Raw genomic sequence first — 144,179 nt, forward strand, 5'->3', positions numbered from 1 at the left:
GCCAAAAGTGAAGGACCATGTAAAAGGAGTAACCCTGCCGGGACTTATAGGGAGCAGAGTCCCGATCCGGAGGAATTACCATTCACCCAGCTTGGGGCAAAAATAGTTGAGTCCGAGTTTATCAAGGACAAGCACAACGTGCACCAAGCCATAAAGAATATGGTGAGGGCTATTAGAGTTCTCTATAATAGATCACAGATGGAGGAAAAGAATAATAAGAACACACCGAACCCCGCTGTGCCAACAGTATCACAAGCGACCCAAGTGACGCCTAACCGTACTACCATCGAATCCCTGCGAAATAAGCGAGTACGTGAAAAAGAGGGGGATCCTTTAAGTAATCAGCAGGCGCCTAAGAGAAAAAAAGGCGGACAGGACATCCGAAAAACCAACACCAACAGGTCAGAAGGAGGAAACCGTACAGCGAATCTAGGAAACTCGACCAGCGTTGCGAAGCCTAAGACCAGCGAAAACGATGGATGGACTAAAGTTACCAACAGAAAAACGGAACAAAAGGCAAAAGTGCGAACTCGTCCAGATGTGATTGTTATCTCCAGTAAGGGCAATCTGTCCTACGCGGAGATACTCAAAAAGGTCAAAGCGGATCCCGACCTAAAAGATCTGAGCGGAAATGTAAACCGAATCCGAAGAACCCAGAAAGGGGATCTCATGTTCGAGCTGAAAAGATCCAGCGTGAGCAAAACTGATGACTTTCGCACTCAAGTGAAAAACTCACTTGGGGAGAATGCCGCAGTGCGTGCCCAAAAACATGAGATCTACCTTCAATGTAAGGATCTCGATGAAGTAACACCGAAAGAAGAAATTTGTATTGCTCTGAAGGAGCAATTCAAGTTGAAAGAACTCACCGAGGAGTCTATTGTGGGCTTACGAAAAGCCTATGGTGGTACTCAAACGGCCACAATACGAGTACCAGCGGAGGCAGCACAGATGTTATTGGCTGCCGGAAGGGTTCGGATTGGATGGGTTGTCTGCCGTTTAAGGGAACAAATTTCACTGAAGAGGTGCTTTAAATGCTTCATGTTTGGACACTTCGCGAAGGCATGCACCAGCAGCATTGATCGATCCGATCGATGCAGAAGGTGTGGGGAGAAAGGCCATATTGTCAGAGAGTGCAATAGGGACCCCAAGTGCCTATTGTGCGAAGTAAAAGAGGGACAGGATAACCGGCATATTGCCGGGAGTGGTAAATGTCCAGAATTTAGGAAGGCGCTCACTGCAATGAGAAAATGAGGTTTATTCAAATAAACCTGAATCATTGCAGGGTCGCTCAGGATTTACTTGAGCAGGCCACGTTCGAATCTGAGATGGAAATCGCCATCATAAGCGAACCGTATAGACACCGTCACGGTGGCATATGGGTCAAAGATTCGACTGGTGGAGCGGCGATATGGGCTTGCGGTCGACAGGCCATACAATGTACTGCAAGTCAGGCAGGCAGTGGCTTCGTGTGGGCGAAAATAAGTGGTGTATATGTATACAGCTGCTACGCCCCGCCAAGTTTGACACTGTCTGAATTCGAGCAAATGCTTGATAATCTTGTTCTCGACGCGAAGGGACGAAGTCCAAAGGTGATTGCTGGTGATTTCAATGCTTGGGCCCTAGAGTGGGGTAGTAGGAAATCAAATGCTAGGGGGCGCAGTTTATTAGAAGCTTTTGCGCAGATGGACATAGTTTTGGCTAACGAAGGTGCTGTAAACACCTTCCAGAAAGGGGGATCAGGCTCGGTTGTAGACCTGACCTTTGTCAGCCCTTCGCTGGCGCGTGGTATGTCGTGGTGCGTCAGCGAACGCTACACCCACAGCGATCACCAGGCAGTTTTCTTTGAGACATGTGTCGAACCTCAGGGCAAAGAGCTATCATGCCCGAAACCGAAAAAGATTTCAGGCTGGTCCGCAAAATCTTTGGATGAGCAGAGCTTCTTAGAGGTGTGGTTGGATCAACCTGATATAGCAGGCGCCTCTACGGAAAGAGCTGTCCATCTAGCTCAATGCATCGCCAAAGCATGTGACGCGTCCATGCCTAGGAGGTGCGCATTCCCCCGTAGAAGACCAAACTACTGGTGGAATGATGAACTGACCGGCCTTCGATCAGCCTGCCACCGAGCGAGAAGAGCGGCTCAGAGGGCGGTAGGTAGAGTCGATCAAGGGCAGAAAGAGTGCGCCTACAAGGCAGCCCGCAAAACCCTCAAGCTCGCCATCCAGCGAAGCAAGAGGAAATGCTTTAGGGAGCTCTGCTCAGAAGCGGACGTAAATCCGTGGGGGAGAGCTTACGGAATCGTGATGGGACGATTTAGAGGCCGTTCGTCTCCGCAGATCACGTGCCCCGCCCTCTTGTTGAAAATTATCCAGGGGTTATTCCCCCAGCAAGAGGAGAGCACCGACACATTCCAACCACCTCTGAATGTGATGGCAATCCCGCCAGTCACCAGAGACGAGCTCCTGGAGGTCTGCGGCAGAATAGGAGACAATAAAGCACCGGGTCTGGACGGAGTACCGAATAAGGCCCTTAAGCTTGCCGTGAAATCCAGGCCGGACATGTTTGCTGAGTTGTTCGAAGCGTGCATGTCCGAGGGAATATTTCCAGCGGTATGGAAGCGGCAGAAGTTGGTGCTTCTGCCTAAGCCTGGTAAACCACCAGGTGAACCGTCCTCATACCGACCCATATGTCTTTTGGACACGGTGGGGAAAATGCTAGAGCGGGTAATCTATAATAGATTACTCCCAGTAGTTGAGAGCCAAGGCGGCCTTTCAGATCGGCAGTATGGGTTCCGTAAAGCCAGATCAACCATTGATGCCATCAAATTGGTTACTGGCTTGGCCGAAGATGCAATCAACGGAAAGGGTAGTACCAGCAAATATTGCGTGGTAGTAACCCTGGATGTGAAAAATGCATTCAATTCGGCCAATTGGAATCTAATCCGGAAATCCTTAGCGAAGGTTGGTATTCCCGCCTACGTCGCCGCAATTGTCGATAGTTATTTAACTGAAAGGAGGCTCTGGTACGACACTGATGACGGACCGCAGGAGTACGTTGTTTCCGCGGGTGTCCCGTAGGGCTCCGTATTGGGCCCACTACTGTGGAACATCATGTACAACGATGTACTTAATCTTCCCCTTCCGGAGGAAGCCACGGTGGTGGGTTACGCTGACGACATTGCACTGGTTGTTGTCGCAAAGCATCTCGAAGATGCTGAGTTATACTCAAGCGAGGCAATCAGTGCTGTCAAATGCTGGTTGGAGAGCTCTGGTCTGAGGCTTGCGGAGGAAAAAACGGAAGCGGTCCTCATCACGAAGCGCCGGAAGAGAAATTACGCCTGTGTTAGAGTCGGGAATCATATCATCACTTCCAAGCCGGCCATCAAATACTTGGGGGTGGTGATAGACAGGAAGCTCAGCTATAAGCAACACGTACAGTATGTTTGTGATAAATCATCCACTGCCAGTATGGCCCTGGCCAGGATGATGCCGAACGTGGGAGGTCCACGGCATACCTCTAGGTTGCTTATAGCCAGGGTGGTGACCTCAATTATGCTCTATGCGACCCCAGTTTGGAGCGAGGCGCTGCGGATGTCAGTTAACACTAGCAAACTGAATGCAGTCTACAGGAGGACAGCTCTGAGGGTATGCTCTGCCTTCAGAACTGTCTCAGATGATGCGGCATTCGTCATCTCTGGAAAGATGCCGATTGACATCTTGGCAGATGAGATGGCGAATATATACCATGCGAAGCCAATCTCTCCCTTATTGCAGACGAAGAAGGCTGAGAGGGAGAGATCCATAAATAGATGGCAAGAGCGGTGGGAACGCTCGGGAAAGGGTCGGTGGACTCACAGGCTCATTCCTGCCATCAAGGAGTGGTTGGAGAGACGACACGGTGAGATTAATTATAATCTCACCCAGTTTCTCACGGGGCATGGAGGATATCTCCAATACCTTCACAGGTTTAAATTGGAGACCTCACCCGACTGTCCAAATTGCGATGGAGTCCCAGAGGACCCAGAGCATGTATTCTTCCACTGCCCGAGATTTGTGGAAGAAAGGAGGAACCTAGAGGAGACTCTAGGAGAGGTGCTGGTACCAGAAAATCTGGTGCCGAAAATGCTAGCACATCAAGAGAATTGGGATGCGATCAACTCCTAAGCTAGAGTGAGCTGACTTCGCCCCGTGATGTAATACCTTATGGTGGTTCCGCGGGGCAGGGAGGGAGTCGGGGGTGGTTTTAGTGGGTAAAAATCCCACACGCTGGTGTGTCCAGACCAGTGTCTTTTGAAGATTTCCACCTCCTCAAAAAAAAAAAGATCTACCAGACTTCTCTGTCTGTCTGTCTCTCCGTCACACGCATTTTTCTCGAAGACAGTTATAGTAATTGACACCAAAATCGGTGGAAAGGTGAGATCTATAAACACACACGCATAAAGTGAGTTACTTCCTTTTATATCGAGAGTAAGGGGGGTCCCTATACATATAAGAAATACACAAAACCTTTCATACATGAAGCGTCCAGGTTATGGTTTCCCGACTTGTTTAAGGTTTTATGTGAAACAAACCTTTTTAGAATCGAGTCGATGTCTGTCTGCCTGCCTATCTTTTTTTATGAATGTAGTTGGAAATCTTAGCAAGACACTGCCGCGCTACGTTGCAGCAGTGTGTGGGATTCTCACCCACTTTCTACTTTTTCCTTCCCTGCGGAACCGCCGCAAAGTACTACTTCCCGGGAAGGACTACGCTTTAAACGGTCAAACTTTCCGTTCTTCGCGTCCTCTGCGCACTCCGCTCCTCCATTTTCCTCCTGTATTCTTTTGATTGCGGAATTTACTGTACCACTTTCCAATTTCCTCCCGCTTCAGCATTTCCCCGACGATATTCTGCGAGCTTATGTTGACTTTCAGAGAGTCTTCCAGGCTCCTCATCTCTGAGTAAAATCGTGGACAGTGGAACATAACATGCTTCGGGTCCTCAGGTGGGCAACCACATTCAGGATAAAAGGGAGAATCATCCAACCTGAATTGATGCAGATACTTCCACCACCACAATGTCCTGATAGGAATTGCGTTGGATGGTAGTTAATCTCGCCGTGTCGTGGCTGGATCTACTCCTCAATACGGGTCAATCATCACCCCAGCTATTTGATAACCGGCTTCGATGATGTAACCACCGACGCGAATACTAACCGTATTCCTCTTCCTACGGTATGATGATGGAAGTCCTGGTTGCTTATTGGGCTTTGGGAGCAAAACTAGTTTTTGCTTCTTCGACCGATTGTTTCTTGTTGAAGTCTGGCCTTTCTTTAGATCGTTGGTAGATTCTTCTAGCTCAAAAACATGCTGCCCGCAACTCCGCGATCTCTTCATTCCACCGCCTTTTTGCGAGGACTCGCCTCCTCGGCATAACAACTTTGCATGCTCTCATTATGCGTCTATTCGTTTGCTCTACCTTTTCTGAAGCTACACCACCGGAATGGTGGCCACTCAATAGCATCTCTATGAATGAATCCTCCTTATATCTTTTCACGCACTAGCCTTGGTCTTCAGCTCCGCGAGAACGCACGTCGCCACATGGCCCACATTCCATCTAGAAGAAAATTGCATGGTGGTCGCTATGAGTATAATACTATTTTCGCATCCTGCGAGGATTCGAAAGAATTGTTCGCGCCCTCTTTACTACTCTTTTCAAGCTTACCACCCTTTGGAATTAGAGGGGGTGTCACTTGTGTTGCCTTGATTTCTTTGAGGCATTTTTTCGTCCTTGGCACTATTGTACAGGATACGAATGGCTCGGACCATGTTTTTGATGGCCTGGTGCACATTGTGTTTGTCCATTATTAATTCGAGCAACTCTATTATTTTTCCTCCGAGTAGGGCAAACGATGATTCCTCCGGATTCTGACACTGCTCCTCTGCTTGGTGTTTCCACTGGGCACTTTCATATTTATTAGACTTGTGGAAGCGTCTCTGATTTCTTTCCTTCACCAACGTTGACTTCGGAGGAGATCGAGGAATCGTCGACCTTCTCCTAAATGGATCAAACACTAAGTCCTGCAACATCTCCCGACCATTGCAGTCAGTCAGTAATGAATGGCCCGTTTGTGAAGCATCTTTCCATGTTTTTGGAACAGGCGTTTTCGGAAGTAATGTACTCATTTTAAAGGTCTCTTTCTCCAGGCTACTTGTAGTATTCGATACAATCGTGGTCAAATAATCCACCGCCAACCAACTGCACTCGAGAGATATCGAGGGCCAGGAGCCTACTTGCCCACCCCCAAGAGCCGCCGCTACTGGGGTTCCGAGTCCTTGCACCGGTTGTTAGCACTGATGAAAGGAACAAGTCTTTCCCGAGATATCGGTATTTGTAAGGTCAATAAATAATACTAGCGAATAAAAAAAGCAAGTTTTTATTATTCCAAATGTTTGTTTGTTTAAGGTGAGCATAATATCTATGTCTGAAATATGTAGGTATATCTTGTAGTTTGAAAAAATATGAAGGAATATTTTGGGTTTTTAGTCATATATGAATGGAAAATATGCGTAGAAAATTTCTCACATAAGATGAACATAAGAACTTTATACCCAAAGCACCGGCTTCTAGTATTCCGACTTGTTTCTTGCTCTTGTCACAAACAATTCCCCGCCATGTTGCGTGGAAAAGCGCAGCGACAACGATAAATCTCGCTTCCGTGACCGAAGCTTGACGACTCAAATTTGAATATTCAAACCCCGAAAGCGGGCAGGAAAATTATATCGATGCAATACATCTTCTAGGTGTTTGGGAGCCGCCTCCTCCTCTAAGTTCAACGATGTGGTACTGACATTTTATCTTTTATGGAATAGTAATTTGATGCGAAAGATGCAAACTTTGGCCTACTATAATTTTGATAATAATAATAGGATCTCTATCAAACTTTCGAGTAAAATGCTTCCTATTAAAGCTTATCTTTCTGCATTTTTACGGATTACTTATAAATTTCGTCGTTATACAGGCTACGGAATCTTCCATCCCCCAGGGGGTAGAGGGCCAACAATATTTTAGAGGAATCTTCTATCGAACGCGGCTAAAAGTTGTAAATTTTTCGCGCTAAGACTCCAAGTCCACGAGGAATATATGAGGATTGCCATTGTCTTGTACAGTTGGAGCGTTGAACTTATAGTTAGACGTTTCGGGCGGTAGAGTTTTTGTAAATTGAAACGGGCTCTGTTCGTCTCGTGGGTCAACAACGGCGCACGGAATGAATTCCCTGGGCGGTCAATACGTGACAATTCTTCCACAGAACTTTCCACCGAATGTTAAAAAAAAACTCTCCATAAGCCTCCAACCTGTAGTTCACCCATGTAGATACTTACCGAAGGTGAAATCTATAAGCTATTTCGCCTAAAGGCTTACGTTAAGAGCAGAGGAATAGATAGTACGTTAGATTAGGTTACCGTTACCAGTAATTGTATTGCACAGGTACTAAACATTGGCATGTTTTTCGTAAATCTACTTTCAACTCGTCCTCTGATTTGAAATTAAATCATTCATTTGACACTAATCCGATGGATATAGTCATGGAAAACTCGTGTCCGTAAAACAAACTCACGATAACCCTGAAATATCGCTTTTATTTCACATATTTCTATACATACATTCCTCCGACGTCCATGCATGCCTAGTGATACTTATTATATTATCATTATAGAAAAGTTGTATTATATTAAACGTTCGATTAACTATTGATTCAGAAACAAACATCTTCTCCTCGATGATATCAACGCATTTAGTCGACAGTACTTTTATATCTGAATTTCTCCTGGAGTTAATAGCCGACTTCAATTCTTCCATTGCACTCTGATAGGCTTGCCTGTAGCAAAACATTTAAGTGAAGTAAGAACTATTCTACAGAAAAGGACATTAACTTACTTCTCATCACAGAACGAAAATATTAAACACGCCAAGCACCGCGATAACATTATAAATCTATAAGTTAAAAAATCGAGAAAATTAAAATGATTTCTTCGACTTGTTTCACGGAAGGCAAACTAAATCTCACCTATTCGTAACAGCCGATCGTTTCAACCCGACTATGCCTAATAATCCACTACTCCAACTATCTGAATCACTGGCATATGCACTCAAGTTCTTAGCCAACACCAACAGAGGTTTATTTGCAGTTTCATCGAATGGTAATGTTTGGAATCCGATAGACATTATGGCGCCCCATAAGGTTGCAAATTTCGGTTCAATGTCCTCACTGGAACGGAAATGTCTCTATAAGAAATCTAATTAGCCTAACTTTTTCCATTACCTTTGCTTAACAGTTTCCAATAATTGCACAATATCTTGTATAAAAGTTATTTGTGTCTTGTAATCCATGAATTGCATTTTATATATGATAAAAATATGTAAAATCAGCAAAAACCTTCCGTGAATTAAAGATAGCAGATCCATATGATCGAAGCATTTGTCGAGCCGTTGCCTGATTGATTTCCATGCAGATAGTTCACTACTGGATTTTGGATCTGAAAGAGAGATAACTTCAATTCAATTCGGAATGTTGAATTTCTTTCAAAGTTATATCTAAATATGTTTATGTTCAACTATTTATGAAGTAGAGAGATTTAATTCGTGAAAAAAATTACGTAGAGAATCTTTGTTTATAATTAGATGTAAGGTTTTACATGACTTTGTGGCAGACCAAGCAATGTGGGTGACGAACGCACGAAACTGAATAACAATTGTCTGAGAGTCAATAAAACAATGTTTTTCAAAGAAAATTGAACTCAAGGGTGAAGAAAAGGAGAGACGCCAAAGACAAACCCCCGCGCTCTATTTTTAGTTTGTTAATTGTGAATTAAAGTATAAGATCAAGTTTACAACAATAACCGCTGTAAGTAGTAGCGATAGGAACCGTTAACCATCCCATCCCACCGGAAGGGACATAAGGTGCTGAATCTTGGAAAGTCTTCGGAGCGTTTCTCAGTGATGTGCTGACTGCTACCCGGAATGCAACACCGCGTCGCCTGGCATTCTACGAAGTCTTGCAATAGCGACTCAATACACATTATCACTGCAGAGACTTGCAGTTGCGCGGAAATGTCAGGAGAACTTTTTAATCAGGGTATTTTAAGACTTCCAGAAAGATATTGGTCTTCGCCACTTCACATGATCCTTAAACCCAATGGCAAATGGAGACCTCGTGGCGATTACAGACGTTTAAATAATCAGACGATTCCAGATCGACACTCCATTTCGCTCATCTACGACTTTGCGCACTTTACCGTAAACTGCCTTATTTCTTCGACCTTGGGCTTGGCATTCCGAAAAAGGCAATATGCACACCTTTCGGACTATTCGAGTTCACTAGGATAACTTTTTGACTGTGCAATATGGCACAAATTTACAGAGATTCATCCAGTTTGCGCTACGAAACCTCAACTTTTGTTTCGTTTATTTGGATGATGCTCTGGTCGCATCTTCTCCTGAGTCGGGGCACTTAAGAGCATCGCGATTGCATTTTTCAACGTCTCCTTTAGGCCGTTCTAGTACCCAACGTTGAGAAACGCAAATTGTTATAACCGCACGTGAGATTTTTCAACCACTTGATTGATGCCGCCTTCATCAAAGGAGAAACCAAATCTGACATGTTGAGCTTCTTTTCCAAGCCACGAACGGACTACGATTTCTTTTCTGAAATATATAGCTAGACACTCGGAGTATAAACCAAGTAAGATGATGGGATTCTGAAGAGTACATCTTTCCCTCTTGTGGCAGTGTGCTTTTGTACTCTGTAAAGCCAAGTGGTAGCAGACGCGAATCTGGTGTAGGGTTGCTTCTGACGACTACCCCAAGGCGCGCTACTCTTCTCCAACCAGAAGAGAAATCATTTCGGACATCAATGTACTCAAACGGGGTAAAGGTGCCAGCCTCGACGCACCTGCAGTTTTTGCAGATTTGCTACTTCCACTCGTACGGAAATGCTAGAAATCAGAGACCTTTCTAAAAAAAAGTGGAAGAAGGGGGACGATTGTTATGATTTCAAAGAAGGGCACCCGTTTTGAGAGCGAAAATTGAGGGGGGGGGGGTATTTGTGTGCTGGAGGACGCGGAGGAATTCAATGGATAATGACATCCCTCCTAAACCCCTCGAATTCCCTGGTGACATCTTTTTGCTCTCTCACCGGATCATGGCTGACAGAACCCTGTCAACGTGGTGAATGAGGACCCGTGGGGACTTGGCTAAAAGCTTGTCACCCGGAAAATCGGGGCTCTGCGGAGGCCCTGCATACTAAGCCCCGACCAGATGGACCGCATTGTTCTCCAGACATCCTGTACGGGTTGATGTCAATACCGCGTCAATAGCGCGAAAAGCATCGAGGATTGTCCCCTTTTCACAATGAGAGAGCTCGAAGAAGCGGTCCTCACTATGAAAAACTAGAAGGCGCCAGATTCTGATGGCATCCCGGCGGAATTTTACAAACAGATGTTCCGCCAACGGATAGAATTGCTGCTTGAGGCGTTCAACGTTTGCTTGAAGCAGGGCATTTTTCCTTGTCGCTGGAAAGTGGCCAGACTCGCGCTGATCAGCAAGGATAAAGGAGACCCGGAGCCCCCGTCTGCATACCGACCGCTGTGTATGTTTGACACGGCCGGGAAAGTGCTCGAGAAGCTTATCAGGAATAGGGTCGCTGAAGCGATCCGCACTGCCGGCGACTTATATCCCCAAGGCAGCTCGGGTTCAGAACAGGGAGATGCTATTATGGAGGTCGTAGATGCGGTTTATCAAGATGACGCACACAGCCGCCGATCTCGACGGATAGTGCTTCTCGCTTGATTTCAGAAATGCCTTCAATTCCGTAAGATGGACAGATATACTAGGCACATTAGAAAACTCATTCCACGCGCCAAGCTATCTCTTGCGGATATTGAGGGATTATCTGAAACACTGCTCCCTGCTCTATGAGATGCCAGAGGGCCAGAAGAGGATGGAAATCATGTCGGGAGTAGCACAGAGATCCATTCTAGGGCCGCACCTCTGGAACGCTTCTTATGATAGTCTGTTGAGATTCGATATACCCAAAGAGTCGCGTCTGGTCGGTTATGCAGACGACGTTGCGGCACTTGTTGCCGGACGCACTGGTGAACAGGCGCAAAGAAGACTTGGCATATTGATGTGACGGGTAAGCGGATGGATGACTACTCACGGTTTCAGCCTTGCGCTGGAAAAAACCGAAGTAGTCATCTTGACTAGAAGGAGAATCCCGACCCTGCGTCCCACATCTATCGGCGAGTTGACTATAGTCAAAACCAGCGGTTAAATACCTTGATTTCATGCTCGAATCGAAGATGAGCTTCTTCGAGCAAATCAAAGCAACAGCGGACAGGGCTGCAGCTGGAGTCGCGCAATTGAGTCGGCTAATGGCGAATGTTGGGGACCCTATATCTACTAGGAGACGGCTCCTTATGAGAGCAACGCAGTCGGTTCTGCTCTATGGCGCAGAGGTATGAGCTGCATCGTAAGCGCCTTGCTCAAGTACAGAGGCGGGGAGCTTTGAGAGTGGGGTCTGCTTATCGCACCGTCTCCAAACTGGCCGTGATGGTGATCGCAGGAGTGATCTCCCCTCCTTGCCAAGGAGCGCAAAGCTATCTATCGCCATAAGGGCGAGAACTTAAGAGAGGTAGTTGCCCGTGAAGAACGTCAACGCACCCTTACCAAGTGGCAACTCTCTTGGCAAAATGAGCCAAGGGGCAGATGGACTGCGCGGCTCATCGAAAATTTAGACCGTGGTTGAAGCGAACGCACGGGGAGGTTGATTACTTCCTTACCCAACTTCTAAGCGGGCATGGAGGTTTTCAGTCTTACCTGCACAGGATTGGGAAGGCACGATCTCGTGATTGTGTGTTCTAAAATGGAGTGGCGGACGACGCTGAACACACCTTTTTTTCTTGCGGGAGGTGGGACGGCTTTCGTCAGAAGCTTTATGCAGACACAGGAAAGCACCTTCCAGACAACATAATCAGACAAATGCTGAAACGTGTTGCGCATTATGTTCGGGCTCTTCTTATTACGAAGAACATTGAACTCGACCGGCGGAGCAATCGGATGGTAAGGGGTTCCCTGAACTAACAATTCCCTTCCTCCCCTCCCCTTCCGTTGGTGAAAGGGATTCACTGACTTTGAGGCTCCCAAAGCCGGGAGGAGCGGGGAACGGAAGGGCTAGCCCGGAGTAATGTGTCAAACGGTTTCAGGCTAGTTCTCTGATGACAGAGAAATGTTTAGTTGGTAGTCCGACAGCGTACCGTTGCGGGAGTTCAACACTCTGTGCGTAAACACATTCACCTACCCTACTTCATTGCCAATTTCGACATCTTTTTATTATTATTTATTATGTTTATTTTGTCATTACATTACATTGCTCGCGCTTCGGGCTAGACTATACATGGAGATGCAAAAAGCGATCATCTTTGCAACCCGTGCTACAGTCCGAAGAGTCCTGTCCGGCGACAGTCTGGCCTAGTGGACTCCAGTCTTGAGTCACACTGTCTTCGATTTAAAATCTATATATCTCTGCAGTTTAAAACCACCGCGTCACTGCTTGAAGTGTTTGCGTCAATCGGGGTGTAGCCATACATTTTCGCATGGTCGCACACATTTTGCGTTAAAACGTATCATCGCTATGATGCGGGCCTTTGGATGTTGCCTTCACCTCAGCTCATCTTTAGGTTAGTCGCCCCACGGTCTGGTTGGGCGGGAAGAGGGTCCGTGGGTTTTTTGAACTATATATATATATATGTATCATATCCGGTGTGGAGTTGGCAAATCTCCCATCAGGCGCGTCCCTTCGTGCGGATAAGGAAATTCTCGGCGAATGTGTCATAGACATGCACATGCACGCATCCGAAGATGTATGTGTATGGGCATGCTTATGCGCAGCTCGGGTAGGTGGGAAGTAAACGCCCACCCATGGATAAAAATTGGCTATGGGAAGGATACCCAGAAATGAAACCCAACATGGAGGAACAAAAGAGGAATAAAATTACGGTGCAGGGCTTCGGAAACCCAGCGGCGGTTTTTTGGGAGTGGGCAAACAGGCTCCCAGCCGTCGATATCCAACGACCGCAGTGTCTCAGTAGTGGAAACCTTGGCTACTGTGGCATTGAATCTTACAAGCGTACGAGAGGAACTGGAACTGGCTCCATTGACGGACCCTTTGAGTAGGAGCTCGATTCTTCGCAGATCCTCTCCCACACGAGCACAAGCCCCGCGATCGATACGACCAGTGGGAAGTGCGTAGCAGGAGTCTTCGATGAGGAAGGATAAGACCGGAGGTGATTATCATTTCCAAACGAAATGAAGGATCATTCGCTGACATTCTCAGGAGAGTGAAGACAGACACCAATTCTCCAACTTGGGAGACAATGTCAGCCATATTAGACGGTCTCAGAAGGGAGACCTTATGTTGGAGCTTAAGAAATCCAAGGATGTAATCGCGGACAAATTCTTGAGCCAAATCGGAAAGTCATTAGGACAGGAAACCGACATAAAGGCTAGCAGCAATATAATCTGCAAAGATATAGATGAAATCACGACGAAGGACGAGGTTCGCGAAACCGCCATCATCAGCCTACCAGTAGAGGAAGGCGCCAACTGTTAGCAGCAGGGAGAGTGATAATAGGCTGCGTAACGTGCCGGCTTAGGGAACAGGCGGCGTTGAAGCGGTACTTTAGATGCCTTGGCTTCAATCACATTGCGAAGGCATGTACTGGACATGCGGAGTGGAAGGTCATATCAGCAAGGACTGCGGAGCAGACCCAAATTGCCTACTGTGCAAAGGGAAGAGGGTGTGGATCATCGGTACATTGCAGGCAGATGCCCAGAATACAGGAGAGCCCTTAACACAAATCGCAGATGAAGTTGATACAAATCAACCTCAACCACTGCGAGGCGGCGCAGGATCTACTCTCGCAAACCATCCACGATAAAAACATCGATGTGGCCATAATAAGTGAGCCATATCGAAACCACGGTGGTAGCATTTTGGTCAAAAACCATATGAGCTAAGCAGCGCTATGGGCTTGTAGAGAACAAGTCTTCTAGGAAATAATGGAGCACCGGGAGGATCGCTTCATCAGAGCGAAGGTGAAAGGCGTCCACATCTACAATTGCTATGCTCTACCCAGCGCTACACTCGCCGAGTATGAGCAGATGTTTGCCGCTCTAGTTTTGGATGCAAAAGTACGTTGGCCAACCATAAAAGCAGGCAATTTTAATGCGTGGGCTCTTGAATGGGGCAACTAATGTGAAGGGGCCTGTTCTCCTCGAAGCATTCGCGGAGCTAGACCTGGTACTGGCGAATGTTGGGGCTTCGTACACTTCCCGGGGAAGGAGCCTGGGGTATATAGTGGCGGTCAAAGGGTAGTATAGGTCCCAGGGCGAAACGTGGATTGGTACCTACGATGGAACATAAAACCTGGGAAACGCTGAACCAACACCAACAGCTCTACTACCAAACCCTATCTCCACCTCAACGTGGTAATCGCTGGGAGTTCTTTCTTAATGAAAAACTTCAGACAGAGAAGGTTGAAGGCGAGTCTCCCGCGCCTAAAAACGGGATAAAATGTACCTACGGCAACGACAACGGAATAACGATTTGCGCATTTTCTCATGGAAAACCCGGTGGCGTCGGTCAAGAGGAGGTGCATAGGAAATTGCGTGCCCGCCTAAAAGAAGCCATTCGGAGGAACAAAAAGAACTGTTTCAAATAGCTGTGTGACCATGCTGACATAAACCCTGGGGCGTGGCCTACAGAGTGGTAATGAAAAGGCTGCGGAGATCAACACAGGTGCCCTGTCCGCGACTCCTAAAACAGATTGCTATTACTCTGTTCCCTCACCACGAAAATAGGGGAAGGCAAATGGTTGTCCAGCTAAATGAGAGCATAATACCTCCAGTAACTGTGGAGGAGCTGCGGGAAATATGTGTTAGGATCGATGACAACAAGGCCTCAGCTTTCGATGGCATCCCCAATCGAGCTTTGAAACTCCCAGTAAAGAGTAGGCTCAACCTTTTCGCCAACACCTTCGAGGCGTGCCTAAAAGAAGGAATGTTCCCTGCCCAGTGGAAAAAGCAAAAGTTGGTGTTGCTTCCGAAACCTGGCAAGTCACCTGGAAACCCAGCGTCGTATCGTCCTATCTGCATGCTGGATACAATGGGGAAGATGATGGAGAGAGTCATCTTCAATAGACTCCTGCCCATCGACGACGTGGTGGTAAACCTGGCAAAAAGTCCCAGAGGGGACTTCGATTGTCGGCTTTGCTGTGGGACCTCGCTGTGGTTGTTACAGCAAAACACCCAGAAGATGAAGAGGTCTACGCGACGGAAACAGTGAGAGTGGTAAAATCTCCTAGAAAGGGCCGGGCTGACCTTGGCGGACGCGAAAACGAAAGCGGTCTTAATAACCAACCGCAGGAAAAATAACACTGTGAAAGTGGAGGTTGGTGGATATACGGTCGTATCAAATGCCTGGGGGTAATAATTGATACCGAATTTAGCTTTAGGGAACACCTAGAATATGCATGCCAAAAGGCAGCCAGCGCCACCATGGCACTTGCAAAAATGTTGCCGAAAAATTGGTGGGCCGAAACACTACTGGAGGTTGGTGCTAGCCGGAGTGGTGCACTCCATCCTGCTCTACTCGTCACCTGTGTGGACAAAGGTGTTTGCAAACTATCAGAGACGAAGGCAGGTGAACTCGGTTTACCGGCTGATGGCTTTGAGGTCACTTGATCTATAATCCGGGAGTTGAACCCATTTTTTGCTGCGATATCGCTGATGAACATTCTTTCTTTTCTTTTTTTTTTATCAGTTAGGGATACTGTTATAACGGTTCTTCTATCGCAATTTTTCGAAAATTCTTCGAGCGATTTATGCTTCACGTTCACCTTTCCATTGGATCCAAAAAAATTGAATCGCGTGCCACCCAATTTGCATATTTTCGCACCCATTCCAAATGCACTTTCGATCCTTTTTTGTGAAAAGTCGCTCTTTGGAGGGGTTTGAGCATAAAAGCCAGCTCCTGCAGTTTTCGTCGAACCGGTTGTGTGCTCAATTCTATACCATCTTCTTTCACAATCACTTCTTCTTCTAATGTACTCCGCAATTTGAATCAATTGCAGAACTGATTTAATGCGAATTATAGGACTTTTAGACTTTTTTAATTAATTAATGTTGCAAGGGGTGGCAGGTGTCCGGCAGATAAAAGTAAACTGAACTGCATTCAACGGTATTTCCAGGAGTCGGTTGTATGAGAGCAAAACTCAATGGCGTCTACATTTACAGGGTATCTTTAATTACACAATATTGAAAGAATTTGGAAAGTTTGGTGCTAGATGTTAGAGATCACAGCCCCTGAGCGAAACTTTGACGAAGCTAGACATGATACTCAGTATCTCGCTGGAGGAAGGAATGTTCTGGCGCTACATCCACAATGATCACCAAACTTATTTTTGGACATTGGAAGCGGAGTTATTATTTTGGTCCATATAGTCTGACTCGAAAACTTTGTTAATTTTATTTGCATATGGACACCGGTTTCTATTATTCGGCTCATTTCTTCACTAGCCTAATATATCCGTTGTATTCTAGCGTAATCACTGCAAATAAAAACAACCATATATAAACATGTATGTGGTGTATATGCGTATTTCGTAAGTGGAAATGATTACACGTGCATATAGCACGTACTGTCTGAGTCAATTGCCCAAACACCTGTTTGCCTTAGCCACAGACATCTGCCTGCCTATTGTCTGATATAGACTGTTTAATGTCTGAGATAGACCCAGATATTTTTCTGAGGCAAATTCAGACATATGCCTGATACAGAAGCAGACATTGCCTAAGCAGACATTTATCGGAAAAAGCATTTGTCTGACACAGTCATTTGTCTGTCTGATGTCTGATGTAGATACAGACATTTACCTACAACATCGGCTCGTCGTGATCGGTTTCGCCATTTGGCTCTATCGAATGCCTGATCTGGGTGCAATCTCGAGGCTTTCAAATTCTCATCCAGCGTATCAAGCCACCGTTGCTTAGGTCTGCCTTTTGGTCGTTTACCATCGACTTCTATGTTCAGACCAATCTTTGCAAGTGAATTCTCGTTGGCACGAATTGCTTGACCATACCATCGAAGACGCCTCTCACGCAACTTTTCCCCGATCGGTGCAACCCCATAACGATCGCGGATATCCTCATTTCGGATGTGATCTAAACGTGTGACGCCACTAGTCCAACGTAGCATCTTCGTCTCCATTACCGCAAGACGCCGTTCATTGTCTTTTATGGTCGGCCAACACTCAGAACCATAGAGAGCGACTGGACGGACGACATTGCGGTAAATTTTAGATTTGAGACGTTCGTTGATACGTCGATCACAAAGGACACCAGTTGTGGAACGCCACTTCATCCAGGTTGCATTAATGCGTGATGCAATTTCATAACGCAGCTCTCCATTGGCTGATAGCGTTGTCCCGAGGTATTTAAATCGCTCAGTTCTGGGCAGATCACTGCCACTGACAGTGATTGTACCTGTTTCATGGGGATCGGTCGTCAAAAATTCAGTTTTGTTTAAATTCAATCTGAGACCGTGTTGCATGAGGCGATCATTCCATTTTTGAACAAGTTGCTCGAGATCATTTTTGCTATCAGATGCTAGGAAAACATCATCTGCATAAAGCAGTGTGTAGGGAGCTGGACGCTGGATATCCCGTGTGACGGTGTCCATAACAAGGACAAAGAGGAGTGGTGAGAGGGCACTTCCTTGATGAACTCCAACAGAGACACGAAGCGGTTTTGATACACCCGCCATACTTCGAACTTTACTTTTCGGATCGTGGTAGAGCAATTGAACCCAGCGCACGAGTTCTTCCGGCACGAAGTGTTGTCGTAAAGCATACCAGATGAGTTCGTGTGGTACACGGTCAAACGCTTTCTCTAGATCCAGAAAGGCAATGTAAAGAGGGCGATGCTTCTCACGGTGTTTCTCCATGAGTAACCGCGCAGCGTGTATTGCGTCAGTAGTTCCGCAGTTCTTGACAAATCCGGCTTGATTCACGGTTATTTCAACGATTTCGCGAATACGGTTGTCAAGAATGCGTTCAAAAATCTTCATGGTATGGGAAAGTAACCGGATCGGACGGTAATTTGAACATTCTGCTGGGTTACCTTTCTTTTTCCATATTGGAACAGTGGTACTTTCTTGCCAGTCAGATGGTGTTCTTCCTTTCTGAATAACCCGGTTAAAGAATTGATCAGATCACTAAGGCACTAATATTCGCTATCCAGACGAATACTAATATTTGAATACAAAAAATTCATATTTCCACTTAGAAGCAGCTCATCAATTTTCTATCATTATTTGTTTAAATGGATTGTGGTATTCCTTCTGGAAAAAAATATAGTACCTTCAATCTGCTCTTTTCTTCATGACCTCTAGATATAAAATCGTGTACTTGTGATTAATTCGGCCGTATCGTGTAGAATCTCATTAATGTCAACTAACAACTGATAGGCCTTCCCAAGTATCAAAAAGTTTAAGTTGTGTGACTTACAGGTCCTAGAGGACGCCATTGGACCATTATATTCTCAGACCGGTTCATTAAAGCAAATAATGGGAGAAAATTGACCTCCATCATTATCTAGGGGTTAAAAGTTGGTAAAGAGCTTGACAGTAAAATATTGAAAAAATTCTGAATTCGAAATGGAATTGTATGAGTTTGAAATGGAAAATTTTGAAATTGACTTGGAAAAATTTGTTTAGTTAGTTTCGAAATTTCTGCACTCAATTTGAAAAGTTCTGAAATGGTTTGGAAAATTCTGAATTTGACTTGCAAAACCTATATATCAAACCCGCTTCCTCCTTCCGTTGATGTTCATCAAGGAAGCGCCCTCTTGGCACTCCTCTTTCTTCTTATTTGGGGCACTGCCACATGGGATATCCAATGTTGCGCGCCCTACATATTGTTCTATGCGTCTATGATCTTGAGCAACTTGTTCAAAAGTGGAATGATCGCCTCATGCAACACCGTCTCAGACCGAATCTAAATAAAACAGCGGTTTTCAGGATCGATCACAATCAAACATAGTGCCTGTTGTCAGTGGCAATGATTTACCGAGAACTCAGCCATTTAAATATCTCGCATCAATGCTATTAGCCAATGGTGAACTGCGTTATGAAATTGCTTCCCCTATTAAAGAATTTCTCAAATTCAAAATTTACCACAGTATCGCTTGCTCTGTCGCTCTCTGTAGTTCTGCGCGTTGGCCGAATATAAAAGTCAATGAAGGGCGTGTCGCGGTAATGGAGACGAATATATTCCGTTGGACCCGGGCATAACACGAGAAAACCCCATCAGAAGTTGAGTTTTGGAATGTGGGTACGATCCTCGATAACGTATTGAATGTTCCCAGAATGCTCGCATTCTCCAATCGCAGTCATACTTCCCGCGTTACAAACCGGACATACTCGAACTAAGCGAGGTTAGATTATGGAGAGTAATCCTCTCCTTCTTGCGGTATTATTCTATTATATTCCGGAAAGCCTGACGGGAGTAACCGTGAATCCGGTGTTGGACGAATGTTGACACAACCGCAAGGCACACCATCATTACCTGGGAGCCGGTTTCAGAAAAAATACTAATCGCGAGATTTCTGCATGAGAAAAATTTCAGAAGTACAGTGTTACGCACCAACGTAGACTTCCGATATATAGGATAAGGAGGCTTTCTGCGAATATCAACAACTTAAGGACGACCAGGGGAGACTTACTAAAGGTGAAATTTCGTGGTGGATCATCTGAATGGCTCGAACTTCGGTACCCGTGACAAATTTTTAGAAGTGCAGCACAATGGATGTCGTTACAAAAGAAAATTTTTTCTGGCGCTAATCAGGGGAGCAGAAACTAGCAAGTAGAGGATACACTAAATTGTATAGTAACAGGGTGAATATTTAGCTAGAATACTTGATAACAGATGACGGGAGTGTCAGTAAGAAGTTTCATGCCAAACGAGGAGCTGAAGTTCTCTCTCGGAGTTAGAGAAGTTTCAGAGTCAGAATTATACGCATCGATTATAATCAAATGCTTTATAATTAATGGTACAATAAAGTTGTATAATTAAGCATCACGAGAAATGATCGCACATTTTTTGACGCGGTTGCTTCCTCATTCAGTATGATGAGCAGCTCAACGATTACATCTTGTGGATGATATGGCAGGTTACCGTAATATTCGCACTCATCATGCTCTTTCAAGCAGCAGTGAAATTATCTTTGATATTACCGAACTCACGGACGGTCTCCCGGCGAAACTGTCCATCTAGTCACTAGTTCAGAAATCTGGGGTAAAATAATTCTGAAATACTTCAAAGAACACCTCGAAACATCTCATAGGTGAAATGTCTAGTCACCGTAAAATACGGATACAGAGTTCTAAATAGCTCTAAATAGAAGTGAAATCATATCGTCCAAACGGAATAAAGCCACTGGGTTTGGCGATCTCCCCCGGTGTTGTTTCTCGCAGCTCCTTCAGTTTCTGCAAAATTACTGCTTTCAATTAGTCGTAAAATCTGGCAATCCCAGATCTTTGCTGAACAGTAGAAGTACGACAATTGGCGCGATATTTTTGCGTATCCTGTATCAAGGAACACCTCGAAATCTAGATTGACAGAGAGCAGACTGGTTTCTGTTCGTACTCGGATAATTTTTGAACAGAATGCAGAATTAAGATCTCCGAATTATGGACAAAAATGACGACAACACTAATTTATGCTCTTACCTGCTCGCTTTAAATAATGATATATAGTTGATTCCAGCAGACTATACCCGTTAACATCGAAAAACTTGTTTGAAGCAATTATATCAAATAAATTCATTAAAATAAGCCTGTTTTCAGGATACTTTTTTTGCCACATAATCACTCCTTCAATTGTTAACCTGAAAACAAATCATTTATATTAAAAACCAACAAGATATCAAGTCATTTTCGTTACTGTTTAACGTAGTCGCTAGGAAATTGTGATGGATTGAGCACCTCTGATAGTAAATTCAAAGCTTCATCATCTTGAACTCCTAAGACTTCAAAGTTTTTTCTAACTACATTCTCAATATCTAGCATAATTTCCATAATGACATTTCTGAAGGCTGTTTGCCCTTCCGGCTTTTCCAGCAATCCCATATTTTTCGATCCACACTTTTTAAGCAGCTCCATGATCTTCTGGACATAAAGAATTCTTTTAGCTCGTGTAGAATGGGAACTCCTTTCGGTCTCCCCGTGTTTCATACCCGACACGTGTTTTACTAAGCTGTAATATCACCAAAAAATTTCATTATCGTTTTTTTAACATAAAGGTTGTCTTACTTCAATATGGCTGAATCTGTGTCACTTTTCTCAGAAGGCAATTGAAGAATAAAGGTGGGTTCCAAAGAAGCGAGCAGCCAACTGAATACATTTTCTAAAACCTCGTACGTTGTTCTGTTCCACGAAAAAGACAAGGAATCTTCGATTATGTCCGTTATATGCTTATTTGCGTGCACATTGGGTTCGAATGAAATTTTCACAATGACAATGTATAGAAAATTAATCGACATGGTTTGTATATCACAGCTCCATTTACTGTAAATTTCGCTATACCATTCTGTCCACTGTACTTTGAGGAATATGTACCCCACGAACGTGTGAATTTCTGGTAAACACTGTGAAGAAAGTGATCCGTAAATAATAAGTATGTTCACTGCCAACACAAGTTAGTTTACCTCTGATAAAACTTTGCAAACCGCTTCCAAATGGATAGGTTGAGGATAAAAGTGCTCCCAGGGAAGTTGAATTATTCCATTATGCAATTGATGTCGGATGAATTTAGAAGTTTCTCGATTTACAAAATTACGAAAGTACCAATCGAAAACATGACACAATACTGAATTAGGAACTATCAAAAGAAAAATATTAGCAAACATTAGATTTGAAATTAATGTTAGTTCAACCTGCTAAAACTACAGTTGCATATTTCAAAGTGTGAATCAACGAGTCTATAATGGTTTTAGCGTTTTTGCTATGATTTTCACTCCACGGGTACAACGATTTGCCATCCTTAACCAATTGCCATATCCAGTTCATTGTACAGCCACGCAAATGACGTTCAGTATAAACGATAGTCCATGGTGAGTACATTTCCGCGACATGATTGAATACTCTTTCAGAGACTAAAGGAAAGATATGAATAAAAAAAGTTAAACTTTGAAATACCGAAGCATACTTTGTTCGGCTAACTCGCCAGGGTAGGTATGAATAGCGGAAACGATTGCAGCGTGGCCAAAGCAAGAAAAAAGTATGGCCAGAACCTCGGTGTACTTTTCATAGTGCGGATATAAACCATGCAATCCGTACTTTATTCTCTCAGCTCGAAAGTATTCTGCTAACATTTTCATAGTCTCCATTATCTGCAATATAAATATTAGTCACCCACGAAAACCAAATAAAACACACTTTGGAAAATCTTACACTCTTGAAATCGAAGAGTTTTTGATTGGCTGCAAATTTGCGAACTTGATTGAAAACATCGGGCTGACTCGCACTTTCGACTCTATCGCAAGAGCTTCTTGTGAAGAAAGAATTGATGATGTCCATTATAACATTTACTTGTATTTTCTGTGCTTTGCATGATTGCAGTAAAGCTTGCAGGACTTCGCCATAGTGCTCAGGAAAATCAAATTCGAATATACATATTAAGTGCTGTCGAAATAACCCTTGCAGTGTTTCATCGTCATGCCATCTTTCCAGGCCAGCGAAAATTAGTTTAAGGAAATGGCTAACTTCGTTAAGATTGGGTTGAAAATCTGACACGAATATCTCTGCATCAAACTGAAAAATGAATTATTATTAATATAACTAACTATTTTTTGGAAATTTAAAAAGTTTAGAATATTCGTGGAAAAAAGTATGTGGACTTGCGTCGTTCATTTTATTTCGACTGTACATTTTTCATGGCATAAATTGTCAATTATAACTACGCGCAATATATAATATATAATATAACGTAAATGGTTGCCATAAACCCCTATCCCCACCGCTGCCAGTTTCTGAGAATATGCTTCAACTCCGTCTACGATTTTCAGAGAAGTTTCATTTCGTTTCCTATTTTAAGAGCACCCACACGCTTGCCATACCGAGATAATGGGTTTCATTGCATGGCTTAACCTGCAATGTGTAACGTATCCTCTGCCGAATCAATTCTTTCATATCACCACTGCAGGTTTTTCCTGATGCTACGCTACCCCTTCTACTTTTCTACGGTAACGGAAATCCTGTTCCCGAACAGGGTGCCACCGATAGTGAGGCGGTATATGTTGGGGAAATCTACGTGCCTTTCAAAACATCTGTTACGACCACCAAGGCCATGCCTCCCGATCACAAGCGCGAGCAACGAGTTGTCAGAGCCCTGAGCATCTTGTTCACTCATCACCATCATTTGCCTTGCGGTAGTCGTCAGCATCAATCTAACAACGGATTCACGTCAAGTATTAATTGATTTTCCAAAGTTCGAGCCCCCGAAGCTCCATTGAAAAAAACGATATTGAGGATCCTCAGAATCCTTGACCAGCATTTATAACTCCATAAATATATCTCGGGCTGCATGTTAATGAAGACAAGACGACGACAAGATGGTGGCAACGTCAGCACCGAAAACCAACCGACCAACAACATCAAACCGCACTGGTCAAATAGGAAGAATAAGGATAGGAGAATACAACTTTGATACCGTTGATAATTTCTCCTATCTAGGGTCGAAGCGATAACAGCTACGATGATGAAATCCGCGCACAGTTATTGGCAGCCAACAGGGCCTATTTCAGCTTACAAAAACTGTTCCTCTCAAAACATCTCACCATAGGATCCAAGCTCTTACTGTACAAGACAATGATCTTGCCAGTCCTCATGTATTCCTCGGAGACTTGGGTTCTTAGCAAGAAAAATTGCGAACTCTTGGCCGCGTTCGAGAGAAGAATCCTCCGAAGAATTTTCGCCCCCTACATGAGGATGGACGATTCCGTAGCCTACATAACGACGAAATCTATGAGCGATACCATGACCGCCAGGTTGTGGATAAAATCCAACCCAATAGGTTACGGTGGGCGGGTCACTTAATCCGTATGGATGAGGATGATCCTTAAGTAATCCAATTAAGTAATTATGATTACTTATTATTTTTATTGAAATATTTAAGCGAACTCAATGCGAATTTTATACAGCAAACTCAACGCGAATTCTATACAGTAAACTCAACTCAAATTCTATTTTCAAAAAGGACTTCCATATTCTTTAGCAATTTTCAACTTAATAATTAAATTCAGTGACAGGTCTGAAAAACATAATTACTGCGATCTTCCACTCCCTTGGTGTGCCACGCAAAGTGGATAGATCCGCGCCATCTATTCGCTCGCAACATTCGAAATAAATTTCGAATGCTGCGAATCCTGCCGCGCCACATCACTCCGCCCCCAGATGAAACCTAGGGGGTTTCAGCGACTGATCCCCGAACTTCGTTCGCCGTTAATCCACAAAGCGGACACGACGTTGCTTCGGGGCGCACGCGGGTTTCAGCCTGGACAAAGAGACCGCCTTTTTGTGACCACCGATCTCGAGCTGGAAGAAATGTTCTCCCCGCTCGAGAACGCGGTACGGGCCCTCATATGGAGGCTGCAGCGGCTTCCGGACGGCATCCGTCCTGATCAGCACATGCGTGCATGTGTCCAGTTCCTTGGGCGAACAAGCAGGTATGGACGAGTGTCGAGTGGGTGGTGTCGCCTTGATGCGCCGGAGATTGTCCCTCAGCAGACGCACCAACCCCGACTCCGTGAGACCCGATCTCTTGTCGAAGACCGGATCGCTTGGGAGTCTTGGGTTCTCCCCGTAAACCAGCTCCGCGGGGCTGGCAGCAAATTCCTCTCGGCGGGTTGTACGAAGGCCGAGTAGGACGAGAGGCAAGACTTGCGTCCAGGACGGGTCGTCGCGTGCCATAATGGCGGCTTTCAGCGTCCGGTGCCAACGTTCCAACATCCCATTGGATTGTGGGTGGTATGCCGTAGTCCGCTGGCGTTTAAAACCAAGGAGTTTGCCTAACTCGGAGAAAAGGGTGGACTCAAATTGCATTCCCTGGTCAGTGATGACCACTGCAGGGACGCCAAAGCGAGGTATCCACTCTCGACAGAGGGCTTCAGCACATGATTGCGCCGTGATGTCTTTCAGAGGTATTGCCTCAGGCCACCGCGTGAACCTGTCGATGATTGTGAGGCAATACTTATAACTGTGCGAGTCTCGCAAAGGCCCTATTATGTCGAGGTGTATGGTGTGGAAACGCTTGGTAGTGCGGGGGAATGAGCCCACTTCTTTCCTTACATGCCTGGAGACTTTACACTTTTGGCATGCGATGCACTCTCTGGCCCAGGAATTGATATCCTTGTTCATGGAGGGCCAGAAGTATTTTCCGGTGACTAACCGGTTTGTTGTCCTGATGCCGGGGTGCGCCAAGTCGTGAACTGCGTGGAACACTTCCTTGCGAAATGTGGCCGGAATGTATGGCCGAGGTCCCTTTTCCGAGTCTTCGCAGCAGAGCGAGAGGTTTGAGCCGAAGATGGGCAACTCCCGAAATTTGTATTTGGGGTTGGACTTGAGGCTCTGAAGTGCTGCGTCATCCACTTGCGCCTTGGCAATAGCCGAGAAATCGAGTGAGGCGGGGATGTTAACTTCGGAGACACGAGACAAAGCGTCAGCAACAATGTTGTCCTTCCCGGACACGTGCTGGATGTCCGACGTAAACTGGCTTATGAAGCTCAGGTGTCGAAGCTGACGAGGGGACGCTTTGTCGGGCTTCTGTTTCAAAGCGAACGTGAGAGGCTTATGGTCCGTGAACACTGTGAACGGCCTGCCTTCTAGGGAGAAACGGAAGTATTTGATGGACAGGTATGCGGCGAGCAGTTCGCGATCGTAGGTGCTGTAGTTCCGTTGAGCGGGATTCAACTGCTTCGAGAAGAAGCTCAACGGCTGCCAAACTTGGTCCACCTTTTGGTGAAGGGCAGCACCTACTGCGATGTCAGAGGCATCAACAAAAACGGCTAGGGGTGCATCTTGCAGAGGGAATGCCAAGAGTGTAGCGTCAGCCAGTTGTTGACGAGATTTGTCAAACGCGCAGATAGCCTCTTCAGACCACACGATCTCTCGTGTGTCCTTAGTTTTGGGGCCAGACAAGTACGCGTTCAAAATGGACTGGAGATGGGCGGCCTTGGGCAGGAAACGACGGTAGAAGTTTAGCATGCCCAAGAACCTCCTCAACTCCCTCACTGTCTTTGGACGCGGGAAGCTTGTGATTGCTTGCACCTTGTCTGGGTCGGGCTGTATTCCTTCAGGGGAAATGAAATGGCCGAGGAATCTCACCTGTTGTTGAAGGAATTTGCATTTCTCAACGTTTAGGACTAAACCGGCCTCAAGGAGACGTTGAAAAATGCACTCGAGATGGGCTAAGTGCTCAGACTCAGTGGAAGAAGCGACCAAAACATCATCCAAATATACGAAACAGAATTCGAGGTTTCGCAGGACTGAGTGAATGAACCTTTGAAAGGTTTGCGCCGCGTTGCACAATCCGAAAGTCATCCGGGTGAACTCGAAGAGTCCAAAGGGTGTGCATATTGCCGTCTTTGGAATGTCTTCAGGAGCTACTGGAATTTGGTGATAAGCCTTGGTTAAGTCCAAGGTCGAAAAGATGCGGCAATTCGCGAGGTGATGCGCAAAGTCGTGGATGAGTGGAATTGGATATCGGTCAGGAACAGTCTGTGCATTTAGCCTTCTGTAATCCCCACATGGGCGCCATTCGCCGTTTGGCTTAGGGACCATATGCAGTGGGGAAGACCAACAGCTGTTTGAGGGCCTGCAGATACCCTGTTGAACGAGTTGTTCAAACTCTTTCCGTGCAATTGCCAGTTTCTGAGATGGTAGAGGACGCACCTTCGAGAAGATCGGGGAACCAGTAGTGATAATGTGGTGCTGCACATTGTGCTTCACTGGTTTGGAGAGACTACAGTTGGTAGTAATCTGGCTGAACTTTTGGAGAAGTGCCCGAACACGAGAGTCGGTAATGTCTTCTAAAAGAACGGAAAGATTATTGCCTGGGTGAGATACCATATGTCCCGACGTATTAAGGTTGGTCGTGGAATCTATAAGAGACTTGTTTTGCAAGTCCACCAGCAATCCATAGTGACACAGGAAGTCTGCGCCTAGTATGGGGAAGCTGACATCCGCCAGGATGAAACGCCACGAAAACGTCCTACGCAAGCCAAGACTCACGTCCACTTGCCTATACCCGTACGTGTTTATGCGGGAGGAATTTGCTGCCGCAAGTTTGAGCGATTGAGGGAAAAGTTGATGATGCTGGGGTACGGGAAGAACCGAAACCTCCGCACCCGTGTCGACGAGGTAGTTGCGCCTGCTGAGGGGGTCAAAAATAGTTAGGCGACGTGGTGCTGCGTTCTGGGTGGCCGCCGCCAAAACCCCCCGCGGACCTAGTTTTTTGCGGTAGAAGAGAATCTACACGGTAGCGTACATCTTGTCGCTTTATCCCCGAATCTGCGGTGGTACCAGCAAATCTCTGGGTCCGTGGACTGTCTTGACGACCTGCTACCTGATCGCCCTTTTCGGATGGCAGACCGCGAGCGTGCTCGCGATCTGGCGCCCGAACGCTGAGCGTCCAACGTCGCCCGCATCTCGGCCATACTGGCTGTTAATGCAGCAATCTCGCGCCTCAATTCACCCACCTCATCCGACGGTGGTTGAACGGCCGCCAAGGTTGGGCGTACGTACACCTCCTGAACCTGGTCGGCCGTCGCTGCCAGTTCCTCCAAGGAACCGGAGACGCAAGCGAGGATCGCCTGGGTGCCCTCCGGGAGCCGACGCAGCCAGAACGACTTGATCAGGTCTTCGCCGATCTTACTCCCACCCAATTGCCTCATTTCACGAAGCAATTGGCTGGGAGTTCGATCACCTAAGGTTAAACCTGCCAGCAAGTGGTCTAATTTTGCCGACTCGCTTGCCGACAGGCGCCTGATCAACTCGCTCTTGAGCTGCACATACGATGTCGACTTCACCACGTCGGACACCAGAAGTATGGACTCTTCGTCCAGGCCGATCACCGCGTAGTTGAAACGGGTCGCGTCCGATGTGATGCCGGACATTTGGAACTGTGCTTCCAGATGCACGAACCACAGTTCGGGGTTCCGCCGCCAAAACGGAGGAACGCGTACGGCGAGGGCGGTCACTTGCGGGTTCGATGGGCCTGCTGCGTCTTTATTGTCAAAAGACATCTTGTTTCACGAAAAGTACGAGATTGAAATGCAAACGCGGTGAGTTTATTCTGAAACGCGGTGAACTTTACACCGACACGGCAGGCCGCACCCACAAATGCACGCACGAAACGAGAAAAAACGAAGCGGACGCTATCCAGCGCAGACCAAAAACACCACCAATGAGAATGGAGGACTCGCGATGCTAAACACCTGCACGCCGTCTCTTGCAGCGATTTCAATTTTTTTTTATTACTATTTTTTTTTTTTTTAACTGAATAAATAATATATTATATATAAATGAATAATAACTTCTCTTAAGAATAACTCCTCGTTGTTTGTCGGCTGTAGCTGCGGCGTTGGCGGTGCTGGGGACGTCCGTTTGTTGCCGTTGTTGATCGTTGTGGCAATGATGACTAGTTCGGTGCGTGAAAGGTGTTGTGCAGGAGGGCGTGCGTACGGGAAGTCGCGTGAAAATCCACTTCTGGTGAGGGTCCGACGTGTGTCGCGCAGTACACTGTGTAGAGAAGGTTTTCTCGCGTTTTTCTTTCTTGCCTCTGCTCCGACTCGGGATGTGGAGATGTGACACGTTTTCGTGATGTTTACCACGGCACTCCACACTCAACTGTAGATGCGAACGCGTGAAAATCGCTTGCCGTACGGTCTACTGATGTTTTGGAAGGATTTCTCAGTCCTTGGAAGTTCTATTTCTGCCGTGTTGTTCGGACGAATTTTTGTCGTTAATAGAACTTCACCAATGTCGGCGATGGTGGAGTTGAGTGCGGCGGCGAAAGTGGCTGCGGCAGCGATGGCGGCTGCGGCTGCGGAACTCTTATTTATCTCCAATCGGTTGTTGCGGCTGCCTGCTGGGCGATTGTGCTTGCGCAGACTGCGATTTGTTGATGGGGATGATAATGTGCTTGAGTTTTTCAATTTTGCAGGTTCTGGGAATTCGGGATCCCAGTTGTTGATGCTGTTGGTGCGAGTTCCGGGGTCACCAATTAAGTAATCCAATTAAGTAATTATGATTACTTATTATTTTTATTGAAATATTTAAGCGAACTCAATGCGAATTTTATACAGCAAACTCAACGCGAATTCTATACAGTAAACTCAACTCAAATTCTATTTTCAAAAAGGACTTCCATATTCTTTAGCAATTTTCAACTTAATAATTAAATTCAGTGACAGGTCTGAAAAACATAATTACTGCGATCTTCCACTCCCTTGGTGTGCCACGCAAAGTGGATAGATCCGCGCCATCTATTCGCTCGCAACATTCGAAATAAATTTCGAATGCTGCGAATCCTGCCGCGCCACAATCCAGCCCGAAAAGTTTATAAGGGCAATATCTATGGTAGAAAAAGAAGACGAGGCAGATCCTGCCTGAGATGGAGCGTTCGTGTGGGTCAGGACGCCAGACAGATTTTAGGGATATCGAATTGGTGGACATCGGCGCAAAACCGGGATATCTGGTGTTCCTTTTTAAGGCCTATACCGTTTGTTGGCTCCTTGATGATGATGATGATGATGATGATTAACCTAATTGATTAAACTCACAAAATGTAAGTTTCACCTTCTATAACTTTGTTAATAATAGCTGGATTTCTGTCAAACTTCCCAAAGTTATGCCTTATGCTATCCCTTATGCAAATGCTAATTTTACACTTCTAGCATGAACTTAAAGGCGGTTTCAGGCTAAATTTCTAAAATATACTAACATACTATTATATTATTACTGTTACTCTTTTTGGGGTCATATTTTGAGCCCTAACTCCCCTACGTTTCATCCGAAATCAAATATGAGACCAGTTTCGAAAAGTACTAATTGAGCCCTTTCATATACCACATCCACATCCCGCCAAAAAAAAAATTTTACACCCTCCCCTCAATTAAACTTAACACAAAATGGCGCCACTTACTGTATCTATAGGGAACAACAGACCACAAGTCATATCAATTTTCGTGACGATCGGTTCAGCATTTCCGAATAAATCGGATGTGACAGTCAGACAGACGGACATACAGACTTCAACTCGATTCTAATAAGGTTTTGGTTCACACAAAACCTTAAAAAAGGAATAATCGTTAAGATTCCGAAGAAGGCTACCTGTCTTGAGTGCGAGTGGAGGGGTATTTGCATGCTATCTATTGTAGTAAATGCATTAGCTTAAATCATAGCTCCCAACACTGTGGCCCAGTTAGTTTCTCAATCGGTTTATTGAGCAGGGTAGAACACCATCCGACTGTCATGAAAGCACTATAATTGGAAAAAGAAAGGAAATTACCGTCCAATCCGGTTGCTGTCGGCTATCATGAAGATTCTTGACAATCGTATTCATCGTTCAACACAACTTGGATGAAATCGCGTTTCTCAGCAGGCGTCCTTTGTGATCAATTCATCAACGGACGTCTGAAGACGAAAACGTTGCGTTGGATCAATGGTATGATCGTAGAAAAATTGTGAGAGATGTGAGATCTTCTCCCAAGAACCTGGAGCAAGTAAAGAGAGTAGTCCAGAAGGGAGATTATTAAATTAGTTAACAACGCATATTTTTCTCGCGCCAAATAAAACGCACACCAATTAAGCTTGGATTTAACACTAGAAAGACGGTTGATGGTTATTTGACCGCTTTTCATATTGGTCAATATTTCTTCTATAAGTTATTTTTTCAAATTGATAATTCGTCACTTTGAAGAAATGCATCACATTAAATTGAAAAGCATTCCTAATTCACTAGAGTGTTTCGAACTCAAATAAATGATAAAACTTGCAGAACCTAAAAAGACGGACTATGGTCATTTGACCGCAAACATGTATGCGTCAATTGCAAAGATGCATATTAGGCTTTTTATTCTTTCTTATTGCCACTACTGTGCAATACCAAGGGTCATGTATATGATTGTATCATTATACTTACTTTTACTTTTTATATTAATTTTATAAAGCATAACGCGCCCAGAGCACACGACTTCAAGTTCCATCAATATTGGACACTGAACAAGATATGCAGTCAGGAGGCGGAGTAATTTAGAAGGTTTTTTTCCAAAACAATTCTATACCAGGTCGCCGTGCTGTTCATAGCATTTTGGTTGAATGTTCAGGACCAATTCAATATGCAAACCAACGAATTAGTGAGGAATTTGTAACAGCTTGAAAACTGCTGATTGATGATATAAATTTGAGACACATCCAAAAGTGTACGAAAGCTGAGGCACACAGACAAATTGGGTCATGTCTTTGCAAGAATTAGAAAAGTTCATCTCTTGTTTGTATGCTTGAGGTGCCGTGCTTTTGGATGCAAAGATATATCCTTAAATAATTTATCGAGCAAAACGTGGAGAGTATTTTTTTTTCAAAAACCATGCCCCCATTATTAAAAAAAAATAATGACACACATATATTCGTTTTGACCTACGTGCAGTAAGGTTTAGTGAACTTGAAACAGATAAGTTTCCATTGAATTCACATGCCTGGAACCGCTTTATTAACAAAGGCAAATCTTGCTATAAACAGTGGAAAACTTCACTATAGACGAACAACTGTATCCAAGATGCAAATTTTCGCAATACATGGCGAATAAACCTGCCATTTTTTTTGGCTTGCGTAGATGTCAAGTGAAAATACCTTCTCAACAGTTTCCCTTATTTGGGAAGAGATGATAAACGTCCACAAAACAAATGCTAGGGAAGAACATTGTAATGCAGTTAATGGACAACTTCTTTATCTCAGTGTCGTTGCCACAGAATTTGCTTTCCAAACGCACATTTCTGGTCGACTCCGTAAAGAGAGCATGCGCATGAAGTTTTTAAAATTGAAAATAATCAGTTCTTTTATTGTTGAGTACTTTACATGATACCGTTGATATAACTGAAGGAGATAAAAGAAAACCTAACACCGTAACTTTTTATAATACAACTAAATTTCTTAATTTGTATAATACAACGAAATTTATGGTTGATGTTGTTGAACAAACGGTGAGAAAATACAGCACAAACTCACGCTCGAGAGGCCCGTACAAGTTTTTTTGTATATATGGGATTTAGCTGCAATACCAATACCAAGAAGTATTGGGGGAAAAGTTCAAAGAAGAGACTTAATTTTACAAGTGGCATCTGAACTCAGTCGCAATGGAGAAGAGGAAGAAGCTGTGAATATTCAATCTAAAGTTTCACATATTCAGCCCAAGAAAAGATGAAAGTGTCATACAATTGATTGCAGAAACAAAACAGATAATATATATGTGAAACCTGCAAAAAATCCCTATGCGGAACTTGCTACAAATCAACATGGTTTCTATGTGCTATCTGTGTTTGAATCATGGATGTGAGAAGAATAAAAATTTAACTTGCACGTTATATTTGAAAACAATAACTTTTTTAAAGTTTTGTGTGAAGCAAAACCTTATTAAAATCGATTCAATGTTTGTCTGTCACACCCGAACATGTGGTCTGTGTGTCCATTTACATGTGACGAGTGACATCATTTTGCGTTGGGAGGGCGGTGGGAAAGTGGGGTGTATATTTTTTTCACAGAATATATTCATGTTGGGTATTAAATGAAAGAGCTCGATTAGTCATCATCATCAACGGCGCAACAACGGGTATCCGATCTAGGCCTGCCTTAATAAGGAAATCCAGACATCCCGGTTTTGCGCCGAGGTCCACCAATTCGATATCCCTAAAAGCTGTCTGGCGTCCTGACCTACGCCATCGCTCGATCTCAGGCAGGGTCTGCCTCGTCTTCTTTTTCATATATTCATAGATATTGCCCTTATAGACTTTCCGGGCTGGATCATCCTCATCCATACGGATTAAGTGACCAGCTCACCGTAACCTATTGAGTCGGATTTTATTCACAACCTGACGGTCATGGTATCCCTCATAGATTTCGTCGTTATGTAGGCTACGGAATCGTCCATCCTCATGTAGGGGGCGAAAATTTCTTCGGAGGATTCTTCTCTCAAACGCGGCCAAGAGTTCGCAATTCTTCTTGCTAAGAACCCAAGTCTCCGAGAAATACATGAGGATTGGCAAGATCCATTGTCTTGTACAGTAAGAGCTTTGATCCTATGGTGAAACGTTTCGAGCGGAATAGTTTTTGTAAGCTGAAATAGGCTCTGTTGGCTGACAACAACTGTGCGCGGATTTCATCATCGTAGCTGTTATCGGTTCGACCCTAGATAGGAGAAATTATCAAAGTATCAAAGTTGTATTTTCCTATCCTTATTCTTCCTATTTGACCAGTGCGGTTTGATGTTGTTGGTTGATTCGTCTTCGGTGCTCACGTTGCCACCATAAACTTTGTCTTGCCTTCATTGATGTGCAGCCCAAGATCGCTATTTACAAGATTAACTTGCGATATTCGTAGCTGACCCGCTAGGCCATGTCATTATCCGCAACTCATGACACGCGCCTCAGTCCATCCCCGGTTGGGCGGGAAGAGGGCTCGTGGGCTTTTTTAACTATATATATATATAATGTACACATCAGTATGCGGTAACGTTTCACACAAAACCTTAAAAAGTTAATCGATGCAATATGTGATAAACTTCGCAGCTATATTAAAGTTTGGTTTAATTTATTCAAAAAACAAGAAAAAAACGACAAGACAATCAAAATACGTACCTTCGCCAATAAAGTCGACATAATTTTTGGTTCAGAGCATTCCATGTACGACTCAATCAACGTTTGGTACATTTTGATGAAACATTGCGAATTTGTTGTTGATGGAGTGACCACTTCTGATAATATATCAATTATAGCTGGATTTAATATGGCTGATTTTAGAACTCGAGGCCCCTCTGTTTGCTGATATTTTCGGATGAAAATCTGGAAAACGCAGTAGATAACATGAATATGTTTCTGGAATGTAATGGATATTAAGTGAGCTATAAAAAAGTAGGAGATATGACCAATCATAAATAATAATCATTTTCATGGACCTTTAATTACTAAGAAATATGTAGTTTCCAGCAAGACTTACCCCTAGAGACGTAATCATTTTGCGCCATAGTTCATGAGAAGGAGCAAATGACATTATATTTTCAAAGCTATCTACAAATTCATAGAAAGAACTTATTGAAGCATTTGGAAGTTGAGAAACATTCGATTCTCCATTCAAGAATCTATAATATAAGGTTGTCAAGTGTCTGAAATTACAAGTTTCTTATGTAAATATTAAAAATTATTTTCACACAATGAATTTTACTCACTTTACAATATATTGCATACTTTCGACCGGAACTTCAGTCTCATCGAAATTCTGTGATACAATCGAATCTACCAATTTTCCATATTTCTTTCGGTTATTATCAATTTCTTTTTGGATTTCCGTATTTTTTCGCGGTTTCTCCACCTGAAAAATTAATGTTTGAAAAGAAGAAATAGGTATTAAAAAATCAACGAATCGGCATTGGTAAAGTTTTCTTACCGTTACAGTCACTTTAGCTGCGTTTGCACATGAATAAATTGGAGCCGAGAAAATCGAAGTGCATTTCGTCAATTGTACAATATTGTGAGAAACATTCGAATATAGTTTTGTTAAACTCTCTTCGTAGTGTTTGTTGAGGACCATGATTTCTTGTGAACGTATGTTGCATTTTCTAGAATTCAAACCAGTTGGAATGGGCTCAATTTTATATTAAATAATCCTGAGTTCTTTTTCTTTCTTCTTACCTTGAATATTCAGTTAAGGTTTTTACGTAGAATTTTATTAGCTTTAGAATATCACAGTTTGCGTTGTCTAGATTCACATTCCCTAATCTATGACCTCTTGGACTCAAACTTAATAGGTTCTGAGGATCATCGTATGATCTCAAATGATTTGTTATGCGCTTTATCGGATCTACAGAACGTGTTGATGGAAATCGAACTTCCACTGTTTTCCGACCTGAAGGGTGTCGAAGGCAACATTTTCTCCAAAAGTCTTTACTCCTTTCCAATTCCGACCCAATTTGTACAGTATTCAAAAATTCAATCCAATGATCCTAGCAAACAAATTGGATGGATTAATCAGATATTTATTTTCAACTTTTTCTTAACCAACCTTCCGCCCCGAAAACGCAGAAATTAATTTTTCCGTGAAGAATTGTGGTGGAAGAGCAATGTGTTGATTTTTCGAGATCGCGTTGATCGACATGTCATCCAACCATATCTGATAGGCTTTGAATAATCTATCGAAGAGGGTTAAATTGTCGAATAAAAAAATAAGTGCGCGTATTACATTACCTGCATAAATTAGTGTAAAATTGCGATGATTGGTCCGAGTCCCCATTCATTTGTTCACATTCCTTCGTATAGAAATCTTCGGCTGCTTTGAACTGAGCCTTTACTTTCTTCAATAATGTAGGATTATGACTCTGAATTTTGTCTGCGATGCCAAAGTAGGTTTTATATCTGCAATGCAGTTGGGTTTAATGTTGTGACATACACATCTACAGCAATGCTAAATACCTTTCTTCATCATTATTATATGGAATACGACACAAGTATAAAAGGAAAAACTGTTGGGAAAATATGGGCAATAGGTAATTATCGCAGCCAATGCTCGTTATAATCTCGGCGTATTTGAAGACGGTTAAATCATTTACATTGGCGTGTTGATTTCCAATTCTTGCAGCTGCTAGCTGTATTAAAATTTTAAATCATTGATAAATAAAAATATATATGAAAAGGAAGACAAATCGAAACCTGTAACTACAAGTAATTATGTTGCAATGGCAAGGTTATACCCGTAATATCTTAAAGTAATAAAAACTTGTTGTTTCTTTTTCGTTGGTGTGGGTATTTATTCCTGCAAATACCGATATTTCGGGAACCACTTGTTCCCTTCATCGTGCTACCTCATTACTTACACAGCAATCCTTGTAAATGTTAAAATGTAAAACGTAAACAAAGAACGGACCCTCATTCATCTTATCGTAACTTTTTGCTGTCATTGTTTTTTCCTTATGTTCTTTAGTGTAATAACCTTTTCTTACGTTTTCATTGTTATTATTATTTGAACATATTATTTTATGAACATGAGCTTGTTGGATTAATCATCGCTTAATATATTATGAGCCGAGACGCCCAAAAATAAGTGAATTGTACTTAGAAAATATATGCACAAAGTCTGTCGAACAGTTCAACATTAATCTACCACAATATTGATACAAATTGAGAAAGCACATACGCAGATTGATAGCTTCGCCCAACATAATAATATTCTTTTATATTTATAACTTTGTTATAAATAGGAGACTGAAAATCGCTGGCTCCCTGGAGGAAAGATAACTTTGATTTTTCCATTCCGCAACTAGATTTATATTATTTAGCAGCATATCATTTTCTAATTAAAATATTTATTAATTACCTATAGTTTGAAGTATGTTAAATAAGAGATAACGCTACTATAAAAGGCATGAAATTGTATATGTTATTGGCATTAAGAGTTGAGATTTATTTGAAGCTGCTTATGAAAAAAAAGCAATTTACAGGAATAGAACACTATGATGAAAACCTTTTCGATACTTGTCTTATTTAAATGTCGACCCTGCCAACCCAGAACGAAACCTGGAGCTACGACTATGAAAGCGTGGCGAAATCAGAACCAGACAAAGCGCCAATTGGTGATTTAAGCGTCATTCGGCTTCACCTAGATCAGCCCTCTAACTGAACTGAATGGCGTAATCGATCAAGACGAGCCGACCCGTATTATATCTGCTAATTATCGATGACGCTCTTCATGCTCCCTTGTGCCTGTGACCGGGGACGCAAGGCATCCTTCCATCGAAAGGTAATGGCGGGAGCGCCAGCTCCCCCCACCTTCTGCAGAAGAAAAAGGTGTGGCAGGCATCATGCACCACGTCCTTGCAATAAATGCAGTTGGCTTCGAGACGGTAGGATAGGTGGACACAACTCGCAGAACCCCTCGTCTTTGTACTTGTGTACTTATGGTACATTTCCTTACAGAGGGAGTTGGGCCATACTTCGGAACCGTAAAGAAGGACGGATTCAACTGCACTCATCGGCAAGCGACGCCTGCTGGATAAGAGACCTCTAACATTGGACATCACCCAGCAAATCGCAAACATTCTAGCCACAGCTTTGTCTGCGGTCTTGTGAATCTACTCGAAGAAGCTCATCTCCGTGTCTGTCACGATGCCGAGGCATTTCACCGCCGGCTTCGAAAAGACCATGATTTCACTCACCTGAACAGGGAGGACTGTGGAAACCCTCTCCTTAGTCAGCACAATGACTTCGGTTTTCTCCAGAGTTAGGGAGAATCCATGCTCAACCATCCATCAGCCTTCTCGCCGCATCACCACTCACAATATGCGCTGAACCTGCTTAACCGTGCGTGCGGTAACCAGTGCCGCAACATCATCCGCGTACCAAACCAGACGCGACTCATCAGGAATCTCGAGCCGCAGGAGGCTATCGTATAAGGCATTCCAAAGATCCGAACCAAGGATAAATCCCTGAACCGCCCTCAATGTCACTTTCATTCGGCGCTGTCTTTCCGGAGTCTCGTAGAGTAGAGCACGGGCCTTTAAATAGTCCTTCAATATCCACAATAGGTAGCCTGGAGCATGTCGCACCAGCTCGAAGAATTGAAGGCATTTCTTACTTCGCGAGCCACAAGGAACACCACCCGCCGACAGTGGCGACGCTTGTACCAACTCCTCAATAGCATCAATTGTGGAACAGCCCGCTCTAAAACCATATTGTGTTGGTGAGTAGTGTCCCGCACCACGTATTGCGTCAGTCAATCGTCAAAACACCCGCTGTTAGACATGCGTTGATTGCGTCGAGTAGCAAGTTCAGTTTGTATTTAAATACAAGTTTCAACACTTCGCTGGCAATTCCATCCGATCCTGGTGCTTTTTTTTGTCCTTCATGGACAGGACCGCCTCCTCTAGTTCCTTTGTAGTGAAGAGTGGGCATTCCTTAGTGCTCACTCCTTCATCGATAGCGTCAGTTCGGATGGAGTGGGCAGGAAAAAGTGCCTTCACGATTTCTTCCACTTTCGCTCCTTCCATAGAACAAGATGATCGATGGGCACCGAGTTTTTTGGCCCCATAACTCTCTGTTAAGATCGTTGATTAGCTTCTGCCTGCGCGCTGAGCAATCCGCCAAAATCTGAGGCAGTTCCTTCGTAGGTTTGCAAATTCAGCCGGTCGCCAGTACGAGGGTAATTTCCCGGGATGTTATTTTCTTTTGGGAGCCGATGCATTACAAGATTCGGTGAAAAGGCTTATTGTTGAATGAATTAGCGATTCAATTGCAGTTCTTCTGTCTACGCCTGAGTCTTGTCGCTGATTCATCCCTCGTGTGATAGCTGCGACAAATTTGGCATCATCGAATTTCCCGATGTTCCACCCGGTAGGTATTCGCTGGGCGGCAGAAGGGGGGAGGGGAAGAGCCGTTTGTCATTTTGTACTGATGATTACTGGTCGTAAAGTTTTAGAATGTATTGCATCGTTGGACCGCTCACTCTAAGGATACCGTAGTAAAAGTTACGTCAGGGATAGTGCCCTTGGAAACAGGACGTCGGAATGGCCGAGTGCTACCGGTATTTAGGACAATAAGTCCTGTTATCTGGTTGAGGCATATCCCATCCGAAGGCTCTAGCGTTAAAATCACCTTCGACTAGAGTTCTCCCTTCCGTGTTTCTAATCTCGTCCTCCAAGGCGGTGAGCCTATTCCGAAAAGCTTGCATAGATTCGTTCGGTGTGAAATAAACGCTGTAAAACGTCACTTCCACACAACAATCCCTAATGAAGCCGTCTCCTCATGGGCCCTGCAAGTTAATCGTATCTCCTACCCAGATGGCAGCAGTACCAAATATATCGGCATATCACAATGACGAGCTGTTATATCAATACTGTTTGCTGAGAAGCAACAAATCAGCTCTTCTTTCTTGCACCATCTGCCCCATCAGGTGGTGGGCAGTTGCACTCTATGCATGTTTGCTTGCAGGAAGTGGTGCTTGACTTTTCACTTTCTGTAACTCTTGGAAGACCTGGCAACACCCAGAACCGGCAACATGAGTGTCGCATCCTTTTACTGCAGACCGCGGTCCTTGCAAAGGACCCAGCACTTTGCCAATTCACAAGTATTGGCTTGGTGTCCGGGTTCGCCACATTTGTAAAACAAAGAGCTTCTATCCTGCCCGTTGCAAGCCTCTGTTTTATGTACGTACGCCCATCACATGAAACAACGAGTTTTAACTGCCCTTCGCCTTATTCTGCAAACAATCCACCCGATTTTTATTTTCCCGCAATGGAGAAATTAGCTCGCTGTCTTGTCAGGAACAGTGGCAGTGACCAATTTTTGTTGTCTAGAGTTGAGACACGTAACTCCCACCTTAAGGTTGTTCACATCCGGCTTATTCCTTTTTATCGTATCCTCCACTCTTCCATATTAGTGAAACAACCCAGATCCCTTATTTCAAGGGTGCATATGGGTTCTTGGCTGGAAACCACTGCTTTCGTGCTTCGAATGCTCTGGACTGTCTCGCAGAAGGTACTCTGTGGTACTTATCAGCCTACGACCCAAACTCAACAAGTATATCATCGGTTCGAGTCCGCCGGATAGATTTGACATCTACCCCAGCGTATTCTGATTCGGCGTTGTTGCGCACTTCTCAATGAATTTTCGCAAAAGATCTCTCTTCGTTCGGCTGTTTTCCAGGAGTTTCGCTGGTGTGCAATAAAGTCCAGCAGTTCTTCCATCTCCATCATGCCATTTTTGATATTCATGGAGATGTTTCGCTGGACGATGATAGCAATCTTCGTTCGTCACCCTTTTTCGCGACAAAGGGTGTCACGAAGTTCGGAGTTTACCATCTTATCTCGAGGTCACTTCTTGCAAAGGGATTTATCAAATCTCTCATTTTAGCTGCCAGAAGCGGTGAGCGTGGTGTATTGTTGCTCCTTCATAAAATTTCGGCTATAGCCGGTTGTATCGTCATGTTTGTTTTTGTTCTTGTCATTTTAATTTGGGTCGCAGTTGCAAGCCGCTAGCTCCGCTAGAAAGTGCAATCGCCTTAAATGATCCTCGCGATTGTCTGCGAGCAGGGAGGCCACGCGTGGGTAAACTCAAATCCTTATGGGAGTTTGTTTTCAGAGCCAGCATCAAGCGCTAGTCAGGAGTCCATCTCAACTGAGCCTGCATTGCCAATTTAATGGTTACATCAAATCATAAATCAATGCCATGAGAATTATAACAACATTAAAAATGGCAGTTTGAGACTGTCTCTTGCAAAAAAGGAGCGAATTATTGGCACTTTTTCAAAATAATACTAGTAAAAGGGAAATATATCGTATTGTGGGAATTAGCCACAACATTTATAAATAAAACTATAATAAAAAGTGAAGAAACCGGCACCAATGAGCGCTGAAAATGATCTGGAACGAAGAAAATTGTATTCCAATGGAAAGGGCATCTTGAAGGCGGTTATTTTTAGCGGATATTTTTAGAATAGTAAAAAAACTCCATAGGGAGTTGGCAACATCCCTACCGAAACCATGTAGCGTCCGTACGGAAGCCTTCCAGAAAGCCAATGTTTACGCAAAAATGGCGCTTAGCCGACTCTTATGGTGTCAGCAGCACGCCAACTGGACAGTCGATGATTCGAAAAGAGTCTGCCATCCAAGCGTGTGAGTGAGACTAAAAGACCGCGAGCGATATAGTGCTACAAGTAATTCCCTACTTAAAGCACTATTAAACATTTGCCATATGTGATAATATGGGAATGTATCAAACCGGCGGGAGTTAGGTTGATAATTTTTTGAGTCCATCCATGAGTGCCCTAATATACATTGACCTCATTAGTGTAGATCCGTGCCTACTACAGAGGAGGTTGATGTCATCTTTCAAGATAATTCTACCCCTTGCCATCGAACCAAGGTTGTAAAAGCTTTCCACAAAGCTTAAAATATTTTTTGTCCTATCCTCTACGTTCAAAATTACGAAGAAAATTTGGGTAGAAACTTCCTTCTTGGCCCGGGAATAACCGAGCTCATAATCCGATTGAGAGTTTATCGCACATTATTAGCAAAAAAAAACTCGAGAAAAAGAATTTGTAACTTTCAAAGAATCTGGAGGAAACAATTGAAGGTGTGGTATAAGGAAGGAAGAGAAGACATAACAAAATTACATGAATTAATGCCAAGGTCTTAATTAGTACTTTCCGAAACTGATATTAGTTTTGACGTGAATTGTACAGTGCGTGAGAAAGGAGTTAAAATGTGCACACTTAAAGTGAGACAGGATTAATTTTTGGAATCTACCCAACCCAGAATCTAAAAAAATTAGGGTGGTGCGCTTATAACTTCTACCGTCGTTTCCTGCCCAAGGCCGCCCATCACCAGTCCATTTTGAACGCGTACTTGTCTGGCCCCAAAACTAAGGACACACGAGAGATGGTGTGGTCTGAAGAGGCTATCTGCACGTTTGACAAATCCCGTCAACAATTGGCCGACGCTACACTCTTGGCATTTCCTCTGCAAGATGTACCCCTAGCCGTTTTTGTTGATGCCTCTGACATCGCAGTAGGTGCTGCCCTTCACCAAAAGGTGGATCAAGTTTGGCAGCCGTTGAGCTTCTTCTCGAAGCAGTTGAATTCCGCTCAACGGAACTACAGTACCTACGATCGCGAACTGCTCGCCGCGTATTTGAGCATCAAATGCTTCCGTTTCTCCCTAGAAGGCAGGCCGTTCACAGTGTTCACGGACCATAAGCCTCTCACGTATGCTTTGAAACAGAAGCCCGACAAAGCGTCCCCTCGTCAGCTTCGTCATCTGAGCTTTATAAGCCAGTTTACGTCAGACATCCAGCACATGTCTGGCAAGGACAACATAGTTGCTGACGCTTTGTCTCGTGTCTCCGAGGTTAACATCCCCGCCTCACTCGATTTATCGGCTATTGCCAAGGCGCAGGAGGATGACGCAGCATTTCAGAGCCTCAAATCCAACCCCAAATACAAATTTCGGGAGTTGCCCATCTTCGGCTCAAACCTCTCTCTCTGCTGCGAAGACTCGGAAAAGGGACCTCGGCCATACATTCCGGCCACATTTCGCAAGGAAGTGTTCCACGCAGTTCACGACTTGGCGCATCCCGGCATCAGCACAACAAACCGGTTAGTCACCGGAAAATACTTCTGGCCCTCCATGAACAAGGATATCAATTCCTGGGCCAGAGAGTGCATCGCATGCCAAAAGTGTAAAGTCTCCAGGCATGTAAGGAAAGAAGTGGGCTCATTCCCCCGCACTACCAAGCGTTTCCACACGATACACCTCGACATAGTAGGGCCTTTGCGAGACTCGCACGGTTATAGGTATTGTCTCACAATCATCGACAGGTTTACGCGGTGGCCTGAGGCAATACCTCTGAAAGACATTACGGCGCAATCATGTGCCGAAGCCCTCTGTCGAGAGTGGATACCTCGCTTTGGCGTCCCTGCAGTGGTCATCACTGACCAGGGAATGCAATTTGAGTCCACCCTTTTCTCCGAGTTAGGCAAACTCCTTGGTTTTAAACGCCAGCGGACTACTGCATACCACCCGCAATCCAATGGGATGCTAGAACGTTGGCACCGGACGCTGAAAGCCGCCATTATGGCACGTGACGATCCGTCCTGGTCCCAAGTCTTGCCTCTCGTCCTACTCGGCCTACGTACAACCCGACGAGAGGAATTTGCTGCCAGCCCCGCAGAGCTGGTACACGGGGAGAACCCAAGACTCCCAAGCGATCCGGTCTTCGACAAGAGACGCATCAAAGCGCCACCACCTACTCGACACTCGTCCATACCTGCTTGTTCGCCCAAGGAACTGGACACATGCACGCACGTGCTGATCAGGACGGATGCCGTCCAGAAGCCGCTGCAGCCCGTACCGCGTTCTCGAGCGGGGAGAACATTTCTTCCAGCTCGAGATCGGTGGACACAGGAAGGCGGTCTCTCTGTCCAGGCTGAAACCCGTGTCCGCCCCGAAGCAGCGTCGTGTCCGTTTTGTGGATTGACGGCGAACGAAGTTCCGGGATCAGTCGCCGAAACCCCTAGGTTTCATCTGGGGGCGGAGTGATGTGGCGCGGCAGGATTCGCAGCATTCAAAATTTATTTCGAATGTTGCGAATGCGAAGGAATAGATGGCGCGGATCTATCCACTTTGCGGAGCTCGCCACGGGAGTGGAGGACCGGCGAGAAAAGTGTGCCATGAGTTAGGGGCAGAAAAGAAACACATGAAGCGAGAGACTCTCTTCTGCCTCTAACGAGCAAACAGCCACAGTCACACAAATTATTTAATAAAGTCTAATGGTTAAATCTATCGAGTATTGATTGCATCTAGGCCTCAAAAAATGTCCCATTCCGATATCTGCTCAAATAAACTTACTAATAGTATATTAATAACTTTTAGAAATTGGCCGAAAAACCCTCCGGCATAGAGGACAGCATCGCGCATATGCATGTTAAGGTTCATGGAAATCCGCCTATTAGTGCCAAAGTTATAGCATTTCAAATTTATCAATTTCGCGCGAATTTACTGCAACCATACCATACCATACCTTTGTGGCGCGGTAGGATTCGCAGCATTCGAAATTTATTTCGAATGTTGCGAGTGCGAGCGAATAGATGGCGCGGATCTATCCACTTTGCGTAGCACGCCACGGGAGTGGAAGATCGGAGAAAAGTGTGCCATGAGTTGTTGTCTAAAATGTAGTAGACACACAATAAAAAATTAATCTAATGCAGTAATTATGTTTTTCGTAAATGTCTCTGATTTGTAATATTAAGTTCGAATATATGAATAAATACTGAAGTCCTTTCTCGGCTATTGCCAAGGCGCAAGTGGATGACGCAGCACTTCAGAGCCTCAAGTCCAACCCCAAATACAAATTTCGGGAGTTGCCCATCTTCGGCTCAAACCTCTCGCTCTGCTGCGAAGACTCGGAAAAGGGACCTCGGCCATACATTCCGGCCACATTTCCTGTGTCCACCGATCTCGAGCTGGAAGAAATGTTCTCCCCGCTCGAGAACGCGGTACGGGCTGCAGTTGTTGACGGGATTTGTCAAACGCGCAGATAGCCTCTTCAGACCACACGATCTCTCGTGTGTCCTTAGTTTTGGGGCCAGACAAGTACGCGTTCAAAATGGACTGGAGATGGGCGGCTTTGGGCAGGAAACGACGGTAGAAGTTTAGCATGCCCAAGAACCTCCTCAACTCCCTCACTGTCTTTGGACGCGGGAAGCTTGTTATCGCTTGCACCTTGTCTGGGTCGGGCTGTATTCCTTCAGGGGAAATGAAATGGCCGAGGAATCTCACCTGTTGTTGAAGGAATTTGCATTTCTCAACGTTTAGGACTAAACCGGCCTCAAGGAGACGTTGAAAAATGCACTCGAGATGGGCTAAGTGCTCAGACTCAGTGGAAGAAGCGACCAAAACATCATCCAAATATACGAAACAGAATTCGAGGTTTCGCAGGACTGAGTGAATGAACCTTTGAAAGGTTTGCGCCGCATTGCACAATCCGAAAGTCATCCGGGTGAACTCGAAGAGTCCAAAGGGTGTGCATATTGCCGTCTTTGGAATGTCTTCAGGAGCTACTGGGATTTGGTGATAAGCCTTGGTTAAGTCCAAGGTCGAAAAGATGCGGCAATTCGCGAGGTGATGCGCAAAGTCGTGGATGAGTGGAATTGGATATCGGTCAGGAACAGTCTGTGCATTTAGCCTTCTGTAATCCCCACATGGGCGCCATTCGCCGTTTGGCTTAGGGACCATATGCAGTGGGGAAGACCAACAGCTGTTTGAGGGCCTGCAGATACCCTGTTGAACGAGTTGTTCAAACTCTTTCCGTGCAATTGCCAGTTTCTGAGATGGTAGAGGACGCACCTTCGAGAAGATCGGGGAACCAGTAGTGATAATGTGGTGCTGCACATTGTGCTTCACTGGTTTGGAGAGACCACAGTTGGTAGTAATCTGGCTGAACTTTTGGAGAAGTGCCCGAACACGAGAGTCGGTAATGTCTTCTAAAAGAACGGAAAGATTATTGCCTGGGTGAGATACCATATGTCCCGACGAATTAAGGTTGGTCGTGGAATCTATAAGAGACTTGTTTTGCAAGTCCACCAGCAATCCATAGTGACACAGGAAGTCTGCGCCTAGTATGGGGAAGCTGACATCCGCCAGGATGAAACGCCACGAAAACGTCCTACGCAAGCCAAGACTCACGTCCACTTGCCTATACCCGTACGTGTTTATGCGGGAGGAATTTGCTGCCGCAAGTTTGAGCGGTTGAGGGAAAAGTTGATGTTGCCGAGGTACGGGAAGAACCGAAACCTCCGCACCAGTATCGATGAGGTAGCTGCGCCCGCTGAGGGGATCGAAAATAGTTAGGCGACGTGGCGCTGCGTTCTGGGTGGCCGCCGCCAAGACCCCCCGCGGACCTAGTTTTTTGCGGTAGGAGAGAATCTACACGGTAGCGTACATCTTGTCGCTTTATCCCCGAATCTGCGGTGGTACCAGCAAATCCCTTGGTCCGTGGACTGTCTTGACGACCTGCTACCTGATCGCCCTTTTCGGGTGGCAGACCGTGAGCGTGCTCGCGATCTGGCGCCCGAACGCTGAGCGTCCAACGTCGCCCGCATCTCGGCCATACTGGCTGTTAAAGCAGCAATCTCGCGCCTCAATTCACCCACCTCATCCGACGGTGGTTGAACGGCCGCCAAGGTTGGGCATACGTACACCTCCTGGACCTGGTCGGCCGTCGCTGCCAGTTCCTCCAAGGAACCGGAGACGCAAGCGAGGATCGCCTGGGTGCCCTCCGGGAGCCGACGCAGCCAGAGCGACTTGATGAGGTCGTCGCCGATCTTGCTCCCACCCAATTGCCTCATTTCACGAAGCAATTGGCTGGGAGTTCGATCACCCAACGTTAAACCCGCCAGCAAGTGGTCTAATTTTGCCGACTCGCTTGCCGACAGGCGCCTGATCAACTCGCTCTTGAGCTGCACGTACGATGTCGACTTCACCACGTCGGACACCAGAAGTATGGACTCTTCGTCCAGGCCGACCACCGCGTAGTTGAAGCGGGTCGCGTCCGATGTGATGCCGGACATTTGGAATTGTGCTTCCAAATGCACGAACCACAGCTCGGGGTTCCGCCGCCAAAACGGAGGAACGCGTACGGCGAGGGCGGTCACTTGCGGGTCCGATGGGCCTGCCGCGTCCTTATTGTCAAAAGACATTTTTCTTACAGAGAAGTACGAGATTGAGATGTAAACGCGGTGAGTTTATACTGAAACGCGTTGAACTTTACACCGACACGGCAGGCCGCACCCACAAATGCACGCACGAAACGAGAAAAAAAAATGATGAGCGAAGCGGACGCTCTCCAGCGCAGACCGAAAACACCACCAATGAAAATGGTGAACTCGCGATGCTAAACACCTCTTCGCCGTCTCTTGCAGCGATTTCAATCTTTTATTACTATTTTTTTTTTAAAACTTCTAATGTATTGAACAATAATAAATTACAATAATGCTTCGCTGCTGCGGCCTCTTTGGTGAAGACGGCGTTGATGTGAAGGCGGCGGCGGTGGTGGCGGCTTCTGCTGCAGCGATGGTGGCGGGGTCTTCGGTGTCTGCCTGATAGCGGTGATGCTGGTGTCGGTCAGCTGCGCTGATCTTGACGGCGAGGGCTGCAGTGACGGCGGCGGCTTCGACCTCTGCGGCGATGGTGGAGACGATTCCGGCGGCGGAAGTGGCTGCGGCAATGATGGTGGCTGGGGCTGCGTTGATGGCGTCTGTAGCGACAGCGGTGGCAGCTGCTGCGTCTGTGGCAGCACCGGTGACAGCTGCTGCGTCTGTGATGGCAGCGGTGGTGGTTGCGGCGACTGTGGACGGCAGCGGTGGCGGCGACGGGGACAGCCGTTTGCTGCTGTTGTTGATCGTTGTGACAATGATGACTAGTCCGGTGCGTGAAAGGTGTTGTGCAGGAGGGCGTGCGTACGGGAAGTCGCGTGAAAATCTACTTCTGGAGAGGGTCCGACGTGTGTCGCGCAGTACACTGTGTAGAGAAGGTTTTCTCGCGTTTTTTTCTTGCCTCTGCTCCGACTCGGGATGTGGAGATGCGACACGTTTTCGTGATGTTTACAACGGCACTCCACACTCAACTGTAGATGCGAACGCGTGAAAATCACTTGCCGTACGGTCTACTGATGTTTTTGATAGATTTCTCGGTGTTTGGAAGTTCTATTTCTGCCGTGTTGCTTGGACGAATTTTTGTCGTCAATAGAGCTTCACCAATGGCGGCGATGGCGGATAATTTGTCGTTTTTTTTTAAATATCGGGGTCACCAATTAAGTATTTAACATTACTTATATTTATTATAATATTTAAGTTAACATTTATTATTAAATTAGTTATACATGTTATTTGACCTAATCTTAGTCGGCGGACTCAACTTCCGTTTTCCTATTTTTAATTCAAAGGACTTCAGTATTTATTCATATATTCGAACTTAATATTACAAATCAGAGACATTTACGAAAAACATAATTACTGCATTAGATTAATTTTTTATTGTGTGTCTACTACGTTTTAGACAACAACTCATGGCACACTTTTCTCCGATCTTCCACTCCCGTGGCGTGCTACGCAAAGTGGATAGATCCGCGCCATCTATTCGCTCGCACTCGCAACATTCGAAATAAATTTCGAATGCTGCGAATCCTACCGCGCCACACCTTTAGCAAGATTTTTTTATTTTTTGAATAAGTTGTAACTGGTTTGCTATCAACATTTATTATATGATGAATTCTTTTCCTTACAATTCTATATTTTCATTGTAAAACTTGATATATTCCAGAAACTCAAATGGAAACTTTTTGTCGTTGGGTGTCTAAATGTACACATCTGAATTGGTTTCACTCATCGGAATATATCCGATTCCGATTTACTCCATGAACAAAAACATACATACATCACATATATGTAGGTAAATTGAATACTGCTGGCACTGCATATTCGATATATGTATGTGTGCACCAACCTAAATCCATTCGAATACGAGTAATTGATAATAACTTACAAAAACCAAAAAAGGAAGTCCAAGATGTTCCCAAGCGCCCGCCCCTTATATGACTTCACTTTATATAATCATGACGTGATACACGTCTTAGTGTAATAAATTCATATTCCATAACTTTGTTAATAATAGATGCATTTCCTTCAAACTTTCCAAAATGCTATCTCATGTTACGATTTATTCTAGTGGGAGTTTTCTGGAGAAATTTCAAAATATGGTGGTATGCCATTATTAACTTTATTTGAGCAGATGGAATGGATGACACGTATTTTGTAGCTTTCATATAAATGCCCCATTGTGTTTTTTTGCAGATATCTCGGTTGAATAGGTTCTGAGAACGAGACCTGTTGCACTTTTCGGGGCACACATTTTGACTTACGCCTAGGGAGTTTCACCCAGTATTAGAAAAAATATCAATTTCAAAATGTACTAATCGAGCCCTTTCATTTAATACCCCACATGACCATATTCTATGAAAAAAATTGTAATCTCAGAGTTCTTCTTGGTCTACGCTCTCTTCCTAACTATCGGTGGCTAAGGGCACATACACATCTTCCTAGTTTCGACTTGGTATTTTCGAACGTCTATGCATCTTTAGAGTTTTTACTGAATAAATATAATATATATTATGAAGATAGACGGTCCCACGCCATAGCTTGAACGTGTAATACCTAAGCGTCTCAAAGAGTCAGTTGGGGGGAAATTCACTTGTAGTTATAGTATCTATTACTGAGGGGTGATCTCGTGTGAAGGCCGCTTTTTGTTTTTTTTTTTTTTGATGAACTGAATAGAGATGCAACTGTGACTTTTCCACCATATATATTAAATTTTAATATTTTGAGCATCCGTAATAGGGCCCATACAATACACTAATGCGTTTGATGCGTTGTTTGAAATTTTTGCGCAACAGAGACGTTTGCGCAAAGCGATGTCTTCTGTATGGGCATACTGTGCTTTGTTGCGCAATATTTGTCAGCCGAGGGCTGAAATAATAACTTTCGTAAAGGTAGAATTTCAACCTTATTTCCGGAGGGGGTGGAAAGTTTATGGAGGAGGAAGAGGAACTCGATGCGCCCACCGCCTTTACAATGGTATGGCCATTCAAAGTGGGGTTCTGACTGACGAATTTTCAACCTTATCCCGCGAGGACAGAATGGGGAGAAAGGTTCTCTTTTTCTAACCTCGTTAAAGGACAGCGACGGTTATCATCCCTTTAAACGATAGGGTTTAATTTTGAGCACTATTCCCGCAGTGATAAAGTTTGTCCTCTTTTTCAAATTTTCTCCGTCAAATGGAGGGTATTTTGTTATCATCATGGTAAAGTTGGGTTTGCCAACCATATCCCCGGAAAGTAAGAGTGTAATAAAAATATATAGAAGGAAAAAAATCTTCCTTCTTTCCACTCCTGTTGAAGTTACGCCACCTCGAAAAGTGGCTATTTTCGATTCATAAATAAGCTGTTAGAGTAATTATCTTCCCAATGTGGAAGGGGGTTACCCTTTACCCTCCTACTCCTCCTGATAACAATACAGATAGATGCAATAGCATTTGAATGGCAACTTGTAACTAATGTTTGAACAAAAATCCACTAAGTGTATGGGAAATACAATTGCACAACGCAATGTGGCGCACCGTTCTCTCGAGCAATTTGTTTGACAGTGTATGGGCCCTATAACAATTTTCTCAACCTGATGCAGTGCGCGAAATTTGCTTTGCCGCATACACTTTCTTGTTAGTATGAATGAAAACAGACATGCTTTCATAAAGAAAATATACAAGTTTCTAATTTAATAAAAAAATATATTAGCACTTAAAGAATTCATGCCCCACTTTGACAGTAGTAATTGAAATTTTTGAAAATATGAAGTGAAATTTGCTTAGCGAGAGACTGTCGTTATCTCGCTGAATTATGAATTCCATGCTATTATTTATCTTTTGAATAGTTAATTAGAATATCGTCCAAGATCCCAATAAATCTTTCTGCGTTCATTTTGTTTATTATAATACACAATTTACTCCCCATACCATAATCGACGCACATGTGAATAGAGGATGCAATTTTTTTCACAGAATGTGGTCACCTGGGGTGTCAAATGAAAGGGCTCAATTAAAACTTTTCGAATATTTGATATCGGATGAAACGTAGGGAAGTGGGGGCTTAAAATATGATTCTAACAGTTTTTATAACAGTTTTCGTTCTCAGGAACCTATCTAACCGAAAAATGTGAAAAAAATCACAGAGGTTTATATAACCGAAATCTAGGCCTCGAAGTACATTCCGTTCCGATATCTGCATAAAGTTAACAATAGTATATTAGCATATTTTAGAAACCTAGCCGGAAACCCCTCTTAACTTCATGCTAGAACTACAGTGGTATAGGGGATAACATAAGGCATAACTTTTCAAGTAAACCCAACTATTATTAACAAAGTTATTGAAGGTGAAACTTTTACACTTTGTGTGAAGTTCGTGCATTCTAAAATGTGTATGACGTCATGATAACATATCAATTCGCCAATACAACAAAGTGAACTCGCGTGAATGGGAGGTCGAGGGGAAAAATGTCGTTTTAGTTTTTTAATTATTTATGGATCAATACCAATCACGCCAGACAGCCATATGTATGAATTTATGTGTATATGTAAATGAAGCTTTGGGGTACTGCCTAATAGACTCCCCGCGTTAGAAAATGACTATATATTTTTTTACCCGAAATAGTAGTTTCACCTGCTAAATTATCATAAAAAAAACAATTCGGAACGCTGATTTGTTAATTATTATGGTTTAAAAATTGAATCCTCAAAAGGCGGAAAAGAAACCGTGGTGACGTCATCGAGCGAGCAATTTGAATCTTATCTACGTAAAGGCGGTTAATTTTTCGTTACTTGTTACTTTTCAATTTTTAACAGAAAAGTGGATAATTGTTTCGTGAAAAGGCAATCCTTACGTTTCGGCAGTAATGGAAACAAGCTACATAGGAAATGCTGACATTTTATCGAACGCACGTTTCTGAAAGATTCCAGACCGCAAAAAAAATAGAATTGCGCAGAACGGGATTCGAAACTTGGGCACGTTGAGTATTCTGCGGTATCTCTTCTCTTGGGACTTGATTTGAATTTGAATAATAGTGACACAAAATTCTAACGCAATCGTATATTATCAATTAAGATTGGAGTCAAAGCTTAAAAAATGTTAACTCACGTTGAAATGACCCTCACAATTCAAACTTGACTCCAAAGAAACTGGATTCGGACGATGCCGATCCACTTCTTCCGAAAATCTTCTTTCGGAACAGCCAAAGAAAATTTCTGCGGTGTTTTATGGAGTTATTTGTGCAGCAAGGCACGAAACAATATTTCATCGTCCTCCTTAGCATTTCACGCGGGAAATTAATGTTGACAATTTTTTATTTTTAGGAGTAACTGCCAGTTGCCGGGCCATTGAAATTTCTTGGCTCGAGTTGTGACGTCACACAACATGACGCAGGCTTTTCACTCTGTTCGAATCTGGTTGAAATTTCAAATGCGGTCTTTAAGAGTTTTGTTAAATTGCACCTTAGAAGTGATTTCCGTCATTAGTGAAAATAAGGCGAGGAAGCAAATTTGCCCATGCTTCGAAAACGGCAACCGTCCCTCGCATCGAACTGATCTTTCGGCTTTTGTTTTTGTCAACGATTTATGATTGACGGTATCGAGACTTTCCAGAGTGCTCGCTTTTGAGGTTAAGCGAAGTAAGATGCTGGGGCTTAGGGAAGGACTCCTTTCACTCTTGTAGTACTATGCTCGTCACTCTGGCAAACCTGCCAGAGGAAAGCATGGATCAGGGGTCGCATTATGCAGGATGGAGCGTAGGTGTGGTAGACACGATAGCAAATATGCACATGTATTGAGACTATCTTTCAAGAATCAATGACGTATAGTTATTATTACATAAATTCATTCGGTAAATTCAAACTAGTTTTTCAATATATAGACCCTACTTCTTATATAAGTAAATTCAATACTAATACTCACCCTGAGTGCACTCTCCAAATTTATGTTCTTATCAAGCTTGAACTGATGCAACACTTCACACCACAAATTGTTTTCCCCTTCGAATATTTCGTATTCTACCTCTAAACAAATCAACGAGTACCATGGAAATTTCTCATTTGCTCTTCTCTTTGATTTACTAGACCCGAAGAGCGTCTTCAGAGTAGATTTTATTTCCTTCGTTTTGTCTGACTTCTGGGAACAAAATTTAATTTTATAATAGATTCCAAAATAAAAAGTATACTCAACTGTATATTGATAGCGAAGAAGGTTTTTCAATTCCCACCACAGGTTGGAAAACCGATGAGCAACCTTTAATAGGCCATCTATAACGTACAAAACTGTGGGTTCTTCCCAGTTAGGTAGATTTAACATTGATTTGAACCATAACGTTATAAGAGGTTGTGGCGATGACAGACCATAACTACAAAAATTACCAATGTCAAAAAATAATTATTGTTAAAGATAAATTTATTACTGCGCGTAGTCAAGTATTTGTGACTGAAGCATATCCTTAAATATTTCAACGGTGGCTCCGAAGCAACAGTCTATAAGCTTATTTTTTGCCATGTTTATGTACGTTTTATCACAGTCAAGTAGTCCTTGAAGCACTTTATGAAACCTGTAAGAATTCATTGCTGCAACGATTGGCCAACTTTCTAATACACACGTTACCTGTCACATTCAGTGAGCACTTCAGGACATTCTACGAAAAGAATTGTAATCAATTCTAAACACCGGATCACAACAGTATATTGTTGGTCCAACAATAACGTAAGCATTTGATCAAAGCTTTTCTGGCATATCAAAGGAATAGAATGACCTCGAAGTGTGATTAACATCGATAGGTAAATAGCCATGGGTCTTTTTTCCGAGACCCCTTGGAATAAAACTTCTACTTCATGCAAATCGGGTATGCATCTTAAATAATGTGCCGGATTTCCTAATATCAACATAGCAATCCGTTCACCTTGGTCTAGGTAGTGTAAATGTAATGTTGATATCACATTCCAACACCAGTTAGAAAATTGCTCTCTTTGAGAATGTGCATCTACAGTATTCGAAGCTTGAGAAACACTAACGGGTATTCCCAAAGAACCGTTAATATCTGATGAATACTTTGAAGCAGCTTCGCATACCACACAAGCAATACGGACGTGAATATCCCGGGCAAGGAACAGTTCGTTGTCTGAATTGAATCCCCAATTCATGCGGCCGATTATAATTCGGGAAAGGATATTTTCTTTGGATTCAGACGGACAATTTAGCAGCCAAGCAGTGAGAATTTTCAAACTTCCTTCATCTGGCTTCCAAATTTCCAGTGGCATTGACTTGAACATATAATCGACATTTTCATGTGAAATCATATTCTCATTTGTAATTTTAATTAAATCAGAAATTAATTTAGGGTAAAGAAGTGCGAGGCTGGATAAAACATCTTTACAGGGCTTATAGCAAATATTTCTCGTTGTCTCGTTGATGTAACCAATCTAAAATATGAATTATTTCTTGTACTTCAAGCAAATCTGAAATTAATCCGCAACTTACAAAAAATATGTGAATGAATAGTGTTTTTATGAAATCCCAGTCCATTGTTTCATCTCGCGCCAAAGCCATTTCTAAAAATGTTTGCAACAGATAGTACAAATCCTCGTTTGTTGCATCTTTCGCTCTGACGTTGAAATCGTGCCAAAACTGATCATCCTTCAAGAAGGCTTCATAATCTGTAAGAGCATGTAATGAAAGGTCCATGAACGAAACTTGTGTGTTTTATAGAACTAACCAGAATTCAGACTAATTTCCTCGGGAAACCCAACGTTTAAGAAATAAAACAACGCATACAATGTCCTCTTATGTATTCCCTTGAAAGGTATATTTTGGAAAAATTGTGAGACGCTCAAGCAACGCGACTTATGCAGACAGTCACAAGCTGATAATATGAAAGCATCGAATTTGTTGCTAATTCTCTCAGGCACTGCCAAATTCATTAACAAATATTTGCTCCTGTGAAAAACAAAATTATGCTTTTGCCACAAACTGAAACTAGTACAAACGCATACACAATTATTTGATAGCAGTCGTAGGTGTAGTGAATGCAATGTTTCATTAAATATCCCAATCGTTTCGTGAACTGTCTGTATCTTTCACTGCCATACGTCTTCAGTCCGCTGCCTAGTAATTTGATCATTGTTGTGTGGAAAGCTATTATTCTTGTCAACTTCATCTCAGTCATTTTATCTTCGCTCACAATGTAGTCTTCTCCTTGTTTTTCAATATTCAATATCGTACTGAAGATACAACCCAAATATGAACAATTTCTGATTTCAAATAATAAGACATTACCAGAATAACTTCTCGAACGGAATTTGATTCAAAATGTCGATCAAATCACTTTCTTTTAAACCAACGCACTCTCCTGCTGGAGTGCTTCCTTCCTCGCCATCCGAATCAACCAATATCCAAAAATCTCCTTTAGTGCAATCAGATATATTTCTGTGTGCCTGAAATTAAAATATTATTAAAAATGAAGTGTGAGAGTAGCATTTAATATTCAGCTACTTAAGCCGCTTACATCTGCGCATTGTTTCAAGAATTCATTCCTTTTTCTTATCGGCGAGAGTAATATACTCAGCAGAGTCATGCTCGAATCAATCAATGTGTCGCAAGCTTCACTATTTACAAAAGCGGGCACTTGAACCATAGGAATGCCCCAAGAAATTTTGCTTGGGCATCGCAACAAATGAAAAAGTAGAAACCAATGATCTTCCGACGTAGTAAGACGTGATTGAAATGCTACTAATTGCAAGAGCCAACTTCGAAGGTCGTCAAGGAAAACCTTAAATGAACTTTCACAGAAATTGCATGAAAATTAAAAATTCTATAGTTTACCTTATCTTGGATGGGTTTCCTTAGAAAGCAGAAGAATATCGACACTGCCAACCTCAGGTGTTGAATACAATGCTGAAAGTCAGGGTCCAAGTTCCTTTTGTTCGCATTTTGGGGGACCAGATATGAGGTAATTTCTCGTACTGCGTATTCTATCTGAAATACAAGAACAATGTCTACTTGTTACATTCGAATATCAACATCATAGGAACTCGTAACCAATTGAAGTAAATGGCGCTATAAAGTGGTTGTTGTTGTAAGCTGAGTAAGCCAGACATATAGTAAAACATTCTGTCAGAAAAGTATCAAGAATTGTTAAATAAAACACAAAATATTTATTACTCATTCAAATTTATTGTATCGTCATCAAAATAAGCTCATTCCACATATTCGCCGAAATCGACTTCAGTTCTCGTCTCCTCCGGTTTTGGTTCAACTGGAAGAGGCCATTCCGAAGCTATTTACATGTCAAATTCGTAAACCCATGTCTTCTCATCTGCTGTAATGCGTTTCATAAATGTGGGATCGGCAGGCATTCACTCCTTCTAGCATGTCTTCAATGACCTTTCTTTGGTTGATTTTTTGGAGAAAATTCATGTTTTTCGAAACTAGCCGCGCGATTTTCACACCCACACGTTTATATAAAATGGTACGAATTAATACGTGAGATCCAAACAGCCCAGCGACTATCTCTATCAAACTTGAATTACGATTTTTAATTAGTTCGATATTGACTTGAGTCCAAACATTACCCGAAAAAAGCGGAGAAAATCGTTCCCATTTCGACCACTTTTGAATTCAGGACCCCACTCATATATACGTGTTTTTGGCAAATTCGATTCTCCGCAAGCCTTCGGTAACATTTTCGCAATTCGGTACACGAAATTCCATTAGAAGTACGTACAATAAGTTTTTGGACAAATTCTGCGGTGAGGCTTTTATTGCACTATATTTATTTTTAGACCCTACTACATAGAAAATAACCAAGTTATCAAATCTTAAATCGTAAAAAAAATTTACATCTATCCCCACCTTTTGGGGGCAGTGATTCATTTTACTTTTATATTAGCATTTCTCCTATTCAAACGATGATTGATCAACTGATTAATCTCGTCTTTCATCACAGTGAATATTGAAGTTTCTAATATACCACGATGCGAAAGTAATTGCTCTCGATCAACAGTTGTGCGCCGTAAGTTTAGATTTGAAACAGCGGTAACTGCTTTGTCTATCAGCAAGTTTTTAACCGATGGATTTGTTCCACGTTTTCTCCTGAACCGTAAGGCGTAAGACATCGAATAAGTGTATTAGTTGAATGTGTATTAAGTAAAGATTGAACGCTTCTCGGCATTACTCCTCGTCCAGTCGTTGTTTCTAATTCTTCAATGCTTCTTGTACTTGTGCTCTAGTTGCTGTCAGATTCTTTTTTGAATTTCGTGATCCAAGCTGTCGAAATTTAAGTCTCAGCTGTCGTTTTGTTCCTATAACTAATTTTTCGAAGCTTTCTTCTTCTTGACACCGGTGCGTTGCGGGAGGATGAACTACGTTGTAGAGTTAAACGATGCCATTTGACCACATGAAATTCATTATCTCTTTTTATAACAACATCTTATAATCAAGTCCCACTTTACTATTCTTGTTATAAAAAGGAGAAAAGTTGTTCCCTCTTCACTACTTTATTGCTTATTGTTATTATCCCATTTTTTAAAATTTTTAATAAGAGTAAATTAAGTCCCGGGCGCCGAGAGAGGCACAAACGAAAAATAAATATATCCTTTATTTCACAACACGTTGATTTAAGAGAAAACGGACAGAGTTTCTTTAAAATACAAAAATTATGTTTTGTAGCAACTCTTAAAAACGTCTGGCTGCCTGCATTTTTGCAGAAATGCGGCAAATTCTTTCCAGACGGTGTCTTCTTTCTTTAGGTCTAAAGTTTCTGTTGTATGCTGTATGCTGGCGTATGTATGCGTCAGTGTGTGCTTCAATTTCATAATCATTAGCTTGTAGCACATGTGCGTAGAAGACAACCCTACCGTCTACCTAGCGAGATTCGAGTCCGGAGCAACGAGATCGACAGGCTGACACTCAAACACAATCACTTCACTGAATTATGGTACGGATATTCTGCCTAACTGCACAGGCTCGCTTGTTCAAGATGAAAATTACACTTTAATATTTGGTCTCATTTAGCTTGATTCACCAACAAGCGAACCACTTCTTATAAATATTCCTTGAGATCATGCAATGCAACGCGAGGATACTCATGTGTGGTGTGTCATCTTTGAAGGTGGGGAAGCTTTGAAAATGTTGGTAATAAACTAATAGGCCTGTATGATTTGAAATGTTTGTTTATTAATCAATTTGATTTACGACACTCTCTAGTTGACGAGGTAGTGCCCATGTCGCAAAAATACTGTTGACGACTGGGATACGGTTTATCTTAATTACAGAACGTCGGGCATTCTGTGTTTAGGGCACCTGAAGTGTATAGTGGGGCGTGGCAACATTAATGGATAAACGTTTGCTGAATGTCAGTTTTACTTAGGAAAAAACGGTCTTAAAAAAGGAATGAAAAATTCACAGTAGCCCGAATGGGCGTGTAACACTTAAATGTGGCGAAACTTCATGCTTGTTATTAGTAATCACTTTTAACTTATCCCATCTTATACCCTCGCTGATATAGTGACTTCCCTTTGAGTTAGGAATCGAGAATTCATTCAAAGTATTTCCTGCTAATGGTAAAACGCGACTAAAGGAACGTCCCTACTGAGCCCGACACGTCACGATGCAACAGTTTTTGAAGTCCCGCTGAGAACAACATGACAGATGTGCGTCCGACGTAAATTCCTATGGCTGCCCGAGACATCAGACATACAAATATATATATATCTATCTCAGACAACCAATAGACAAATGTCTGCTATTATTTGATATAAATATCTGTCTTGGGAAAACATTTGTCAGACAAATGTCTGTGGCTGTGTCAGACAAGTATCTGTCTCCATCAACAAACAGCCGATTTCTGTTTTTTGAGTCAAACAAATAATTGCATATAGATTGGGCATTGCCATTTACGGTATGGTAGAGTGATGCTCATATGCAGCAGCTCAAATTTCACAGCAATGAGTTTTAAGTATCGCAATAAAACAATTTGTCTTAAGAAACCATGACAGTTAAATAAACATTGTCATTTGTTTTTTCGAATTTTCTCAATGCATATGTTTGAAATTGTTTCGCTTGGAATTAGTCTGGTGAATAGTTTTGCTTGCAACAATTTTTTTCTGAAAAAATGACTTAGTTAAACTCATTTTGAGGTAAATATGTACCAATGTTTTTTGTATAATACAACATTCTTCTTCAGAATTTACTTAAATCTTCCTTGTTTCTATAGATGGGCGTTTTGCGAAAATAGATTGCTAATTATATTGAATTGGGACATTCCATGAATTTTTGACCAATTGCAACCAAATTAGACTATTGCTCATTAGATGATAGAATATGATATATATGACTGCCATTTACCCCCTATTGGGGTGTAGCGCATCAACTGCACCTACGCGTCAACCCTCGCGATTACCTGAAATGCCCTTCAGCTCCCGCCACGACTTCGCGAGACGCTTGCGCTCCTTTTCCACTGTTCTGTGCCAAGTGCCTTGGGGCGACCCACTCGTTGGCCATCTTGGAAGACTGAATTCTACTGAATGGTATAGCCTACAATGCAATTGTCGCCTCTCCTTAATGTGTGACTTATCCACTGCCTTTTCCGCCTTCCAATCACATCGCATGCATGTGACAGGCGTATGTGCCAACCAAGTTCTTCGTTTGTAATAGTATCAGGGCAGCGTACTCCGATGATAGGGTGTTGACAAAATCTTGGAGCTTTTGAGTGACAGTGGGGGTTAGTTTAGATGTGTTGCTCCGATATAGCAACACAGAAAGATCCAGCGTTGGGCAACATCCAGTTCCACCGTCGGCAGAAACCACGCTTCTTACGTATAAAAATTGATCGTCGCCTTCAATGGCCTGTCCATTAATGCAAATAAGAAGAGTACGACGACCCAGAATGGGAATCTTGATTTTGTTGGTGTTTACCTTTAGTCCAACTCTCTCTGCTTCTCTTTTCAAATCCAGGGCTGGTCAAGATTCATGACTCGGTGGGAGAGCAAACAGATGTCATCAACGTAGTCGAGGTGTTTGAGGAAATATGTCATATTCCATTGAACTCCTCTACGTCCTCCGGTAATGCAGTATGAAGAACATCATAGATAACAAGAAGAAATAATATCGGTGAAAAGACGCAAACCTGACGGACTCCGCTTTCGACCTCGAAATCCTCCAAGGTTTTACCTCGTGCTACACGTGATATTTTGCACCAAAATATGTCGCTCTGATAATAGCTATTAGTTTGTCAAAATGTTAGCCCAAAGGGAAGATTTTGAGTCTATTTCTAAGCCTAAACTCACAGATTTACTCAATATTTCTTTAAGATTCTTTACTTATTCGCTTTCCGCTGAACCAATAACAGATACCACGATGAAATCCGCACATGGTTGTTGGCAGTCAACAGACAATATTTCAACTTACAAAAACTGTTTCGCTCGTAACGTCTCACCATACGGTCAAAGCTCTTACTGTACACACAGACAATGATTTTGCCAATCCTAATAACCCAGAGATCTGGGTTCATAGCAAGAAAAATTACGAACTCTGGGCCTTGTTCAGAATCCTCCGGAGAATGGTTAACTCCCTGCATGAAGATGGTAGATTCCATAGCCCATATAACGATGAAAATTATGAAATTCGGCTCAATAACTTGCGGTGGGTGAAGATGAACCAATCCGGAAAGTCTATTAGGGCAATATTTAAAGTATAGTAGAAAGGAAGACATTACAGAACCTGACTCAGATGGAGCGATGGCCAAAACCAGGATACCAGACAAGTTTTAGAGGTATCGAATTGGTGGATGCCTGGAGATCCCTAGGCAAGCCTAGACCAGGTACCGGTTGTTACGCGGTTGATGCTGATGATACGGGTCCGTCGTGTAATGATGAAGTTTTTGATGCTGATGTATTATAATATCCAATTGCAGCGGATAACATTAAACCCTCTAATGCTTCTCCGCCAATTCACACACATATGAAAGCGAAAATTGCAGCCTGCTTTTCTCGGACTACGTAGAAAGCAAGGCAACAAAATTGATATTAGCCAACAACCCCAAGAAGACATTGACTCTAAGCGCATAACAATCGAAACAAAGTTAACGATCCCCAAGCTCTATGATCTGTTATTTTTTTTGTGATTGCGGATACTCGGTTTTAAGGAGGGACGGGTTAACATCTGCGAACGCAATACCACAGTAGATCTACTATAAGCAGTACCCTTACAAAAATGACCCCACTTGCAAATGTGCTTGCAGAAGCTTATCTGTACACATCAGAGACGCTAAACAAGGAAAAGGCATAATGTTCGTCAAATCGTATTGGTAAGAGAGAGATCGGTAAGCTTCTGCTATTCTGATACTACGGCGTGGTGACCCATATAGCAAAAAGTTGTTTCACGTATTCACTTATACATAAGCAAAAACTTGCCAATCTCACCAATACATTGGCAAGTCCGGGCGGTATGTCAAACACAGCTGATCGGGTTTTTGGTACATCTCGCTCATGCTCATGGGCAAAACAATTTGAAATCGTGTGTACTCGCACTGATTTCCCCCCTTGAGGGGCAAGGGGGAGTGAGGTAGCTGTCTAGTATCTAACTGTGGCAATACTACTAAGAATACATGCACATTTAGCGTCAGATCCAGGAATAAGCATAAACAGCTGATATCTCTTTGTAAGGTTGAATCAAAGACACGCCAGCCATCTGGCAATACTTTTTAAAAATCTTTCTTATTAATCAAGTTAATCTACGAGGGGCAACTGAAGGCTTGTGATCTGAGGTGCATAACGATGACTCATTATGTCGTTGATGGTACGACGACCGAGGTAAGCGCGAAACACAAATACCATGCGTGCGGAATGCGGACGAGAGAAACTGCGGATCACACGCAATTGTATGATTTTCATAACATAAAATATGTACGTAGGTAGATTGTTCACACAGAAAAAGGCATTGCACACAATCTTCAAGTTTCTACAATTAGGGTATGCATTTTCCTATATTTTATGTGAGTGCACATATCTCCAGCTTAAATTTATTTTTTATGAATGAACTTCATTTGACAGCTCTCTCACTCCGCACGTGCACAGTCATTCCGCTCTTGTGTTTCGGCCTTTGTTAGAACGGCGACCTCCCAATCTCATTACCATGATTTCCAGCTTTGGTGTCGTCGTGGATGTGCTGCAGTAAGTGTATCAGCTAGGCAGCATTAAATGTGGTGATAATGAAAATGAAGTACAATCTTATTTAAAATTATCACCAAATAACAATATAAAATACAGAAATCATGGTGGTGCATCATCTCTCTCCTGATAATACTAATTGCATAACTCATTATTTGGTTCATAATAATTATCCCTGAGAAAAGCTTCAACACCATGTCGACGGAGACTGAGGATTCTCGCAATTAGGAACACCGCGATTAAGCTCTTTGTTAAAAAGAATTCTGCACCTTTATATACAATGATGAAAAATCGGCTATTGCAACAAGAAAGATACACCTGCGAAAACGCAGCCAGGTCGCCCAGTGATGATAACAACCGAAGGAACTGTCCAAAAAGTCGGAAAACTACAACTGGCGATCAAATTACATTGTGAGAGATAGCAGAACTACGGATTAGCAGAAAATTAAGGAGATTTTAAATGACTATTTACCAAAAAAAAGAACAGTAAGCAGCGTCGATTGTGAATGTTGAAGAAACCTGGGTTCGTCAGTGTGATTCAGAATCCAAGCAAGAATCGAAAAAGAAAAAATAACACCAAAGAAAGTAACTAAATAAAGAACTATGAATCCCCTTGAATGCAGTGGGTAACATAGTACTACATGAAGTTTAAGGGGGGCTCCCATATATGCAAAAGGGAGGTGTAAAATTCTTTTTAAACCAAATATAGTCGTGTAGGGTATCAGCCGAAAGGTCTCAATTATTACTTTTCGAAGCAGATGTTAATTTTGGGATTGATTGCAAAAGGGAGGAGTGGGGTTAATTATTCGTTCTCAGAAACTACCCAACCAACAAATCTGAAAAAATCATGGTATCGATAACATACCAGTATTTCGCAGAATTTAATATCGGCTATATTTAACATATATTCGCTACTGTTTCCCAATAAGGACGATAGGATTTTGACTGCTCACTGACGCCATATTGCCGCATTTCTGGCTAAATCACTACTTTAACAAGCAGAATTATCGCTACTGGAGTGATACAAATCCGAGACTACTTCATTAAACACCACTACACCTAGAGAAATTAACGGTTTGATGGAGTTTTGTGGTACGATGAAATTATTGGGCCATTTTTTCAAATCAACGAAGGCCGCACGGTTACTATCAATGGAGAACGCTATTGAGACAGGTTGGCGGAATTTTTCTTTCCGAAAATTTATGAAATCGATGTTTTATATTTTTAACAGAATGGGGCGACATGCCATACCGCAACTGTTCCACTGAATTTATTGCGTAGAAAGTTCGGCGAGTCCTTTATTTCACGAAACGGTTCTCACAACTGGCCACCAAAAACATGCGTTTTAACGCTGTTAGTCTATTTTTTGCGAGCAGTTATTTGATAGCATATTATTTAAAACACATCAATTTTGATAATATTTTGTGTATTTTATTGCAATTTCAAATCTTGTCGTCCTTATTGAGAATTCCCATATAAGTGGAACTATCGTGCAGCCAATTGTCATAAAAATCAACAAAACTTATACCTGAAGCGTTCAGGAGGAACGTGCAGGAAATTTGCTGTCTTGCAGATTACTTACTAAGGAAGCTATCCTAACACCTAGCAGCTAGGGATAAAATGCACCACCAAAATTGAGAAGAAGAAGAAATTTGAAGTCCGGTACGGATAATCGGCAGGAGTCGTCTGATTTGGTGACTGGGTCGGGCTCTCGTAATGGACAGTACGGCGTCGAAACCGCTAGTCGTGGGGCGGTTTGACGTCTAGGCGCCGCGACAACCAGGAGCACAGCTTCGTCTGCTGCATTTCGCCACAATCTGTGGCGACCACTTCGGCAGCGGATGAAATGGACTGAAGAAATGAACCTCTTCATCATCCGCTCCTACTACGAAATAACGGCGGGGCGGGTACAACATCTTACCGCCCCTTGTTGCACCAGAGATTGGTCGAGCGTCTCCCGCAATTTGCGCACGTCACTGTGCAGCGAGTCGCAGACCAACACCGCTTTATTATTTGCAGCGACACAATCCCGGCCACCATCAGGGAGCGTGTTCGACTTGAGGTCATGGGGGAAACTAGTGACCGAGAGTCGATGGGGGCAGAGGCGGCGGCTTCAACAATACCACGCCGCACTGCAGGCAACAGTTTCAGTACTCGCCGAAGCACTTTTCTCCACCGTCCAGCTGAGGTTTCCGCTGAGGTTCCGGACGAATTCCAAAGAGCGTGTGTAGAATTCTCGAATATGGATCCTTTGCATAGACCAGGTATTCCCAGGCTCTATGCATCTCCAGCAACTCCGGGAATTCTATCTCAAATCAATGATGAGATTGCGTCTCGGCTGTGTGCTGATATGTCGCTGCTGCAACTACAATCACTTGTGTATTGTGGTGCAATTGCGACTATCAGATTGCACGGTCAGAAGATTCACTTTCATGTTATTGGTTTGAGTAACCAAAGAGATCCACCATGGAAAATTCGTCTGGAACGTCGGCGGGATTCACTAAGGCAGGACATTGCTAGACTGATTCAGATTAGCACTGGCAGTGCCAGCAGAAGGGTGAGAAATAAAGTTCAGAGGGTTTACCGGAACAATGCCATCCTCAGTGAGATCCCCGTTGAAATTCTGGACACACTAAAATAGAAACTTTCTGTCATATGCAGTCGGTTACGACGGTATGACGAAAGTCATTCCAGACGTGTCCAGAATGCAACAAACGCGAGGAACCAGCGGAGTTTGTTCAGATCTCTCAATGAATCCCAACAGAGCGTCCAGACAGTTCAGTTTTCGGTAACGGAAGCGAAAGAATATTGGGATTAACTTTGGGGGGTACCCGCCCAGTATGCTGAGCATACTGAGTGGATCACCGCTGAAAGCACCCGCCAGGCGTACTGGCATGAATTTTCCGGATGTTACCGAAGAGGAATTTCGACGAGCCATAAACAGCTCGAAGAACTGGAGGGGCCCTGGTCTGGATCGGGTGCAGAATTTCTGGTATAAGAAATTTACCAGCGTACACAGTCGGTTGGCACGCAGTATAAATGAGATCATGCGTCAGCTGGAGGAGTTTCCACGCTTCCTCACTGCGGGGATTACCTACCTTATCCCTAAGAAGGACGCGGTGCAGGACCCCGCAGACACAAGACCGATTACTTGCTTGCCAACCCTCTACAAATTCATCACGTCCATTATTAGTGGAAGGATCAATGCGCAACTCGAGACCAACAACATTTTGTCCCAGGAGCAGAAGGGCTGCCGAGTTGGGTCGAGGGGTTGCAAAGAGCAACTCATTATCAACTCGGTAGTTGTAGGACAAGCAACTAGAGACGAAAGTCTTTAGTTGCTATTTCGATTATGCCAAGGCTTTTGATAGCGTTCCGCATACTGACTAATCGATATCCTACATCTGTATCGCATTGATCCGAAACTAATAAAATTTTTGGTGGCATACCACCTTATCAGTGATACATCTGAGGGTGCTAATACCTCAGAGCCCATCCGTATACGGAGGGGCATCTTTTAGGGGGATTCGTTGAGTCCCCTTTGGTTTTGTATGGTACTGAACCCCCTCTGTTGCGAATAATAGACATGTTCAGCGGTGATATTCGGATGGAATTTTGATTAGACAAGTGTCGAATCCGAGCCATACGCGAAGGTCATCACGAGCTGCATCCCGGACATAGCATTGGTGACCTCCACATCGAAGCTATTACCAAGACAGACTTCTACAAGTACCTAGGAATTCTGCAAGGAACCCATGTTCGAGTTGGTGATCTGAAGGATACTTTGCTGTCCGAATTCCTGCGACATGTAAAGCTGATGCTGAAATCGCATCTCTCGGGGAAAAATAAAATAAGCGCTTTGAATATATTCGCTATCCCTTCAGTGGCTTATGCATTCGGAATATTGCCGTGGACGAAGACCGATCTGGAAAACGTCCAGCGGCGGATACGGACAACTATGTTCAAATTCCGAATGCATCATCCAAAGTGTGCCATGGAGCCGATGAATCTGGCTCATGACATCGGAGGTAGGGGCGTGGTTGACGTGGCGGCACAACATCATCGCCAAGTCGACTCGCTGCGCGCCTATTTTTACAGTAAAGAGCAGATGAGTCTCTTGCATGCGGCTGTCTGTAAGGCAGACTGTGGACTGACTCCACTTAGCTTGAAGGATCGATCTTTCAATCCTTTGAGTGGGGTGAAGTCGGACCAAGAGCGGATCGATGAATGGAAGTCGAAGGTAATGCACGATAAACACGTGAATTGTCTTTAGCAGCCATTTGTCGAACAGATGGCTGTGTGCTGGGGAGCTCTTTGCTGAGATTGAGGGGTTCATGTGTGCCATTCAGGACGGCGTGGTTGCCGCTTATAAAAAACTCATCATGAAAGAACGGGTGGAGAACGACCGGTGCAGAATGTGTGGTTCGGCGTTGGAGGCTTTGGACTATCTCATTTCTGGCTGTACAGTTATGGCACCGGTGCAATACATCACCAGGCATAATGCTGTATGTAAGGTTATCCATCAAAACCTTGCATACCAGCATGGGCTGATCACGGGAACATGTCCAGTTTACCCATATGAGCCGCAAGTAGTACTTGATAGTTCTGCTTACAGCATGTATTGCGACCGGCGTTCTGACTGATCGCCATACTCCACATAACAAGCCTGACTTACTGTTAGTTGACAAGGCAGGTCGCTCCGGCAATATTATTGATGTTGCTATCCCCAATAATAGCAACATTGAACGGAAATACGTGGAGAAGAAGGTGAACTATGAGCCATTGGCTCAGGGAATCAAAGAAATTTGACGTTGTAGTTCCCATAATATTGTCAGCTACAGGTATTGTACCTAAATTTCTCACGGCTTCCCTTGATTTCCTGGGACTTTCGCATAGTCTGGTTCATGCCGACACCATTCTGCATACGTGTTCGATGTTGCAGGGTGCTCTCGACGGATTCTCCCATTAACCTACCACCGGCCACCACCACCAGTGCCCCTTTAGTTTTTATTATAAGTAGGTAGGATCGCCCGAGCATAAATGCTTAGCACTTAGTGCTAGTATTAGGTAAAATCCGGCATCTGCCGAGATTGTGATAACTCGGAAATATAAATGCATTATATTCACTATGTGAAAAATGTACTACATTTGAGGGGGATTACTTGGAACCATACTTTTTTCACATTAGGCCACGATCTCATCAACCAGACCTCGTAAACGTATAATTGTTTAATGTGTACCTATCTACCGAACAATACGCAAGAATACAAAACACACTCCAACAATCCTTCCAAGCATTGCCTACTCAGCAAGGACAACATATATCCCCCTTTTTTGTTCTATTCTGTTTTATTTCTACGTACTGTCTCCAGTAATGTGCCTGTGCCAGCCTTTAAATGAATTGGATTGTCATAAATTTATTTTGGCCCTCTGTTCTGCTAAATCGGAAAATTGCAAAGATAGTACACTTACCTCCGCCTTAATTTGTTTTGCTTTGAACACATTCAGTATGTATCTCTCGCAGAGCAGCTTCTGAAAATCTGCTAAAAGTACCGACGTATTTTCCAGTTGGTTAGTGTCAACACACAGGACCCTGCAAATTAAAAATATATTAGCTAAGTCGGTAGTCACATTTCCGGACAAAATATGTATTTACTCGTATATCACCGCCGATTTCACCACTTTTCCATCTCCACATGTTCCCTGCGCCTCGGCTCTTCTCGACTCTTTGATCCAAATGTGCTCAGCTTCCCTCATTTCAGCTCCTTTCGAATTTTTTATGTCATTCAGAATCACAGCGATTTCTGTCCTAAGCTCCATGTATGTGTTCAGCAGAAGGTACAGATCGTGACCCTTGAAATTCTCCTCTAAGGAGTCATTCAAAAGTCGCTCCTCAAACAATTTCATTCGTTCGATTTCTGGGCAGTAGTAAGCTTCTTCCAAATCCCTGACCATGAGCGGCTGGTGAGCGGACTTCGGCGTGGTGACCTCGGTATTTCGAGCAGAAGTAGAGCTACTCTGCAGCGGTTCCACATGGCAACATGATCGTTCCACAGGGTCCATCTTTATATCAGTGTTTCCTTCTTTCGAATTAATCCGCTCAACAGGTTTTTCGGAAACACTTTTTGGGGGTGCGCTGCCAACTTCCACAGTATTTTTTTCATCCGAACTAGAAATTTCACAATCGATAGGGGAACTTTCCGCGCGGCCGTCCTGTTCAATTTGCTCTTTGGGTGAACGGGCGACTAGATCTAGCGACGATATTGCTTTGGATAAGATGCGCTCATTATCCAGAATTTCATCTTGGGTTACAGGTAACTGCGTCTTGGTTTTCTTTTTCTGAAATCAATGTAAACATTAAAGTAACAACGCAGCAGAACTTCATTTGTGACTCACTTTGGTCCTAGGTTTTTGTAGAGTCGCCATGTTTTAATCTAAACATTCCTCGGTTATCGATAATCAAAATTATTACCGCTTATCTCTAAACAGCGCCCATACGAAAACTGCACAGTTGTTATGTATACACAGCCAAGAGTCAGTGCGGGAAGCAAAACAAAGCTATCAATTCACTAGAATGACTGAGTTTGGAAACAGCTGACGAATTTTGGCATTTGCTTTCAGTGGCAAGTGTATAAGAGAATTGCAAATCTCTCGGAGAACAGTGAACTGACAGTTTGCAATGTTCCGTTAAGTTTCGTTGAGTATAAGATCAATCGTTGGGTCTGAACTTGTCTGGAATTTCAAAAAACAGTAAGGTATGGAGATGTTTTTACACAATATTGACCAACGGAGAATGCAAACAACTGGCAGGCAGGCAGGATTCTCGATTAAACGTGAATAATATTGAAGCGTTGAGGTCTGATTTAGATACGGAGGATGGCTACAATGTTTTTGTCTGCGCCTCAATGTTTTCATGTACATCCCAGTAAACGGGAGTTTTAGCCCACCTTTTACTGTTATTGGAATCTGATTTTCCAGGGTCTCTATCGAATTTTGGTCATTTTATAATGTTTATTGTTCGGGTGCTGTTATTTTCCAATTTTAAGGGTTATACGTGACAAAGTGGTTGTAAAAAATCCAGAAGGTCCGCAAAGAGTTATTTGCTGCTAAAGGGCACAAATTGCTTATTCAGATCCTGCTCCTGCTCCATGGTCCATGTTTTTTATTTATAATATCAAAATCTTTAGGATGATCCCGGGGAAGACAACTGCAGCGATTCTTCAGAAGTTAATGTTCATTTTTACTTAATATATTTTAGTTTATTTTCATTATTAAAGTGCTTCGATTTGTCTGTTTGTCACGCGCACTTGTCTCAGAAACGGCAGTACCGATTGACACGAAAATCATGTTCAAACATGTCGTACAAGGTATGGAAAGGCCGAGGAACTCGCAACAGCCCTTCGGAAAAGACGCATTGGTCTCCCGATGGTCTAGTGCCAAAAGCTGCGAGAAAAAACGGGAACATGTTGAAAATGGCTGTAAACTTGTCTATTTTGCTAGCCCACACACTCAACGCGCTCCCGTCATTTGCTTTTGACCCAATTGTGGGAGTTTCATGGTGGTCGTGGTTATGCCTACATCGCGGGCAGAGCTCCTTGTAAGCTCAAGTGTGGAGTTGCGCTGCACAACTCGGATGTTAAATAGGCTTCGCATCCACTGGTATGAATACTGAGCCTGTATTCAGTATAAATCAGTACCGCTGTGCCAGTAATGCCGGGGCTTTGATTGTGGTCTCGAAACCAATCCGCGTCCGAAAAGAACCGTGGTATTAACCTACACGGCAGGTATGTTAAACCCTTAGGACGTTCATGTCAGCGTAACTGAAGTCGACGACATCGCATCTGAGCTTTGGAAAGCGAAGAGCTGGGACCCAACACTGTAGCTCAATGAATTCTTGAATCGCGTTATTAAGGAAGGTAGAACACCATCTGTTAAGACCAAAAAGTAAAGTTGGAAGTGTGGTGGGTGTATCAAAGCCGTTTCGTGTCTCTGTTGATGTTCATTAAGGAAGCGCCCTCTCACCACCCCTCTTTGTTCTTGTTATGGACACTCAAATGACGTCTAAATTCTAGCACGCTATACATTGCTTGATGCAAAGATGTCTTCCTAGCGTCTAATAGCAAAAATGATCTCGAACAACTTGTCCAAAAATGGAATGCAACACGGTCTCAGATTAAATCTGAATACAACTGAATTTTCAACGACCGATCCCCATGATACAGGCACAATCACTGTCAATGGCAGTGACTTGGCCAAAACTGAACGATTTCAGTATCTTGGGTTAATGTTATCAGGCAATGGAGAACTGCGTTGTGAAATTGCTTCACGCATTCGCGTAATCTGGATAAAGTGGCGTTCCATAACCGGTGTTCTTTGTAATCAACGTATCAATGAACTTCTCAAATTTAAACTTACCGCAGTGTCGTCTGCCCTGTCGCCCTTTATTGTTCTGAGTGTTGGCGGACTATAAAAGACAATGAACAACGTCTTCCGGTAATGACGACAAAGATGTTGCGTTAGACTAGTGGCATAACATGCTTTGATCACATCCGAAATGAAGATATCCGCGACCGATATGGGGTTCCACCGATCTTAGAAAAATTGCGAGAGAAGCGTCTTAGATGGTATGGTCACATAATTTGCACTAACCAGAATCTTCTCTGGTCTAAACATTGAAGTCGGTGGAAAGAGACCCAAGGTCGGGTGAAACAACGGTGGCTTGAAGCGCCAGATGGGGATTTAGAAGCTTCACTATTGCATCCAGATGGCGAAACTGATCACGACGAGCCGACCCCGCATGTGAACGGAACAAAGGTTAAAGAAAAAGACGAAGACTAACTCCTACTAATGAAAGGCGGTATTTGTTAAAATTGTATCACGTCACTTTTTTCAAGGTTTAGTATGAAACAAAACCTTATTAAACTCGGTTTATTGTCTTTCTGTCCATTCGTCTATCTGTGTGCCTGTCACATCCATTTTTTCAGGAACGGTTGCTCCTATTGATACGAAATTTAGTGGAAAGGTGGGAACTTTGAATCCCCTTACATGTTTAGATATGGGATTAACTGTTGTTTAACCAATTCGCATTCAAAACTTGAATTCTATATTGCATTTTCTTGCGGTTTTGTGAACTAAAGTGTAGAGCGTGTAAAGCAAATTATAATCATTGTTACGTATGTGAACGTTCTGGTTGGGTGTTTAGTCGATACTGGAATTTAGAGATGGCTATGTGATGTATGTAATTATACAAAAATGATAATATTCTTAAAGTGTAATATCACATTACCATCACCGACCGCAACCCAAATATTACAACATCACCGCGTTATCTAACATCACTGGACTACCTAACATCACCACATTACCTACCATCACCGCATTGCCAAAGTGAGGGTGATAATACTATTGTGATAGGTATTGTTTTGCAATGTAATATCAAAGTATAAAACATCACGGTCGATGCACACCTCGATTATCGCTTGCGAATCTATTGTAGTTATGATTGCCTGTTCTTTTGATCGATAGGCCAGTAGCTTACTCCAAAATACAATTTTATTTTATTATGTATATATTATGTTCTTTTGGCTGGGTTTGGGTTGGTTGTCTTCGGACTAAAAAGTTATTTCGGATGCATGTGAATATGAAGATGCAGATTCTTGGCTTTACTAATTTGTAACTGATTGATTTGAAATGTTATCGCTTGGTAATGAATGTCGGCTACTCATTGATGTGTGTATGGCGTTGGCCTACGTAAGATTTCCTAGTATAAGTGACTGAAGCGACTGTGGAGTGCCGATGCCGAATATTGGTTGTAAATCTTTCCACTCGGCTGGAATTATTTCGATTTTGTGTGTACTAGACTGAGTGAAGTAATGGTCGTTCACAAAAATCATGATTCCCTGTTCTTTGCATTTAAAAGATAAATATGCACGACTTAATACCTCTTGCAAGAAGTATTCATTCATTCTTCATTGATACCTATTTGGATTGCGGTACAACTTATGCTATGAATGTAATGCAGGGCAAATCAATTTAGCAATAAGTAATATTTGGTAATATCGGCTACCTAGTGTTAATATTTGATGTTGATGATGTAACATCATTGGTTCGGTTAGGGCAATGAAAGATAATGTTTGTGATATTGCTTTGTAATACTACTATTAAAGTGATGTTTTGCCTACCTCTACCTATTTATATTAAAACAGTATATCTATATTATTTTACAACAATTACAATTTTCAGTGAGCAGTCAAGATAAGAAGTGGGTTCCTCATCCTTTTTGTGAATGTCGTATACGCTGGGCTCCAGAAGAAAAACGTTGTCTACAATTTGGAACGCCAATGCTGTGGAGACAACCCTTAAATCACGAAAGTGATTATTATTTTCTTATGACGTGACTTTAAATACTTAGAAATAAATCCAAATATTTTAGACCCAAATTAAAAGGTGACATTTGGACATCGAAGGCCCACAAAAATGTTATCTACTCTGGAAAGGATGCCTGGGATTATGAAAACAAAACCTAAGCGCTGGCAGTGATAAATGGGGCCACACAATTTTATAGCTTATGATAGGTATTGAAAGAAATTTGTCCAATGGCGAGGGGAGAATATGGGCTCGTCCCATCGTTTTAGTAGCAATGAATTGTGCTGGGGACGGATTATATGGTAAAAGTGGAATTTTCAACACCCCTAAAAAAGTTATGAACTTTCAAATTAGGAGTTTTTTAATATCATCATGTTATATTCGTTTTGAGAATGAAGGGGGTCCTAAGTCCGCATCAACTTAATGCAGGACCGGACCAAGACCATTTGTTTTGAGAATGAAGGGGGTCCTAAGTCCGCATCAACTTAATGCAGGACCGGACCAAGACCATTTGGTCCGGTCCTGCATTAAGTTGATGCGGACTTAGGACCCCCTTCATTCTCAAAACGAATATTTCAGCTCTGGCCAAGCTCTGGTCAATAAGGCGGATTTGCGCTCAATATAATTCGTAGGCATGTCGTGTTCTACGAATTACATAAAGGAGCATTCAACATCCGCGAGCCGCTACGGTCACGCTGCTCCCAGGGCAGAGGTGAGGCAGCGTCTGACGATTTGCCTCTGCCCTGTAAGAAACCGTAAAGCCGTCGTCGCTTGACTTTTTTTTTTATCATGTTTAGTCCGGATGGCTCAAGTGGTTAGAGCGCTGGGCTGTCGTAGCGGAAGGTCGAGGTTCAAATCTCGCTGGGGGCAGAGGAATTTGTTATCGTGATTGGATGTCGGACACCAGTCGACTCAGCTGTGAATGAGTACCTGAGTCAAATCAGGGTAATAATCTCGGGCGAGCGCAATGCTGATCACATTGCCTCCCACAGTGTACTGTGATGTACCGTTACGGTCGTGAATGAAGTGCTCTAACACACTTCAAGGCCTTGATCCAATATGGATTGTTGCGCCAACGATTATTATTATAGTTTAAAAATTTAATCCGACTCAGTGAGGGGGGGGGGGGAATATATGTAGAATTAATTAACTAATCCCATTAATAATGGGATAATGGTGGGCACCTCTTAAGAAATTATGACGCCCTCAATTTGGACTATTTTCATATCAAAACGGTAGGGTTTGCCCTCCTTAAAAATTTATGCTGCTTCAAATGGGCAACGGCTTAAAGGAGTAAGGTTCATTATTCAAATTTTATAGTGATGGTGTCAAAACCTCACTAAAGGACCATCCCTTTCTAAGGGGGTGACTGCCACAAGTTTTTGTCGGGTTTAAAGGAGAGAGGCCCTTCCCTTCCCCTCTATAAACGGGGATAGACTTGAGAATTCAACGTTTACCCTTCAAATTCATTATTTTATTGGTCACATATCGAAAGTAAGGTACGACACAGGAATTATGTTATTTATTGATTAGTTATAAACTTTAATTTTCACATTTTTCCGTTTCGTTTTACATTCTGGAACGTTACATCATAGTCAAAAACTGGCGGCCTCGTTGTTTCAGTAAATTTTAGGGATGATGAACCGGATACGTTTTTTACGCCGCTACTCTTTGAACTTGCTTCATGCTTTTAACTATTATGACCTTTGTAGTACCTGTACGCCAAATTTTGTACTTCTAGAATGGATTTAAGGGGTTTTCAGATAAGTTTCTAAAGTACAGTAATATGCCATTATCTGAGTCCATAGATCCATCATTGTTAAATTTATTTCAAATTCGAATTTTCTGAGAACTTCACTTTTTGCAGAACACATTTTAAGCTCTCACTCCCTTATATTTCACATGATATACTAAGGTACTAATTGAACCGTTTCATTTGATACCCCACATGACCATATTCTGAGTCGCATATAAGAGGTCCTCCCTTTAAGGTCACAGTGTATGTAAACAGTTTCACAGACTGCGCATTCTCACCAAATTTCGGGCGATTTTTCAGCCGTTTCCGAGTAGATCAGATGTTGCAGGCAGACAGCCTTTGGATCGATTTTAATAACGTTGAATTCTAGACTTTAACTACGTTATTCAAATCGATAGAAACTCAAGCTTATAACTTTACAAATTTGACAGTACAGTTGAAAATCGCAACGAAAAATATGTAATAAAATAGGCTTAACTCAAACATAAGATTGCATAGGTGCCACGAAATATGGGAATCATGATTATGGGGTTGTTGATGGTTTCAAACTTAAAGTTGCTTCAAAACGTACATTCCCCAATTTTCAAAAATGTTCCGACAAGGCAGTTTTGGGCGTTTCATGAGGAGAAATACTACCATATCATACATTGTCCCTCAACAGCGGAATAAAGTAGTATGCGGAATGCAACCTCTATCATATTTCACATTAAAATAAGAATAAGGAAAACGATGCTTATTGTTCAAACACAGAAATATGGGTAATTGCAGTAGGTGCATCTCCCTTCGTATAGTAGCTTGCATTTCGCATTAAGCCGAAAAGTCCGATTTAAATAAACTGCTGCTGCGTTGCGAACCAAATTCATTGTCGTTTTACCTGATTCACTTCACCATTTTAAATATCTCCGCACTTACTGTTGGCAGTACTTTCTGCTCAGGGGGCAGTGGCGGCGTTTGCGTGAGCGCCGCGTGTTCGCGGCCTTTTTCGTGTGTTTGTAGTGGCAATAAATGAAACTGAGTGCAGAATGGAGTGTCAAATGATTCTTTTTGTCAAAATGGCGAATAGAAATTGAAGGAAATTATCAACTCGTTCCTGCAGACCGTGTGTTCGTTCAGGTTAATTTATCGAGCAAAATAGAGAAGGTGGCCGAGTGCTGGAGTTATCGGAGTGCTAGATTCAAACCCTGCTATTGTTTCAGGTTGAAAGTAAATTTGATGTTTTTGTGACAAGACGGGCGATTGAAAAGTACTGTAAACTGGTGGTGTCCGTGTCCGCGCCACGATACTGGGACTTGTGCATTTCCCCCACGTACTCCATGGTTTTCATCAGTCTGCCGTTATCCACGGACGCTTGCCACTTTTACGCGAGAACAATAAAAACCTACGACGGAATTCGACAAGCTGTTTTTTCGTCACGTTTTCTCGAACGGGGGAAGTGCTTTTAGAGCAGCGGATAAGTCGGACATAAGGAACTGGCAGAAGAAATGGGAGCATTAAAGGCGGGTGTGGATTTATAAACAGTTGAAGTTGAACGCGTGTACGTGATCGTTCTAAGAGGATTGTTACGACTTCGCGGAAAAGTCGGTCCTGTGGTCGGAGTTGTAGGAAATTGGTCCGACGAGCAAGTCATCGAAAGTAGTTAGCTGCGTGACCTTTCGACATGGAACTGCGAGTGGGCAACAAGTACCGCTTGGGTCGGAAGATCGGCTCGGGCTCTTTCGGAGACATCTACTTGGGAACAACAATAAACACAGGCGAGGAGGTGGCCATAAAATTAGAGTGCATCAGGACGAAACACCCACAGCTGCACATCGAGAGCAAGTTCTACAAGATGATGCAGGGCGGCATCGGGATCCCGAGGATCATCTGGTGCGGCTCGGAAGGAGACTACAACGTTATGGTAATGGAGTTACTCGGACCCTCGCTGGAGGATCTCTTCAATTTCTGCTCGCGACGCTTCTCCCTAAAAACCGTTTTACTGTTAGCTGACCAGATGATTACGCGCATCGACTTCATACACTCTAGGGACTTTATACATCGAGATATAAAGCCTGACAACTTCCTGATGGGGCTGGGGAAGAAGGGCAACTTGGTTTACATAATAGACTTTGGCTTGGCGAAAAAGTACCGAGACGGACGGACCCACAGACATATTCCCTACAGAGAAAACAAGAACTTGACAGGCACAGCCCGTTACGCTTCCATAAACACCCACTTGGGAATTGAGCAGTCGCGACGTGATGACTTAGAGTCCTTAGGTTATGTTTTAATGTACTTCAATCTGGGTACCTTACCATGGCAAGGCCTTAAAGCGGCCAACAAACGGCAAAAGTACGAGCGGATCTCGGAAAAGAAGCTCTCCACGCCGATCCTGACCCTGTGCAAGGGGTTCCCGAGCGAGTTCGGCAACTATCTGAGCTACTGCCGCCAAATGCATTTCGAGCAACGTCCTGACTATAACTACCTTCGTAAGCTTTTCAGAAATCTGTTCCACAGACTAGGATTTACGTATGACTATGTATTCGACTGGAATTTACTTAAGTTCGGCGGGCCACGGAACTCGGCGACGCAGCAGCAGCAGCAGGATGAGACGGAGGTTAGCAACGCTGCGAACAAACAGAGCCTGATAGTGGGAGGGCACGCGGCAGCGGTAGCTAATTCGGGCGGAGCTGGGGTGGTGGGCAGCGGCGTCGGCACGGGAGGCATGGACGAGCCTATGGCAGTAGCGACTAACTCCTCGCGGCAGTACGATACGCCGGAGCGCCGCCCCTCGATCCGGATGCGTACGCAAGGAGTTGTAAATGATGGAATCAGGAATCCAAAATAATGTAACATAGGCGATAGCATGTAACAATTCAAACTAATTCAGAACATATTCAATACCATTTAAATAGTACGATAAAGTAAGTAAATCTATTGATAGTTCCGTATGTGTTAAGTTGAATAGAATTTTCGCTTCTTGTTTATTTGAAATTCTCGGAGCCAGCTGAACTGTGGCTTTCCTTCATGTATAAATGTTTTGAAATTGATTTCGAAATTCGTACCATATACATGTCATTTAGGAAATTTTATGACGAAATTAATTGCTAATAAAAGAAATATGTAACGTATAAACAAATCGAAGGAAGAAACAAGCAAAATCCTTGATAGTAAATATATATTTAAAGAAAATTTTATCATTTTTTAATGTCTAGTAGGATTTAAAACATTTTTACACTAACTACAAAGTAACGAAAAGCAGATGGAGTTAAGATATATATCATCAAAAAAATATTAAATAAAGGGCTTTTAAGTGTACCTAAACAGATTTCTTTTTCCGCCTGCCACGGGACGGGGCCGTTTTCGCTTTCACAGACAGAATTGCATTGGCCTCGCCGATTTCATCACTGCACCGCGTTGTCTTCATCTATCCGGAACTCGACTAAGTCAGACATGGTTCGCCTCCCGTGAGCACTTTCTGACTTGGCTTGTTGTGATTTCGAAATGTTCGAAAATAAAATCTGAACCCGGAATATCGGCAATAACTAAACTTAACAGCCTAATTAGAAATATTAGTAATATTTTCACCAATACTTTCGCTATTGATGGTCGTCCCTATGGAGCGAATGGAGCGCCGGTGGTTGGTTCGCTTTATTTCTACTTAGGCAAACCACCTAGACTATCCAGTTCGTTGATGCATTGACTGACTAGCTTGGATTTCAGTTTGATATTGTTGCCAATATCTCTTAAGTGGGGCATAATGCGCTCATCAGGTGGGTTTCAATACAAAAGTGACTTATTAGTCTAAAACTGTGCACTGGCCCGCCTTCTGTAAAAAAACTACCAGCGAGTTTCTCTAGGTGTGTGGTACGTTCCTGAGCACAATAAAACTAATAGATCTCAACTATCCCCGGAACAATCTTGTCCTGCTGCCTCTTAGCATGATGGATTTATATATATGCTGACGAGTCGCTTATTGCCCAGTTGATATCTTTGTTTGAGATCCCCGATACATTGTTTGCTGGCGACTGGGACTGTATAACTTCCAAACGAGGTTCGTGTCCACAGTCACTCTCGTCTGCGGGAAAGCGCATCTGAACAAGTATCCCGAAATTCTCTTGAGAAAATTCTGTTCCGGTACTATCCACTGTCCGTTCGCCAGAATCTTCAGTCTTACAGATGACTCTAGTCGACTTTCTTTAAAGTTTCGACCTTTAACGCCTTCTATAGTGCAAATGGTTCGGATAGGATTTTTGGAAAAATTATACGTTACTGACAGGCGTTCACCAATTCGTGGGACACTTGCGATGGGCTACTCCCATATAGCAATATAGGAAGAATACTAGCACAGGACAGTCTCAACTTGAGTTTGGTGTTGAGATAGAAGCATTTTCAGATTTTAGACAAGGCAGCGAAAGATATAGCGCTATTAATGCCGCGAGCGACATCCAGTTCGGTGCCACCATCGGTAGAAAGCAGCCTTCCTAGATATACAAATTGATCGCCTTCGATACTCTGCCCATTAATGCAAATGAGGGGGATGCGATGACCTCTTGCTTGCCTCACTTTGCCATAGTTCATTGAACTCCTCCGCTTCTTCCGGACAAGACAGCATAAGAGCGTCACCGATAACAAGATCCAAAATTACTCTGAAATGCAGCACGTGACATTGCCGTGACATTTTGTACCATATGTCGCTATCACTATTATCAATAGCTTTTAGTTTGTCTGTCCCTCCTGCGTGAAGCACGACAGATACACTCTCTGTTCACGCTGTCGAAAGCTATCTGGAAATCCACGATGGATCGGTGAAGCTAAGATCTAAACCCCACACAGTTGCAAAGTTGTCCATAGGGTGTTGATGTGATCATTGCAGGAGGATCCAGAGCGGAAACCAACTCTTTGTCGATCAAACTTTCGAGATATTCTTTGATGTAGGAGGCACGTAGATACCGTTCCAATTATCAAACTGAAAGCAGGTATCCTTCTTTGCAATTTTAACGATCATCTTCCACTCTCTGTGAAAAGTCTGGGATTCCCCTTAACGTCTTTCAGTGGACGGTTAAAAGATTTGCAACCACATAAAATCTGTTCCATGATGCGGTATACACTTCGAAAATTATTGCCTTCTGCGACATCTTCCGCATCTATGGCCAGTGCAATAAAACTTTTTTTGTCACGGCATACACTACGTTGAACCTTCCGAACCCTTTTGTTCATCGATCCGCTTCCACCATTCCTCAGTGAACCAAATATTATGCCGCTCCCTGGAGACATGGCCAGCGACTTGCGCAGCAACATAAAAAAAAGTATTTTTGACGGCGGCGTAGTCCTTATTGATATTCTCAGACGGGTTACTCAGTATATCTGCGGTCCGATTGAATTTAAGGGTCTCATCTCTCCAGCCCTGTGAGAAGTGGCGGACGCGACAAGCAAGCGAAGGTAAGCGACCATCACATGGTGATCCCTTTCGAGACCGATTTCAGCGTGTCCCTCCTTATGCACATCCAAAAGACAACTCCTAACTGTAAGAAGCAACCCGACACCGGATTCACATCTGCTACCACTTGGATATCCAGAGTACAAAAGCACATTACCGCAAGTGGGAGGCAAATACTCTCCAGAGTCTCACCACTCGGCTTATATCGCTGGAACTCTCGCTCGCTTGGAGAAAGGGGGCATTCTGAGGACCGTTGCTCCCGTTGTTGATGGTTTTCGATAGCGAAAGTCTTCGGCGTGAGGTCAGTCCCTATTCGAGGGGCTGATGCCTTTCGGTAGCTTCAACTCACAGAGCTAGATTTTAATAACCTAAACAAACTTACCTAAGTGGATATTCCTAGGATCTTTTCTGAAGTTGGAGGACCTCTACCACGAGGTTGAAACTAAAGAGGATCTGACCATCATCTGAGAAAAATATTTGAATGGACACTCTTCAGGTTTTCACCTTGAAAGTCTCATAATCAATAGTAAAGAGAACATCAAGGACCAACTCCTACCCTGCACAATTGGAAAGCAAAAAGTTAGTGTACTTGATTTGTTACAGACTTATAGTTTGGTACTAATAATCAAATCGAGAAGAGGCTCATCACGTTCATTGACTTTCGAGCTGCCCCAAAGTGGCCCAATGGTTTGCGGTGGCATCGTTATGATAATAGATTCTAAATGCTATAGTTCCTCTGGAAGTGCGATCGTAATTTGTAGGCCGCTTTTTCCAGTGCCTTCAAGCACTCTCCTTAACAACATTTTCCTGGGGCAAAGGGGTGCGAGTTTTATTGGTTGTCCAAGCATTTGTGATTGTATTCATTAGCCATCGCCTAATAATTAGCCTCGTCATTTCCGTTCTGCTCTTCGATCGCACTACCCTCCTATTCTTGCTGACAATATGAATAGCTCCCTGTAGTGGAATTTCTGTTTCTTCCGTGGTTACCAGTTGCAACAACTGGCTTTCTTTTTTGTCTTTAATAATAATAATAATCGTTGGCGCAAAATTTAATTGGATCAGGACCGTAAAGATTTTTAGAGCACTTCATTCAATACCGTAATGGTACACTACAGGATTACAGTACCCTGTAGGAGGCAATGTGGTCAGCATTGCGCTCGTCCGAGATTATTACCCTGATTTGACTCAAGTACTCATTCACAGCTGAGTCGATTGGTATCTACTGCCACTAGTGAGATTTGAACCGCAACCTTCCGTACGATAGCCTTGCGCTCTAACCACTTCCTTGTCTTTGCTTGCTGTATCCCCGATATCAACAGGCTGGATGTAGATGTATTATGGGTGATATTCGCTATGGAGTCGGGATGTTAGGTCGCAAGTTATTCTCAGGAATTCGATTTTTAATTTCAATTGATTATTCCTCTTAAGTTACAATTTGTGTTTAGATTTTGAGAGTGTGAGTCTCTTTTTGTTTAGTTTTATTTCATTAGCAATTCTTTCCCTTTTCAATATGTACTACGACTTTTAGAATGTAATCTTTTTGGCCCATTGAATGAACGACATGGAAGGCCTGCTAATTTCTTAATCTCCGCATGTGTACTATTGTATTTTTTCCATGATCAGTTTTTTTTCGAAAAAGCGCTGTAGATGTTGACGCCACTGGCGGGGTGGTTTCCCAAAGGCTCGGAGTTTTTCGGGGGTCCGTATTAGAAACCTTGACAAAATGAGATTATTTTTGATAATAAGGAGTCTGTACGCACATTACTGCGAGCGCCAAATGCTAGAAATTAAGATGGGTATTAACTGAAACGGAAAAAATAAAGTTTATACGACCTGAACATTTAAAGAGTCACTCAGCATTTGCATTCCCAGACCATTTCCAAAATGGATCCCACAGGAACCTTTGAAATTATGTATGGTTAGAAGAATAGCCTGGTATAGACGTTTGGCTGCCGAACCTTGTCAGATTGAATGGGACACTTCTGTATCAGCTAAGAAAAGAGACGTAAATGTCTATAGACGCTACTCTCCTGTAAGTCTTACTTTGATAGAGTTGGATAATGCTTCAGCAGTTTGCTATCCAATGCACAAGATAAGTTAAGCAAGAACCTCAAGAAGCACAGTTTATTGTTAGTTTTTGCTGTTAAATATATTATTAACTAAAAAGCAAAGTTAGAAAAGGAGGCTGGAAAGGGAAAACTATGTTTTCATTAGCAGTAGGAATCAGATTATGTCTTCTCAGCTAGAAGTGATGATAGGTGTAACGTTAAATTTGAGCAGCCCCACCGTGTCCTCATTACAAAATATTCAGTTGAAGAAATGTAATAATTTTGACACTATAGTATCGAGTTCCCGAGATATCGTAGAAAACCAGAGAAATTTTGAAATTTTTTCGACAAGACATCGTCGCCCAGGCGAAGATAATGCTGAATGCAATGCAATCCATGCTGCATCTATAGGTTATTCAGACATGAGAGGAGTAGGCAAGGAAGTGATTCTCCTCACAGACGGTCAACCGAAACTAAATAGCAGAAAGAGTGTAGAGTAAAAGCTCCTATTGTATAAGACAATTATTACGAAGAATTGGCACGCCCCCACATATTGGATGAATCCGGAATCTTAACGATCATTCCCTTTTTCCACTTATTGAGAAAGATCTTAGATTCTCACGATTTACGATAAAGTGGAAGTAGCAACTCAGCAGACAATGCAGGAGCAGTGCGGACTAGTTCCGCAGGAAAATCGTCAAGGCCGTCAGCTCTACGATGTTCATTGTTTTTTATATTCGCCCAACACTCAAAACCAGAGAGGATGGTAAGGCGAACGGTGCTGCCGAAAATTTTGGATTTTTCGTTGATGTGTCATTTAAAAAGAACGCCAACGTTTGTAGCAGCCCTTTGCAGAAATGTGTAATCTGTTATTATGTTTACTAAGCTCATGTCTACTATTACATTTCCGAGCATGATAATCAAAACCCATCTTGGCATTCAGTTCACCTATCCCGATTATTCCGTTTAGAAAATATGGGCCCTAAGCCAATTAGTTACTCGGACCGATTCTCCCATGCTTGCTGGCGGTAAAATTCGACCGTGGTCTTCCGTTGACAGGAGCCTGTTAGTATTCTGGTTGTTCAAATCATCATCATCACTTCCCCCTTTGTCTCGGCAGAATGAAAATTGATGTACATAGCTGCGTCCTTGGTAAAACTGCTGCACTTAGAGCAGTTCCCATCTGTACTTCTTGAGATCTTTTCTTTTCTATCTGTAAACTCCGCTAGTGATAAGCTTTTACGCTTGCTCACATTGCCTAAGATGGCTGCATTGCTTGGTAAGCAGCAATCTCCCGTTCCATTGGCAGCTTACAATCATCATCAAATTTATTTGTGGATATCTTTACGACTGAAGTCAAATATATTTGTGACCATATCAACGATACTGCTCCTAAGGTCATTATTGAGGTCAGTGGATGCTGCTTCATTTTCCGGGTACTAGACAGCTTTGGCTATTGCCGTTATTTCTCCTTTGTAGGTGTAATGGGTGACTTCGGTCAACTATCATCACCAGGGACTTTAATTCACAAAAAATATGAATCTCGTACAAGAACGAGGTGGTCTTTTGGCCCATCGTCCGTCCTTTACCATAAAAGTTTTTAAAAAGTAATGCTTTCTTAATGCCGAACATGACATTTCTAACCAGGTGCACAACTATTGTTATTTTATCGGTTATAGAAAGGTGACTCCGGAACCCATGTTACGGCTTTGATCGACCATCTTACCCTAAAGGTTCAGGGGCTTAAATGTAGTTCTAAATGAATGTATCTTCAGCGGCTAACAAAGGACAATTAGTGATACAATCGTAGCACTTCAATGTTATACATACACATATGTTTATTTGTATCATGCGTCCTTACCAACAAATTACTGCTTCTATTCTACTATTTATTTGCTCTACTTTAAGATAGATTTTTGCTTTTCACAATACCAGACTGGATGCATAATTGTGATTGTTTGCGTATTTTTATTGTTTTCCAATAGCGTAAAAACGAAATAGGGAAGAGTGCTGACAAACTAGGCAAGTATCAGTCATCTAACGTTAATTTTACATTCGCTGCCACGCGTATTTCTGTCCGTTGCTTTGTTTTTTCCCCCTATTAGGAAAAAACGTTTCGTCATATTTAAAAATGTCGGTGAGCTTATCTTTTTTTCCGCGATTCGGTACAAAAATATCGTTTCCTTGGCGTAAACTCTCCAAAAGGGGCAAATTCTTTCGTCCCCGGGGCGGTATGAACGGGTCGTCCTTATAGTCTGGTTCTAAAAGGAGAACTTTTTTCATTTTTAAAAGTTTATTTGCAGATATCTAAAAAAACCGGAACTTACGCAAGCGTCGAGTTTTATCTCCATCCCTACCGACTATCAAATAGTTGGGCTCCTCTACGTACAGGGGCTGCTCTCTTTTTCCAGAGTAACTATTCGCAACGTCTACATCGACAAAATCCTCAGATGAGTTGACATTATATAAACTTCTATGTTTATTCTTAGGCCGTGTTATTGAATTTGAAGCGGAACTGGTTTGGAGTTGTAGCACTGGTATCCTGTGAATTCATCAGAAAATTGCCTTTTGTTATATATATTTTACTACGCCTGCATGTAGAATAAAATTGAGTGAAGGGTTTTGCACGAAATATTGCCAACCCCATGAGTGATGAAAACAATTTTCTTTACAGGGAAATAATTTGAGCTTGCATAATAGGGCCCATTGTCAAAATTTAAAACAGCACATATTGGGGAATGAAGCAAATATTTGCAAAGCTCTTCACGGAATATAGTAAGGAGTCTCGAATTTGGTTCGGAGGTTATCGCTTACCAGTCTTTACTGTAAAAACAACTGGGGGTGCACATGTTATCCAAACGTTTAAACTTCACAACCAATGACGGTTTATTTGGTCGACGTTCTCTAATCTCATAAAAAACTCCAAGAAGTAGTGCTTCTTTTCCGATTAATTCGGGTGCTTCAACTCCGATGGTATTTCTAAGATCACTTTCAAAAAACTCGTTATTTATAGCAATCGGAACCGAATAGCTGCTATTCAAGCATTTGTTTATGGAAGGAAGAGAGCAAAGTAAAACTCTTTGCGTCCGCAAATTCGACGGAATAATAGTTTCCCGTACTCCCTCCAGAAAATCCGTCGACCCCACGAATGGTTGATTGCTCTCCTTATAATGAGCCCAATTCAAAGGATTGGAGAGACCGAAATGGAAAAGTAACGGAAAGATCAAGATAGCAGCCATAATTGTTCACTTAATTTAGATACACAAACACAAACCAGACATTCTTGCTTAACAGGAATCAAAGTACTAAATCGGATGCTGAGATGGACTTGTCCTTAAATAGCCTCACATTTCTCCTATTTACCTCCACATATTATCCTATTGTTCTGCTCCTTTTTTCAATTATTTGCTAAAAATGTACATACATGCGTGCATGTGGTCCTATTGCATTTCCACCCATTTTCACTAGCTTGTAACTCCGCAGAACCACAAAATTATTTTTCTACTCTGGCGAATTCCCGGTCTCCTAGGAAATCACGCGACTGCTGTCCGTTGGTATTTCTTATTAAATTCTGAAAAGCCCACATGTCCCTTCAAATGTTGTTTTCCAGGGTTGAAAAGAAAGTGAATGTGATGGAAACTCCGTATCAATACGCCTTGATGTGGAATGATTGGCCCAATTGGTGTCTCATTTAAAAAGTCCTCACGGTTTTGTTTGTACTTTACATAAATAATAGGCATTTATTTTTCCATTCAAAAATATTCAGCGATTATTCATTATAAGGCGCTCTAAAGCAATGTCACAACCCATCGACACTAAAAGATCTATTTTGATTTTGATTATTTAAAAGAAGAAAAATATTTAGACACAAAACAAAAATCGGAAGCTGTACGCCTCGCATCTGTTGCGTAGCAAATGCAACCGGGTTCTGCATTTTCCTTATGAAAAACTTACGGAGCATTAATCGAATCTTAAAGAAAGCTAATTAACATTCGAAATGCCCAACCAATGTAAAGAAGTTTCGTTTTGACGACTGTGATTTAAATAATATCATTAAGGGGGTCATCCCGTATGTCGAATCCGAGGAATCGCATTTTTTTGGCATCAATTGTATCTAGATATAGTGAAGAATATATGGGTAAAGTGATTTTTCGATATTCGGAGTCGTCCGGAAATAATAGTGTTAAACACGTGATAAGTCACATGCCAGGTTTATGTCGATCGCCGTAATAAATGCGTGTTTATCGGTCAGAATGACGTTCGAATGACTTCGCTAAAAGGACAGGAATTGAAGCCAAGGCTATACATGTGTTCCTTGAAGAAACCTAAGGTTTATGGATTAGGTATAGCATGTTGAAAATCGGCTGCCACCATAGCCCAAAATCTATCCAACGAAATTCTTTGAAATTTTCAGGACTTATTCAGAACATATTTCTACGGTCTGCAAACTAGGATAATGGCGATCCATTCAATAGTTTTTTTTATTCAGTGAAGAAACCGCGAAAAAACACCAAAATTCACAAAGAAAAAAGTTTAACACGGCACCAAAAATTTAGCCTTTAATATTTTTTAATAATCCTAGTTTGCGGACTGTAGTTAAGTGTGTACATTAAAATGCCGTTTACTTTTTTTCTTTAAAATGACCACAGCGGCCTCTAGCGTGGCCGCAGAAAATCACCTTTTTTTGGAGATGGGTGTATAAATTGCTCCATATTTCAATAACGAACTATGCGATCGAGCTGGTAAAATTACTATGTACATTCAAGATATTAATAAATCTATGGTGTTCGTTTTTGTAACTATATCCATTTTCTAAAAAAAGCCAAAAAAACGGCCTTCACACGGGATGATCCCCTTAAGATACCTTTTCAGGCGTTAGAATTGTTGTTTCCCGTTAAGCAGTTTGGGTACCCTTGTAGATCAATTCTCTATATAGTTTGTAGTGGCTGTTCAACAGAGAATATCGAGCTGATTAGGACATTTTTGACTTCAGTTTGTTCATTCCAAATCTAAATTGATCGCAAGGCGGAGTTGGACAGGGTGGCGTGCCTTTCCTGATTGTATGATTGTAATTACACTGGAGTTCTCCTGATTAAGATTATAATAACAATAATCATTAAATAATTACACGGAGGGTTAAGTCTTAGAAAGGTGCGTCCGCGCAAGCCACGTGAGCGTCTTACTAGAGCGAGCGCGTGTGGGATTCGCACTCTTTACAAACTACCCCCGGTCTCCCCCTTCCCAGCAACTATGGAACTTAGGTTTCACTTCGTGGGATGGGTTTGTCATTAGGCACGTATGCTTCTCGTCATTTGACGTTTTCTCCTTATTCCCTTCACCTGCTCGTCCTTTTTTTTTCAGTTGCTGGGGCAGGTCAAAACCGCCAATCGTAGCCCCCTCTGAAATGGGAAGCACAAACACCCCATTTTACATGACATTCCATAGCAAGGAACCAATTCTGAAACCTGTGGTACTTTCGTTGTAAAGATATATTCTTTGAGACCTTCATCCCAGTGCGTCGAAACCCATACTGATGCCTTGACAGGCCATTATCGCTTTCAGTCTAGTCTATTTTAGATGAGGTTGGGTGATATGATAGTAAATCTCTAGTTGACTTATGGCGGAAGGGATATGCTTCTGTTAAGCACGCCTCAGAGGTATTGTTGTCAGGTCTAGTCTTCATTACCAGCTTCAAGCTCTGTTAGTTGTTGCCTTAACGTAACCAGTCCCTCCACATATTTCCCGAAGTTCCTTTTCGATAATTGGAGGTGCCACCCACTCGCTACCCTCTATTTGCTTCCCGCTGTTTTGGTGGTGAGGAAGCATAACAATTGGAGCGCAATAATTTCTTTCAGAAGATGCAATATTCCTGGGGTGATTTTCGCAGCCTTTTGATTATCACACTATAAAGGATACTACCTAAATCACCCTAAGGATTTGTATCGGTATTTTTAAATAACTGTTAGAAGCAGTTTCTTTTGCTTTTGCGAGTTGTCTTTATTAATTGACCGAGCTGTCTGTTGCCTCTGTCGACCATCGCTTTCGGATTTTCCTTCAAGTCACTTGCCTTGCCGAAAACATGAGACTGGTAAACTTTCGATCTCGTTGTTCAACCATAGTTGGGTTTCCTGGCCATAGTAACATCGCATGCTACGTTACCCATTGGTTAATCTGGATGACTTTTCTATGGCCGTACCATTAAGGGTATGTCGGGCTCTAACGCCGTAGAGAAGGTTGTTTCGCCGTCCATTCGGCACTCTGTGGGAGCGCCATTTGAAGCTCGATGCCTCTTTGAAATTTTGTGCATACGTAAGTCATACACAAATAGACAAATAATGAAAAATGTTAATTATCACAAAGTGCGTACAATGCACCTTGCTACCTTCGATAAGCTGAGGGTGATGAGAGCGGCTAGGCCAAGCCCGAATGAACTCCGAACAATGTTGTGAAGTTGATGGCGATGTATTTTGCTGGGAAGTTCAAGTTGCTGCTGACTGATTTCCTTCGCTAACTGTTGTATTTCGTTTGCATGCGGATTGGCCCCACTTATGTTGAATTTGATTTTGGACATCTGAGTGACGTACAACGTACAACCTCGAATGGGAGATGGTCAAATTGCTGGACTGAGTTTTATGTGCCTGCAGAATTACGTGGTTTTGCTTTGCGACACAACCTGATTTGAGATTTAAGATTCCTGATCCTTCAATATGCTGCATACTAGTAGAATGAGGACAGACTATACTTAAAGATGATTCGTTGTCATAATTGGTTCCAGTTGACAGGATTCTGGCATTAAGATGTTGTTCAAGAGGTCGATTTCGCTCCTGTTCTCACTAGCTCCGTGCTATTTATCAGCAGGAAGTGAATAGGTACATAAATGAAATAAATTGTGTACCAATATGCAATTCGATATTTCGAAATCGGCCACTGGGTAATATCGATCGAGATGAGCGGTAACGGCAAGGTAGTTGCATGATTGCCGTACCTTTATGAGTGTTTTGTTATAGCACGTCGAAATCGGGAATACTGTAAATAATGCGATTAATGGTATTTTAATTTGGAAACTAGCATGCTTGACGGTCAGGCGGCCCTCCACTGACGTGAGCCTATATAACTGAAGGGCATCTTCTGTTTCCGCAGGCAGATAAAGACCAGCCGGAAGATGAGTGCTTGTTTGTTGGATGAATTGGTGAGGTGATAGTAAGTGGTAACTTATTTGTCCTTGGTGAGTTTCCGACATCATGTCTAGTATCGCTGCTTGGGTCCTTTCTATACTACCCATAAGGACCATGCTGTAGATAGACCAGGAAAGAAATAGTAGTTGAAGCCGGAATTGATGGAGGGCATCAGTGAGATTATTCCCTTGATTTACTACTTCTTCCACTTTCTCTTCTAGGGCCTTGTATCGTTGGTCAATTGTTTCCTGTTTCTCTTTCATGATATTGATCGTCGCGTCCAAGATAGAAGTGTGGTTTTTGAGCAGTGACATGGACCAGTTTTGGTTTCGGTGAATATCACTAATTTTTACCGACATTTACGTAGGGCAATTCGAATCCAGAACTCCAAATAACGAGCTGGCGACTGTTTCTATAATGTTGAAAGCGCCTCGTTTCATTCTCCCGGGCGCTTGTTTCCTAGCAAGTAGCTTGTTTTCTTCCGCGAGGTGTGAGTAGCGGTGCCGAATTTGATGAACCACTTGTCCACATGGGCCCTTGAAGAGGAGCTGCTGGCAAAGCTGTTACAGAGTTACTGTGCTTTTTTTAAGGCTCGTAATTCAGACTTGTATGGCTGCAGGTTGAAATAAACTACTTCCAGTAATTGGATATCAAGTTTAATTCTCCTTGGTTTTCGAAGTGAAGTCCTAGTTGAGTGAATGTAACTACTTCTACGTCGCTGCCCTTGACGAGTGTGACTAACAGGGACGTCAACAGAACTGCAATGAATACGTTCCCCACCGTTCGCCTCTTCCTTTGTCAAGATGGTGTCTCTGTGAGTTCACATTCAGAGTTGTCTTGTCGATTCGCCTTCATTATAATTACGTTTTTTGCCATGCTTAGCTTCCTCACGAAAATCCATTGCTTGTTGCCGGCTTAATTAGGGGTGCTAATTTGTGAATCGGCCGTTTCAGGATTCCAGACTTTGTGTGTACGTCGGCTACTCCCGCTAAACCATCTTCGCCATAATACACCTTGATGGTTCTGCCAAGTGGCCATTTCATCACGGGAAAGTTGTCTTCTTTGATATAACTATTGTCTCTTCTTCAATATTTCGTGACGTTGTTTTCCATTTGTTCCGGTGCTGAAGTTCGCTTAAGTATTCTTGGGATCAGCATTTCCAGAATTCTTCCATCTTCTGTTAAGATCTCCCTTGAGGGTTGTGTACGTCGATCGACAGTAGCTTTTAATGGCTCGCCGATGAGAAAATGGACCGGTGTTAATGCGGCTAAATCGTTTGGGTCACTTGATAGCGTTGTAAGCGGTCTTGAGTTGAGAACAGCTTCTACCTCAATGCTCAATGTACACAGTTCTTCGTAAATAAATTATGCTGAGACAACCTTTTGTTGCAGCAGATGTTTTGCCGACTTGACGGCAGTCTCCCATAGGCCACCAAAATGTGGTGCTCTGGTATGGATAAAATGGAAACTAATTTGCCTTGCACTGCATTCTTCTAGAATCCTCTCCTGCCGTTGACATCAATTCACAATGTCCGCCCCGTCCAATGCATCTTTTAAGAGTGGGGTGGTATATTACCCACCATCTACGTATACATCTTTGGCCTTGCTTTTATACAATAGGTGCATTCTTGTACAATAGCTGGCGCTATATTTTTCCCTTTTATAAGCCAGAACCGTTGTTTTGTTATTGCCAGTAGGCCCTGCCGCCCAATATGTAGAGTAGTAGAGAATCTACGTGCAAATCGGCCATCAGCATTTTCACGAATAAATGGGCGTATGGTGGAAGTGCGGGATGCTTGGCTTCAAACGAAATATTGGACACTTCTAACCTTCCTTCTACTCGTAACAAACCTTCCTTGTCCAGGAAGACTGACAGTCCCAGAAGAGCACTTCTTTGCCGAGTTATTTCCTTGTGCTGTCTGAAACGAGTTAGATCAGCCTCCAATGCTTGCTGCTGGATTGCTTTCACTATACCCCTAAAGCTGCATCCAATTCTTGTGGAGTCAATGGTTTATTGTTTACCACCAGCCTTGAACCTGTCCGAGTGCTTTTTGAACGTTCAGTTTTGCTATCCTTATTTCTTAAAAGCTTTATGAAACGGAGGCAATATGCTTTCGAAACGAGTTCGAATGTTCGATTTTGTTGACAAAACTGCCTTCTTCTTGCTGCGAAATCACCGGGCAACGAGCTTATCCACTTTCTGCTGCTTTCTGGTTCCTAAACTATCCTGTTCTAGACTTGGTTCACTGGGGAAGCTGATCTCCTCCTTCTTCCGCTTTGCCTCGTCCCTGTTTGTGTTCGGCTTGAAACACGAAGGCCACAATGCTTCTTGCCCATGTAAGAATAATGGCCCATAGAACCATAAGTAGTGCTCGAAAAGCTTATCTGGGACAGTTCCTCTTGAGCGAACATCTGCTGGATTGTTAGCGGACTTCACATGCCGCCACTGGTCTTTGTTTGATACTGCATGAATTCTGGCGTTTCGGTGGCCGTGAATCCAACAAAGAACAGTCTGCGAATCTGTCCATATGTAGGAAGTAGCTCCTTCGATCTTGCTTTCTCCGAAGCATCCGCAAATGTGTGAATTTGTACTGACGTTAGCACTCCTTCAGCGAACACATGTCTCGGGGTCTTCACTTTGTCTAGCTTTGCAGCTCCAACGGGGGAGCCGCATCATATTTAGTTTTAGTTTGGATCGAATATCTGTGCCATTTCCGAGGCGATTGTCCTTTTAGTTGCTCGGCGCTGTTCTAAGGGATTGACTTAATCTGGAATACGTCGGGGTCACCAATAAACGAATTTTTTGCCGCAATTTTCTTCCGAAATGTTGTTTGGTGGAACAACAATCAACCAATGTAGTTGCTGGGAGTGTCGTTTAGTGAAACACCAACCGTCCAATTAATAACTGTTGACGTTTTGGTGAAACACCAATGGGGAAAGGGTTCTTGATTTGGTGATACATGAACTCAGGTACCACGCTCGATCGTCTCTAGCAGCCTCACTAGAGAAAAAGAAGAAGAGAAAGGTGTCTTATTTCCGATCGAACAGAACTGTTTATTTTCCTCCATCAGTTTAAATACAAATTTTGTGCGTACGTAAGACATACACAAATAGACAAATAATTAAAAATGTTGATTATCACAAAGTACACACAATGCACTTTGCTACCTTGAGGGAAAAAATGGTCGAAGATTGATCTGCCTAGGTTGCAATTTACATGCACGTGGAATAATGTTTGCAGATTTCAATGCGGTCATTAATTTACTCGCGTATTCTTACGTTTACATTACAATATATTATATAGTATAAAAAATATGCAAAGTATAAATGAATTAGAAGCATAGAACTCAACAATACTCTTATTCACTTTACTTGAACAGAAATCGGAATGGAGGTATTTCGAATCCTAGGCACCGAGGTATTCGGCAGTGGAAGCTTCGTGATTTTTTCAAATTGCCACTTTCTAGCCCCCACCCACCCTCTTTTGTATTAAATATGAGAACTGAAGGCAGTTTTGGAAAGTATTTATCGAAACCTTTCATTTGATACCTAACATGACTATATTCGGTGAAAAATGGAGATCCCCTTAAATTTCACATAGAGCGTGGGTGTTCCAAGTTCCCACCAAATTTAGTTTTAATTCGTGCATCCATTTCTAAGAAAAATTCGTGCGGTCGACAGAGGATTGCAGATTGGAAGTAATTCAGATAGTCGAGACAACCGGAAGGAATATCCACTGAACGTGAATGAAATGTTTTACATGAAAATTTGCGCAGAAGAAACTTTGTGCTAGGTCAAAAGTTCCAGAAAAAAACTGTTTGGATCACACATTTGACATTACGCGAAATAGTTAATAAATTGGAATAAAATGTAAATCACCTCACTACACGTTGAGTGCGAAGTACTAAAATTCAAACAACAATTAGTAACTACACAGAACGAAAGGTTAAATCTCCTTAATCTAAACATATCAGCAGAAACATTCACAGGTCAAATATGTGAATATAACAATGTGTACCAAATTAATTAATGCATACATTTTCTGGGGTAGAAAGCGAATATATGTCTTGGAGAAAAATAGCAGTATTATTACACGACACAGTAAAAAATGTCAAACAAAATAAAGTCTTAAATTATGGGATCAGCCGCAGACAAGACAAAATTTTAAAGCCATGATTGAACGATTAGATGCGACGTACTCAGATAAAAGACCACTCTACATCCTGGAAAACGAAATGCCTTTAATCAGATAGGGATCAACTAATGTAGAACGATCAAAGGGTAGTATAGGTTCCAGGGCGAAACGTGGATTGGTACCCACGATGGAGCATAAAACCTGAAAAACGCCTGCTGAACCAACACCAACAATTCTACTACCAAACCCTATCTCTACCTCCACGCGGTGACCGCTGGGAGCTCTTTCTTATCGAAAAGCTGTAGGCGGAGAAGAATTAAGACGAGTCTAATAATAATAATAATTGTTGGCGCAACAATCCATATTGGATCAGGGCCTTCAAGTGTGTTAGAGCACTTCATTCAAGACCGTAACGGTACACTACAATGCACTGTAGGAGACAATGTGGTTAGCATTGCGCTCGCCCGAAATTACCCTTATTTCACTCAGATACTCAATCACAGCTGAGTCGACTGGTATCCGACGTCAAATCACGATACAAATTCCACTACCACCCGTTAGATTTGAACCGCGACCTTCCGTACGACAACTGAAGGCGAGTCCCCCGCGCTTAAAAAAGGGACAAATTGTACCAACTGGTCCTCCAGGCTGGGGGTAGAGTAGGACTGGCATCCCTACACAGAAAACCGAAGTTACGAAGCCACAACAGGAGCCTCGGACTGGACGTATAACACAACGGCGAACCCGACAACGACAAAGGAATAACGATTTGCGCGTTTTCGCATGGAACCTGCACTCCCTGTACAGAGATTAAGTTACCAAGCAGTTAGCCGATACAATATTCCAATATAAGGCTGATGTAACAGCGTTACAGGAGGTGCGTTGGACAGGGACCGGTTTCCTGGAGAAGAGTTAGCGCACCATATATTATAGCGGCCATCCAGTAAACATATGGGGATTTTAACAGCCAAGTAGGGACGGAGTCCGTATTCAGGCAATACGTTGGCTCCCATAGCTTACATCAAAATACAAATGATAACGGACTGCGGATTATCAATTAGCAGTGTCACACGAAATGGTTGTTGGAAGTACCTGGTTTGCGTGGAAAGCGGTCCACAAACATACGTGGGCCTCTCCAAACGGGACCACTTTCAACCAAATTGACCACGAACGCCGCCACCCCCAGCTTTGGTCAATGTTAGAATATATAAGGGGGCCAATATAGATTCGGATCACTATCTCGTTGGCACGGTGCTCCGAGCTCGAATAACAACACCACCCAGAATCCCCTCTGACAATCAGGTGAAAGTTAACACTGAAGCCATCCACACCACAGTCCTACGCAATATCTATAAGAAGGTAATTGATGTCGCAATACCGCAGTCAACAGAGATCCTGGAGATGAAGTATCAACAAATGATCTTGATAACCACCTGAAGAACGTTATCATAAATACGGCCACAAACATACTTGGCCCCAGCCGTAAGAAAAGTCGGTACGGCTGGTTCGACGATGAATGTAAGCTCCCAACGGAACGGAAGAATGCTATATACCGAGTAATGTTGCATCCTCAAAAAACGCGGGCACGCACAGAGAGTTATCACGAACTTCGTTGAGCGGAAAAGCGACTTCACAGACGGAAAAAGGAAGCCAGGGAAAAACAACAGGTTTGTGAACTCGAAAAGTACAAGGAGCAACCGCACCAGGTACGGACGTTTTACCAGCAAGTCAGCAGAATGAAGACTTACACACCTCGATGTTCATCCTGCCGAGACAAAGAGGAAAATTCCGACAGAATGGGCATATTGGAGCGATGGGTTGAGTACTTTGATGAACTACTGAACAACCAGAACATCGGCGAGTTGGAGGTCCCGCCAACTGAAGACGACGGACAAATACTGCCACCACCAAGAATAGGGGCATCACGTTGCAGAGTACCATCTATAAGATATTTTCAGCTATCTTGCTAGGCCGGATAGCCCCATACGCCCAGAATATTATTGGTCCATACCAAAGAGGCTTCACTTCAGGCAGATCAGATTTTCTCTGTGCGGCAAGCGATGGAAAAACTTTTGGAATATGGACATCAGTTGCACTATCTTTTCATAGACTTTTAAGCCGCCTATGACAGCATAGGGTAAAACTGTACACAGTCATGAGAGAATTCGGTATTCCAACGAAATTAATAAGAGTGATTAGGCTGACCCTGACCAATGTGGGCGGCCAGATAAAAGCATCACTCTTAAGACCATTCAACATCAACAACGGTATAAGACAAGGGGATAAAAGCTGTTTGGCGTCCTGGCCAACAAGAGAGACTTTCTGGGTTGGATTATCCTCACCTATACGGATTAAGTGACTCGCCCATCGTAACCTGTTGAACAGCATTTTTTCTATAACCAGGCAATCATGGTATCGCTCATAGATTTCGTCGTTATGTAGACCACGGGATCGTCCATTCTCATGTAGGGGAGAAAATTCTTCGGAGGATTCTTTTCTCGAATGCGACCAAGAGTTCGCAATTTTTCTTGTTAAGAACCCAGGGCTCCGAAGAATACATAAGGACTTGCAAGATCATAGTCCTGTATAGTAAGAGCTTTGACCCTATGGTGAGACGTTTCGAGCGAAACATCTTTTGTAAGCTGAAATAGGCTCTGTTGGCAGCCAATAGCTGTGCGCGGATTTCATCACTATAGCTGTTATCGGTTGTTATTTTCGACCCTAGGAAGGTTGCAGTCTCCTATCTTTATTGTTCTCATTTGACCAGTGCGATTCAATGTTGTTGGTTCTTTGACTTTTGGTGTTGAGGTTGCTACAATGTACTTCGTCTTCCCTTCACTAATATGCAGCCCAAGATTTCGCGTCGCCTGCTCGATCTGAATAAAAATACACTGTACATCTCGCGTTGTTCTTCCCATAATATCAATATCGTCAGCGAAGGCCAGTAGTTGGGTGGACTTGAAGAGGATCATGCCTCTTGCATTAATATCTAAATCACGAATCACTTTTTGTAGGGCCAGGTTAAAGAAGACGCATGACAGGGCATCCCCTTGTCTTAGATCGTTGTTGATGTTGAATGGTCTTGAGAGTGATCCTGCTGCCTTTATCTGGCCTCGCACATTGGTCAGGGTCAGCCTAGTCAATCGTGTCATAGGCGGCTTTAAAGTCGATAAAAATATCGTACAACTGATGCCCATATTCTAAGAGTTTTTTCATCGTTCGCCGCAAAGAGAAAATCTGGTCTTTTGCTGATTTGCATGGAGTAAAGCCTTCTTGGTATGGGCCGAAGATGTTCTGGGCATATGAAGCTATCTGACCTAGGGAGATAGCGGAAAATATTTCATACGAGTAGACTTGATATCTCTATAATTGCTAAACTGCGTAATATCCCCCTTTGTATTATGGGACAGATCATACCTTGTTGCCAGTCGTCAGGCATTGATTCGTTATCCTACACCTTGAACATGAGGTTGATAAACCGCTTGGTGTAGTTTATCGCCTCCATGTTTAACCAATTCGACTGTAATTCGCTCCGTTCCTGGTGATTAATGGTTTTTAAGTCGATGAATTGCACGGACTGTTTTTTCTATATTCGGTGGCGGCAGCATTTGTCCGTCCAACTTGCCGATATTTTGGTTGTTGAGCAGTTCATCATTCTCCAATGAGAAATCAGATTTCCCTCTTTGTCTCGGCAGGATGAGCATCGAGGTGCGTAAGGCTTCAACCTGCTGACTCGCTGGTAAAACCTCCGAGCCTGGTGCGGTTGCTCCCTGTACTTTTCGAGTTCATAGACCTGTTGGTTCTCCCAGGCTTCATTTTTCCATGTGGAAAGTCGCTTCTCCGCTTGACGGAGTCGGTGATGCGCGTGTTCACGTTCTTTGAGAGTGCAGCATAGCCCGGTATACAGCATTCTTCCGTTCCGTTGCTAGTTTACATTCACCGACGAACCAGCCGTTCCGACTTTTTTACGATTGGGGCGAGGTCAGCCTTGTTGAGGGGCGGCGTTCAATCCACATATGATCAATTTGATTGAATGAGATCCCGTCTGGAGAGGCCCACGAATGTTTGTGGATCATGTTCTGCACAAACTGTGGACCATGTTCTGCACAAACTAGGTACTTTCAACAACCATTTCGTGCGATACTACCAACTGAATAATCTGCAGTCTGTTATCATTGGTATCCCTATGCATGCCATGGGAGCCGACATATCGCCTGAATACGGGCATCACCCCTACTTGACTATTAAAATCTTCAAGTATGAATTTGATATCATACTTGGACAGGCTTCGTCTCGTCTGCTTCGTAAAAGGTGATCTACTCCAACCTGCAGTCTCCTCTGTAAGGGCGTGAATGTTAATGAGACTTATATTTCACAATTTTCTTTGCAAACGCAGAGTGCATCGTGTTTTCCTGGAGCACATGGTTTACTGGATGGCCACTATAATATATGGAGTAGTGGCTCTTCTCCAGGAAACTGCTCCCTTTCCAACGCTTCTCTTGCAACACCGTTACATCAAGATTATAGGGACAGGGTCTCGACTAGCAGCTGACGATAATCAAACCAGAAGAAATTAAGAACAAAATGCTAAGTGATGATACAATTTTTGTATACAAATATATTATTATGTAACACCCATAGCATGAGCGCGAACGGAGTGGTAGCGATTTCGTGGGAACAAAAACAAAGAATTGGGGAAACCGGAAGCTCGGCGCTTCAGGTATGAAAGGTTTTGTTTGCTTCTTCTGTGAGTATATTTGAGTGCAGAACTATCCCATTTTTACGTAGACCGTTATGTATATACATTTAGCATGTCAGACTACTCACTTTATTATTATGTGATATTGATATTTAGTTTCAGTAAATTTGCATGGTAAAGTTAATTTTGAACTACTGTAACTTTGTTAGAAATAGTATGGTTTCGATGCTTCATATTATATTCTACACTTTTATAACTCTAGGATTAACTTAAGGAGAGTTTTTACTAAGTTTCCTCAAAAATATGGTAATATATTATACTATTATTAACTAAATTTGAGCAGATATCGATATGGAGAGTATTTTGAGGGCTAGACACCATATAGAAGCAGGTTCATGATTTTTTTTCAATTTTTTGGTTGGGTAGTTTCTCAGAATGGGTCCGTTAAAGAAATCATCACTTTCGACCCCTCCCACTCCCCGCTTCTAACAAATGCCAAAACTAAGACAGGCGTCGGAAAGTACTAATTGAGACCTTTCATTTGATACCCAACATGACTATATTCGGTAAAAAAAATTGTACACCCCCCTTTGGCATGTATGTTTTGTTTTGCAAATGAAACCGTAACAAGTCGGGAAACCGGAAGTTAGACGCTTCAGGTATGAAAGGTTTTGTGTATTTCTTTTATAAAGAGATTTGGGTGTGCATTTGTCCCATTAGCATGTAGCACGTAAAATATGCATATATCATGTGAAAATAGCCACTTTCAAGTGATATTGACATTCATAGTCTCGAATTTGCAGAGAAGCGACAGCTTTGACTTAGTATTACTTTGTTAGTAATAGTGCGATTTTCACCAAATTTGGCAAGATCATGCTCTATGCTGTAGCCTATATTGTTGCAAAATTTTGTGATTCTAGAGTGAACTTAAGGGGGGTTTTCCTATCAATTACTAAAAATTATAGTAATGTACTATTATTAACTTTATTTGAACAGGTATCGGTATGGAGGGTATTTCGGAGCCTAGGCACCATATAGTGACAGCCCCCTGATTTTTTTCAGATTTTTCGGTTGGGTAGTTTCTGAGAATGGGTTCGTTAAAAAAATGATCACTTTCAACCCCCTGCACCCCCACCTTTTCAACAAATGTCAAAACTAAGACTGGATTCGAAAAGTACTAATCGAGACCTTTAATTTGATACCCCACATGACTATATTTGATGAGAAAAAATTTACACCCTCCCTTTGCATGTATGGGGACCCCCCCCCCCCCCTTAAATTCGACGTAAAAGGATGTAACTCACTATATGCGTGAGCGTTCACAGTTCCCACCTTACTACCAAATTTGGTGCCAATCGCTACAACCGTCTCCGAGAAAAATGCGCGTGACGGACAGACAGACAGACAGACAGACAGTAAACCGATTTTAATAAGGTTTTGTTTTACAAACAAAACCTTAAAAATGAGCTAACTTATGCAACTGCCGACTATTACGAGCATCGACGAAATTTCATGATTAAATGATTGCAATCATAATCATATTCTCTTAATCTCTCTCTTAATCATAATCGTGTAATCAAAATATTATTCTAGCTGCGTAATCCAGTAACCATAATGATTGCAATTGTAGTCATGTATGTACCATAGTTGAGATCTAGTCACAGGTGTTTGTGTTCGTATTTGCGGGGTCTCGCTACTATACGCTTATCACTTGTGCAGCATTAAGCGTGATGATAATGAAACTCAAACATGTTTGTTCCCTATATTCCAGAAAGGAGTCAACAAGAGGAGTAGAATTTTTGTCATTTGAGTCTTAAGGACCCACCCCATTTGACTGATCAATAGATGTAACCTGACAGTAGCCACAGATTCTATTTCAAACGAATGAATATTTTAACCTCAAACAAATGACGAGTCCTATTTTAGATGTGTCTGTCTCAGGAAGCGAAAAGTCTATGTCAGACAACAGCAGGCAAATGTTTCTGGTTCCGTAAGCAAATACGGATAAAAGCCGTACAATTCCCCGAGTCGTACTCAAAGAAAAGACGAACATACGATGTGTGACCGTATCTCCCATCAGGCGCAATCCCAAGTGATGGGTATTCCTATTGATGTTTAAATATGTGACTATGTGTTTGCACATCTTTGGTGCGTAGATCAAAATGGTTATGGGAAAGATGCCTAGAACACACTCAGAACCTAGACGTTAAAAATGCAATGTTTCGCGGGTGGAATCCCATCAGGAAATTGTGCCTTGATTTGTAGGTAGGAAATGTAGGTATTGTCCCACCACAGCTCAGCAAAATTGGTGAACCATCAATCAAGCCAGTTCTAAAAGAATTGTATGACCTTAGCAAGCTCACAGCTAAAGGGTTCAATTTTCTCTCCACTGCAGTTAATACCACAAATATAGAGCCTATGTTGTATTTTAGGAAACGCTATATAGCACATCCTATAACTTTTCAGAAGCACTAATTTTCATTCGGACAACTGTTTAATGCTAGAATAGTAACAGATTGCGAAAATCTTTCGAATACAGCCAAACAAAACAACTGGTCGAGATCAGCATCGCTAACAGCTCGGCGATCATCAGCGATCAGCTTACAATACGGCGGATGGCTTCCCCGAGGTGCCCGAGCAAATAGTAGCCTCGAGAAAGTTTCTCGGTGAAGAGCGTGATGCGAATGACCGATACACGCCAGGATACACTAGGAAGTCGATGGGATGGTGTGGGCCTAGCACTGTCATGGTGGTAGTAGTGTCGTGTATCAGGAGCCATTCCCTTTGGGACCCTGGTCGGGTGGTGCACATTGAATTGGTGTGAGTAAGCCGCGTTGCCTCGAGCGAGCGCTGATCCGCCTATGACTTCCGGGTCAGCTAAGCGTAGGTCGGACCTCAAGGAACTGTGGTAGGGGCTTTGTCCCCGAGGGTAAACCCGTTCCTGACTATTGGAGCCCACTCCCTTGCACACGATGCGCTGGTAAAAACTTAAATGCGACGGAGACGTCAACCCAGATCGTACCATGCAATGCTATTGTCGCAGAAAGAAGCCAAATGCCAATTATTCTTTTTCATTATGACATCAGCATCTTATTTGCAGCTTATGAACTGCTGCAACATTGTCATTAATAACCGGATTGTCATGAAAATTGGCAGGCTTATGCGCAGCACCTCTATGCTGTTGCAAAATTTGGTATTCCTAGGAGGTTTTCCAGTCAATTTCTAAAAGTTTGTCATATACTATTAAGTCTATTTGAGCAGATATCGTGATGGGACATATTTTGAAACCTAAATTTCATATAAGCACACCACCCCGATTTTTTTGGATTTGGGTAAGATTTGGGTAGTTTCCGAAACTGAGACGCGCTTTAAAATTCATTTTGTGAAAAAAATGCCCTCGCCTTTTTTTGGCCACTATTGTATACATACTTAAAAACAAGTCGGGAAACCGGAAGCTGGACGCTTCAGGTACGAAAGGTTTTGTGTATTTCTTAGTACGTAGCACGTAATATATGCATATATTACGTGAGAATATCCACTTTCGGATGATATTGACATTCATAGTCTTGAATTTGCAAAGAAGCGACAACTTTGACGTATTATAACTTTGTTAGTAATAGTGCGATTTCCACCAAACTTGGTAAGATCATGCTCTATGTTATACTCTATATTGCCGCGAGACTTGATGATCCTAGCATGAATTTAAGGGGGGTCTTGAAACGAATTACTAAAAATTGTAGTAATATACTATTATTAACTTTATTTGTGCAGATATCAGTGTGGAAGGTATTTCGGAGTCCAGGCACCATATAGTGGCAGCCTCTTGATTTTTTTCAGATTTTTCGGTTGGGTAGTTTCTGAGAATGGCCCCCGTAAAGGAATGGTCACTTTCAACCCCCCGCACTCGCCACTTTTCCAAGAAATGTCAAAACTAAGACCAGTTTCGAAAAGTACTAATCGAGACCTTTAATTTGATACCCCACATGACTATATTTGATGAAAAAAAAATTTACACCCCCCTTTTGCATGTATGGGGACCCCCCCTTAAATTCGTCGTAAAAGGATGTAATTCACTGTATGCGTGAGCGTTCACAGTTTGCAGCTTTCCATCAAATTTGGTGTCAATCGTTCCAACCGTCTCCGAGAAAAATGCGTGTGACGGACAGACAGACAGACAGACGGAGAGACAGACAGACAGACAGACAGTAAACCGATTTTAATAAGGTTTTGTGTTTACACAAAACCTTAAAAACGATTTGTGAAAGAAATTTTTTTGTTGGATATGTTGCAGTTTTAAATTGGCCTACACTCTTTCTTTCGCTTCGTAATCTCTGCAAACTATGTCAGTTAATTTTAAAGACATATGACTTCTTGACGTAGAAGTAGCCAATTTACTTAAAATATTCATCGTTTATTGTTAACGTTATTTTTTTACTCGAACTCAAAAAACAATAAAACGTATATCATCATCATATTGTTTAGATGTGTATGGGCCAAATTTCAAATGGGCCGGATTAATAGTTTTCGCGCTATCGTGAAAAACGATTTTGAATATGTTGCTTTGAGATAAACGCGTTTAAAATTAGAACTATCGGGGACAGAAACATCTCCCTGTAATGGGCACAACGGATATATAAATGGAGGAAATGTCAGCTACCCCTTTACAATGAACAACAGTTTTACATCGAAAAAACACTTCAAGATTGCTTTTTTGGCGTGTCCGTATCAAAAGAGTTTCTCGCTTAATTCGATGGTTGAAGGCCCGTGTTCACAGAACTGTAGCTTTTGCAATTTTATAAATTTCACTTTGAACTTTTGGGGAAATATTCTCCAAGTATGATATTATCGATTAAAACTATTGAAGAAAATAGAAATACCGCAAAGTTCTAATTGTTTATCTCCTTTTAAAGATGTTGACAGAACGTGTGGAAAATATCTTGAATGAATATTTGCATATGAAAAACTTACACTGTGTGTGCGATAGTTGGCGCACTGGTGCCAGTGGGATTTGTATCGTGAGCACCTGAGTCAAATCAGGGTTATAGTCTCGGGCGAGCGCAATGCTAATCACATTGCCTCCTACAGTGTACTGTAGTGTACCGTCACGGTCTTAATGAAGTGCTCTAACACACTTCAAGGCCCTGATCCAATATGGATTGTTGCGCCAACGATTATGGTCAGCATTGCGAGAATAATTGACATTCGTGTAAAATATTGAAGTAGCATTTATGAAGGATCTACTCCCCCCAACCATTTTTAAGGTTTCGTATGTCCCATTCCGATATCTGCTCAAATAAACTTACTAATAGTGTATTACCAACTTTTAGAAATTGACTGAAAAACTCCTGTTAAGTTCATCCTAGGATTACTAAATCCAACTATTATTAACAAAGCTATAGAATGTGAAACTTTTACATTTAGTATGAATTTCTTGCATTTTAAGACGTATTTGACATCATCACAACATATCAATTCGTTAATACGACCACAAAGGGAGCTCACATGAATGGTCGCAGGGAAACATTTCGTTTTAGTTTTCTAATCAATATCAATTGCTCCGCAAAGCCATATGTATATGTAAATGGAGCTTTAGGGTAGTACCTGATTCGCATAAATATTTACATTAAAAAAAAAACAGGTCTACCCTTTAAGACCAGCCTTTTTTGAGTAGGTCACACTCCCAGCTTGGAGTGGAGTGTTTTTTTATTTCTTTATACTGTTGAGGAGTTTACAGATGATGTTGAATAAGTATTAGTATACATGTGGCCTCCCACGTGAAACAAATATGTATCGAATCTACACATACGGCCTCAACATGTAAACTCAATTTGTATCAAATTGATACACAAGGCACTATACGTGTTAAGCAAACGGTATTCAATATGCACATGTATACTTTTATGCACGAAGTAAATCAAAGATGGGTGTACGATCAATTTATATAGATGCATATAGAATATAATATAATACGGTATTCAGTAATAGGCAATGTTTATTTGTTTAGCATGAGAATAATATTTACGTCTGTAATATGTTCGTCTTCCTTTTAGTTTAATAAATGTATGAAGGAAAATTTTGGGTTTTTAGCTATATAAGAATGGAAAAATGTGCGACAAAATTTCTCACATGAGATGAACACAAAACCATTATATCCGAACCGTCAACCTCCGGTATTCCGAGAAATGTGAAAAAAAAGTGCTTTACAATCGCAATAATGCACCAATTCACACATTTGAAAAAGCAATGACTAAATTGGAGCCCCACAAGCATGACAGTTTTTTTCCCGAACTTGAAGGGGTGGCTACATAGAAGCAGTTTGCCTCCTGACGTTACGAAAGTTGCAGAAACGTTAGAGGAATGCTGTAAAAAGTGTATTCTTGAGGAGATCTGTGAATAGTAAATAAACAATTGTCCGAAGAAAGGATTCCACTTCTAGTCCACAATCTTTTCATCCCATGTAGTAGGTATCCTTAAATGCAGCGCGAAGAACTTTTTTCGTTATTTTGATTCCTTTGTTTAGGACAGGCTCTGTAGACATCCCCCTTGATGAGCTATTAGTAATATTTCTCCTGTTCACTCCTCATTGGAGCATCTACGCAGCCTCAGTTTTCAATGGCATTGCGCTTCAGTTTAATTAATGGTAATCACTCACTCACTTAAAACTGGACAAATGACAACAGCACAACAAACAGCTATCAGAGATATCATGAAATCTAACTCAAACTTGATATCGACTTTGTTTGAAAATAAATTTGTGAGGTTTTGACACAAAATTCATCGAAGATTTTATTAATATGTATGTATGTGGCCATCCCTGCGCGCCATCGCTTCTAATTTGCTGAAATGCGCTTTAGTTGCCTCCAAAACTTCCCGAGGATAAAGGCGAGTCTGTATATTAATAATATTTATTGAAGAAAATTGAAAAACTGAATTGAATAACCCAATGGCTGAATGACTGATCACTGAGCAACAACTGACTGAATGACAACTGAACTAAAGTCCTGTCTGGAACTCTTCTTTATATACTCTCGCTTTATACTGTTTATTAGTTTCTTGCCAGTTTACTCCCATGATCAAAAATCTTAATTGAATTTGAGCGGATGCGATTAAGATAAACAATTGACCACGTATACATTGAACGCCACCAGCTGTCAACCTTGATGAATGTCAAAACATATAGGGGGTCAATATAGACTGTGATCACTATCTCGTAAGCATAATGTTCCGGGTTCGAATTACAACACCGCCTACATTCCTCTTTGACAATCAGGTGAGAGTGAACACTGAAGCCATTCACAATACATCCCTCCGTAATACCGATAAGGGGGGAATGGATGCCGCAATAACCGCAGCTATCAGATGCCCTGGAGATGAAGCATCAACAAATGATCTTCACAACCACCTGAAGAGCGTTATCATTGATACGGCCACAAACACACTCAGTCCCAGCCGGAAGAGAATTCGGAGCGACTGGTTTGATGAATGTAAACTACCAACCACAGTTAGATACTAGACAGCTATCTCACTCCCCCTTGCCCCTCAAGGGGGGAAATCAGTGCGAGTACACACGATTTCAAATTGTTTTGCCCTTGAGCATGAGCGAGATGTATCGAAAACCCGATCAGCTGTGTTTGACATACCGCCCGGACTTGCCAATGTATTGGTGAGATTGGCAAGTTTTTGCTTATGTATAAGTGAATACGTGAAACAACTTTTTGCTATATGGGTCAGGACGCCGTAGTACCAGAATAGCAAAAGCTCACCGATCTCTCTCTTACCAATACGATTTGACGAAGATTATGACTTATCCTTGTTTAACGTCTCTGATGTGTACAGATAAGCTTCCGCAAGCACATTTGCAGGTGGGGTCATTTTTGTAAGGGTACTGCCTATAGTAGATCTATTGTGCTACCAACGGAAAAGCAAAATGTTGCATACCAAGTAATGTTGCATTCTCAAAAAACGCGGGCACGCGCAGAGACTTATCATGAACTCCGTCGAACGGAGAAGCGAAGGACTGTGAAATCGAGAAGTGCAGAGAGCAACCGCACCAGGCGCGGAAATTTTACCAAGCCTTATACACTTCGATGCTTATCCTGCCGAAACAAAGAGGGAAATCTGATTTCCGCTAGAATAGGCATATTGGAGCGGGCTATGGGTTAAGTATTTTGATGGACTGCTCAACAACCAAAATATCGGCGAGTTTGAGGTCCCGCCAATTTCAGACGACGGACAAATGTGGCCACCACCAAGCATAGAAGAAATAGTCCATCCGATCCAGCGGCTTAAAAACCATAAGTCGCCAGGAACCGATGGAATTACAGCCGAAATGGTTAACTATATCAAGCGATTCATCAACTGATACACAAGGTGTGGTACAAATCAACAACAGATCAGATTTGCTCTCTCCGGCAAGCGATGCAAAAACTGTTGGAATATGGACATCAGTTGCACCAACTTTTCATCGACTTGAAAGACGTCTATGACAGTATAGCCAATGTAAAACTGTACATCATCTGTCCGCTTTAACCTGACCATGGAGAAAGTGACTCGCGATGCAGATGTGAATGCGAGAGACCCCACGCTCTTCAAGCCCACCCAAATACTGGCCTTCGTAACACATCGTTCAATAAGTCCCGGGACTAGCGTAGAGATGGCGCTAATAATGCCATTTATATACCAAGGTTCAGAAGTACCAACCTTCAGATAAGATGTGTCAAAATTTGATGTAATTCGAAACATAACCAAGAAAGCTATAGTGGTTAAAGTGACGCTACCTTTGCAATTGTGAAAAAATGGACCAAAACGTGTGTTGATAAAACATTGTTTTCTAATGGGGAAAAAACACCGTTCAAGCTTAGCAATGGCTTGAATAACGTTATCCGGACTCTACTCCGTCGAAAACAACCATTTGTCGGTGGTATGCTGACTTGAAACGCGGTCGTGCTGATACAAATGATGCGGAACGTTCGGGTCGGCCAAATGAGGCAGTAACTCTCGAAAACACCAAGCAAGTATTGTAAATCGTGATGGGTAACCACAAAATGAAAGTGCGCGAGATAGCTAAGATAGTGAACATATCAACTGGTAGTGTATTTACTATTTTGCACCAAAAATTGGCTATGAAAAAGCTTTTTTCCAAATGGGTGCCGCGTTTGCTCACAATGGAACAAAAGCAACAACGTACCAATGATTCGGAGAGCTGTTTGGCACTGTTTACTCGCAATAAACAGGATTTTTTGCGTCGATATGTGACAGTGGACGAAAGATGGATTCACCATTTCCAAAAACAAGTGATGGCGTCCGTATTCTGGGATGCGAATGGTATAATTTTCATTGACTACCTCGAAAAAGGAAAAACCATCAATAACGACTACTACATGGTGTTATTGGATCGTTTGAAGGCGGAAATAGCGAAAAAAAACCCACACTTGAAGAAGAAAGTCATCTTTCATCAAGACAACGCACCGTGCCACAAGTCAATCAAAACGATGACCAAATTCAACGAATTAGGCTTCCAATTGCTCGTTTTGAGAATGAAGGGGGTCCTAAGTCCGCATCAACTTAATGCAGGACCGGACCAATTGAGGAGCAACTTACTCCTTCTTTTCTGGTTCACGGACCCCTCGCTTAGGGCTTGCACCCAAACTTTTTTAAAAAAAAGTCAAGCGACGACGGCTTTACGGTTTCTTACCAGGGCAGAGGCAAATCGTCAGATGCTGCCTCACCTCTGCCCTGGGAGGAGCGTGACTTCATTCTCGAAAGGAATATTTCAGCTCTGGCCAGCTTTGGTCAATAAGGCGGATTTGCACTCAATATAATTCGTAGGCATGTCGTGTTTTACGAATTATATAAAGGAGCATTCAACACCTGCGAGCCGCTACGGTCACGCTGCTCCCAGGGCAGAGGTGAGGCAGCGTCTGACGATTTGCCTCTGCCCTGGTAAGAAACCGTAAAGCCGTCGTCGCTTGACTTTTTTTCCAATTGCTTCCTCATCCTCCGTACTCGCCGGATCTGGCCCCCAGCGACTACTGGCTCTTTGCGGATCTCAAAAACATGCTCCAGGGAAAAAGATTTGTCTCAAATGAGGAGGTGATCGCTGCTACTGAGGCTCATTTTGAGTCAAAAGACAAATCGTTCTACAAACATGGCATTGAAAAGTTAGAGAAGCGTTGGAATGATTGTATTACACTTGAAGGAGATTATGTTGATGAATAATAAAGAATTTTGCCGATAAAATGTTGTTTTCATAGTTAGTCCCGGGACTTATTGAACGATGTGTTATAAGATATTGATATTATGGGAAGAACAACGCGAGATGCACAGTCTACCTTCATCCAGATCGAGCAGGCGAAGCGAGATCTTGGGCAGCGCCATGAACCAAAGAACGAACAACATCGAATTGCACTGGTCAAACGAAAACAATAAAAATAGGAGACTACAGCTTTGAGACCGTTGAAAATTTCTCCTATCTAGGGTCACATCACAATCGATAACAGCTACGACGATGAAATCCGCGCAGGATTATTGGCTGCCAACAGATTATATTCCAGCTTACAAAAACTGTTTCGCTCGAAACGTCTCACCACTCTTTTCAAAGAGGAATCTGGAAACCATATGATCGGTCGGCATCAGGGCTACCGGAAGTTTGTCAAGGAATTTCAGATAGGCGCATGACCGTGTGATTGGCAGCCTTTCCACGATCCAATGGTATCGACTCTATATGCGTCATTGGCTGCTTTCCGTTTGACCTCCAAGTGAAGTGGGGGTAAATTTACGATAGTTTCAAGTGCCTCAGTCGGCGTAGTACTACGTACATACTTACTTACCTAGGCAACCAAGCCTTTGAATCTGCGTCTCGGCCACTAGACGATGCATGCATACATCAAAATGAGTTTCATTATAGATGTATACATCCAGTGTATCCGTTTTGGTGAAAGTCCCCAGGTCTATCGCATTCCTACAGCATCAGAGCAATCCGCAGGGTTTCTGATATTGTTCCTGGATATGGTGCTTCCACGTTAACTTGGAGTCGAAATGTACTCCTAAATACTTGACTGTTTGTGCCAGCTGGATTTCCGCCCTTGCTAAGTTGGGTAACTAGTCCAGTCTTCCTAGCGTTCACCGTGAGTCCATTGCGGAGGCATCAACTGTGGATTTCATTCAAAGTTGCATTCAAGCGGTCACATACTGTGTCCGCAAGCTTGCCATTAATTATTACGGCAAGGTCGTCCGAAAATGCTTGCGCGAAGACTTTTTTGTCCTTCAGGAGTCACGGCAGGGTATCCTCCCCCAACCCCTTCCTGTGGGCACCTGTTTCAATAGACTTCTGGGCGATCGATATGTGGATTTTTCTCCACTCTAGCATGTGAAGGATCCAGTTGATTAGCAGCGGTTCGATTCCATACTGTCTTGCCTCATCACCAATGGCCGCGAATGAGGCATAATTGAAGGCACTTTCGATGTCCATGAATGCGCCTAAGGCGTATTCTTTTTCGGATATTGCCTTTTGAATTTTTGCCGTGAGTTTATGGAGTACTGTCTCCGTGGATTTGCCTTTCTGGTAGGGGTGTTGCCTTTGGTGAAGTGGCCACTTAGGAATTTGTGTATCCCTGATGAACCGATCTACTAGTCTTTCTAGTCCTTTTAGTAGAAAAGACGTTAGACTGATCGGTCGGAAGTTTTCCCTGGTTTGGGAATGAATAACACCTTCACATCACGCCAATTAATTGGAATATAAGCATGTGCTAGGCGTGCACGATATATATTCCGAATATGTAGACCCAAGGCATCCATTCCCTCTATTAATAGCGCAGGAATGATGCCATTCGGGCCTGCAGGCTTGTATGTATGGAACGAGTTAAATGCTCATTTTACTCGCTCCGGTGATACTACTTTGCATACCAGATTCCAGTCTCTCGGTTGAGGGCTGTATGCACCTGTTGGCCCCAAGATTAGATTTTGAATGCTGCCTGGGAAGTGCACTTCAAGCAAATGGTTTGCCGTTTTTTCATCGCTTTCTGTGTACCTTCCGTTCTGCAAACGTAAATAACCTAGTTCCTGGCTACGATCTTTAACCAGAATCCGCTTCAGGTTGCTTGCGCTTGAGGTTGCCTCAAGAGAGTTAGTCTCTTCGCAAAAGCGTTTTCATGATGATCGTTTAGCCGATCTTATGCCCTTCTTTAGAGCCTTCTGTGCCTTCTTATAGCGATTCCAGCTAGCGTCTGATTCACACTTCAGAGCACGATTGAGGAGCATCCTTGTCGTTCTCTTCTGTTTTACTAAATCCGAGTTCCACCATGGTGGACAGCTTTCTTCGAAAGCTGCTCTTATGCTAGTTGTGATCATCTGGGTTGTCTTCTCAATTCCAGCAATGGATTTGATGCGCTTCCCAGGTATCGTGACTCGGGCGCTCAATTCTATTTTATACATCACCCAATCTGTTTTCCGCGGATTCCGAAATGGAATGGGTGGAGGTGTATCCATGCCCATCACGAAATCAATGCGTCTGTGATCTGAGAGTGTGATATCGTTCGATACTCTCCACACTCCGACCAGAGCCGCCCGATCAACTAAATAACACTCCCAATGTCGAACAAGAGCTGCATCATATAAGCCCCCGATATTCAGCTTGGGGGTTACAGCTTTCCCTGCCGGAAGCGGTAGATCCAACACACAAGTCAAGGCATCCGATCATTAAATAATAATTCCTTCTCGTGTTACGCATAAACGGAAAACAACTTCTACTGCGGATCGCATTGTAGTCAATCTGATTGCTGATACGTTGTCAATCAGTTGACATTCAACTCACATTATAACACCCTCTGCGCTTGAACAATGTTATACTAATGACAAAGCGGCGGAAACTGCAGCAATCCTCAAAGCTCCAACCATTACCGCTACGGTTATCAAGGCCGTGTTGTCTTACCACATGTCCGAACAAAGTTTTGTCAATGTTCTCGCCTTGGCATTCAGATCACCCATCACCATCACAATGTGACCTTTAGAAAGCCTCTTCTGGACTGCATTCAATCGCTCACAGAAATGAATCGGCAGTATCCATTGGTGCGCAACATTCTACTATTGAAATGTCTGTCACCGGCTTCCAAGTATTGAGGGTGTGCCATGCGGTTGTCGTTAGCCTCCATCCTGGATGGGGGGGTTCACGCTTACTTTCGTCAAACTCTTCAGAGTACAATAGCTCAGTGGCGCTATTGAGGAGTGAGCTCCAGAAGTCCACTTTCTAATCTTGCTTAACTCCAGAATGTCTGACTTATAACGTTGGAACTTGGACTCAAGTTGAAGAAATTGAGCGTCCTGGGAGTTCTCGATATCGTTTTCGAGGAGCGTACACATATTTCAAAAACCGACTTGTTGTTAATCCATGCTTATCCATGGATGGCGTTTCTATAAGAAGCTGCAGGTTGCTAGTCCACAGATTTCCCTTCTCACAAGTCGGGGTTACTTTGAACGGATTCTTAATCTCCACCTCACAGGGAAGTCACTATCTCAGTGGCGTCTAGGCTTTCCAAAGCTAAGTATTTGATTTGAGGACTTCGACATTCGTTTTGAGCATGGTCGAAGCTAACCGAAATCAAGAATTAAGATCTTTATATGTACATGTGCGTATAGTAAGCTTCAATTCCGAACTCCGAAACATATATATATTTCGTAAGTGGCAATTGTTTGTATGTGCGCATTGCGTGAGACGCGAAGGACGATCGAAATGGAAACATTTGTCTGATTGAGACACAGACACCCGTCTGTGTGCTGTCTGAGGGAGGCACACACTGTCTGTTTGTTTGATGTTTGAGACATACACGAACATTTATCTGAAAGAAATTTAGCTAAGGCAAACATTTGTCTGTTTGATATCTGACATGGACATTTGTCTCTCTGATGTCTGGGGCAGACATTTGTTTAAAACAAACACAAATTTTCGCCTAGATGTTTGAAATGAGTACAGACATTTGTTATTCTGTTGTCAACTTGCACGAAAACAAAATTTCAATTAGCAACGAAACCAGTTGTTGGTGCCTCCGCTTATTGTAACGAATCTACAAGTTTGTTTAATTAAAAAGTTAATTATGATTGCGATTGCAGATTACAAACCTAATCATGGTCTACGATTTTGTCCAACCCTGGTTTCGAGTTAGACTTCACGCGATATTCTTGATTCGCGTTGTAGGTTTTGATGCGGTGTCACCAAGAAGACTATACACAGGAGAACCAACTTCAGCGGCAAAGAGGCACGGAATCTCATTTTGCACCTATCGGGTAGGAACCAGGTAGGTAAGTGGTATTGGCGTGCCGATGTTGTCTAGATGGTTTTCTTGTCCCAACAGTAAACGGATGCATCCGAAAGATTGATCTATTTATTTCTTTTCGGCTTCCCACAGAGCAAAGTGTCAAAAAGACCCTTCCACTGCATTTCCGAGCTTGACTAGTACAGGAATGTGCGATCGCGTGTGGGCGGGATACTTCGGTGGAGCTGCATCGTTTGGCTCGAAACTTCAAGGTCATCCTTACGTTTTTTAGAATAGCCCTGCCCTTTTACACTAATGATCAAAAAAAAGTGGCCACCCAAACTTTTTCCGAAAATCCAAACTTGAACCCTAGTTTCTCCCCAATTGATAACAATTTCAAATATCTGTTTTACAAATACTATGGTAGGAAGTGTAAAGGCTATTTATAAATAAAAAACAAATTTTTTGTTATTAATAAGAGGTATGTCCTCCTTTATTTTTAATAACGTTATCAATTCTGTTTGGCATAGAATTAATTAGTACTTCTAAATACTCCTCGGAGATTCTATTCCAGGCACCCAAAACAGCTTCCCATAGCTCGTTTAAGTTGTTAATTGTCTTGTCGTGAATCTCACGATCAATATGGTCCCATATATTTTCGATTGGATTTAAATCAGGGCTTTGAGCAGGCCAATCAAGAGTCCTTATATGTTTTTGGGCCAACCAGTCGGATATGAGCCTTGTCTTATGGCATGGTGCATTATCTTGTTGGAAAGTTAATAGGCGAGGTATTCTGAACCTCGCTCGACTTGGTACCAGTGATGTTTCTAAAATATTTTTATATTCAGCTGAGTTGATTTTTGTATTCACTGGTACCCGGTGCAGTACACCTACTGTTTTTGAGGAAAAACAGCCCCATACCATTATTCCAGGGTTGCCTTTCTGCGTTTTCTGGATGCAATCCTCACTGTATTCCTCGCCTGACCTACGAAGACAGCGTTGCGGCCTGTCCGATCGAAGGCAAAATCTTGATTCGTCCGACCAAATGATTTTAGTCCAGTCGGTGTTTCGATGGTCTTTGGCCCAAACCAATCTTGCAGCTTTGTGCCTCGGTTTAAGAGCCGGAACTTTTCGACAGCGCCGACTGCGAATGCCAACATCTTTCAAACGGCGTGAAATCGTGTGGCGACTTACTAAGTTTCCGCTGGCTGGCACAAAATCTTTAGATATTTGTGCGATCGACGATTTCCGATTCCTCAGCGCGTGTTGTTCCAACGCTCTCGTGTCTCTGCTATTCATTTTTCGTGGTCTTCCGGAGCCTTTCTTACGTGCTACACTGCCGCTTGCTTGTTTACGTCGCAAAACTTGCTGCACGCCGCTTCTCGAAACTTCGACATCCGATTTTTTAAAAATTCTCACGATTTCGCGTTGTGATTTGCCAGACTCGCTTAGTCCTACGATCTGTCCTTTTTCTTCCTCCGTTAATTGCCTGTAGAAAAAATGTATACACTTTTCTTGAGTTTCTTTTCAAACAAAATGATTTTTTGAAAATAATTCAAATATATGAATTTTTAATCTTCAAACTGATTTCTCCGCTTGCTTCCAGGACTCTACCAGGATTATCCTTGTGAAAAGCCCTTGAGGCAAGCCTAATTTTTGATGAGTTTTTTCTTACTATCCTTTTCTACTAAGTTAATGATAATAATTACTTTCCGCTGTTTTCGAGACATTTTAATTCGACAAATTATTAAAAATGTATTTCAAGCACTATTTCCACCTTTGAATGATTTTTCACTATTTCTAAATTTTGTATCCTTGCACTTCGTCTGTTTGTTAGGAACTGATGTCCTTTGATGTTCTGATGTCCCTTTTTATACCTGCTTCATTGCAAAATTACGAAAAACCCCGAAATATTACATGCGGCGGCAATATTTGACACTCTTTCGACACCAGGTAGGTGGCCACTTTTTTTTGATCATTAGTGTAGTTGACCTCGATTCCAATTCATACTCATTATTATACAATAATCGTTCACACAACATTCCAATTGAATCTGGGCTTTGAAGTGTGTTAGAGTCCCTAATTCGAGACAGTAATGCTACACTACAGTAGGTACACTGCTGCTCATCCGTGATTAATACCCTAATTCGATTCACTCACAGCTTTGTTGGCTGATATCCGACATCCAATTACGATACAAAGTCCTCTACCAGCAGCCTAGCGCACATAATAACCACAAAGGTTATTATGTTACTGCAAAATTTGCTACTCATGCGATCAACTTCTGGGGTTACATACAGTTGGAGTGAGTGATATGACTTTTTCTCGATTCTTTTTCGACAGCTTAGTAAACGTTTACTAAAAACCTGTTAGTATCGACTAATACATAAGGTAGGCCACTTGTAAAAAAAATTAAAGATGGAGAATCTACAGCTGTTTCCTAAGAGTGTTTTTTAGAATAATTCACGGTGGACACGATAAATCGATAGCAGTTTATCGGAAATCAACATTTTGTTAGTATATTTTATCACCTAGTAGTTTTGTAGTAATCGTCGATTCCAGGGTGATACAGTATTCTTTTTGAAGGTTTGAAAACATCATTTTGATGCTGGCTACAAGCCATTATATGTAGCTTTTCTTGAGTTTGCAACTATAAACAGAATAAACGGCGACAAAGCTCCGAAAGTCTATATATAACTACGCTGGAGCAGTGAGCTCCAACCGTTATGAAATTTGGTAGGAATATTCTTGAGATAAAGTATTTAAAGAATATGCAATGTTTTTTCGATTGTCCCGGCCATCACTGTATATAACTCCTTAGTGGGAATTTTGTGGTCAATCTAAAAAAAATAGCAATAGAGAATCATTTGGGTAGATATTGTAATGGATGTCTCATCGAAAGTTCGCATTCGGTACATTAGGAAAAGTATTATACCCCCCCCCCCCCCCCCGGGGAATGTTTGCAGTCTCCCTTTTAACAAAACGTTAACTCATGCCACCCCCTATAAGCGTGGAAAATAGTTCCTATGTACCCACAAAATTTCAATTGATTATGTAGCCGTTCCCGTGAAAAGTGCATGACAGGCAGGTAAACCGAGTTTGAATGTGAGAATTTTCTCTTGTAGTTATATTTTTGCAGTCGCTTCTATCGAAACTCCACAAATATTCATATGCTCTATAGCAACTCAAAAAGGATTTTCTTCTACGTGACGCCTATTTCATCAGCTTTTTTATGCTAGTCTTAAGTTCACCTTTGTGCGCTGGAACGTTATTAGCTGGCAATCTACTGCCAGCTGCTGGTTGGCTAGCGTGAGTTATTAGTATAAACGCGTCTTAAGGGTTCCAATAATTCCAAGAAAAAGAGATAGCGAGAGTACAGTGGCAGAGAATGAATTTTTGAAACGAGAAGTATGCAAAGACCTCCTTACGTTGTGATAAATTGCGATTTGAACCATAAATGTTTTCATTTATTTGAAAAATTAATAAATACACATATATTTTAATTAAATTTCATATTAAAAGTAAATTATAATAAAATTAAGATTAGAAAATACTATACAAATTCAAAATCAATTAATTAATAATAAGTTATTGTAAACAAATTCAGAGAAGTGTTTCATAATTTTACATTTATTCATCAATAAAAATCAAAGATTGTAAATTTCAAAGCGTTCGTATAAAGCGTTTAAAACGAAAAAATCAAATCAAGATTTTCAAAAACGAACATATGCATTGTGTTTTCTCATTTTTTTGTTTGAAAAAAATAAAAGATCGCTCCTTTTACTTCTTTACAATTTCATATTGAATGTATTAAAAACATCCAAAGTAAATTAATTTCTTATTTGTTGTGGTTTTATTTAAATAAGAACCGCCGAACTTCCGTTTACTAATGACTCTTTTTTTGCATCACTGTTTAAGGCGTCCTGATTTTTATTCTTTGGACGGCGTCCTTTTGGTTGTTGGGGTTTATCAGCTTTCAAAGATGTATTTTTACTAGATACTGGCTCGCGTTTATTTTGCCCGGACAGTTGACTGTTGTTCTCAATCGGGACTTTCGTAGTGTCGCCGCCGGGCTTTCCCGCCTTATTAGCCGCCACTGACGCCGTTGTCGATGGAGCAGCTCCATTAGCTACTAAAAATATTTCAAGTTAGAATTTCTACAATTTACGTTTCAAATTACATATCACTTTGAGTAGAGGATTTCTGTCGTCGACGTCGTCGAGAAGCGCCACCTCCCTCGGTCGATGAACAGCTTTCCGCTGAAATTATAATTTTTATCTCTGACTTCTCCTCCCATCAATCGGACCCTTACCTCTTTCAACACTACTCATTTCACGATTCTCAATTTCTTCATGGGTAAAGTTTTCTCTGCCATTTAGTTGCATTTTGCCTGCACGTCTACCCCCGCGACGATCGTTTCCACGGTAGCCTCCATTATTTCGATCACCGTAGCCTCTGGGATGATCGCCGCGTGAGTGATAGTCATCATCAGGCAAGTCCCGTCTATTACCTGCAGAATCTATTATTTCCATCATTGGCTTCGTGACAGTGGTGGTAAGCACGATGGATGCACACACTTACCTTGATGATAACGAGTGTTATTGCCTCCATTCGTTCCTCTACCCCGGCCTCGACCTCGCGACGCTCCGCGTGCCGAACGTACTGAATCTAAATCACTACTGTATCCCCTCTCGGATCGTCTCGTTGCCGGGAAACTCTGTATTGAACCCATGCTAGACTCCTGTATAGCTCTTAACTGTTGATCAATTTCTTGTTTTTCTTGACGAAGTTGTTCCACTTCCTATAAAAGAAAATTTCACACATAAAAACAATTTCTACCCATCATAACGGCTGACGCGCTTGTAATAATAAGGCACGCAAGGAGAGCAGTTTCAGAGAAATCTACCATTACCTTTTTATTTGTTAATCACAGTTTTACCAACCTTTAAATGCGCCAGATGATATTCTAGGAGAACTTTAGCATTCGAAATGCTCTCTACTGTGCCTATAAAAACAAACGGTACGTGACCAGCTTCGCGGGGTATATTCTGATCAGGTTCATCATCGCCAGCGATCTGCAAACGGGTTAGGTGTAATTTCCTTGTGACAAAATCAATCACAACAACTTACCTTAATTCTAAATACACCACTTTTATCGACAATTTCCTGAATAATGCGGCCATTACGACCAATTACTTTGCCTACCAAGTCGCGTGGGACTTGGAAAAATTCTTCGGCATACTCTAGCATAACTCGTGCCCGATGGACAGCTTCATTAGATTCGCCGGTTATCTTAAACGTACATGTTTTCTCCTCCAATTCAATATTAATAACTCCTTCTAGATTCCTGGCAGCTTGAATGTTTGAACCATGTGCTCCTATAGCCAAGCCCATTAGATCTTCGCGCACTTTAAATTCATCTGTGAAACTATGAGCAGTTCATGAATATATTGTATAAATTTAAACTAAAAATAATAAGTATGTGTAGATACACTGTGCCAAATAACAGAAAAACAGCAGTGGACAATCCACTTTATTCAAAGGACCGACTCGTTTGAAGGGTGCACGAGACAAGATTAATATTGTCAAACGCAAACAATGTAGCTGATAAAACAATAGGTAGGAGAGGAGAGGAATAGTATTTCCAACTGCTCAGGCCATATGTTAAGCTAACTAAAAGATCCCGATGTGATTTAAGAATCTTTGGGCTCCCTTCGAACTGACACCACGACCGAAAAAATAATGAATCCAATCTAGACGAGCCGACATCCCATTGAATTGAACAACAAGTCGGAATACCGGAAGCTCGCGCTTCGGGTATAAAGGTTTTGTGTTCATCTTATGTAAGAGACACACATTTTTCTGTCCGTATATAGCTACAAATCCAACATAATCCTTCATATTTTTCCAAACTACGAGACATACGTACATATTAGAGCCATAGATATCACGCTCACCCTAAACAAACAAACTGCCTATTACCTACTGTGCACATATATGCACGTATCTAAATTTATCGTACCCATATTTCCGATTTACGTCTTATATCTAACTGAATTAGGCACTACCCGCAAAGTTCATTAGCACGCATATATTATATACCTACATACACACATGTCTGGTCGACAAATAACTAAAAAACTAAAACAAAATAATTGTCTGCGACCCAATTCATAAGAACTCATTTCGTTGTGATATTGACGAATTGATATGTGATGATGACGTCATGCGGGTTGTAGAGTGAACGAAATTCACAAAAAATTGTAAAGTTTCACCCCCTATAACTTTGTTAATAATAGTTGGATTTTCTTCAAACTTGACCAAACTGTGCATTATATTCTTCATTACACGCATGCCAAATTTTGTACTTCTAGGAGGAACATAAGGAGGGTGCCGGGTAAATTTCTAAAATGTGGAAATATACTATTATTAGCTTTATTTGTGCGGATATCGGAACCGGATATATTTTGAGGCCTAGATTTCGTAGCGATGCACCACTGTGATTTTTTTCAGATTTTTCGGTTGGATAGGTTCTGAGAACGAGACCTGTTACACTTTTTGGGGGTCATATTTTGAACCCTCACTCCCCTATGTTTCATCTAATATCAAATATTGAACCAGATTCGAAAAGTACTAATTGAGACCTTTTATTTGATACCCTACATGGCTACATTCTGTGAAAAAAAAATTTGCACCCTCCATTCACATGTACGGGGAGCCCCCCCTTAAACTTAACATAAGACGGCGCCACTTACTGCATGTAAAGGGATCACCAGATTACATACTCTCACTAATTTTCGTGACAATCGGTCCAGCCGTTTCCGAATAAATCGGGTGTGACAGACAGACAGACGGACAGACAGACACCGTCTCGATTCTAATAAGGTTTTGTTTCACACAAAACCTTAAAAAGACTAAAAACAAAGAATATTTATATCTATGTAAGCATATTTGCTTGCATTGCAAGCTTTAGTGAATCTAAGGACATCTAATAAAGTCATCAAACGTGCAGATTCCTCGTTAGGAACTTGCTACTGTAACTGCATTCCAAGTCTGTGGAAATCGGACAGTTGCATATAAAGTGCATTGCCATCTGCACCTTTTTCTTAGCTGGTGTTCGGTAAAGTTTTGCATATAAATTTTTCTGTCCCGGAAAAGTGGCCTGCAGCTATCGCAATCAATATTTGGAATGAAAATAATTAGTCCAATCTTCGTAGTGTCCCCCCGTGAGCCAAATATCATATCGACGAATTTACTGATAATTATAACAGCCATAATGCCTAAAAATACATGCAAATAGAATCCAGGAGGAAATTGAGTAAATTAAAAAGGTAATAACACATGCAGTGCAACATAGAAACAAGTCAGGAAACCGGAAGCTTGACGCTTCAGGTATAAAAGGTTTTGTGTTTTTCTATGTAAGGAGCATAACGCAGTTCTCCATTGGCTGATAGCATTGACTCGAAATATTTAAATCGCTCAGTTCTGTCCACGGCAGTAACCTGCCCAGAACTGAGCGTTTTAAATATCTCGGGTGAATGCTAGCCAATTGAGAACTGCGTAATGAAATGGCTTCACGCATTAACGCAACCCGGATGAAGTGGCATTCCACAACTGGAGTTCTTTGTGATCGACATATCAGCGAACGTCTCAAATCTAAAATTTACCGCAATGTCGTCCATCTGCCGCTCTCTATAGTTCTGAGTGTTGGCCGACTATAAAAGACAATGAACGACGGTAATGAGGACTAAGTGGCGTGACACGTTTTGCTCACATCCGAAATGAGAATATCCGCGATCGACATGGGGTTGCCTCGATCGTGGAAAAACTGCGCGCTAAAGAGAATTCACTCACCAATATTGGTCTGAACATCGAAGTCAACGGTAAGCGACCAAAAGACCGGCCGAAACAACGGTGGGTTGATAAAATAAAATGGCGAAACCCATCACGACGAGCCGACCCCGCTTGCGAACGGGACAAAGGCTGACGAAAAAGATGTGAGAAGCGACAAGTGCATGACAGATCCGCCTCACATAGCTAAAAATTCCATTGCCCTTTATTTTTTATTGATTGATGATGATAATAGTCAACCTTATACGCTTCACACTGAGTTTAATATTATTGCAAATGCGAAGAATTTAACCTACATCAGATATAAACAAGCCGGAATACCTTCGCTTCGGGTATATAGGTTTTGTGTTCATCTTATGTAAGAAATTCCAACGTACATTTTTCTATTCCTATATAGCTACAAATCCAACATTTTCCTTCATATTTTTCCAAACTACGTCATAGATATTACACTCACCCTAAACAAACAAACTGCCTATTTCCGAATACTGTACACATATATGCACGTATATAAATTGATCGTACCCATATTTCCGATTTACTTCTTATATCTATCTGAATTAGGCACTATCCGCAAAGTTCATTAGCACGCGTATACTATTAGGTTGGGGAAAAAGTAATGTCGCATTTGGTCAATAGATGGCGGCACTTAAAAATATCTTGTGTTGTACTTACCGCGTCATACTATACGGTAATTTGAAGACGAGAATCTGGGCTACAGGTGTCTCTCTGACAGTTTTATTATCGTACGTTTCAGTCTCAAGTTATAGCGCGTCAAAGATGAGTCCACCAAGGAAGAGGTAAAAATGCAACGAAGACGGCCGAAAAAATGTGTAAGTTTATGGGATACTGTAACGATTCGCACAGCACAGCGTTGGTTCGATCGATTTCGTTCTGGTGTAGTGGATGTCGAAGATACGTACTGGTAGGCCAATCGTCGTAGAAACCGATAAAATCGTCGAAATCATCCAAGCAGACCAGCATGTGAGCATTCGCTCGATTGGCCAGGAACTGGGTAAGGACCATAAAACCGTTTGGAGCCAGGATTGACGGCCAGGAAGGTTTTACTGTGTGTTTGGTGGAATTGGAAGGGAGTCATCCACTATGAGCTCCACTATGGTCAGACCCTCAATTCGGTCCTCTACTGTGAGCAACTCGACCGTTTGAAGCAGGCGATTGACCAGAAGCAGCCAGGATTGGTCAATAGGAATGGTGTTCTGTTCCACCAGGACAACGCTCGGCCTCACAGAAGTTACGGGAGCTCGGATGGGATGTCCTATCGCACCCACCGTATAGTCCGGACCTGGCACCAAGTGATTACCATCTCTTCCGGACCATGCACAACGCTCTTGGTGCTACTAAATTCGCCTCAAAACAGGCTTGCGAAAACTGGCTGTCTGAGTTTTTTGCAAATAAATAATGGAGTTACCTCCTAAATGGCAACAAGTTTGTGAACAAAAACCGCGTATATTTGACTTAAATCGGATAATTCTAAGTATGTTAAATAAAGCATTAAAATTCTCTCTCAAATCACAAATACGACATTATTTTTTCCCAAACCCGATATACATCTACATACACACATGTCTGGTTGGAGTAATTGATATTCATATACAAATGACTAAAAAATTAAAACAAAATAATTCTTTGCGACCCTATTCAAAAGAACTCATTTCGTTGTGGTATTGATGAATTGATATGTGATGATGACGTCATACAGGTAAAGTTTTATCCCCTATAACTTTGTTAATAATAGTTGTATTTTCTTCAAACTTGACCAAATTGTACATTATGTTCTTCATTACGCATACCAAATTTTGTACCAAAAAATGTTGAGCCCCCCTTTGAACTGCACGCAACTTGGTGTCACTCACTGTATGCGAGGGGTTTCATAGTTCTCCTATATTCACCAAATTTTGTTCGAATCGGTTTAGCCGTTTTGGAGAAAAGTGCGTGTGACAGACAGATAGTGAATTGATTTTAATAAAGTGTTGTTTTACACAAAACCTTAAAAAATGAACGATCGGGAGAGAATTTCCGAAATGTTTTAAACAGAAAGACCGCTCAAGAAAAACTCATGGATATTATCCTGGTAATCATATGACGATGCAGAATGACACGCGCTGCATCCAATTTCTATATCTGTATCCTTTGTTTCTGTATCATATTTCTACATAAAATGGATGGCTTTCGAGTTATTTGCGAAAAACAGTTAATAACATGCATTTTTTCCATGAAAAAAAAACGACATATTTGAACCCGAATAACTCGAAAAATACTACTTGTACGAAAATTGTCACACAACATTTTTTGCTTAGATTATTGCGATTATTTCGAAAAAATGTACGACACGGAGGGGTGGTGCCTCACCTCCATTGGGGAGGCGCACATCGGCGCTATATAACTTTTGTTTCGTATGTCACCTCCGGATTCCATCGCAAGTGTCATGTCAATCGGTCTTGATAAAAAATTCGGAGTTCACACCAGATTTTCAGCACACATGCCAGTGAGTGATACTCTCTCCCAAAACGCCCGCCGAGTGGGTTGTCCAAGGAACATTTGGCGCAGAGTAGTGGAAGAGTGAAGCGCATTTCAGTGAGGTGTGTAGGGGTGGTTGATACGCTATATCTCAATAAGGAGCAAATGGCGTAACCATAATCTACAGACGTATGTTGATTGTAAAAAGGAATCTCAACAGTGGGGAGGACATTAAACAAATCGGGAAACCATATATGAAAGGTTTTGTGTATTTCTTATATAAAGAGTGTGCGTGTGCATCTTCTCCATTAGTACGTAGCACGCATGCATAAATTATGTGAGATTATTCACTTTCGGATGATATTGACATTCATAGTCGTGAATTTGTAAAGAAACGACAACTTTGACCTACTATAACTTTGTTAGTAATAGTGCGACCACCACCAAACTTGGTACGATTATGGTCTGTCATAGCCTACATTGCTTTTGTGGTATTTGGATGAACTTAAGGGGAGTTTTGCAGCCAATTACTAAAAATTATAGTAATATATTATTATTAACTTTATTTGAAGGGATATCGGTATACAACAAAAATTTCGGAGTCCAGGTATCATATAGTTGCAACCACCTGATTTTTCCATTGGGCAGTTTCTGAGAATGGGCCCGTTACAGAAATGATCACTTCCGACGTCCGCACACTAACCGAGACGTTTCATTTGATACCCCACATGACTATATTTGGTGAAAAAAAATGTATACCTTCCTTCTGCTTGTATGGAGAAAGCCTGGAGAAAGAGGCATTTATAAGGAGTAGATCACTCCCGAGAACGCCTGTTCAAAAAACACGGAAAGATGCGCCACAAACTGGTCATTCATTAGCCCATAGTGGGGTGAATACACCTGGTCGGAACATGTCGCAGGAATTAGTGTTTGATCTATTTAGGAGAAGCTCGACGATCCTGCGATCTCCTCCGAAATCAACTTTGATGAAGGAAGGAAATCAGGGAAGCTCCCGTAAGGCTAATCAATACGGGAGTGCCCAGTGGGAAAACAAGCAGAGGACCAATGTCAGAATACGGACAAATCATCGTTTGCCCTACTCGGAGGAAAAATGGTCGAGTTGTCCGAATTTATAAGGGAAAAACATAATGTGCAACAGGCCATCAAAAACATGGTCCGCACCATTCGAGTACTGTACAATAGTGCCAAGGACGGACAAAATGCCTCGAAGGAATCAACACAAGTGACACCCCCTCAAAACCCAAAGGATGGCAAGCTTGAAAAGAGGAGTAGAGAGGGCGCAAACGATTCTTTCGGAACCTCGCAGGGCGCGAAAAGACAAAAAGGCCTCCTACTACAAGGCAAACAACGTAAGCAAAACCTGGAAATTGCGACGCAGGCTCCAATCGACGCAAGGGAGGTAAAGGCCCAAAAAGGAACCGAATTAATTATCATCTCCAAAAAAATGTGATATCCTCAGGAAGGTCAAATCCGAATCTGAGCTGATGGACCTTGGAGAAAACGTCAGCCAAATCAGACGCTCCCAAAAAGGAAATTTGATGCTGGAGCTGAAGAAGTCTCCGGGTAAAACGATTGAAAATTTCCTCGGCAAGGTGGAGAAGTCTTTAGGAGAAAAAACAAAGTACGGGCCAGAAAGCAGGAAATTGTTATACAATGTAAGGACATTGATGAAATCACGACCAAGGAAGATATCCTCGACGCCTTAGAAAAGTAATCCGGACCACTTGGCTCGCAAAATCCCGCAATCAGAGGGCTGAGGAAGGCATACGGAGGCACGCAAACAGCAACTATAAGCTTACCAGCTGAAGCAGTGTTCAAACTGCTAGCAGCTGGTAAAGTAAAAATAGGTTGGATCGTTTGCCGACTCAGGGAGCAGGTGTCCCTCAAGCGTTGCTTTAGATGCCTGGAATTTGACCACATAGCGGCGAAATGTACCGGTGACTGTGACAGGCCAAAAAGTTGCAGAAAATGTGGGGAAGAAGGTATGTTGAGGAAGTGCTAGGCTGAGCCTGAATGTATGCTCTGCAAGGGGAAAAAGGGCGTCGACTGTTGGCACGTTGCAGGCAGCAGCAGATGTCCAGAGTTTAAGAGAGCCTTGAATACACTAAAGAAATGAGGTTGGTACAAATCAACCTCAACCACAGCGAGGCAGCGCAAGACCCTCTCGCGCATGTATGAGAAGGGAATCCAAGCTGTCATAATCACCGAGACTTATCGCAATAATAAGAGTGGTCCCTGGACTGTAGATGTAGATGTAGCAGGTGATTTCAACGCGTGTGCCATGGATGGGAGCAGTCGCATTACGAACACCAGGGGCTTTCGCGGCGCTAAATTTGGTACTTGCAAATACGAGAAATGTTTCCCTTTTTCGTGGAGCAAGGTCGGGCTCAAATGTCGACATATGTGAGTAGCATGGTATGGTTTGCCAGTGCGCAATATATTCATAGCGACCACCAGGCAATTTTCCCCTAGATCGAATATGGGCCATGCGATATTGTGCCTTCCCGTGGAGCTAGAAACCAAGGTTGATCCGTGAAGGGGTTTGAAGAGGACGCATTTATAGAGATGCTATTGGGAGGCCACAATCCCGGTGGTGCGGCTACAGAAAAGGTAGAGTAAATAATGGGACGCATAACGAGAACATGCGACGCTGCTATGCCGAGTGCTCAAACTATTGGTAGAATGAATGAATGAAGATCGCGGACTTGCGGGATGCATGTTTTCGAGCTAGGAGGATCTGCCAACGATCTAGAAGAAGACCGGATTTCGACGAGAAACGGCAAGTATATGTGGACCTTCGAGGTAAGCTTAAGCAGACTGTACGGACCAGCAAGCGAGAATGCTTCAAAGAACTTTGCGCAGAGGCAGTACAAAGTCCCTGGGGAACAGGGTGGTTATGAAGAAGATGAGAAGGCCAACACCACAACTGACCTGCCCGCATCTTCTGCTCGATATCGTAATGGCGCTCTTCCCCCCGGATAAAGGGGAGCGCAAACAACACAAGCAACCATTGGACGTCTACACCATACCTGCGGTAACTGAGGAGGAACTTGCGCAAATTTGCCGGGGAATGGGTGATAACAAAGCACCCGGTCTGGATGCTGTTCCCAATATAGCTCTTAAACTCGCTGTTAAAACCAGACCCGATTGGTTTATCAGCGTATTTGAAACATGCATGGTAGAAGGGGCTTTCCCCGACCGGTGTTGAGGCAAAAACTAGTTTTGCTTCTGCAGCCGAATAAGCACCCAAGACATCCATCATTTTACCCCCCGATTTGCCTCATCGACACGATACGAAAGATGCTCGAAAGGGCCATCTACAATAGACTGCTCCCTATCATTCAATATATAGATGGACTATCGTAGCGACAATTTGGATTTCGACAAGCCCACCCAACGATCGACGCCGTAGACGTTGTTTTGCAGCTGCCTCGAGACGCGATGTCTGGGAGTGGATAAAAAGCTCATTGGCTAAAACGGGTGTCCCTAGTTATTTGACTAAGCCCCTCGGAAGTTACCTCACAGAGAGGACACTTTGGTACGATACGGATGAGGGATCCAAGCAGTACACCGTCACCGCAGGAGTACCACAGGGCTCAGTGTTGGGTTCTCTCCTGTGAATCGTGATGTACAATGGGGTCCTTGTCCTTCCCGAACCAAAGGAGGCCACGATAATTGGTTTAGCAGATCATCTAGCTGTCGTTGTCTTCGCGAAACAACTTGAAGACGTTAAGTGTACTAACGAAACCATTAGAGCCATAAAAGCGTGCCTGGAGATGGTTCAGCTTGCCCTTGCGGAGCAAAAGATGGAGGCGGTCTTGATTACCAACCGTAGGAAGAGGAATACGGTTAATATTCTTGCTGGGGGTGATGGTCGACGCTAAAATCAATTTCAAGGGACACCTGGATTACGCACTATGAACTACTATCTGACGCAATTCCTGTCAGGTCATATGCAGTATCTGCATCAATTCAGGCTGGATGATTCTCCCTTTTGTCCTGAATGTGGTTGAACAATAGTGTTATATGGTTCCTGCTCCATTTCTTTCAGTATTTGGATCCTCTCAAAGCATTGTGAGTTCTTCTTGGACAATATTCGACACAGAACAAGAAATTTGGTTTCATTTTGAAAGAATCAGAACTTCTTTTTGTTAGTTTTGCCTCATTAGATGTCTTACAAAGACATTATCCGGCAAGAAAAAGAATGTATTCAAACTTACCCCTGATTATGGAGTTTCGTCGACTCCAATTGGCGGGCTGCTTCTTCAGTCTTTTTAAGCAAAATAACCTAGAAACAATTCGCAATTGAATTAAATGATTAGTATACCTTATCAGTGTAGGAATTTACCTTTTGTGCCAGATTTCTGAAATGCATATCTTGCAACATGCTTGCTCTCTTTTGCGTGAAATCATGCTTTGAGATGACAACAATAACTCCGCGATCTGGAACAAATCGAAAAACGCCAGCGGATATCGATTTCTGAAATTCCTTATGTACGCCGTCCTCTTTTGCTCTGGAAAGACACATGAGAGACATATAACTTTTGTTTCTAAACTGTTAAAAAGTCTCTTCTTTGCTTTTAATAAATACAAATTTGTTGAATCGTACTCACTCCTCTCTCAACTCTTCGGGAACAGAGATTTCAAATTTATAAAAGCTCTTCGATGTTATCGGGGGATTTGTATTTTTTGGCCTTAATCTTTTCAACTCCACTATTTCTGTGTATGGATGTTCGAAGCCAAGATATCCCACAGCGCATATATCGATTTTCATCATTTTAATTATTGCTGTCCACCAACCGCAGGCTTCACGTTCATTAGATCGAGTAAATACTTCTACTTCCATTCCTTCTTCATATGGTGGCGGACTTTGATTCTCAATTGGGGGAAAACGAACCTGGGAGAATGCGAATCGTGCTTCTTCTTGATAACTGAAAGAAAAATAATTAAATTATGTTAGCAAAGGAGTTTTCTTACTCAGAAGTCGAGTAATAAATAGAACACAGGAGTTATCCAATCGTGTAAACATTCTGAAATGCTATAGCTTTTGCATTGGGGAAGGAGAGTCATTTGAAAGAAGATTCCAAATTGAATTCAAAACACTATCAGTAATTATATTTTAAAAAAGGAAGTGTATGTAATGCACTAGAGCAATCATAATTAAATTTATCATCTACTTTGGAAAAGTAGGTGGCACACCGAGTCTTCACTAACATTAAATCACCTGTTCATGGGCCAGACATTATTTTAAAACTATATTTACAATTTGTTTAAAAAATAACTAAGGTGGAATATAGGCAAGGCATTGCCACCTTGTGGGTTAGGGCTTTTATTTGAAATTTTGAAACTTTGTTGCTATCGAAATATCAACGCCTCGGATAGGGGACTGGCCTCACACTATAGAAAACGGACCATGATTGTTTTCTGGTATGTGGTAACTAGGGTCTTCAGAATGATCGCTTTCACCAACTTGAGTGGCAATTTCAACGATGTAAGCTGGACATTCTGGGCCTAAGCGAATTAAAATTGTGGAACTCTAGAGAGTACTACTCTCTCTCTTGCAGCAATGTGCTTTTGTACTCAGCAAAACCAGGTGGTAGCAGACGAGAGTCCGGTGTCGGGCTGCTTCTAATGACTACTGTAAGGCACATTCTTTTGACATGAGAGCCGGTTTCTGACAGACTTCTAACTGCAGGATTCCGGCCCAGGTTAAGGAACACCACAATTGTTCATCATCAAAAATGTGCTTTTCTCGGGTGCTACACAAGACGTCGGCCACTTCCCGAAGAGTCGTCATAAGCGGAATGGAGTCGTCTGGTGAACGGAATGAGTTGAAAGCTCTATGGACCGCTGCTGGTACCGAGCGAAATCCCGGGAAGTTCTACGTGACAAGAGAGAATTTGCTACTGCACCGGTGAGGGAAGCGGAAGATGCTGCAATGACTTCAGAAGTGTACACCACATTTCAAAAGAGCTTGCATGTGGTCGCATATCTTCCTGTGAAGGGCGTCAACGGTCAACTTCTCATCCACGATGCAGAGCAACTGAAAATGTTTAAAGAACAATTCACCTCGGTTCTTAATTGTATCACATCCGGTGAGGTTGATCTTCTCATGGATGAAGTGGCTAGTTACTGTAGCATCCGGATAGGGACTGTCTCTTCAGGCAGAAGAGAAATCATTTCGGACATCAATGCGCTCAAATGAAGTAAAGTCGCTGGGCTGGACGGTCCCTCCACAGAGGTATTTATCGTTGCACCTGCAAATGCTGCATATCTGCTACTACTAATTTAGGGAATCCGAGATCTTTCCCAGAGAGTGTGACAACTGAAGGGGTATCTGTGTGCTGCCGTAGCAAAGAAAATGATTAAAATAATCCTGGAATGCATGAAAAAACATCTCGAAATGTTGATCGAGAGAGACATAGCTCCGCTCCGAATTGACATTATTTCGGAATAGTGCACGCAGTTTAGATATTCGCTGCATATGCTTTCCATCGATTTCGAAAAAGCTTTCTATAGCGTGAACAGGGACTGTATTTGCAGTGCTCTACGCAGAAGGGGCATTCCGGAGAAACCAATAGCCATTATCAAAGCGACACTTAATGACGCAAAATGGATAAAATTTCGTAAGATTTGGGGGTCCAAAACGAAGTCTGCCAGAATTGCATCCTGTCATCGATGTTATTTTTTCTTCTTATTGGTGAAGTTCTTCATACTGCCTTGTCTGGACTACATGGAGGAATTCAATGGACGATGACATCTCTGTTGTTTGTTTGCTCTCTCACCAGGTCATGGATCAATTCCAAATTTTTGTCTATTTGTAAAGAGAGGCAAGCAGAATTGGACTGAAGATAAACACCAGCAAAACCGAGATTCAGTGTTAGGGGCTATCGGCTACTAAATACGCATACAGTGAGTGACATACATTTAGGTGGAATTTAAATAGGGGGGAGAATTGAAGGATTAAGGATGTAATTGTTTTTTCACCGAATTCACTATATTCGAGAAGTATCAAATGAAAGGTCTCGATTAGTAATTTTCGAAACCGATACTAGATTTAACGTAAATTAGAAAAGCGGGAGGTAAGGAGTCAAAATGTCCGCACTTAAAGTGAGATACTTTTTTTATATTTCTTCAGCCTTTGGGGTCGGTTCGTCGTGATCGGTTGCATAATTTTATTTTATCAAAGCCTGATATCGGTGCAATCGCGAGGATTCCAAATCCCCATCCAGCGTATCAAGCCACCGTTGTTTCGGCCTGCTTTTTGGTCGTTTACTCACTCTTCGAATGATTTCTTGTTAGCGCAAATTACGTGCCCCCCCCCCCATTCCTTTAACGACGACATTCTCAGAAACTACTACCGAGAAATCTGAAAAAAGCAAGAGGCTGCCACTATATGATGCCTAGGCTCCGAAACACCCTCCTTACCGATATCTATTCAAATAACGTTAATAATAGTATATTACTATAATTTGTAGTAATTGGCTGCAACACACATTGTGAGGGCTCAAAATGTATGCCCCGAAAAGTGAAACAGGTCTCGTCCTCAGAGCCTATCCAGACGAAAAATGTGAAACAATTCACAATGGTGCACCTATACGAAGTCCAGGCCTCAAAATTCATCCCATTTCGATATCTGTTTAAATAAAGTTAATAATAGCATATTACTAAACTTTAGAAATGTACTCGAAAATTGAATGATTGAATCATGTAAATTTATTTATGACGTCATATAAAATCGGTAGCTCATATAAAATGAGCTTATATGAACGGCTGGGTCCATGAGGACACTTTAGTTCTTGTTTTTTTTTTAGCTTTTTTTAATTATTTGAATATAATTCATACTCATAGCGTGTTATGAATTGTATATGAGCAGGCAAACAACACCTAGTAGTAACCCAGTAGCGTGAATGCCTCCCAGGGTAGATGCGGAGCAGCTTATGAGGTGTTGCCTCTACCCTGAACAAAACTGGAAGTCATCTATTTTTGTAAATTTGATCTCGATCCCACAACAAGGGGTCCATCGACCAGAAATAGCGGAAGAAAATTTCTTTCCAATTGGGCCGTTCCGCCATAAAGTGGATGGTGGATTCAGGACTATCAGGAAGCTCTTCAATCTTCGGATTTCGTCCAGTGACTAGCGTAGATCAGGGAAGCATCTCGAGCACCTCCGTGCGGAAACTGGCTAGTGACTCTTTATCAAAGATAAGATACACCAAGCATTTAAGCATATAGTGGCACTGCGGGAGCTATATAGTAAGTAATGAAAGGAAGAGGAAGGCTCTGAAAGGCTTTAAACGGCGGTATCACAGTTTACTGACGAATCCAAGAGTGTTATTTTTTGAAACCTTCGACAAATTAGACATTATGTTAATCAGCGATGGTCAGATGATTTCGTACTGGAATGGAGGGCCAAAGAACGAGTATACTGAGCGAGTGGAACTGAACAGAGATAGGCGCTTATCAACAAGGAGGCTCGCAGAGGCTTTGAGTTAGCTATACAGCGAAACAATCGTGACTGCTTCAAACAATTTTACGCGGAAAGGGTATAAACCCACGAGACTTGTAGTCAGAGCTGTAATGCCGAAACTCCAAGTCTATTCACATGCTCTGTTCGCTTTCGGAAGATCGGTCAAGAGGTTGTTTCTTAATATATAGGAGGGTCTGGCAGGCCCGGGGCACCGTTGATCGCGGTGACGCCTGCTTTGACGAAGCAAAAACAACAGGATGAACGACAATAAAGTACCGGGGCTAAAAAATACCTAATAAAACACTTAAACTGATGGTATAAACATACATATATATGGCGACTTGTCGAAAGCCTTTCCGAAATCAAAGAAGAGAATTCCTCACACTGCTTCGAAAATATTCAAAGGGTTTTTATGTGGTCAGTGCGCAGTAAAGTGTAAATGTGTGATGATGCATATTTTTCATTTTTAGCTATGTACGAATGGAAAGTCATGCATAGAAAGTTTCTCACATAAGATGAACACAAAGCCTTCATAGCCTAAGCGTAAAGCTTCTGGTATGCCGACTCATTGATAATAGAAGAAATAAAATATAAGTTTTTGTTTGAGAAAGTGAGAAGTGGACCGCATTGTACTCCCAAGAAGTAAAATTTGATAAGGAAACTGATCAAGAATGTTGAAAAAAATAATCAAGGTCTTCTTTCCTGTTCACCAATGAAAATAGAATTTTTGTTTTTAATATTTCTTCATGAAAATTTTACACAATTTCTTCGAATTTTGTACCTTAATGAACCATTGGTTTCAATGGATTTCAACTGTGTCGTCAGAAAAAAAATCACAAAATGTACCTTTTTTTGCACGAATTAGTGTTACCTCCTTTAGCCCATCATTTTTACATGTCAATTGAAACCTAACATAATGAAGCGACTTCCAGACCACATTAGAAAAATATCCATCCATAATCCGGGAATAAATGATTGGGAAAGTGGAAAACTGTGCTTTTCCTACCACCATGAACGGAGCACCCTGCTTAAGAAACCCTAATAGTGCGGTGCCAAAAGCTGTAACATAGCATGTGATTAAAAGAGGTATAAGTACCCTCTACTTTGATAGCCCTTGCAAGTTAACATTCAATTCGGATGTTATTTTACATTAAGATATTCGAATTCTTGACAATCGCATTCGCAATATCCATCAAATTACCGTGAATCACCGCGAGTTCGTCTTGAACTGAGAAACCAACACTTCCTGTTTCGTACATTCCCAAGTCAGCTCCGATATCTATTGCTGATTGCGATGCCGTTTATCTGAATACCCCAGTGACCTTATGGCAGATTCTGTGTCACCAATGACGAGGCGGTACCCCCCGGTAACCACAGTAAGCGATAAATCTCTCAATTTTTTTATGGTCCCCCAGATCTTGACAAATCAGGAAGCCTCTCCTAGACTGCATTCAGTTGCTCATAGAAAGCATCCTTCTCCTATGCGTCAGAACTTTCCGTCGTTGCTTGACGCTACATTATTAATATGCTCCACACAGACAGAAAAAGGAAAGTTGGAAGAACCAAACGGTCTATGACGAACTCGACAGGTATAGTGAGCAACCCCACCAGGCGTAGAAGTTTTTACCAACAAGTCAGCAATATAAAGCCATATATACCTCGATTCTCATCTTGCTGAGACAAAGATCTGATTGCCGGTAGTATGGGCAGGCATTGATTCGCTGTCCCATACATTGAGTACAAGTTGATGAACCACTTGGTGTAACTGGTTGCCTCCATAAATAACTCGGCTGCAATTCCATCGGCGCCTGGCGACTTATAATTTTTAAGCCAATGAATTGCACGGACTGTTTCTCCTATACTTGGTGGTGGCAGTATTTGTCCGTCGTCTTCAGTTAGCGCGACCTCCAACTCGCCGATGTTCTGGTTGTTCAGGAGCTCATCAAAGTACTCAACCCATCGCTCCAATATGCCCATTCTGTCGGAAATCATATTTCCCTCTTTGTCTCGTCAGGATGAGCATCGAGGTGTATAAGGCTTCATCCTGCTGACTTGTTAGTAAAACTTGCGCGCCTGGTGCGGTTGCTCCCTGTACTTTTCTAGTTCACAGACTTGTTGGTTCTCCCAGGCTTCCCTTTTTCCGTCTGTGAAGTCGCTTCTCCGCTCGACGGAGTTCGTGATAAGTCTCTGCGCGTGCCCGCGTTCTTTGAGATTGCAACATTACTCGGTATGCGGCATTCTTCCGTTCCGTTGCTAGCTTACATTCATCGTCAAACCAGCCGTTCCGACTTTTTTTGCGGCTGGGACCAAGTATCTTTGTGGCCGTATCAATGATAACGTTCTTCAGGTGGTTGTGAAGATCATTTGTTGATGCTTCATCTCCAGGACCTCTGTTGACTGCGGTTATTGCGGCATAAATTTCCCATTTATAGGGGTCGCGGAGGGCTGTGTTGTGGATGGCTTCAGTATTCACTCTCACCTGATTGTCAGAGGGGATTGTAGGTGGTGTCGTAATTCGGGCTCGGAGCACCAGGCCAACGAGATAGTGGTCCGAGTCTATATTGGCCCCCATATATGTTCTGACATTCATCAAGGCTGAGAGATGGCGGCGTTCAATCAACACGTGGTCAATTTGGTTGAAAGTGGTCCCGTCTAGAGGGGCCCACGTATGTTTGTGGACCGCTTTCAGCGCAAACCAGGTACTTCCAACAACCATTTCGTGTAACACTGCTAATTGACTAATCCGTTGTCTGTTATTTGTATTTTGATGTAAGCTATGGGAGTCAACATATCGCCTAAATACTGGCTCCGTCCCTACTTGACTGTCGAAATCTCCAAGTATGATTTTCATATCATACTTGGGACAGGCTTCGAGGGTCCGCTCAACTGCCTCGTAGAAGGTATCCTTGTCCGACTCTGCAGTCTCCTCTGTAGGGGCGTGAACGTTTATGAGGCTTATATTTCTAAACTTGCCTCGCAGACGCAGAGTGCATAGCCTTTCGCTTATATTTTCAAAGCCGATAACAGCAGGTTTCATTTTTTGGCGGACTAAGAGACCTACTCCGACCACATGGTTTACTGGATAGCCACTTCTCCAGGAAACCGGTCCCTGTCCATCGCATCTCTTGTAACGCTGTTACATCAGCCCTATATTGGGGAGGAGAGGGAGGCACTATTTGTCTCATACATAAAAAGGGAGATATCACACCGTACAGCAGTTATAGAGGTATCACGTTGCTGAGTACTATAGCCCCATACGCCCAGAACATCATTGGACCATACCAAAGAGGCTTCACTCCAGGCAAATCAGCAACAGATCAAATTTTCTCTCTGCGGCAAGCAATGGAAAAACTGTTGGAATATGGACAACAGTTGCACCATCTATTCATCGACTTTAAAGCCGCCTATGATAGCATAGCCAGGGTAAAACCATATACGGCCGTGAGAGAATTCGGTATCCCAACAAAATTGATAAGACTGTCTAGATTGACCTTGACCAATGTGCGAGGCAAATAAAAGCAGCAGGATCACTCTCAAGACTATTCGACATCAACAACGATCTATGACCTCCTCTTTAACCTCTTTAAGTCCACCCAACTACTGGCCTATGCTGACGATATCGACATCATGGGAAGAACCGCCCGAGACCTATAAACTGCCTTCATCCAGATCGAGCAGGCGGCGCGAGATCTTGGGCTGCATATCAATGAAGGCAAGACAAAGTATATGGTGGAAACGTCAGCATCGGAAACCAATCAACCAGCAACATCAAACCGCACTGGCCAAACAGGAAAAATAAGGATAGGAGAATACAACTTTGAGACCGTTGACAGTTTCTCCTATCTAGAGTCGAAAATCACAACCGATAACACCTACGATGATGAAATCCGCGCACGGTTGTTGTCAGCCAACAGAGCCTATTTCAGCTTACAAAAACTATTCCGCTCGAAACGTCTCACCATAGGGTCAAAGCTCTAACTGTACAAGACAATGATCTTGCCAGTCCTCATGTATTCCTCGGAGACTTGCGTTCTTAGCAAGATTACATCTTAAAATAGTTGTCTTTCCGATGCTTGTAGTTCTTCTAAATAAAAACAAAACTACTAGTTACTACTAGTTTTATTTTTATATAAGATTAGATCCTTGGAACTACAATTTCAGTTCCCTAAGCTTGGCCAGACTGTTTTTAAAGTGGAACCCATATCGCTTTCTCCGACAACTAATTCTACAGTTCGCAGAGTATTCGTTGACATTTAAATTACCACATTTCGGATTTTTGTCGTGTGTAAAACTAGGGGATTACCCCATGGCCATTGACAATAGCAATTCAATGTTCCATATTGAACTCTGAATCCCTCCATACCCCAGGCCAACGATTTTCATTATGAACGTAAGAAACTCTTACTCCATGTCTTAGTCGACATTCGATCTACATGAGATAACAAAGAACCTTTCTTTTCTTTGGATACCCAACCAAAATTTGGAGCTAGTAAGATGTTTGTTCATCTGCATTACAAATTTTCGATATTGCATGTTGTATTGTTGCTTGCTAAGCTACTTGCTTTGGCTAGGAAATTCGTCCCCAATAGTTTTTTTCAGAATTCAATGGGTTTGCAATAGGCATGCACAACTGAGCTGCGTTATCGCGGGGAGCATTCTGTATGCATCAACCACAATGAGATAATAAATCTCTAGACGGTATAGAAGCTGTTTTTGTAGCCCAGAGAAATCTATCAAGAGTGATTAAGGAAAATATGGATTCGAAAACTAACATTAATAAATCGTCCAGGCTCCCGGACATGATATGCCGATCGACGACCCGGTCTCTGTTGGCTAATCGATACTAGATACTGTATACTTGTGGATAAAATTGTTGTTTGAGACTGCGAACCTAGAAACTGCACTTCTTGCTCTCATCAGAATTGTGGCATTAGAAAGAAAAAAAAGAAATTGCAGTCAAAAAACGCAACATTTTTCTCGCGTATTAGAGTAAACTGTGAATGTCACTTTGTTCGTGTGAACGATTTATCGTGATAACTTTTGGTAACTGCGACTACGAATTATTTTGGGGCAATCCCCGTTTATGAATGCAATTGAAAGTGGCCTTCGCTTGGAGCGGACGCATGTAGGCTCGGAACAGTGCCTCGCCTTTTTCACCGACGACTGCCTTGGCGCAGGCTAGGTTATTTACGAACCACATTTTCCGGACCAAAGTTAGGCAAGACCTGGAGCGATGTCGTTCGAAACAAAGATTTCACTCGGACCCGGTTTTTCCACAACTAGACAGAAAATTTCTTTAGGAACAGCGCAACTTACTCATTATCAAACGAAACCATCACGGCATCCTCGAAAACGTCTGTCACAGTCCCCTGCAAAAAAAAAATGAGTTTCAGCGCGAGTAGCAGCCGGCTAGGGTGCAGACACTGGCGCAGCTGTCACCGTCACGTTTGCCTAACTCCCAATGCAGTTGGAAGTGAGGTTCCAGCGAACAGCTGAGCGTATCGTGCACACGTTCAAGGATCAATGGAGACTCTGCCCAAGCAGGCGAAAGGAATTGCACATACCTTGTAGTATGCACCGTTTTCACCGCATACTTCCACCGACAAATCGTCCATCTTGCTCGCCTCTTATTTTAGGTTGTTCACTTTGAGCGGCTTGAGTATGCTTCTTACGAAGATTCGAAAATTTAGGCTGTATTGACCCGTACGCACTCGCACGATCGCCAATGTATTGGTTAACAATCTGAATATTATTTAGATTGCTGGAATCTTAGTAACTAAAACGGTGCGAAATTCTCCAATTGCAAATTTTGATTCTCAGCTTCGTTCCTTACACTCATGCACATCGTCTAAAGTCGTATTTTTGTTTCGAATCACACAACACACAAGTTCACATCCTCCATCTTCAGATATTTGCCTACATATCTCCTTCTGCCGGCAAGCGAAGCTAACTTCACTTTATTAAAGTGATAGTTGCAAAGTTGCTATAAAAATGGACTCCCTAGAACATCAACCGGCTCCGCGCGTGAACGATACCATAATTTTAATTTAAATGAATTTCATGAATACAAGCAGAAATGTTGGAAAGAATAGTTTTTGACAAGGGTATTTTCAAAAATGTCTAAAATTGCTAAAATAGGAAACGTTTAGTAATATCTTACCGGGTATAAGTTCAGATACAAATTAAGTCTATTAACTGGAAAAAAAAATTGAAAATGCAGATAAATAATCACTACTACTATTAAAAATATTGTCCATAAAATTGGTAAAATAGGAAACATTTAGTAATATCTTACCGGGTATAAGTTCGGATACAAATTAAGTCTATTAACTGGAATAAATTCTAAATGCAGATAAATAATCACTACGACTACTGAAAATATTTGTAGGAATTTTAGGAGCAGTTTTACATGTCAATTTGCACATTTGATTGTCAAATAAACGCACTAAATAGATCAATAAATTCAAACAAATTTTCAAAACTGAGTGCCAATGTGTCTTAGATCGTGAACAATTGAACGTCACTGCTCAATTTCTAAATATTATTCAAAAGATTGGAGATGAAATGAAAATAGGTGACATTTTTGTTTTGTTACCATTTTACACTTTACATGAGAAAATATATAAATAAGCTGCGAAAATTAACTAAAAAAAAATACTCCACTAAAACTAATGCACGGTTGAAAATTTTAAAAACATTCCAAAATAAAAGTCTTAAAATAGAGGCGTCTAATGAGTTATTACAAGCAAACATTTTTAAATTCAAAACCAATTTTGCCTTAAGCCCATAATAATAATGTTATTTTGACTTGTTTCCCTGAAATCTTGTTTTTGTAGCTTCTCCGTTGTTAAGGTTTTGTGTAAACACTTACTGTCTGTATGTCTGTCCGTCACACACATTTTTCTCGGAGACTGTTATAGCGATTGACACCAAATTTGGTAGAAAGGTGGAAACTGTGAACGCTCACACATGCAGTGAGTTACATCCTTTTACGTTGAATTTGAGAGGGGGGGGGGTCTCGGTTAGTACTTTTCGAGGCCGTTCTTAGTTTTGACATTGTTGGAAAGTTGGGGAGTGCAGGGGTTGAAAGTGATCACTTCTTTAAGGGAGCCATTCCCAGAAACTACCAAACCGAAATATCTGAAAAAAAATCAGGAGGCTACCACTATATGGTGCCTGGCCTCCAAAATACCTTCCATATCGATATCTGTTCAAATAAAGTTAATAATAGTCTATTACTATATTTTTATATAATTGGCTGGAAACCCCCCTTAAAACCATCCTAGCACCACGAAATTCTGCAATCATGTAGAGCATGATCTTACCAAATTTGGTAGAAATCGCACTATCATTAACAAAGTTATAATACGTCAAAGTTGTTGCTTCTTTGAAAATTGAAGACTATGAATGTCAATATCACCCGAAAGTGGATACTCTCACATAATATATGGATATATTACGTGCTACGTACTAAGAAATATACAAAACCTTTCGTACCTGAAGCATCCAGCTTCTGGTTTCCCGACTTGTTTTCTTTCATCACTATCACCAACCAACAACCGGTCCATTTTAGGTTGGCTTAATAAGAAACTTCGAACCCTACCAATTCGATATTTTAGCAAGTAACTGGTATCTTGACTTACACCATCGATAAGTCTGTGGATTAGGTGGCCACCCCACTTTATTGGACGGATTTTGTTTACAGCCCAAGAGTGATTTTGAAACCCATGTAAGAGAAATTTTGAACGCTTTCAAAGCTGAACTCTAATATCTTTATTTTTTTAGTTGACCAGTACTATTGGACTTCATTTCGGTTTTTAAGGTTTTGTGTAAAACAAAATCGGTTTACTGTCTGTCTGTCTGTCTTTTTTTTGGCTGGGGAAATCCATCAAAGATGCGCATCTGGAATCAAGGAAACGCATGCCGGAAACTTACCGACTAAAACCTCCCATATTTTTCCAGACTCTACCCGTGAGACCACCATTCTGACCGCAAACGCTCACTTTGCTTGTTTAGGCTGACTTCTCGATTCTCGTACAGACGACTTGCCTCATCGGTTAGAATATCCATCGGGATCATCCCTGCAATCACGCATGCCGCCTCATAAGATGTTGTTTGATAGGTGCAAGATGTTCGGAAAGCGCTTAATCGATATGCAGTTTCAAGCTGTTTGCGATTTTCTCCGATTTTTATCGCCGACGTCCATACTGGTGCCGTGTATAAAAGTACAGAGCCGATGACTCGCGGTAAGAGTAATCGTCGATTGTGTTGCGGGCCGCCTATATTTGGAAGCATCCTTGCCAATATTGAACTGATTTCTGCCCAGTAAGCTTTAAGGAGGTTTAAAGCTCAGCTTGGAGTCGAATATTACTCCCATTTACATAAATCTTCGATCCTTCACCCGTATCATAACGTAGCTTCCGGTGTCGAAAGTAAACGAGGATTATATTTAATATATATTTTTGTTTTTGTGCCGCGATGAGCACTTTGATGATATGCTTCCATCTGGCAGAATTAAAGGCGTTCTTGATGTCAACAATCACCAGTGCGCAGTATTTCCCTTCGTCGTAGGCTTTTCTGGTTAGCTCAGAAACCAGTTTGGTAGCATCAACTGCTGACCGAGAATTCCGGAATTTAAACTGCTTATTTGATAAATCACCGGCACTATGAATTAATGGATATAGTCGGTTATAGATTACCTGGTCGAGGACCTTACCTATTGTATTCAGAGGATAGAGAGGTTTATAGGATGATGGTTCACCTATCGGCTTACCTGCCTTCGGGATCAATACAAGTTTTTGTATTTTCCATTCTGTAAATACCCGTGCGAACATGCTTGGCGCCATTCCTATTTCCGGTTTCAGCGCCTTGTTGAAAATTTGAGCAATGCCGGGGGTTGGGATATCCCGGAACCTTTTGACTGCATCCAAGACTTCGTCTGTGGCTACTAGAGGTATGTCTTTGACCCTCATTGGTATCATTGGGAAGATTGTTTCCGGATGTTGGGGAAACAATGTCGTCTCCCACAATAATCTAGGGCACATAATAGGATTGGACCTTTTGCCTTTATTGCCGACATAATCGGCTCCTCCCCATTGATTTTAGTCTGCCTCACCACAGAGAGGCCTGCCTCATCACAGAGCTTGAATCAAAAATTTTTGCTTTTCGTGATGGCCCACTGCAACTTTTTTGCGTGCCTGTTTATATTCGAAGTACCTTTGTTCAAACTCTGGCGTGTTTCTTCGGCGTTGACTCCGCCTTCTGGGCTTCAAATATTCAATACGACACTTCGCTACTTCAGCGTTCCACTTATAGTTAGGGTTGTGTTTTCGAGAGTGTGTACGTTGTGCCACACGCCTTTTTCTCGGAGATGATTGTAGCGATTCACACCAAATTTGGTGGAAAGGTACGCTCACGCATACAGTGAGTCACCTAATTCTACACCGAATTTAAAGGTGGGGGTCTCTTTACATGTAAAAGGGGGGTGTACATTTTTTTTCATCAAATATAGTCTTGCGGGGTCATTATAGGAAAGGTCTCAATTTACTTTCCGAAGCCTTAATTTTGACATTTGTTGGAAGGTGGGGAGTGCAGGAGGTCGGAAGTGATCATTTTTTTAACGGACCCATTCTCAGAAACTACCCAACCGAAAAATCTAAAAAAAATCAAGCGGCTGACGCTATATGATACTTAGGCTTCGAAATACCCCCCTTACCGATATCTATTCAAACAAAATTAATAATATTACTATAAGTTTCAGTAATGGGTTGCAAAATCTTCCTTAAGTTCATTTTACCAGCACGAATAGAAGGTATAACATAGAGCATGATCCTACCAAGTTTAGTGGAAATCGTACTATTTTAACAAAGTTACAATAAGTCAAAGTTGTCGCTTCTTTACAAATTCAATACTGAATGTGGATATTTTCACCTAATATATTCATATATTACGTGCTACATACTAATGGGACAAATGTACACTCAAATGTCTTCATCAAAGAAATACACTAAACCTTTCATACCTGAAGCGTCCAGCTCCCGGTTTCCCGACTTGTTAGTATTGACGTTGCCAGGTTGAAAAGAATGCATGCTAGAGCATTCTTATTTTACACTGTTGTCGACGGTAAAAGATGATACTTTTATTTTTATCTAGCCTCTCACATTAGTTAGGGTCAGAGTAGTCAAGCTTATTAAATTTATTAGTATACCGAATTTTCTGATGGGCATTTCAATTTATACTCTGGCCATTCTATCATAGGCAACCTTGAAGTCGATGAAAAGATGATGTAGTTGATGGCTATATTCCAACATTAACAAAACCTAGAGGGTTAAAGTAAACTTGAATTGGTATAAATAGAAAACCCAAAACAGTTTCATTTTACTTTACTAAAAAAATTTTTATTAATTTAATAATTTAAACCGATTGTCACGAAATTCGGTGTAAACATGTGGCATGCGTGTTCTTCTACATGCATGACGAGTGGCACCACTTTGTGTTGAATTTGAAGGGAGCATACATGCAGCATGCAGTGGGGTATCAAATGAAAGGGCTCGATTAGTTCTGATATTGACTGAAACATAGGAGAGGTAGGGATCAAAATATATGCCCCAAAAAGTAAAGCAGGTCTCGTTCTCAGAATTTATCCAACCGAAAAATTTTTTATCCAACCGAATAAAGAAGTCATGCGGTAATAGACAATGTTTATTTAGGATGAACAGAGTATTTATGCCGTTGATATGTATGTACATATGTGTATTTATGGAGTTTGGCAAAATATGACAGAATATTTTGTACTCCTAACTATGTACGAATGGAAAATCATGCATAGAAAGTTTCTCACATAAGATGAAAAGAAAAACTTTACACCCCCCATCACTAATAATTTTTTTTAGCGGAATAACACCAAGACGGAAAGCAAGCTGAGCGGATATTGAAGCGGAACTTCCACTTTTCAAAACCTCACGCCGGCTCCTGCGGCGAGTGCGATTTTATTGTGCAATTTAATTTATATATAAACATACAAATGCTGAGTAAATATTGTATAGTAAAAAGTGTGGTTGTTGTAGCAATAATTGAAATGAAGTTGATAGGAGTCTTCTTTGTTGCTCCTCATTGCTTAACAACTCGTGTTGAAAGCTGGTCTTTGTGCCGCTCGGGTATATTGACCTCGCTTGAGAATAATAATATTACTTCCAATGTAGGTACATGAGGATGGACGATTTCGTTGCCTATATAACGACGAAATCTATGAGCGATACCATGACCGTCCAGTTGTGGATAAAATCCGGCTCAATAGGTTACGGTGGGCGGGTCACTTAATCCATATGGATGAGGATGATCCCACCCGGAAAGTCTATAAGGGCAATATCTATGGTAGAAAAAGAAGACGAGGCAGACTCTGCCTAAGATGGAGCGATGGCGTAGGTCAGGACGCCAGACAGCTTTTAGGGATATCGAATTGGTGGACCTCGGCGCAAAATCGGGATGTTTGGAGTTCCTTATTAAGGCAGGCCTAGGCCGGATACCGGTTGTTGCGCCGTTGATGATGATGATGATGATTACATAAATTTTTCATCAGACATACTATTGTTAAATGGGGCCAGCTGCTGACCCCTGTAAACAGGTAATCGCACAACTTGAGTTATTGACGCAATATTGATAACGCAATGAGTTCACGCTAATCGGGCATGAAAGCATTTAAACATAAATAATTTAACCGAAATTAACTTCGGAATTGGATTGTGCAGGAATCTCTCGTATTAATTACCCCACCTCTGTCAATGACATTTCATGTCTTTTCCCAGCACACACAATAGTAGGTTCATTGGCGATATACAGCCAACTGTTCGCAGCCATAAGCTTCTTCCATATTGTTCTGCTAGTGACGACTTCATTCACATAGCACCTTGGCTTATTGGTGCGATTATATACTGTATCCACTTCGCAGTGAGGTACGACGTATATATCTTTGGGTGAACATAGGACGTCAATAAGGCCGGATCCAGATCGAAATACCTGGCCAGATTGAAGTTAATGGCATTATCAGAAATTTCGTGTTGCGGCATCAAATATCGCCCTGCCTCTGTCACTTTAAGAATGGCCATTATGTGCAGCAGGTAATCCCGGTATCTACCGATTATGTAAAACTATCCGAACACTCGGATCCGGTTTTCCCCCTTCCGCAATGACAGTCGCTCTTACGGAACTCGCAGAATTTGATAGAACGCGCCTAGCTTGCCACCTATATTAGCCATCGTGCTTGCCAGCGTCTCCTCACTAGCAAGGCTCAACAAATCAACCCGTCCATCCAAAGCAGGCGCGTTTCGACTGTACTTTGTGGCTAATTTGTTATAGAAGTTTACGGCCACGTTGTCATAACATGGACATTCAATCTATAACATGGACATTCAATCTATCCTCGTTAAACCGGTTGTTCATTTGATTTACTGTCTGGATAACTTTGTTCAGTTTTTCGGTGAATTGCCCCAGTCGATGAGAAACCGCAGAATGATAAGCCTCTATACGTGCATTCAACAACACGTTCTGCTGGGTGACTGCCTGTAACGTCGCTAGTTGCCCATGCCGGAGGCCTTCGATGTCGCTGTAGACCTCATCGTTAACTCCGAAAACCGCAGTCAGTGCTTTGCCTCTTCCTTATTGTCGAAAGATCAAGGAGCACATCAATTTCGTGGATAATATCCTTATATTTAAAAATAAGTTGATTTAGCAGCGCATCACAATGCGTTATTATGACTAATTTTGATGTATTCTCGCACATCGCACGTGATTCATTTATGACCTGCATGATGTCTCGTTGGACATCCTGCATTTCACAAACTGAGAAATCCACTTCAATCGTCAGTTCATCTCGAACTATTCGGGCTTGGCCTAACTTTTCTACATGGTGTGAGGCCTCAAAATTTCGTAGTTCTCGGTGGAAATGTTCTGAGAGAGTGCCATGCCGAATGTGAAGAACAGAATTGTGAGATTCAGGAGTGCCCTTGCCCATGTGCATGGCGCGACACGCGGTTTCTTGGGTCATTGCACGACAGGAGATGTTGAGAAATTCACGCTCGGTTTACAAAATTTGCAGACGTACCCTTTCAGTGTAACGTTGGAACGCTCTTTTGACATGCTAGTCTTGAACGGACCTTCGTAATCAATCCCACAATGCAGGAATGGTGGACTTGGAGTGATCCGTACGGCAGGAAGGTCACCTCCCACAGGTAAGGCAGTGATGAAGCCCATCTCGTATAAGGCGCTGATCGTTTAGGATCCAATAGTGCATTCGTAAATGATTATGGACCGTCTGAACGTTTCCATGTAGCGTGTTCTTGTGTACTTCTCGGATTATTAAACCAGTAACGTGATTTTCTCGCGGTAGGAGTATCAGATGTTTCTGTTGGTCTGATAATTCCGAATTCCGCAACCTTCCCCCAACTCTCAGGAGGCCCTCTTGGTCAATAAACGGATTTGGTTTCTGAAGTCCTTTCTGCAATGGGTTTCCTTTTACGACGTCCTCTATCTCTTTGCCAAATACTGCCTTTTGTACTAACCGAAGAATCCGTAATCGACTCTTTTCATATTCTTTCAAAGATATAAATCCCTTCTCTCTTGTTACAAAACATACGCCGTTACCCTCACTAGCTTCGAAAATGACGAAACACGTTCCAATAGATCGAAACCCTTAATCATACTTGAAAAGCACCTGATGTCTTCAGCGATGCTATCGTCCCTGACGCGTTGAGAACCATTCCATTATAGTGGGCGCGCTGCGAACTCCCCAGGGCTTATTCCTCTAAAAGCGCAATCGGTT

The 144,179-nt window shown here is 42.4% G+C and overlaps 5 protein-coding genes across 13 annotated transcripts; 2 read left to right on the plus strand and 3 right to left on the minus strand.

Annotated features, from left to right (window-relative positions):
* Window positions 1-7,595: 7,595 nt before the first annotated feature.
* LOC119652830 (ectopic P granules protein 5 homolog) lies at window positions 7,596-68,318 on the minus strand. 2 transcript variants are annotated; one of them, XM_038057159.1, is made up of 32 exons: window positions 68,101-68,318; window positions 67,361-68,043; window positions 67,177-67,297; window positions 55,361-55,513; window positions 55,044-55,307; window positions 54,815-54,972; window positions 54,532-54,759; window positions 54,255-54,475; window positions 54,020-54,195; window positions 53,147-53,961; window positions 52,950-53,093; window positions 52,721-52,895; window positions 52,454-52,663; window positions 35,826-35,998; window positions 35,601-35,768; window positions 35,419-35,545; window positions 35,049-35,359; window positions 34,804-34,975; window positions 34,586-34,728; window positions 34,357-34,522; window positions 33,999-34,202; window positions 22,543-22,902; window positions 22,298-22,481; window positions 22,026-22,244; window positions 21,798-21,970; window positions 21,403-21,737; window positions 21,035-21,346; window positions 20,821-20,978; window positions 8,299-8,512; window positions 8,044-8,244; window positions 7,914-7,970; window positions 7,596-7,854 (listed from the first exon to the last, which is right to left on the minus strand). In XM_038057159.1, the coding sequence occupies exons 1-32, from the start codon at window positions 68,128-68,130 to the stop codon at window positions 7,620-7,622; spliced, it is 7,290 nt and encodes a 2,429-aa protein (XP_037913087.1). In that variant the 5' UTR covers window positions 68,131-68,318; the 3' UTR covers window positions 7,596-7,619. The 2 variants fall into 2 exon arrangements, with proteins under 2 accessions (XP_037913087.1, XP_037913086.1); XM_038057158.1 differs by having other exon boundaries at window positions 52,454-52,666.
* A 6,486-nt stretch (window positions 68,319-74,804) lies between these two features.
* On the plus strand, window positions 74,805-77,119 carry LOC119652834 (discs overgrown protein kinase). Its single transcript, XM_038057168.1, has 2 exons — window positions 74,805-74,965; window positions 75,022-77,119. Exon 2 carries the CDS (start codon window positions 75,483-75,485, stop codon window positions 76,647-76,649), a length of 1,167 nt encoding a protein of 388 aa, XP_037913096.1. The 5' UTR covers window positions 74,805-74,965; window positions 75,022-75,482; the 3' UTR covers window positions 76,650-77,119.
* A 5,993-nt stretch (window positions 77,120-83,112) lies between these two features.
* LOC119652835 lies at window positions 83,113-84,576 on the minus strand. 2 transcript variants are annotated; one of them, XM_038057170.1, is made up of 3 exons: window positions 84,104-84,576; window positions 83,617-83,831; window positions 83,113-83,550 (listed from the first exon to the last, which is right to left on the minus strand). In XM_038057170.1, exons 1-3 carry the CDS (start codon window positions 84,526-84,528, stop codon window positions 83,339-83,341), a joined length of 852 nt encoding a protein of 283 aa, XP_037913098.1. In that variant the 5' UTR covers window positions 84,529-84,576; the 3' UTR covers window positions 83,113-83,338. The 2 variants fall into 2 exon arrangements, with proteins under 2 accessions (XP_037913098.1, XP_037913097.1); XM_038057169.1 differs by having other exon boundaries at window positions 83,113-83,562.
* Window positions 84,577-111,291: 26,715 nt separating this feature from the next.
* LOC119652836 lies at window positions 111,292-111,910 on the plus strand. The gene is made up of 3 exons (XM_038057172.1): window positions 111,292-111,345; window positions 111,401-111,585; window positions 111,697-111,910. Exons 2-3 carry the CDS (start codon window positions 111,416-111,418, stop codon window positions 111,833-111,835), a joined length of 309 nt encoding a protein of 102 aa, XP_037913100.1. The 5' UTR covers window positions 111,292-111,345; window positions 111,401-111,415; the 3' UTR covers window positions 111,836-111,910.
* Window positions 111,911-115,152: 3,242 nt separating this feature from the next.
* LOC119652832 (synaptic functional regulator FMR1) lies at window positions 115,153-136,794 on the minus strand. 7 transcript variants are annotated; one of them, XM_038057161.1, is made up of 13 exons: window positions 136,659-136,793; window positions 136,524-136,558; window positions 135,928-136,379; window positions 135,680-135,732; window positions 126,507-126,824; window positions 126,242-126,434; window positions 126,114-126,181; window positions 116,674-116,971; window positions 116,487-116,618; window positions 116,125-116,344; window positions 115,856-116,062; window positions 115,731-115,802; window positions 115,153-115,675 (listed from the first exon to the last, which is right to left on the minus strand). In XM_038057161.1, exons 3-13 carry the CDS (start codon window positions 135,976-135,978, stop codon window positions 115,401-115,403), a joined length of 1,887 nt encoding a protein of 628 aa, XP_037913089.1. In that variant the 5' UTR covers window positions 135,979-136,379; window positions 136,524-136,558; window positions 136,659-136,793; the 3' UTR covers window positions 115,153-115,400. The 7 variants fall into 7 exon arrangements, with proteins under 7 accessions (XP_037913089.1, XP_037913090.1, XP_037913092.1 ...); XM_038057162.1 differs by having other exon boundaries at window positions 115,153-115,672; window positions 136,659-136,791; XM_038057164.1 differs by having other exon boundaries at window positions 126,242-126,407; window positions 136,659-136,790.
* Between the last annotated feature and the right edge of the window lie 7,385 nt (window positions 136,795-144,179).

This window comes from Hermetia illucens, chromosome 3 (assembly GCF_905115235.1).
Source record: "Hermetia illucens chromosome 3, iHerIll2.2.curated.20191125, whole genome shotgun sequence".
NCBI lineage: Eukaryota > Metazoa > Arthropoda > Insecta > Diptera > Stratiomyidae > Hermetia > Hermetia illucens.

What these genes read in the sequence shown, in the direction of transcription:
- LOC119652830 (XM_038057158.1), bottom strand. Translation starts at nt 68,130, where the DNA reads ATGGCGACTCTACAAAAACCTAGGACCAAA. An exon ending in AAATCGGCGGTGATATACGA is followed by an intron (nt 67,298 to 67,360) that starts GTAAATACATAT and finishes TTTAATTTGCAG; the next exon opens with GGTCCTGTGTGTTGACACTA. An exon ending in GTGCTCACTGAATGTGACAG is followed by an intron (nt 53,094 to 53,146) that starts GTAACGTGTGTA and finishes GAATTCTTACAG; the next exon opens with GTTTCATAAAGTGCTTCAAG.
- LOC119652834 (XM_038057168.1), top strand. Translation starts at nt 75,483, where the DNA reads ATGGAACTGCGAGTGGGCAACAAGTACCGCTTGGGTCGGAAGATCGGC.
- LOC119652835 (XM_038057169.1), bottom strand. Translation starts at nt 84,528, where the DNA reads ATGGCTGCTATCTTGATCTTTCCGTTACTTTTCCATTTCGGTCTCTCC. An exon ending in TGTTTTTACAGTAAAGACTG is followed by an intron (nt 83,832 to 84,103) that starts GTAAGCGATAAC and finishes ATGAATTCACAG; the next exon opens with GATACCAGTGCTACAACTCC. An exon ending in AGATAAAACTCGACGCTTGC is followed by an intron (nt 83,563 to 83,616) that starts GTAAGTTCCGGT and finishes AAATGAAAAAAG; the next exon opens with TTCTCCTTTTAGAACCAGAC.
- LOC119652836 (XM_038057172.1), top strand. Translation starts at nt 111,416, where the DNA reads ATGGTCTACGATTTTGTCCAACCCTGGTTTCGAGTTAGACTTCACGCG. An exon ending in ACCTATCGGGTAGGAACCAG is followed by an intron (nt 111,586 to 111,696) that starts GTAGGTAAGTGG and finishes GGCTTCCCACAG; the next exon opens with AGCAAAGTGTCAAAAAGACC.
- LOC119652832 (XM_038057161.1), bottom strand. Translation starts at nt 135,978, where the DNA reads ATGGACGATTTGTCGGTGGAAGTATGCGGTGAAAACGGTGCATACTAC. An exon ending in TCAGAAATCTGGCACAAAAG is followed by an intron (nt 126,182 to 126,241) that starts GTAAATTCCTAC and finishes AATTGTTTCTAG; the next exon opens with GTTATTTTGCTTAAAAAGAC. An exon ending in ACGAAACTCCATAATCAGGG is followed by an intron (nt 116,972 to 126,113) that starts GTAAGTTTGAAT and finishes AACTGCTCATAG; the next exon opens with TTTCACAGATGAATTTAAAG.